General features: G+C 36.3%; 2 protein-coding genes across 3 annotated transcripts; both read left to right on the forward strand.

Moving 5' to 3' along the window:
* The first annotated feature begins 9,672 nt into the window (after positions 1-9,672).
* On the forward strand, positions 9,673-86,610 carry TMEM196 (transmembrane protein 196). Of its 2 annotated transcripts, XM_016192184.2 has the most exons (5): positions 9,673-10,581; positions 76,591-76,647; positions 82,695-82,949; positions 84,077-84,150; positions 85,853-85,905. In XM_016192184.2, the coding sequence occupies exons 1-5, from the start codon at positions 10,435-10,437 to the stop codon at positions 85,857-85,859; spliced, it is 540 nt and encodes a 179-aa protein (XP_016047670.1). In that variant the 5' UTR covers positions 9,673-10,434; the 3' UTR covers positions 85,860-85,905. The 2 variants fall into 2 exon arrangements, with proteins under 2 accessions (XP_016047670.1, XP_007532320.1); XM_007532258.3 differs by lacking the exon at positions 84,077-84,150 and having other exon boundaries at positions 85,853-86,610.
* Positions 86,611-103,590: 16,980 nt separating this feature from the next.
* On the forward strand, positions 103,591-115,996 carry POLR1F (RNA polymerase I subunit F). The gene is made up of 4 exons (XM_007532257.3): positions 103,591-103,870; positions 107,463-107,604; positions 110,353-110,561; positions 115,275-115,996. The coding sequence occupies exons 1-4, from the start codon at positions 103,629-103,631 to the stop codon at positions 115,681-115,683; spliced, it is 1,002 nt and encodes a 333-aa protein (XP_007532319.1). The 5' UTR covers positions 103,591-103,628; the 3' UTR covers positions 115,684-115,996.
* Positions 115,997-123,075: the final 7,079 nt, after the last annotated feature.

Consider the following 123,075-nt stretch of genomic DNA (forward strand, 5'->3'; position numbering starts at 1 on the left):
ATGTTCTTTATTTTTTTTTTTCATTTTCTTTTGATTTTTTAAAATTTTCCTATTTATAAAAAGGAAGCATTGACTAAACCATAGGATAAGAGGGGTACAACTCCACACAGTTTCCACCACCAAAACTCTGTATTTCATCCCCTCCCTTGATAGCTTTCCTATTCTTTTTTAAAAAATTTTTATTTATAAAAAGGAAACATTGACAAAACCATAGGATAAGAGGGGTACAACTTCGCACAATTCCCACCACCAGACCTCCATATCCCATCCCCTTCCCTGATAGCTTTCCTATTCTTTAACCCTCTGGTAGTATAGACCCAAGATCATTGTGGGATGCAGAAGGAAAAAGGACCAGAAAGATGGATCAGAGAAGAGAATAGCTCCCTAATACAGGAAAGGTGTATAAATATTGTTTACTGTAAACCCCATCAATTTGATCTGATCTGGGGCCCATATTCAGCTTAGGAGCCTATGTGACCACTGCATCCTGTAGATCTGAGCTCACATTCTATGGTCATGAGTAGGAACATTCAATGCTGCCCTAATATCGATCCATCTTTCTATATAAATAGAATATGTACAAACTATTGTACTTTTGTTGAATGTAAAACATTAATTCCCCAATAAAAAAGGGAAAAATAAATAAAATTAAATTAAATTAAAAAGAATATGTTGTCCAACCTCCCATCAGAGGGTGGAACATTCTCTATCATTGTTGATCCAAGTTGGGGGCAAGGTACTATGGGGGATCCACAAAGGGGTCTATTGTGCTGTTCCTGATAGAAATGACCAGTAACAATAGAGAAAGGGATTTATTCGAGGTCTAAGCCCATCATGTCTGTTTGGGAATCTCAGAAATCCCCTATTAGGGCCCCAGTTGATGAGGTGGCCTGATAGTGACTAAAGTGTCATCATTAAATATGCCTGTCTCTTACCCTTATTCAGCTTTTGCAGTTCTTGCTTTGCTTAGGTTAGCTTTGGAGTGAGTGAGAGAACTGTAACAGGAAGGGGGTGAGGAGGGTATCTAAGTCTAAGTAGACACTATTTCATTATGAACTTGGTACTGATTCACTACAGACTATTGTGTATTTTGCTTTCAGGTATATAATTTGCTCTAATTTATGGATACATGTAAATATATGATCTAACAGGATCTGGTCTATATCTAGGTTTTGGGACTTTATTAGGAAGTGAACCACCTGAAATGGAATTAGAGAATCCTATGAAAGGAAAGGTCTCATCTGAGTAATGACACTGAAGGGTTGACATTCCATGCCTGACGTCTCCAGATGCAGTCTGAAGTGAAGCATGCTGAGGTGGTACTCGTTGCATTGATTAGGTTGGGATTGGCGGATAAATGTCATTTGGTATGAATTGAGAGAAGCATGCAGGAAAGTGCGCCCGACCCCAGAGGTTCCAGGATTTGGGGGAAATATAGGCTCTAAAGAGGAAGCAGGAGGTTCCTGCTGTCTTAGGGTTTAAGAAGGTAATAGTTATTGCTATAATTGCATTATTTGGCAATTGGGTTAACTTTGAAATATCCCTTTGTTAGAATTTGCTGTATCATACACATCACCATGATTTATGTCCTTTGACATTATTTGTATATAGCTATGCCACCAGTTGCTTCTGTTCTCTCTGATCTAAGCTTTTAAGAGAATCAATATATATCACAGACTCATCCTATGTATTAAAAAGACTCAGTGTGTGTTTTAAAAATTTGAGACATTCAATCAATTTTCCCCTCTCATATTAATTAAATAGTGATTTATATGACTACAAATTAATAGGAATGTACATAAACACCATTTCCACCACCAAAAGACTGTGTCTCATGCCATTCCCTCTTCCTCCCCCCCCCCCTTTTTTTTGTACCAGAACACTGCTCAGTTCTGTCTTACAGTGGTGCTGGGGTTTAAACCTGGGACCTCAGAGCCTCAGGACTGAAAGGCTTTTGCATAACGTTTATGCTGTCTCCCCAGCTCTCCCCAGCATTCTATTCTTAATTTACAGTATCTTTCAGTAGGAAATTTAATTGAAAGTACATCAATCTGTCACCAAGAAGTTTCCATTTTTTCAATTCACTATGATGTTATACCTAATACAGGCTTTCTATATTGAGATATATATGTATGATCATATTGATTTTTACATGTCTTACTATCATTGTCTTTTAATTGGAGTGGAAAGATCATTTAATGTCAATAATTATTATTATTCATATGGTTGGATTAAGTATATCATTTTGCTATTTGGATTTTGTTGTTGTTCTACTTGAGTTTTTTTTCTTTTCTTTTAGATTAATATAGTAATGGTTACAATATTAGTATTCACCTCCATTTTTTACTCATCTGTTATGCTTAATCTTATTTGTAGTTGCTCAATAAATGCTCTAGGCTAGGACATGTTCTGTGCAACACTAATTTATCATGATTAATTTCAAATTATACTAAAGAAATTTATAGTAGCAATGCTATACTGGTTTTGTTGTATATTTCATTTCCTGGTGTGTCATAAGCCCCCCGCCCAACACATTATTACTATTTACTTTCATCAGCTATTTGGCTTTAAAAAAATAAAATTGAGGAAGATGTTTCTTCTATCTAACTGTCTAGTTATCTTCATGATACTTAAGATTCCTTGGTTACATCCAAGTTTCATTCCGGCATATTTTAATTTTGCTTTAAAATATCTAATTTTTCATATTTATTATAATGAAGGCTTTATGAATTTACTAGGTAAATGCATTGACTTTAGGTTAGTCTAAGCTCTTATTTATAAAAATTTGCTTTGTCTTCTTATTTATTGTTTTACTTCAGAGACATCATCAATATGACCATTTTACCCCCAACCACATAAAGATTTAATGTCATCCTCATCAAGGTAACACCAAATTTCTTTAAAGAAATAGAAATCAAGCTACAAAAATTTATCTAGAACCAGAAAATGCCTAGAGTTGACACAGGATTCTTGAGAAAAAAAAAAAGAGTAAGACTGAAGGCTTCACACCTCCTAATTCAAATTATTCTAAACTGCTACAGTAATAAAAACCACCTAGGTAACGGAATCAAAATAGACATACAGACCAGTGAGAAAGAGCTAAATGCCTAGAAATAAGCCCCCACACCAGTGGACATCAAATTTTGACAAGGGAGCCCAAAATACTAAATGAAGAAAGAAAGTTCTCAAGAAATGGTGTTGGGAATATTAGGCTGAATGTGTAGAGGAATAAAACCAGACCACCACAGTTCACCATGCATATCTTTATCTTTATCTCTATTAAATCTAAGCTGATTGAAGACATGAACATTATGCCAAAACTATCAAACAGAAGAAAACACTGGCAGAACACTCTATGACCTATGATCTGGGAATGTCTTCAGTGATACAAGTCCAACAACTAAGCAAAATAATAAACAAATGATACTGCATTTAACTGAAAAGTTTCTGCATAGCAAAGGGGAATGGTAATTTAAACAAAAAGGCACTCTACAGAGTGGGAGATGTTTATATAACATACTTCACATAAAAGATTAAAAACAAAAACACACCAAAAATAGGAAACTTAGCACTAAAAACAACAACAACAAAAAAACCAAACAACTCTATTATAAAATGAGGAAAAGACATGGATAGAATCATCACTGAGGAAGAAATCCAGAGGGTTAAAAAAATGCATGAGAAAGTGGTCAATGTCAATGATTATCAGAGAAAAGCAAATAAAGATAGTGAGATACTGCTTTACACTTGTGAGAATGTCATACATTAGAAAGGACAGTAATAGTAAATATTGAAGAGGATGCAGAAAGATGAGACACTTCTTTTTTAATATACTTTTTTTATTTACTTAGGATACAGATAGTAATACATTGAGGCAGTGAATATAAAGAAATAGAGACAAAGAGATGCATGCAGAAATATTTAACTACTTGTAGAGCTTAGGAGCTTGAACTGGGATCTTTATGCATTGTAATATGTGTCCTTAACTAGGTGAGTCACTGTCTGACATCAAAAGGGACACTTCTGTACTGCTGGTGGGAATGTAAATTGTTTCAACTCTTATGAAAAAGAGTCTGGAGATTTCTCAGAACACTAGAAATAGACCTTCCCTATGACCTAGCAAACCATCTCCTAGAAAGTTATCCAAAGGAAAGAAAAATGACTTTCAAAAGATATTTGAAAACACCTGTGTCCATAGCAGCACAACTTATGATAGACAAAACAGGAAAGCAACTCAAATATGAAATGACAGATGAGTGTTTTTTAAAAAAAGTATGCTATATATGCACAAAGGAATACAACTCAGTGGTTAAAAAATTATTAGCAGGATGTGACCAGACTTCCCTGGACAGACAACCCTACCAATGTGCCTTGGAGCTGTGCTTCCCCAGAGCCCTTCCCCACTAGGGAAAGAGAGAGACAGACTGGGAGTATGGATCGACCTGTCAACGCTCGTGTTCAGCAGTGAAGCAATTACAAAAGCCAGACCTTCCACCTTCTGCATCCCACAATGATCTTGGGTCCATACTCCCAGAGGGTTAAAGAACAAGAAAGCTATCAGGGGAGGGGATAGTATACGGAGGTCTGGTGGTGGGAATTGTGTGAAGCTGTACCCCTCTTATCCTATGGTTTTGTCAATGTTTAATTTTTATAAATAAAAAATTAAAAAATTATTAATGATTTAATATTGATTTTTAAAATTATAAGATAACAGGGGTATAATTTCACACCATTCCCACCATCAGGGTTCTGTGTTTCCATTCCCTCCACTGAACCTACAGCAATTCTCCCAAGGTTGCAGTTATGGGTTAACTATTATTTCTATAACCATCTATATATATTTGCCCATTTTTTCCCCATGAACTTGTCTTCCCTTCATTTCCAAGTCACACAAATACCTATTACTACTTCCAAATGTCCCTTCCTTTTTACTCTTCTCTCTCCTGGTCTTGATGGAATTGACATTCAGAGCCCTCTGGTCATCTTCACCCTATCGTTTCTTCCCCGCTGGAAGTATGAGCCAAAATTCTTTTGGGGGTGCAGAAGGTGGGAGATCTGACTTCTGTAATTGCTTCTCCATTGGACATGGGCATTGGTAGCCTTTTTTCAAGCCTGTTTATATCTTTCTCTAATAAGGTAGGTCTCTGGAGAGGTGAGCTCCAGGATACATTGGTGAGGTTGTCTACTCAGGGAGGTCAGAATAGAATCATGATAACATCTGCAATTTGGTTGATGAAAGGCAGTAAGATATAGAATAGGACAAAATGACTAATGAACAGGAACCAAAAAGTAGGACTAGAGAAAATTAGAATAGAGCACTCTCTTCTTTAGCAACCTGTCCTTAAAATGCTGACTCCCTCATCTTGCAAGCACTTTATCCTACAGATTCTGCAAGAGTATAGTTCTTTTCTTGTAATTTAATCTGCTAGGTATGTATAATAGAAAGCCAGAACTTTAAACACTTTTGTGTGTGTGTTTTCTTCTCCCAGAGATTAACTTTTTGTATAACCTTTTGTAGTATATTCAAACATCATTTATTTGAATGTTTCATATACTACTAGAGAGTATTTCAGTCTCAGTTACTCCATAGTGACCAAGAGTGGAAATACCAGCACACCTTATATTCAAACAGTAGACATCTCCCTACCTCCCCAGAGTCCTACCCCACTATGGGAAGAGAGTCTGAGTATATGGATTGATCTGTCAATGCCCATGTCCAGTGGAGGAGCAATTACAGAAGCCAGGCCTGCCACCTTTGGCACCCCATAAAGATATGTGGTCTATACACTTGGAGGGATAAACAATAGGGAAGCTTCCAATGGAGGGGATAGGAAACAGAACTCTGGTGATGGGAATTGTACATCATTGGACTCCTCTTATCCCACAATCTTGTCAAGCATTATTAAAACACAAATAAAATAAAACAGTAGATATCACTATCAAATAATTCATTTAGTCTATTTTTATTATTATCAGAGTTACTGGTTGGTTTTTATTATCACTGGGACTCTATGTGATATATCCACATCTCCTGGAAGCCATTTTTTTCCTCTCACATAAAGAGACAATTTGAGAGGGAGAATGTATCCCCCATAGTTGGAGACCAGAGGCTTGAACTTGGGCCCTTTAGATAGAGCATCATGTGCACTCTACCCATTGTGCCACCACCCAGCCCCTGTGTTTTCTTCCTAGAAATTTTTAGGTTGTTAGTAATAAAATAAATTTAAGATACGTAAAAGTGTATTTCTAATTACACAAAGAAAATTATTAAATTTATGTAGACTTAGAGTAATCAAAATACCAAAAGGTTTGTAATTTTTTCTTTTCTTTAAGCTTTTATATGTGTCATTTATTTCAGTTTCTTGTCTGTTTATTTGTTTTCCACCAGGCTAATTGCTGGGTCTGAGAGTGGGCACTACAAATCCACTGCTCCTGTGTCCATTTCTTTCTTTCTTTTAGTTTTATTTGATAGGATAGAGAAAAATTAAGAAGGGAAGGGAAGAGAGAGGAGATAGAAAGACACCTGCAGACCTGCTTTACTGCCCATGAAGCATCCCTTCTGCAGGTGGAGATCAGGATTTTGAGCCTGGGTTATTGTGCTTGGTAATATATGCCATTAACCAGGTATGCAATCTCCTGGCTCCTAGTTCATACAAAATTTGATTATTGACAAAATAACACAATACATTAAACTAGATCTCAGAATGAAACATTTAAATTCTTTGATTTTTAAAATTGATGATTGATCACTTTTCAATACATTTAGTTATATTAAAGTAAATGGTAGCTATATATCAACTCCTGATTTTTTTTTTAAATCTATATGACAGCTTTAGATAAATTAGTACACAAAACTTTCAGAATCTTTCAACACTAGCTGGCAGAATTTAGGTCTTTAAAGAAAGAAATTGCTATGTACTTGTGTCTGATTAACCAGTAATCTCAGTAAGAATCATTTTGAAATTACTCACATATTCATATTCTTTGCATTATATACAAACCAGCTGGTGGCAAATATGAAATGTTTCTAAACCACTGCTATTATGAAGTAGTACAAGTACTGAGCATTTATCAATGTGTCTCTTAAATCACATTTTTTTTTTTTGTCATAGGCTTGGTGCCTACATTAGAGCTCCACCATTTTAGTTAGCCATTTTTCTCTTTCTTTTCTATTAGATCAGAAAGATAAGGAGGGGGAGAGGAAAAGAGACACCTGCATGTCCCCACCTGCAGCTCTGCTCCACCAATCATGAAGATTCCCCTCTGTAAGTGGGGACATGTGCTTTCACCTTACTTCTCATGATTGGTAATGCATGCATTCTGCCAAGCGTTACTGCTGGATCCCTCTCATGAACTACTATTTTGCTATACCATAGTTTAAGGAAAAGCCTTTAAATGTTGGAGAAACAGATATTCAGCCTATAACTTTCTCTTTATTTACTGTTTTATCCTCTAATTATTTACCTAAGAAGTCACTTTGAGATCTGTAAGACTGCAAGTGTCAACCCGTTTTTCCCAATGTTTTCCACAACAAGGGAAATTTTTAGCTGTTATTGCATTTGCATTGGTGAGATCTTTGCACTGTTAAAAAGATTATGCAAAATAAACTTTGTCTTCAAGAATTGGCTATGCAATGTTATTTTTGAATAATATTGTTAGAAGACAATTCTAACGACATTGATCTTCATGTTTAAAATAAATAACAATAATTTATTATTTTAATATTTATTGTTTTAATTTATATAAATATTTGTTTGAATGTGTTTTATAGGTATCATTTGTAAGTGGAGATGTGTTCAGTTCTTCCTATGATTTTCAGAAATTTTTGGATTTTACACCAAGGTTTAATAGGACCAATCAGAGCTCATTGGTCATATTTAGGAATATAATTTGACTCTTGGTATGTAAACAGACAGAAATTCATTTATAAGCCATGATTTACTCCACTGTTTCTGTGAATTTCATCTATTATTAACACTACATATATGTTCTCACAAAATTAATTTCCCTTCCTATGAATTATGCAACCTCTAAGTATCTGAATTAATCAATCTTATTTAACAGTCATATAATTTATAAATTTCTTCCTTATGGGAAAGAAGAACTTTTTTAAAAAACAAAATTAGTGACTAAAGACAACCCAAAAGTTATTGGATCATTTAGTTGGCCTCTGCAAGATTTAAATAAAGTAAGCTATGCTTCATTAAAAAAAATTTGAAAGATTCTTAAAATTGTTTTAAAGGAAGTAGATAAAAAATTTTAAATATGGGATATAAATGGATCACAAGGAAAGAAATTAATGTTTTAAAATTTAGAAAAGTGACAAGTTTCATATCAAATTAAAATATTTTATTTATTTATTTATTGGATAGAGACAGAAAGAAACTGAGATGGAAGGGAGAATATAGAGCAGGAGAGACAGAGAGAGAGAGAGAGAGAGAGAGAGAGATGTGCACTGTTTCACTGTGTGTGAAATGCCCCTCCCTCTCTCACAGGTGAGTACTGAACTTGAACACAGGTACCATGTACAAGGGTACATGGTAACATGTACCACCACTTGGACTACAGGTCAAATTTAAGAAAGCTAACTGGCACTTATAAGACAGATTTTATATTGCTCAGTTTTTGTGTTCTCAACATTCAGGCGCTGATAAAAAGAAATCTTCCATTAGAGCAGTGCCTGTATTGCACTCTCCAGTTCTAATTAGAGGTCAAGAAGGCTTGGTTTTGTGTATGTGTACTAATTCAGCTTTCTTTTCTTCTGTTTTCCTTAGTGCATATCCAACAGGGGAACTCCGTTTTTGAGGATGATTACTCTCACAGTATCAAACTTCTCACTCACCTACTTTCTGAATCTTCCTAAATTACTCTAGATTTTAATAAGGTAAAATCAGTGACAGTTCATACTGACTGCACTATTGGCAGGCAGTAGATATACAGTGATCCCCAGACTTCTAGAGCTCCTATATATCAAAGATGAGGGCACAAAAATGCCCAGTCCAAGTCTGATCCCTGTCCCTACAATTCTGGAGAAGGTAGACTATCATAAATAGTTATGATTTAAGCTAGTTTTGTTTGAAATATTCTTTTCAAGGTAACACTTAATTACATGTTTCTTGAATTTAAGTGAATGCACATAAGCGCAGTTCAGTCTGGGGATGCATCACCTCAGAACTTGTAACTGATAGAGAAGAACAAGGGTCACAGTCCTGCAGAAATACAATGACACTCAGTTCTGGGAAGGTGACTGGTGACTGGGCTTCTTAGGGGAAGTCTGAGCCTGTCTCCTTCAGAAGGAACAGTTCCTTGGAAAGAATCCATCAGAACCCTAGTGAAGTAAATTTTGACCATTCCACATCGCCTGCATTCCCTGCCTTTCTTTGTCCATTGCACACACCCTAACAAATGAACAAGCAAAAGAAAGTTTTGTGTGGAATGAAGAGTCCAGTCGCTGAAGGCATCTCCTCTCCTCACAGCTGGATAGAAGCCCAGAAGGGAGCGCATTTGTGTTAGTGCCTGGGGAAGGGAGGTGGGGAGAGGAGGATACCCAGGTAGGGATGGATCACTGGGATTACCTTGGTGTTTTAAGGTCCAGAGCTGAGCCAATCAAGGTCTAGACAAGAGATTTGGTTCTAGACCCACAAATAGATCAAGCTTTTCCCTCCTCCATCACCCTCTTAAACCCAATGAGGTCACTGCAATGAGAGAGAATAAGATCAAGAGAGAGGGGGAGGACGAGAATGACGAGGAGGGAGAAGAAACCCAGACGGAAAGAGGCCATCAGACAACGTAGCATTTCTGGCGACACAGCAACTGTGAGGATCCTGGTGCTGAATATCATCCGCAGGCTCAGCCTGGGGGGCTCCCAGGGACTCAAAGAAGCACTTTGTGTTACCACGAAAACAAAGGAGATGAGAAAGAGAGAGAGAGGGAAAGAGAAGCTGTGAGTAGTTACGCTTTGGATCTCCGGAAAAGAAAAGAGAATCTGGACTAGCCTGGGAAGCAAACGCGGGAGGAGCGGGATTTCCCAGCAGAGATCTATCTGATCGCGGCAGAACTCTGGACAGTGCCACACGGGCAGGGGTTGCAGAGCCTGGGCTCCTGCAAGGTCCAGGGATCCTCTCAAAAACCCTCTGCGGGTGTTCTCTTCTTGTCTGGTCTGCGACCACCTAATGCAGGAAGATTCTTCTGAAATCCCTGTCTGAACGTACCAGGGGTTGGAGCTGCTCTTTTTTTGCTTTTGCCCCGGTCAGGAACGAAAACTCCGGTTTTAGAAATCCAGTCATTGTGGATAATGTTTCTTCGTTGGTGAAGAAAAGAAAAAAAAGTTTAGGAGCTTGGTAGCGGGAGGAAGGGGTAAAGAGGATAGTAGAAGAAAGAAGGTGGATGGTTGACTTCCTTCTCTGATCTAAAAGGAATGATGACCAAGGAAGAATGTGCACCAGCGGCCAGATTATTGGGAGCCTTTTGGTGCTCTCTGTACTGGAGATAGGGCTGGGGGTGTCCAGCGCGGCCGTGGGGGCAGTAAGCTTCAGCCTGGCCCTCCGAGAGCACAAGCCGCAGCTCGGAGACTCGTCCCCGGTATGGAGCGGGGTGTGTGTACGTTGAGCCATTTCACTCTCTCTTTACCTCTTTACGGTAATGGTCAGTGTGCGTGCGTTAGTCACTCCCTCCTCCCTGGGGAAGAAAATCACAAATCTCTGGTTTGCATGTAGGTTCCTATTTTCAGGCTATGCCTCTGTATGTTTTCCTTTATAGTAGTAGTAGTTTTTTTTTTCTTTTCTTTTCTTTTCTTTTCTTTTCTTTTCTTTTCTTTCCTTTCCTTTCCTTCTCTCTCTCTCTCTCTCTCTCTCTCTCTCTTTCTCTCTCTCTTTCTTTCTTTCTTTCTTTCTTTCTTTCTTTCTTTCTTTCTTTCTTTCTTTCTTTCTTTCTTTCTTCTTCTTCCTTTCCATTCTTTCTTTGGATTGAAGCCAAATTAAATGGCCTTGTTTAAAGTTGAGGGTGGGGGTGGGGTGGGGAATAGTTCACTGACTGAATCTGCAAGGACTGCCAGTGGTGTTGATCAGGGGATCATGTCTGTCAAGGGCAGACTCAGTCTCTTATTCTGAGTAGGAAAATCAAAGTGGGAGTGTTACATCATTTACTTGTACCAGGGACAAGCAAGGATAGAGTTTGCATTTATTTCTGTCTCAAGGTACACTAAAGGCAACAGCGATGTGACAACCAAAAACCAACAAAGAAAAAAAATGTGACATGAATATGAAAGGAGAAGGTGGGCACACTTTATCCTCAAAAGCACTGTTTTTTAATTTCCCCTGGCTCACTTTCTGATATTTCACATCTAAAAACTATTTCATAAGTTCTAGTAAAAAAAATTAAAAGTTAAACAACAAATGATATGTGACACCATACTAATGGAGAATAATTCAGTTTGCAAAGTAGCTAAGTGTTGTGGGGGGGGGATAATTTTCTCTGAATCATGTGGCAGATCCAATCAATTTCTTGTTCAGATACTTTGAGGGAATCTTAAGATAACTATAGAGACCCATTCTTTCCACCAAAGATCAATAAGCAACTCAATATTATACCTACTGTAGATCTAATTATGAGAAACAGCTTCAAGTTACATAGCTACTATATTCCTCTGAGTCTGTAGATTGATTATGTTTTCAAAGATAATTTAATAGAAAGTTATTTCATCACTGATATTTTATTTGTGTAATTAACAATTATGGCTTAATTACTTAGGCTCTACGCCATTGAAAAAAAGCTTATGGGTCAAGAAAAAATATTCTAAAGTCATTCACTTTTGAAGAATAGGATGACATTATTAAAATGAAGATTACTTTTAATTACAAAGGGAAGAAAATGTTTATAAATTTCAAAAATTAAAAGAAATGTGGTTGTACCCCTCCTACCTTTGTTAAATTTTCCTTTCTTAAATAATAAATTAAAAAAAAGAAAATGTAAACAGAAAAAAAAAGAAATGTGGTGTTTTGTTCTAACATTGAACTCCTCCAAAACATCTTGTTCTGAGTTTAATAAGTTACTCTCAGTCTCCAAATAACCATATAATTGTCACTTCAATCAGTGTATATTTTATATTTAACTATGACATGCTAAATGGCAAAACTTAAATATGATTATTTGGCATACCATATGTAGTAATTATGTTGAGAGCTATAGTTAGTATTTTTACATAAACAGAAACAAGCAGACTTTAAAACCTATATCAATATGTAGTGGCCATGCAAAAGACTCTGAGGTCCCAGGATAAATCCCAGGCACAATAATAATCTAAATATATATATATTCATAAAAGTGCATTTCACCTTGCTTTTATAGTAGGTAAAATAAACCTGGTCTCCTTAAATAGATTTGAGTTATATTATCTTATTCAGTTAAATCAAATCATATATGTGATTGAATGCATGGGTTTGAAACTAAAATGTTCAAGTAGTCACTTTTAATTTTTCAAACTTAAACACCAATTTTGTGAAGAAACAAACACACAGTTGTGATCATTTGTTATCAAACTATAGACTTGATAAAAAAAACTTTAATTATTTTTCCAAGTCATTTGTGATGCAAGCTAAATAATCTCTTAATTCTAATACTGAATAGGCACTTAGTAGAGTGGACATAGAGTAGGCAATGGTAGAACTAACCATCAATTGTAGAGGGCTTATCATATGCAATGTTTTTTTTTACTATTTAACACAAATATCATTAATATGAGCCAGAATTCTTAGGAGAGCAAGCAAAATGAATATGTAACATTATCAATGGTGAGAAATTAGAATTGGATCTCAGAAAGACACAGGAACAGATGAGGAGATTAAAAATGTCTATGGGACATTTCCTATTTTCCTTTTGCTATTGAATGTGTATTATGACTTGAAATTAATGCATCATAATTAGTAATATATCACTGCCATATGATTTGGAGTCTACCTGTGTTCATATCCCAAAATTACCATTTACTATCTGAGTCAAAATTTCACTCTATTCTACAAAGAGGATTGTTAAGTACAAATGAAATAATGCTTATGATAAAATACTTGCCATGTAGTAATAAATACAAGCAGTTAATATTGATGAGCAGAGTGGCCATTAAGAATACAAGAAAAAAGCAGTCTTTCAGGTAGTATGGAAAGGGGAAATAATTGGAACAGGAAGATTTGCAGTCCAGAAAGGATAGACTGTTTGGAACTTGGATATGTGAGGAGCAGATAAGAATAGAAAAAGTGACTGGGACCACACCATGGAAGGAACTGTTTGTCAGTCAAAGGCAATATTTTCCCATCATATCTTAACAATAGTAATGCTAATGACACATAATATTCTTGTTTCCCAAAAAGATTCTAGAAAGATATAAATGGAAGCTAGATAAAATGTTAATCTATTTGACATCTTAGGAGTTGAATACCTGTATCAGTTATGAACAGAAAACGGTGTTTTATAATTGACCTGTCAGAAAAACTATAATCTTTTTTTTTTTTTTTTTTTTTTGCATCCAGGGTTATTACTGGGGCTTGTTGCCTGCACTATGAATCCACTACTCCTGGAGGCTATTATTTTCCCTTTAGTTGCCCTTGTTTATCATTGTTGTTGCTATTGCTGTCATTGTTGTTGGGATAGGACAGAGAGAAACTGAGAGAGGAAGGAAGACAGAGCGGGGGAGAGAAAGACAGACACCTGCAGACCTGCTTCACCACTTGTGAAGTGACTCCCCTGCAAGTGAGGAGCAGGGGGCTCGAACCGGGATCCTTTTGCTGGTCCTTGCAGTTTGTGCCATGTGTGCTTAACCTGCTGCGCTACCACCCGGCCCCCAAACTATAATATTTAATCAGAAAAAGTTTTATGAACTTTGAAGTTTTTTTTCAGCATTGTAGTAGGTTTATTATAAGTTTTATGAATTAAATTTTAGAAGTCCACAGAAATAAAATTACACTGTGAAGATATTACTTCACACATATGGACACCATAACTATAGACCTTGTATCTACATCAAGTGTCTGAAAGTTTCAAGCAACAATTTTGACGGACAAAAAGTTGTGTAGGCATCTAGCACCAGTAATAACCCTAGGAACAAAAAGAGTGGTACAGTGGATAAAGCACTGGACTCTCAAACATGAGGACCTGACTTCAGTCCCTGGCAGCACATGTACCAGAATGATGTTTGGTTCTTTTGAATACAACTCAAAAAATAAGGTAGTGCTAAGAGAAAGGACTGAAAACTCCATGAAATGTATGCTATTGTTATTTCTAGTCATAATTTCATAATGAAGCTAAGATCACATCATTATAGAAAAATTTATATGGAGATAATTAAAAAGAAAATATAATTTTGTAGAGAATAAAGCTATAAATATCATTATAATATTTTTTATTCTTGATTCTTTGTGTTAGCCTACATAGTCACTTTACTGGAAATATAAAAAAAGACACTTAAATAATAATGAATGAGCCATTGTGTAAACAAAATTGCATTTAGTACTATTGAAGGTAAAGTTTTATTGGTAGGGAATTAAATAGACTAGGTTATGTTACCAAGTTGTGAAATTTACTTTTCTCAGCTTCTGTGCATTAGATATTATGGAAATCAACTGTATTTAGTGATATTCAAATGTCTGGATCCAAAAGAATATTATTTTGTTGCTTTAGGTTGGCATATGGCAATCTAGAGATCCAGGTGGGTGTACAGAATAATAGCTGATGCTCTAAGTTATTTTTAATGTGTATCATTCTAAACATACCACACTTAATTCCATTCATCTATATTTAAACTCATGCCACAAATGTAATTTATTAAAAGAAATTTAAATATCAGTTACTATATAAAAAGTTTGAGATTTATTTATTTATTTATTTATCACCAGAGTTATCACAGGAGTACAATGTTTACACAACTCTCCATTTATAAAGCTTATTTTCTTCCTTCCTTCCTTCCTTCCTCCTTTCTTTCTTTTCTTTCTTTCTTTCTTTCTTTCTGTCTTTCTTTTTCTCTCTCTCTCTCTTCCTTCTCCTCCTCCTTAAATCTCTCTTCTTCTCTCCTCCTCTTCATCTTCTCCTTCCTCCTCCTTCTTCTCCTTCACCTTCTTTTGATAGAAAACTAACCTATTTTCAGAAAAATTACAAATATATAAATTATATAACACATTATAAATGTGTATATGCCCTATTTTAAAATTTTATTTTCTTACATGTGTGATTTATAAATAATTCTCCTTTCAAAGGGTTTTTTTGTCATCAGTACTTAAGTCATCTTCCTTACCAACTCATTAAAATAAACCACCATAGGGAGTCGGGCAGTAGCACTGCAGCTTAAGCTCACATGGTGGGAAGTGCAAGGACCCATAAGGATTCCCCACCTACAGGGGAGTCGCTTCATAGGCTGTGAAGCAGGGCTGCAGGTATCTATCTTTCTGTACCCTTCTCTGACTTTCCCTCCTCTCTCCATTTCTCTCTATCCTATCCAACAACAACAACAATAATAACTACAACAACTAAAAGCAACAAGGGCAACAAAAGGGAAATTTTTTTTTAAAGTAGCCACCAACAAGGGCAACCTCATAGACATTTCTCCATGAATAATATTTTTGAACATGTAGATCAATTTAGAGCAACTTTATGATATAATAAAGTCCATGAACAGACTATATACCTCAGATAAAGAAAATTTTCCTTATATGACTCATACTTTTATTCTAAAATTTTAGTTTTTTATCTATGGGCATTTGGTAATTCTGTCATTGACAACAACAAGCTAAACAATACAGAAATGTAATTATTATTCAGGGAATAATATGATATTCTAAAGGAAACAGATAATCCATTTCTCATGTTGGTCCAAAATGGTACAATGGGACAGTGACATTTGACATAACTTTTCTTTTACTGTGACATGTATTTAATTTATTTATATTTATTCTATTTATCTTTGTTTTTGTCACCAGGATATAGCTGGGACTTGGTGCCTGCTAATACCTATGACTACAGTTTTCCTTCTCTCTCTCTCTCTCTTTTTCTCTCTCTCTCTCCATAAAGAATGATAGAGATAAGTAGAATGTAGAGAGAGAGACAGAAGAGTCATTTAAAGCATTACTCCATCAACAGAAACCATGGGTTTGGATCCAGTTTCTCTGCATGTATGTGTTGCATTTCATTCCAGATCCCATGGAATTTTGTTCTTTGTAATGTGCATTTAGAGGACTTTTCATATTAACATTAAGGAATAAACGATAACAATTGCATCAATCACCTCTTTGTTAAGAATTTGCTTGATACAAAAATACTCTAGATATAGTCCAATCCATTTATTTGTATGCTTTTTAAAAGAATATTTGAGTTGACTCTTTGGATTACTGTAATTATTAATATTATCTAATATGTGCTTTAAATATGACAAGCGATTTAATTTATTTATTTCTTCCCTTTTGTTGCCCTTGTTGTTTTATTGTTGTAGTTATTGATGCGGTCATTGTTGGATAGGAAAGAGAGAAATGGAGAGAGGAGGGGAAGACAGAGAGGGGGAAAGACGCCTGCAGACCTGCTTTACCACCTGTGTAGCAACCCCCCTGCAAGTGGGGAGCTGGGGCTCAAACCAGGATTCTTATGCTGGTCCTTGCACTTTGTATCACATGTGCTTAACCCGCTGTGCTACCGCCAGACTCCCTAGCAATTTAATTTTTATTTTACCAGAGCACTACTCTCTGACAGTGAGTGGTGTTATGGAAATTGAATCTGGGACTTTGGAGCTTTGGGCATGAGAATCTCTTCACATAACTATTATGCCGTCTATCCTTGCTATTTTTTGTATGTTGACTTTATCTTTGCATAATAATAATTTTATTGGTAGATGAGAACCACATCCCATCCTAAAACAACTGTCTTCAAGAGGCAATAGTCAGTAGAATAGGTTTGGATATAAGGCTTAACAAAATCTAGAATAAATTTTCCCTAAAGGAAAAGATAATAATTTTATAATCAAATGTTGTTGTATCATTCACTTGTAAGTGAACAAATTTTATTTCACTGATGAAATATGTCTGTGCATATATATATATTTAAAATGTAATTTATGTCTATTAGTAAATAATCCTGATCTGATTAAAGTATCTGACTTTAATCTTAATAATTTATCAAGTATTAATTGGTCACCCTGTAGTTAGGTATTTCTTTCACCATGCCAAATGAAAAATGTCAGAATATTTAGGATATAGTATGTAAGACTTTCTTGAGGATAATTCTAAGAAAAATAGATGGGAAACTATGATTCCTTTCCCCTGTGGTGCTCAAAATCAAGTCTTATAAGTGTATAACTAATGGATATATACTGTATTCAAATGAAAGACTAGATTTATACATCTCAATACTGACTTATGCTTCCTCACTAAATCGCTGCTTCTCTATTTTTAGGAAAAAAGAGACACTAGTAGTTATTAAGAAACTATGAAGATAATGCTCCCAATTGTCTAGGGGAAGTCTGTGTAGAGTAAGAGCTCAGTAAGCTTTTGCTGCTTCTTTCCTCTAATTTCCAATTGTATATCCTGGAATCTAGAATACACAACTAGCACACCGATATTCAAAAATTCTCAGATGCCCTTAGTCAATTATTGTTTTTTTATTTTTCAAATATAAAATGTGACTAGTTAACTGTTTCTTTTTTCTTTCCCAATGCTTAGCTCTGGCTGATGATGGTGTTGGGGATTGAACTTGGGCCTTTGGTGCCTCAGGCATGAAATTCCTTTTGCATAACCATTATGCAAAAGGCTATTAATTCTTGTTTTAATTCAGGTAAACTACAAAAAAAATCAGGTAAACTGAAAAATATCTATATTATAGTTTTTCTTTCAAAATAAGCTTAAAAAATAAAGATACATCTGGTGCTACAAGACACTTCCCTCTTTGTTTTCCTTTTGGAAAGGATGATAAAAATTATAAGAAAAGTAATTAATATTAGGATTAACTAGTTAGCAAGTCAGTGAGTGGGGATATGATGACAACTATATACACCATGAAATTAAGTCCTTGAAAACATATAATCCTAATTAAGTACCCAACATAAAATAAAAATACAAGTATAAAATAACGCTTATAATAAAGATTTTTTAGGGAATCAGCCAGTAGCACTGCAGGTTAAGCACAGGTGGCACAAAGCTCAAAGACCCGCATAAGAATCCCGGTTTGAGGCCCCTGCTCCCCACCAGCAGTGGGGCTGCTTCACAAGTAGTGAAGCAGGTCTGCAGGTGTCTTTCTCTCCCCCTCTCTGTCTTTCCCTCCACGCTCCATTTCTCTCTGTCCTATCCAACAACAACAACAAAAATAATAACTACAGCAATAAAAAACAGCAAGGGCAACAAAAGGGAATAAATAAATATTAATAAAGATATTTGATATATTGTGGATATCTATTATTTTATTTGAACTAACAGAAGATTTGGACTACTAAAGTGTATTTTGAAGCAATTCTTATTATGTTAAACTACTAATAGGTGAATTATGAAATAACTACATTTCAATAATAAATCTTAATGTTTAATTAGTGTTCATGATTGAAATATCAGTATTAAGACTTCTGAGAAACAGTTTTATTTAAATTAGGTCACACGTTATCATTAAATATTGGGAAAATTTATGTTGTAAGACAAAAAGAAAATATTGGTGGTCAAGTAGTTCATCTTGAGATATAAGATTCTTCTAAGATTGCTTAGAGAAGGTAGATGAGAGCTATTAATAGCTGAGAAGTTATCCACTGTGTATATATATGCCACTACTTAGCCATTCATCTTTTGTTGGGGACCTGGGTTGTTTCCAGGTTTTGGCTATTGCGAATTGTGCTGCTATGAAAATAGGTGTACACATATCTTTTTAGTTGGGTGTTATGGAGTCCTTAGGATATACCTCTAGGAGAGAAATTACTGGGTGATATAGGAGGTCTATTTCTAGCCTTGTCAGGGTTCTCCAGACACTGCTTTCCACAAAGGTTTACCAATTTACATTCCCACCAGCAGTGTAGGAGGGTTCCTTTGTCCTCACAAACTCCAATATTTATTGCTGCTGTCCTTTTTGATGTATGCGATTCTCACAGGGGTGAGGTGGTATCTCATTGTTGTCTTTCTTTGTCATGATTTTTTCAACAACCCAGTAGTTTACTTCCTTTGTCCTATATGTGACCCCATTTGGGTCATTCCTGCCCTCACTGAATTAAGGGAAGTTTCAGTACTGTTCTATATTATCTATCATACCATGACTTTAAATATAAATTCATCTAAGTAAATAAAAGAGGACTTATAAGTAAACTATTTTTTCTGAAAAAAGAAACCAACTTTTAATTATTTAATTTTTCATCACTAAGGCTTGCTCTAGGCTGAGTTTTTCAGACAGATAGATAGATGACAGATAACTAGCTATCATCTGTCTATCTAATTTTCAACATAATATCATTATACATATTTAATAGAAGTAACTAAAAAAAAGTCAACTAATCAATAGCACAACCTCCTAGGTTCTTGAAAGAGCATAAGAACTTGGAAATTATTTCATCACTTAAATCTTAAGCTTAAATAATAAACTAAATTGTACATCTCAAATCATAGTAAATATTTATGGGGTCAATACAAGAAGACACTAGAAAACACTTTTTTAGTAGTGGTAATGCTCATTTTTATATTGAGGATGTATTGGTTTACATGACAATATATGTTTCAAGTGAACCATTTTGTCTCTTTTCAAAGTATGTGCTGCCACCCTAAACTCACCACCAAGATGTCACTATTTAACACCAAGTCCATTGAATCTCCTTCACCCCCTTTGTTGGAAATATAGTGTACATATATTTTTTCACACTAATTAAGATGCCTTTTCAAGATAGTTTCTTCTCCAATGATTTACAATTTAGTATAATCTCACTTGTTCAATTTGGCTTTTTTTTAAATCTCTCTCCATTTGACTTAACTCCCCAAAACACCTCTGAATCCAATTATCATGGAGAGTTCTGTCTACGTTGCCATGTTTTTATGGTTGCTTATCTGATATTTTATTTTTTAAATTTACTTTTGTGCATGATGAGCCAAAGATCACGTTTCATGCTTCTGTTTGTAACTATCACATTTTGCAATGCCATTTACTGAAGAGTTTCCATTTTCTACCCTTTGTTCTCTTATCATAAACTGACCATATGCGTTAAGGTTAATTTCTGATTGAATTCTAGTTTACTGATCTGTGTGCCCATATTTATTCCAGAATAACATTGTTTTCATTATTATAGTGTTATAGTACAGTTTGGATTCAAAGAGCCTAAGGAATAAGTTTAGGAGGTGGAAGACTTACACATCAGTAACTATAAGAATATAGGTGACACAGAATGGAAGGCTATATCACACTTGTGTGCTGAAAAAAAACTTAAATCTTAAAATGGCCATTCTACTCAAAGCAATATTCAGGTTGAATTAAATAAATCCCAATTACATTCGTTAATGAAATTTATATAAAAAAAACTAGTATAATCCTTATGGAACAACAAAAGATAAGGCAGCAAAAAAAAATCCTAAGAAAGATAAACAATAAGTTGAAGCATAATTAAACAAAATGAGAGGTATGGGTTAGCAATCAAATACTAATTTATTCTCACGGAAGAGAGACTTTATTCAGGTTTTTGAAAACTGGACAGATTTCTAGTGGGCAGAAGATAGAAGGTATGTTGAGCAAAACTGTTAGTGTGTAAAAATTCTTGGAGATACAATTCAGTGGATTACATATGCAGCATTGAAGAGGTTCGGCTTGTTAAAGTAGAGACATGTCTACACAAATATTGTTGAGTGAAGAACTACCTTATCTATATAACGAAGGTCACAGGGACTTCCCTAGGTAGGATATATTTCTACTTATGCTTGTCTTCAAGACTACAGCCTCAGAACCACATGGAAAGTGCTACGGCACTGGCGGGAAATCTAGTTATGCAGCATCTCTCTCCCTACCTCTGATTTCTATCTTATATTTAAATGAAAAAGTGCTCCCGAAAAGAAATATGCATACATGGGGCCCTCAGTTCTTGAAAATAAATATATAAATCCAGCTTTTAAAAGGTCCCTGAAATAAAGACAAGAATATTTCATTCAAATTCTTAGACTTAATGAGTTTTCCTGGGTAGAATTTTATATTATGCAATCAATACAAATGGTTTAGGAATTGTTCTTAATTTCAAGACAAAACACATATTTAGCTTTAAAATTTGTAGTTTGTATTTCTATTTCAAAGAAGTATAAATCTGTCACCCTATACCAAAACTCAACTTTGAATGACTTTACTGCTGGTGGTAAATTTAAAAGATCATAAGTTCCTTTTGTTCAAGTATTGTTTATAATGCCTGTTATATAAAAATGGAAGTTCATTATCAGTAACAGCATGAAAAAAAGAAATGAAAATAAGTTTGGAAATATTAACACTTAGGTTTAATCTATAGTTCTATTTTTTCTCTTTAAGATTTTATTTTTTAAGTATTCTATTTTTTGTTTTATTTATTTTTCATAGATAAAGAGTAATTGAGAGGGAAGGGGATGGTAGCCAGGGAGAGAGAGAGACAGAGATAGACAAGAAGAAGGAGAAGAAGGAGGAGGAGGAGGAGGAAGAGGAGGGAGAGAAGGAGGAAGAGAAGGAGGAAGAGAAGGAGGAAGAGAAGGAGGAAGAGAAGGAGAAGGAGGGAAAGAGGAAGGAGAAGAAGGAGAAGGGGAAGGGGAGGGGGAAAGAGAAGGATGAGGAGAAGAAAGAGAAAGAGAAGAAGGACAAGGAGGAAGGGGAAGGAGAGAAGGAGAAAGAGAAGGAGAAGAGGAGGAGGAGGAATTGGAAGGAGGAGAAGGAGAAGAAGAAGAAGAAGGAGAAGGAGGAGGAGGAGGAGGAGAAGAAAGGGAAGGAGGAGAAGGAGAAGAAGGAGAAGAAAAAGAAAAGAAGAAGGAGGAGGAGAAGGGGAAGGAGGAGAAGAAGGAGAAGGAGTAGGAGAAGGAGAAAGAGAAGAAGAGGAGGAGGAGGAAGGGGAAGGAGGAGAAGGAGGAAAAGGAGGAGGAGGAGCTACAGCAGTGCTTTACTACTTGTGAAGCTTCTCCCTTGATGGTGGGGATCTGGGGCTTGAACTTGGGTCCTTTCTTATGATAATGTGCACACTCAGCTGGGTTCTCCAATATACTTGGCCCATAGTTCTATTATTTTCTGCTTATTTAAACTTGAGTAAACTTGAGTTTAGTCAGCTAAGATTTGAAAAATAACATCTGAAAATTTCTATCATTTAGTGGCTCCAAATATTAAAGGTAGTATATAATGATTACATTATATAGGTCAATATTGGGACACAGATATATTAATTTTGTTTGTCTTACCAAAAAGGACCTTGTATTTATTTTTCTCATTTTTGGCAAGACTGTCAGAATTCTTAGTTCTTACTCTACATATTTTCTGTCAATAATTTTTTTCCACATGGATTGATCTGAGAAATGTCTGTGCACAAACATGTGCATTCTTATGCATATGCAATGAAGATGGAGATAAAGAAAATTCCTAGGAGATAATTGCTCATTGTCACTGACATGCAATAAAGCTGAATTTAAACTGCTGCTACTGTCCTGACTTGGGGATGACTTTTCAGTGGCATGAAACTCTTTCAGCTACAGTTTATTTCCATTATTAGTTTTCTTTCAGAAACCGCCAGGCATGTTGGAAGGACATTCATTTGTTGTGTTGTTAGTTCTTGGGAAGAGCATAAGTTTTATCCTGTTGTGCCAAGGGGTGCTGGCTATTTTCAGCATGTGAAGTCAGGTCAGATTTGCATTTCAAGTTGGCATTTATCCAAGTTTTTTTTCCATTCAACAAATCTATCTTCTACATTTTACAGTCTGTTATCTTTTCTAAATGTATATATCAAGTTGTGAGCACTATATTTAAGTGTTGTCCAAATATATTATAGAATTTGTTATTTTTATTCATATATGTTATGAAGGAACACATTTTTGAAATATCTTATTTATTAATTTGAGATAGAAACCCTAATTGAGAGGGAAAGGGTTAGAGAGGGAGAGAGAGAGATAGATCAAGAGAGAAAGATAAAGAGAGAGTGAGAGCTGCAACATTGTGAAGTTTCCTCTTGCCAGTGAGGATGGGGAGACCGAGAGAGGATCTTTGTACATTGTAAGGTGCATTCAGTTGGGTGCACCACAGCCTGGCCTTCTTGAAGGAATCTTAAACATAAAAATAGAAAGAAAAATCATGCAAATTAAGATAAGCCTTATTATTATATAATTTAAGTTATAGAGAATACTTATTAATTAGTATACGAAAAATATATAAATACTATATAACCATATACAAATACTATAGCCATGAAGTCAGGTACTTTTAACAGGTAGATTTTTTTTTTTGCCTCCAGGGTTATAGCTGGGTTATGGTGCTGGCTTTTATGACTGCACTGCTCTTGGAGGCTGTTTGTTTATTTATTTACTTATTTTCCATTTTATTAGATAGGACAGAAAGAAATTGAGTGGGAAAGAGAAGATAGAGAGGAAGAGAGAAAGACAGACACCTGCAAACAGGTTTCACAGCTTGTGAAGAGACACCCATGCAAGTGGGGAGCCTGGGGCTTAAACTGGGATCCTTGCATGGGTCCTTGCACTTAGCCATTGTCTGACCACCCAGATAGGATATTTACAATATTATCTATACATGGCTACCTAGTACTTATTATTACATTCTTCGTCTGCATTTTTCAGAAGTAAGGACTATCTTAAATGTCATGTAAATTTGAATATATATTAATTTTGGCTAAGACAAAAAAGTTTGAACTCAAATGATAAGAGAAGTTTCTTACTTTGTTTTTGCTATCCATGAAATGACTTTTACTGTTTAATTTTAAGGATAACATGCATAATGATTATACCTAAAGATTTAATTTTACCATTGACACTTAAATATAGGACAATTTCAAAGTACCTCTTACCTAAAAAAATTATCATAATTTTCTTTGTGACTTTGGGAGCATAAATAGCTCTAATATAAAAAAGGCTTTCTGTACTAGTATATCAAGCAGTCAAAATTTGTCATTTTTTTCTCAAAAATAAAAACTATCACAAAGCAGAATTGGGACAGAACTCAATGCATAATGCATTAAGTAAAAATAATTGCATTAAATGAGCATTGAGGGCAAGATACGAAGGCATGGAATTTTGAGAATCTAGATTGATTCTGCCCAGTGAAAGATTTTAGTTCCCAGCCAACGGTATGTTTGTGAGATTCATTTTTAATTTATTAGTAATTTAATAATGATCAACAAGATTGTGGGATAAGAGGGGTACAATTCCATACAATTCCCACCACCAGAGTTCTGTATCCTGTCACCTCTAATGGAAGCTTCACTATTCTTTATCTCTGGGATTATAGACCAAAGATCTTTATGGGGTGCAGGTGAGAGGTCTGAATTCTGTAATTTGCCTCTCTGATGGATATGGGTGTTGACAGGTCTATCCATACTCCTAGTCCCAGCATGTTTCTCTTTCTTTTGTGGAGTAGGGCTCTGGGAAGGTGGGGTTCCAGGACACATTGGTGAGGTTGTCTGCCCAGGGAAGTCAGGCTGACATCATGGTAACATCTACAACTTGGTGGCTAAAAAGCATTAAGATATAAAGCAGAACAAATTGTTTAATAATCAGGAACAAAAAAGTAAGAGCTTAGTAGATGAGATTTGGGGTCTTCATGTTGGAACTTCAGAAGTCTATTTCAGGTATATTCCAATGGTCCCACGACTTTACTAATGTTTGTGAGATTTTTTAATTTGTGTACTTTTAAAAGAGTTTTACACAGAGACTAGCTACACATTATGCCTGATGTTTTCTGAAATTCATTTTTGTGTATTGTTGCTTTCATTTGGTAACTTTGCTGTCTCAAAAGATTTCTCTCACTGCCTGCTGTGCACTCTCATTTACCACTGAGGTTTTTTTTTTTTTTTTAAGTGTTCAAATCTGTTTAATTGCCAAAGAAGTAAGGACAAGTGCACAGTACTATACTACTTCCCACCTAACAAAATTGAATGCATTAGTCCATATGGTGATAATAATGGTATACACAAATGAACACATCAGCAGCATGCAGTAGTAAGTCTGACCTGCATCTTCTTTTAATTATTTATTTATTTATTTATAAAAAGGAAACACTGACAAAAGCATAGGATAAAAGGGGTACAACTCCACACAATTCCCACAACCAGCTCTCCATATCCTATCCCATCCCTTGATAGCTATCTTATTCTTTAACCCCCTGGGAGTATGGACCCAAGGTCATTATGGGATGCAGAGTTGGAAGGTCTGGCTTCAGTAATTGCTTCCTTGAATCCTTTTTGCTTTAATTTCTTTCTTCACTGTGGTTAACTATTATCTCATGCTGACTACAAAGTCATCAAGATGGACTGGTGTTCATAGAGGATCACTTATCATATCAGCTTATCTGCTGCACAGTTTATTTTGATGGTATTTCATTGTCCAGTTAATTTAACAGTATAAGTGAGAGTTTGCGGCTATATTGGTAAAAATTAATATTTATGTTCCTGCCGAGCTTGCATTGCTGGCGGGAGAGATGATCCAGGAACCAAGCTGGTGGCCATAGCAATACAAATCTTTATTCATGAGGGAGCCCCAGAGATGGGCATGAGTGCAGCGGGTTAAGCCACCTGGAGCCAACTGCAATGGCCAGAGTATGCCTCCCAGTCTGCATGCCTGACCTCCTCAAGGTTGGGACATGGAAGAGAGAGAAACCAGAAATGGAAGTGACTTTTATAATACTATAAGTGGGAGGGGGTGGATATGGTAGGGGCTTCCCTAGCAACCGTTGCCAGGGATTCAGTTGTCGGGAATTAGCAATACCCTGTGGGGAATTAGGAGGGAGACCTTGAATCATTTATAAGACAAAGCAGAAGACTGGTGTGTAGATAAAGGGGTGGGCCATATTAGCATGGAAATAGAGTGGTTTGTGGATTTGTGGACCCTGCCAAACTTGACCACATCTGCAAAATTTCTCAACATCTCCCCCTTCCTTTTATCTAATGGCCATAATATCAGGAAATTTAGAGAGAAGCAGGTTTAGCAAAGCTGTCAGCCCATATTTTTGTGGGGCAGGGAAGACTCACATGGCTGCCAACCTTGTGAGATTTATGTATCTCTCCTTTTGTTCAACCCCTCTGTAGAGAGAGAAACTTATCTGGAGGGACTCGTCTCTCAGGTTAAGCTCTATCAGGCTTCACCACTTCCCCACAAATTCTCTGCATCTTGTCCTATCTTCTTATCTAATTGCCATATTTAATTGGGTCAATGTCTGTAAAAGACTATCTCTGACAGAGGAATAGCAGTGCAGAGGTGAACAGAAACCTTTTTGGCAGAAACCTAAATGATAGGAGATTACGAATTGTCACATTAAATATTTAGATATGTTCCAATTGAACATTTGACATTTTTGAATTTTGCAACTTCTAACAGTAGAAGAAACATGGTTATATGGGTCGATGTGCCTTATTTAATTTCAGTGGTCTGTTCTGAGGTTGAAAATAATAAATTGGTTGAATTTTAAAGGAAAAAAGAACACTGCATAATTAGCAGGATTTTCCATGAACTAAGAAAAGAAAGAAATAAAAATAGAAAAGTGAAAAAAAAAAATTTAAATATGAGTGCTATGCTAAAAATTCAGAGGCTCTCAGAGTTGAGAACACAGAGGGTATTGCAAAGATCTAATAAATTCAGAGAAAGTATAGGAAACTGGATTGTGAGATAGCATCAGCCAGGGCTTAGCACTCCTGGAGGTTAAACTCAAAGAGATGGGACTAAATCAATATTGAGATCAGAGACAATGATTCTTGATTAGTTAGACCTCCATTACGTTTGCATTATGTTTAGATAAGTCAAGTAGGGGAACTGGAAAATCAGGAAGGTCAGTTTCCTGTTCTCATTCTTAGGAGACAGACTCCTATTCACTTGGTAGTGGTTGTGGTGTGAAGCTATATTCGTATTATGTTGTAATTCTGTAAATCACTAATTAAAAACTTTAAAAAAGTATAGTTGATCAAACAATGTATAATTTAATCATACAAGCTGTGTTTTAATTAGCAGGAAAGATAATGTTCTTATTATTGTATAATAAATTATCTATTTTGGGACCAGGTGGTGGCGCACATGCTTGAGAACACATATTACAAAGTGCAAGGACCTGGGTTCAAGCCCCTGATCCACTCCTGCAGAGGGGAAGCTTTTCAAATGGTGAAGTAGTACTGTAGGTGTCTCTCTATCACTCTTCCTCTCTATCACCCCCTTCTCTCTTGATTTTTGGCTGTCTCTTATCCAATGAATAAAGATAATAAAAAATAAAAAATACCTATTTTTATTCTTTTAATATTTTTATTATTGGATAGAGACATAGAGAAATTGAGAGAAAAATGAATGATAGAGAAAGAAAGAGACAGAGAGACATCTGTAGCCCTGCTTCACTACCTATGAAGCTTTGCCCCTGCAGGTGAGGACCAGGGGCTTGAAAATGGGTCCTTCACACTGAATGTGAGCAGTTGACCAGGTGCACTACTGCCTGGACCCATAAATCAACTCTTTTTCCACAAGGGTTTTAGCTGGGGCTCTGTGCCTTCATAATCCCATTACTTTGGTAATATCATTAATTTGTGTGTGTGTGTGTGTGTGTGTGTGTGTGTGTGTGTGTAGGAATGTATATCTTCCAAGTTACTGTGGGTAGAAATTATTTGTTCCAAATTCATAATCTTACATATAAATACATTTAAGCTCAAAGAATTAGCATTGCTGGCTTACTATAGAGCCAAGACAAAAACTCTAATAATTTCATTCTTAGTCTAACACTACTTCCATAAATACAGAAAAATACTGAATAGTCTTAAAATAAGTGCCCAATAAAAAAAAATACAGTAATCTTCCTATTACCCCAAATTGAAGAAGAATAATTTCAAATTATTGGTACCAATGAACTATCATGGGCATATAATAAATATTTTAACAGCCTCCAGGCAGTTGGGAGAGTCAAGGAAACATTTTTTTCTATACAAGTTCTGGCATATCATCCAGGTTGTTTTCCCAGAGCAACTATATAATAGAACCTAATTTTTAGCAGCTTAGCTATCACTTCAATTCCACATGAGTTATTGATAAGTTCCGGTATAAAAGTGAACGATTTCGAGAAGGTTTTCTTCCTCCTATCCTCCTTTCCTCTTTTCCTTCATTTATTTCTCCTTTCTTTTATCTCTTTCTTTCACTCTCTTTATCTCTGTCTCTCTCTCTCTGACTCTCTCTCTCTCTGCTTTCTTTCTTCCTTCATTTTCTTGGGAAGTTAATAGACTATAGTACAGCTGTTAACATATGGGTACTATTTCTCATCACCTGTGATAGATGTCTGTAAAATATTCTCACCTCCAACTTAAGTTCCTTTACATCATCATGCAATTTTTTTGTTTTTATCAAACTGTACACATTAAAAGAATTTGGACAGGGAGTGTCAAAGTCTTCCAGTTCCCAATATTTTCTGAGTGTTTTCTTTATTAATTCATGTATATAAGAATCAAAATTAACATTATATTTAGTATACCATTAGCTTGAAGTAATTAGAGACAAATATGTGTATAAATATTGTATATCCGAGGTAGGTCACAGGCATGGGTGAAGGAGGAACTTCCCCAGAGAGAGGTGCAAGAGCTGAGGGTGAGGAGCCAGTGGCATTGTGCTGCAGCACTAAGGATTTCCTCAGAAGAGAACCAGGGTGTGGAACAACTGCTAGCACACCATTGCTGAGTGTCTGGATCCTCTAAAGAGAGTTCTCTGAATGAAAATGTGCTGGAGAATAATTTTCATAGACAGAGGAGCAGCTGTTTTTCTCTCTCCAGGTCAACTAGAAGTAGCAAAGAGAATCACCAAAGAACAGACCACGAAAAGACTAGCAATTCTTTGGGAACCCAACAAGACATGGGTGAGTATAAGCACATGTGGCTCATGGACAGAGAGGAACTTAAAGAGAAATTCCTGGGGCTTAAATCCATATCTATTTGGCAGTGGCTGGTAATATCCTAGCAGTTTGCTAGTTGAGGTGCTACCTCCAGTCTGAGTTTTAGCAACAAAAATACTGCTGAAGGGAGGAGTGGTACCTCTAAGTCTCTTGAATTGTAACTGTCAGTCTCCAATCCTACTCTCCCTTAGAGACTGGAGCAATGAAGAGGTCCTTTGCTAATATTAGGGAGCAGAGAACCGAGTGGGCAATTCAGGAGAAGATCTACACTCTTGGTGATCTGATGTAGAGCTGTATATTAAAAGCTATAGGAATATAGAAATAAATAGCAGAAATAAATAGCATTGAAAATAAGAAAAAAAAAAGCCATTCCAAATTTTTCTCCTGATGAATTGGGAGACAAAGTGAACAACTGCCTCAGAACCAATAGAGTACAAGCAGGGTTTGTTTAGAAACTCACAGGGTTAAGGAGTGATGTCTATCTTGTCTCTGACTGTTAGCAGAAAAACAAGTAGGGACCGGGGCTTTGGACCCTCAGTGCATGTGAGTCGCTTTGCATAAGCACTGTGCTATCACTCCCCCACCATGATTTATCTCTTGGTCAGGCATAAGTGATGAAACTAAAAAAATTACTTCCATTTAAAAAGCTGTCAGGCTCCAATAGCCTTCAGAGAAGATAAAGAACACAAGGTTTAACAGCCACTGTGCTTGACCTGGAAGATTGAGATAACATTCAAATAACTGTTAATTTCTACAACTACAAATTCTTTAAGTACCTTACTTAGACACAAGTCAATCCAGGCAAATGTGATTAGTGGATTGAAAAGTACTGAGAGAGGGAACTCATAAAACACCATATATAATGGTTAAACCAAGAAGAAACATTGAAGAAATGAACCATGACAAAAGCCCAGATAAAATTCCCCAAAGGTAGAAGCAGATAGGGAAGAGGACAACATCCAAACAATAACGGAGGCATTAGTAACAGGATTGATAAAATATTTTGAAAGTAATATCATCAGAAATGGGGAAACAGCAAATGAGACTCTGAAAGAAAACACTAGTTATTTCCAGGTAATTAAAGAACTGAAAGCTGAAATAGCTGAGCTAAGAGCACAATTAGATGAACAAACTAATACAGTCTCAGAATGGGGAGTAACAGGGTTACAACATAGTTGAGCTTCAGAAAACAACAGAGGAGAGATAATAAGTGAAGCAGATAACAGAATTAGTAAGATCAAGGACAAATTAGAGAAAACTAAGAAAGAAGTAAGAGATCTCAGAAAAAGATTAAGAGATACTGAAAACAACAACAGAGACATATGGAATGACTGCAAAAGAAGTAATATATGTACTACTGGCTTACCAGAGAAATAAAGAGAGGGAGAAGAAGAAAGCATTCTACAGGACATAATGATAACTTACAGCAAGAGTCACTTACAGAGGAAAACTCATAAGATAACCATATATTTCTCCACACAAACACAAAAGACCAGAAAAGAATGGCAAGATATATATTGAGCACTCAATGAGAAAGGCTTTCAACCAAGACTACTATATCCTGCAAGACTGTCATTCAAAATAGAAGTCATACAAATCTTCTCTGACAGCATTTGAAGAAATCAACTATCACCAAGCCTGCCCTACAAGAAGTTCAGAAAGGTCTCCTATAAAAAGCCACATCACAAAATATCAGAATACTCTGGAAGTCTACAATAATGTTATTAAAATGTCTTCAATATATAATATCAATAAATGTCAATGGCCTGAATTCACCTATTAAAAGATACAGAGTACAAAGATGGATCAGAAAACACAACCCAACCATATGTTGTCTGCAGGAATCCCACCTAAATCAACAAGACAAACATAGACTCAAAATGAAAGTATAAAGCCATCATACAAGCCAATGAACTGCATAAAAGGGCACTAACAACAATTCTTACATCTGACACTATAGACCTCAAAAATAAATAAAGTAGTAAAAGATAGACATGGACACTACCTAATACTCAGAGGATCATTCAGTAAAGAGGACTTAATTATTGTTAACATCTGTGCACCAATATATCCAACATCTACTGAAAGATCTACAGCAATATATTAACAGTAACACAGTAGTAATAGGGGAATTCAAAACCCCACTCTCTCAACTTGACAGATCATCTGGGCAGAAAATCAATTGAAAATGAAAGACCTAAATGAAGAGACAATTAAACTAGAACTACTAGATATTTTCAGAGTCTTTTGCCCCAAGAAACAGGAATACACATTCTATTCAAGTCCACATGGGTCATTCTCAAGGATAGACTATATGTTAGGCCACAAAGTCAGTGTCAATGAATTCAAGAGCATTGAAATAATCCCAAGCATCTTCTCAGACAACAGTGGAAATAAATTAACACTTAGCACACAACACATTAGTGAAAGTCCCAAAATATGGAAACTCAACAGTATACTACTTAACAACTACTAAGTCAAAGAAGAAATTAAGAAATAAAAATGGTTCAATAATTCAATGAAAATGAATGTATGAGCTATCAAAATATTTGAGACACAGCTAAGGCAGTACTGAGAGTGAAGTTCATAGCCATACAAGGACACATTATGGAAAAAAGAAAAATCTCAGTTAAGCAACCTGATTGCATGACTTAAAGACGAAGAAGAAGAAGAAGAAGAAGAAGAAGAAGAAGAAGAAGAAGAAGAAGAAGAAGGAGAAGGAGAAGGAGAAGGAGAAGGAGAAGGAGAAGGAGAAGGAGAAGGAGAAGGAGAAGGAGAAGAAGAAGAAGAAGAAGAAGAAGAAGAAGAAGAAAAGAAAAGAAAAGAAAAAGAAAAAGAAAAAGAAAAAGAAAAAGAAAGGAACCCTAAAGCAACCACAGAGACTGAAATAAGTTAGGGCATAAATAAATAGCATTGGAAATAAAAATTCTTGAGGAATTTCCCATCTATACCCATTTTTATAGTGTTTTGAGCATGAATGGGTGTTGGAATTTGTCAAAGGCTTTCTCTGCACCTATTGAGATAATCATGTAGTTTTGGGTTTTGTTTTTACTGATGTGGTGAATGACATTGATTGACTTACATATATTGAACCAGCCTTCCATTTCTGGGATAAATCCCACTTGGTTATGATGAACAAACTTTTTGATATACTGTTGTATCCAGTTGGCTAGGATCTTGTTCACTATTTTAGCATCTATGTTCATCAGAGACATTGGTCTGTAGTTTTCCTTTTTTGTTGTGTCCCTATCTGCTTTTGGTAGCAGGGTGATGTTGGCTTCATAGAAGGTGGAAGGGAGTGTTCCTATTTCTTTGATCTTTTGGAAGAACTTTAAAAATATAAGTATTAACAATTTCCTGAAGTTTTTGTAGGATTTGTTTGTAAAGCCATATGGTCCTGGGCTTTTGTTGTTGAGAAGATATTTTTTTTTAAGTTTCTTTTTTAAAATTCTTTTTATTAGATTTACTTTTGGATAGAGACAGCCAGAAACTGGTGGGGGGAGAGATAGAGAGAGATAGGGAGACACCTGAAGACCTGCTTCACCACCCACAAAGCTTTTCCCCTGCAGGTTGGTGCCAGGAGCTCAAACTTGGGTCCTTGTGCACTGTAATACATGAGCTCAACTAGGTGCGACACCACCCAGCCCCAAGAAGATTCTTAATAACTGTTTCAATTTATTTGTCTGTGATTGGTCCATTTAGGTTTTGTAGTTCTTCTTGGTTCAGCTTTGGAAAGATTTATGTTTCTAGGAATTCTTCCATTTCTTCCAGATTCTCTAGCTTGGTGGTTATAGATGTTCTTATAATCTTCCATGATTTTTTTTATTTCTGTGGTGTCTGTTGTGATAGCTCCTCTATCATTTACAATTCTATTTATTTGATTATTCTCCCCCTTTTTTAACTGAGTATGGCTAGGGGTTTATCAATTTTGTTTAATTTTTCAAAAACCAGCATTTGGCTTCATTGATCTTTTGTATGGCTCTCTTATTTTCGATGCTGTTTATTTCAGCTCTAGTTTTAGTGATTTAAGTCCTTCTGGTTGCTTTAGGGTTCCTTTGTTCCTCTTCTTCTTTCTTCCGCTTCTTCTCAGTCCTTAAAGCATGCAGTAAAGTCTTTTATTTGAGCTTTTTCTTGTTCTATAATGTGTGCTTGTATGGCTATGAGTTTCCCTCTAACTACTGCTTTAGCTGTGTTTCATATATTTTGATAGCTTGTTTCTTCATTTTCATTTGTTTCTAGGAAAATTTGAATTTCTTGCTTGAGTGCCTCTTTGACCCAGTAGTTATTAAACAGTATGTTGTTTAGTTTCCAAATTTTGAGACTTTTGTTAATTTTATGTGTGTTAAGTGTTAGCTTTACTCTACTGTGGTCTAAGAAGATGCTTGTTATGATTTCAATGCTCTTGAATTTGCTGGTACTGGTCTTTGTGGCCTAATATGTGGCCTATCCTTGAGGATGTGCTGTGTGGATTTGAAAAGAATGTGTATTACAATTTCTTGAGGTGAAGAACTCTGAAAATGTTCAGGAGGCCTAGTCTGTCCATCTCTTCATTTAATTCTCTTGTTTCTTTGTTGATTCTCTGCTTTGTTGATCTGTCTAAGTGTGAGAGTGGGGTGTTGAAGTCTCCCACTACTATTTTATTACTATTGATGTATTTTTGTAGTTCATTCAGTAGGTGTTTGATATATTTAGAAGGGCCCTCCTTGGGTGCATAGATGTCAGTAATACTTAAATCTTCTTGGTTGATTGATTCTCTGATGATATAATAACCTTGCCTATTATTACTCTATTTAGTTTAAAGTCTATTGTGTCAGAGATGAGAATGGTTGTACCTGCCCTTCTTTGTGGTCCATTAGCCTGTATGATAGTTTTCCATCCTTTAAGTCTGTGTTTGTCTTGTTGGGTCAGATGGGATTTTTGCAAGCAGCTTATGGTTGGGTTGGGTTTTTTGACCCATCCTCCCACTCTGTGCCTTTTAATGGGTGAGTTTAATCCATTGACATTTATTGATATTATGGACTTAAGGTATTGAAGAGCCATTATTCAACATTTTTAAAATTTTTCTGATATATGGCAAGTATTATGGTGATGTTCTTGTTTATAGGTAGTCTTTTAGAACCTCTTTCAGGAAAGGCTTGGTGATAGTTGCCTCCTTTAACTGCTGCTTGTCTGAAAATGTTTTTATCTCACCATCTAGTCTGAATGGAAGTCTAGCAGGATATACTATCCTTGGTTGAAACCCTTCTTCATTGAGGGCTCAATAGATATCTTGCCATTCTCTTCTAGCTTTTAGAGTTTGAATGGAGAAGATTAAACCACACTAGACTGTCTGCACACAGCCTCATCCCTTCTTAAACCAAGCAAAACCAAACAATTACATGAAGCATCTATCAAACAAACTCAAGAGGTATGTGAGAGAAGGACAGCAGTATATTAAAAAGATTGTTCATCATGACCAAAGGGGGTTTATCCCAGGGATGCAAGGTTGGTTTAATACACATAAATCAATCAAGGTGATGCACTGCATCAATAAATGCAAGACTAAAAACTACTTGGTTATATCAATAGATTCAGAGAAATCCTTTGACAAAATCCAACATCCCTTTATGATCAAAACACTACAAAATTTGGCATAGATGGAAAATTCCTCAATACAGTGGAGTACATACATAGCAAACCTACATCCAACACCATACTCAAGGGTGAAAAACTGGAAGCATTCCAACTCAGATCAAGTACTAGACAGGGATTCCCACTGCCATCATAACTATTCAACATAGTGTTAGAAGTTCTCGCCATAGCAATCAGGCAAGAGCAGTGAATTAAAGAGATAGAGAGTGGAAGACAAAAAGTCACTCTCACTATTTGCAGATGATATGATAGTATACATAGAAAAACCTAAAGAATCCAGCAAGAAGCTTTTGAAAATTATCAGGCAATATCATAAGTTGTCAGGCTGCTGCTATCACCCCTTCCCCCCACCCAGTGTGTAGCCTATATATAGTTTCTTGTCTCCTATTGTGGTGTAGTGTTGGGAATACTTTGGGAGTTGGGCGGTAACGCATCGGGTTAAGCAGAGGTGGCGCGAAGGGAATACATTGATTTAAGCAAAATGGATTATGGGCTATGTAGACATTTATCATATGGCTGACATCATGACCTATAGGAAAGGACACAAGCCCTCAAGTTATTGTGGGCATGCGAAGTTACTTAAACAAGCACCTGACTGAAGTTCAGCCTTTTCCCTTTCACCCTTCACCCCCTTAGAATGTTGCTATTTTTGTCTCATCATCCCTCAGGGACCACCTTGATGCCATTTCTCTGAGAAACTCACACATATTGTAACTGAATGCTGGTGAACTTAGTTTAAGGATTCATATGGCTTCTGTCACATGTCTAGCTAGGCTTTTTATCCTATTTTCTCATTGCAGTTTTTATGTGCCTGATAAATCTTATGTTTGATAGATCCTAAACAAAACTGTCCTAGTAATTTTAATTTTTTATAGTGCATTTACTATTAGATCATAATAGAATCAAAATGATAGAAATTTGTTATAACCTATCCCTGTGCCTTCAAGATTAAAGTTCTATACTTGAGAAATCTCTTCCTGATTATGGCTTCTTATATTAGAGATTATTTCTTGCAGGAAAGCATCTCTCTATATCCCAACCTCCTAGATACCAATATTTTGTTGCTTCCTGTGGAAGTTCGCTTGGGTTTCAAGTTTATTCAATGCAGCATTTATTGCAGTATTGTTGCTATTATAGGAGGAGGAAAACATAGGTACACCCTATTCTGCTAACTTGGCTCCAGCTTCTCTGGATAAGTTTTTGGTATCATCTTTATGTATCTGATAAGTTGATAGAGACAGTCAGAAACAAAGATGGAACGGAGAGACAGAGAGGGAGAGATACAGAGAAATGCCTACAACACTGCTTCCACACTGCAAAGCTCCCCTCTGCAGGTAGGCTAAAACCAGGTCCTTGCACACTGTAATGTTGCCTCAACCAAGGGCACCACCATCTGACCCCAAATAAATTGTTTATAAAATTGAAAGAAGTGGTTATCTGTTAAAGAGAATCCATATGCTTTATGTACCTTAGATATATGATGTTGATTTTAAAAGACTAGAAGAAAATTGAATTTATAGTGAATTAGAAAATCTTAATTTACTTACCTGACTGCCATGGAATTATAAAAATTGATTATTATGATGTTGTATTTCTCCAAATAGCTGCATAAGCTACCATCTCCCAAGATAGAAGCCTTTCAATCTTACATTTTTAAATGTTGAAATCAAATTCTTTCTGTGACCTTTTACTAATGAAATTTTTTTAGTATCTCTAGACAAGTAACAAAGTGTTTTGGGAAAAAAAAAGGTTTTTTCCACCCTTCATATTAAGTAGAACTCCAGTAATTCATGTGTACGTTCATTAGAAAATATGATATATATATATATATATATATATATATATATATATCAGGAAAAGTCCTGTGACAGTGCTAAAGCTATAAGAATTACAAGAAATTACACATGAATAGGGATAATGAGAAATATTTTAGGATGACATGACTGGCAAACTGTGAATAATTACTATTAAATATTTTCAGTGTTTCAATGTCATGACAGACATGATTTCAGCAAATTTAGCTATGTTCTGACTAGTAGTGCAAAGAAAGGTTGACAGGGTCTAACAAATAAATTAAATATTTACTCTGAAATATGATCTTTAAGAAAATAGTTCCAAAGAGAAAAGAATATTAAACATTTATTAACAGTATCATAGCTCATAGTTAAGGTTAAGCACTCTCACTTGATTCTCTTTTAATTCCATAATCATATGATAATACATTAGTCTTCCCACTGTTATAAAAGTAATAGAGAATATAATTCTACTATAAAAGATATGTCTAATGTTAGAGGAATACGACCTTGTGTCATGGTGAATTATAGAGAAAAATCTTCTAAAAATGATGAAGGAATTGAACCACTAATATTAGTGATCTGAGGATGACAGAGCATGAAGGAACTCACAAATCTAAATTAGCCCTGCCTCCTTCTAAAAATGAATCCCAGAGAATTCAATTTACTTGCCTAATGAAAATAAATGACAATGGAAGACAGACTGGAAGTCCAAGAGTTCCATTCTAAAGTGCTTCATTCTTTTTCTTATAGTGCAGGATCACAGCTCATTGTTGCAAGCTCTTATATTGTGACTAAGAAAGCAAATGCATAGAAGTTTCACTTTGCTAACAACACATGTCAAGTTCTACTCATCATTTATTACAGTCTTTTAGTACAAGACCCCTTTTAGCTTTCTATGGTGGTTTATAATTGTATTGTTGATATTTTTATCACATAATTTCCCTTTTGAGAACTTCTGATGACTTCTCTCCTTTTCGTTGTATTCCTACTTGTTTGGTTAATAAAACTGCTATTATTGAGGTAGCTATGGTAAAGCAAAGTTTCAGATAAACAGGACCCTCTGAGTTTCCTTACAAGCCAGCTTAATAATTATTGGTCTAACTTCAAATGAAATATTTTATTGAGCATGTAAAAATTGATCTGTGGAATACAAGATTGGCAAATGTCCTTGAAAATAAAAATAGATATTGAATACTTGAGTTCAATTAAGTAGAACCCTATTAAGTGAGTTATCTTGCCAGTCCAATTTAAATTTATTCAAAGTCATACACTGGAAAAAGATGAAGCCATGATTCAAGTCTAGCCAAGGTAACTCCAAAGCAATCATGCTTAATAACTAACCCTTATTTCCTCCAAATAAATTAAATTAAATTTAGTTATTATAGAATATAGTGTATACAAATCCTGTAGGTTCACAAAGAAAAGTGATAAAGGAGATATGTGACTTTATGGAAGATGTTTCTGGTGGCAAGTCTAATAAAATGAAGCTGAGAAAGTCTGAAGGGTATTGAGAGGGGGAAAAGCATTCCATTTGGTAGAGCAATGGCCCATGGATAACTGGAGTATGCTAAAGAGAATGTTCATTTTGAGCACAGAATCTGCGGAGGAAGAGAGCCTGCAGAGGTAGGCTTGACCTAACTGAAAGAATGTTTAAAGCTCTATTATAGAAGTGGAGTTACCTATTTTAAAGAAATGGCTAGAAATTTAAAAAAATGTTTTAAAAGGTTCTGAAAATAGTGTTAACATAGATAAACTTCTTTTACATGTAAACCAGGAAACAATGTAAAGCATTAGAGTTATATGGGATTATATATATTGTTCATATTAAAATGTAGACTCAGAATGGAACTGATAACCTTGGAAATGGAAATAAAAGAGACAAGTGCAAGAAAAATTATATTAGAAAGCTCAAAATTTGGTGGGAAACAGGCCATAAAATATAAGGGCGCAAGAGATGGGAAATTTAGATTACCTTTTCCCCTAAGGTAGAGAGAGAATGAGAGTGTATACTAAAATCAACAAAATATAGGTTGGTTTGGAGAACAAGGAAATAGATTAACTGTAAAGATGTTATACCTTTGAAGCATTTATCATGAAATATTTATGCATAAATTATATGTCAGACTTTGTAATTCTGTACTATGAGACAATAAAGAACAAAGATATATATCCTTCCCTTCATGACACTCACAGTTTGATAAACACATATTTACAATGTTAACTGTAGATAATAAAGTTAAGAAAAAGCTAAGAGATTGTCAGAGTACTATAAACACAAATAGCAACTAAATCTGGAAAGTTAAGAGCTTCCATGATAAGTGATATTTAAGTAATAATATTTTGATAATGCTTAAACTAGTAGTAGTAGTTAGCTAGCCAAGAAATAAGAATATTTCAGGTTAAGGAAGCAATGTATGGTAAGTCTCTGGGGTGCAAAAGAATTTGCTGTATTCTTAGAAATTAAAATAGTAGAACTGTGAAGAACACAAAAACAATATAAGAATATGAAATGCTTCATAGACAACATATATTTTTTAAATTTTTAATAGATATATGGGATAATTAAAGTAACTAAATTGTTGAAATAACAAGTTCAGAAAAGAAAGTATTTGATGAAGTCAAAGAAATAAATTATTATTTGGAAACTTTTGTCATAATATAGCTGAAAGGTGATAGTGATCTGACACAGAACTGAAGCAGTGGAAGTGAACTGAATAACATATATTTCAGATATTCTAGTGTGACACAAGCAGCAAAAGTTCACTGACTATGGCATGCTAGGGTATGAATGAGGTCTTAATAAGGAGTTCCAGATGTCAAAGATGGTAACTGAGTGGATGGCTGTGCTATTTGCAGAAGTGAGAACTATTGTAGGAGGAAAATACCATTAATGGGAATGACAATATTTCAGAATATTTTCTTTTTTTTCAATATTTAATTATTTATTCCCTTTCATTTCCCTTGTTGTTTTATTGTTGTAATTATTATTGTTGTCATTGTTGATGGATAGAACAGAGAGAAATGGAGAGAGGAGGGGAAGACAGAGATGGGGAGAGAAAGATAGACACCTGCAGACCTGCTTCACTGCCTGTGAAGTGACGCCCCTGCAGGTGGGGAGGTGGGGGCTCCAACTGGATCCTTAAGGCTGGTCCTTGTGCTTTGCACCACCTGCGCTTAACCCACTGCGCTACAGCTTGACTCCCCCAGATTATTTTCAAGAAAAGATGATTAAGACATTATGAGTATGAAGTATGTTGTGAGGCAGCTTAATGCCTGAATCATTTAGTTAATTTTTACTTTTCATATCGTGGTCCTCAGCATTTTTCTTTTACCAGAGCACTGTTCAGCTCTGGCTTATGGTAATCCAAGGCCTTGAACCTGGGTCCTGGGAGCCTCAAATACCAGAGTTTGTTTGCATAACCATTATGCTTTCTCCTCAGCCCACATTTCTCATATTATCATTATGCCTAAGCCAGTGAAAAAGATGATTTCCCTGACCAACAAAACAAAATTCTATAAATTTACCCTTTAACTCTGTTTGACCTTATTTGTGCTTTACGATGTCTGAAGCAGTCACAAGTTAAGGGAGAGAGAAAATTTTGATTCAATAATACTTGGTTCCCAAAGCAATGGGAGATAGATAGATGATAGATAGATAGATAGACAGACAGACAGACAAATAAATGGTTTCCTTAAAGAAAAAGAGTTATAATTGCCAAAAGAGGGATAAGCAAATTCTAGAAAGCTAAGAAGCAAAATTCTATTTCAACATAGGGAAATAAAATTTTAAAATTATAATAATGGGTAGGGCATTGTTGTGAAAAAGACAGCTGGAACTCTTTTTTTTTTTTTTTTTAGTTCAGTAGAGGCTGATACTATATAAATAGATAAGAAAACTTTTTGGCAGAGAAGTAAAAGTTGTAGACACAAAGACCATAGTGATCAAAGACCATAGTGATAAGAAGAGAACTGAGATATTAAGGATATCAGTTCATAACAAGACTAGAAAAAATTCACCTGATAATAGAGATTGAGGAATTATGGACATAAACATAGTAGGGAATTCAAGATAGTTCAATGTTGTGAAACACAACAAGATTATTTCAAAAGTAAAAGAATGGTCAGTGGGTGTCATTGCTAACCTTTGAGGAGGAATTTTAATGAAGTATGTGAATAAAATTATTTGTCTTACTCTGTTTTTCAATAAATACTTAATAGAGAGCCCACTGACAGTTAAGTTCTGAAACCAGATGTTATTTTTCATTATATAATGGAAAAAATATTATTTAATATGTGTGCTTTACAACTCAAGAATCAAACAGAATTTTCTGAATGGGAGTAAAGCACTAGTGGTAGTAATAAGCACAGATTAAAATAGTCTCTCCTTTAGAGAATTTAAGGACTTATGATGTGACTAACAGACATGTAAACAATTACTATGAGTTAAAATGCAAAAGATGCACCTACAATCCTATGATGATTCAGCAAAAATTTGGAATCATAATCTGGTTTGATGATTTGAGATGAACCCTAGAGGAGATAAGAATAAGAGGTGTATAAACAATGATGATAAACTGAAAGGGTGTAAGGATGGAGACCATTTTCACTGTGGGATATCAGCAAGGAAACTAGTTTGCAAATCAGCGTATAACTATTCACTTGGGTTCTTAGAATAGGCCAAAGTTTTTGTGTAATTATTGAAATAAGATTTAACAAAAGAATTAGGTGTTAAAAGTCATCCTCAAAAATACATTAACTGGGAGTCGGGTGGTAGCGCAGTGGGTTAAGCGTACATGGCGCAAAGAGCAAGGACCAGTTAGGATCACGGTTCAAGCCCCCTGCTCCCCAACTGCAGGGGAGTCACTTCACAGGCAGTGAAGCAGGTCTGCAGGTGTCTCTCTGTCTCTCTTCCTCTCTATCTCCCCCTTCTCTCTCAAATTCTCTGTCTCAATCCAATAACAAATTTTAAAAAATTTAAAAATACATTAACGAAAGAGAAGGCATGAAACTTTAGAAAACATAAATAATCCATGGAAAGACTGGCGAAGACCTGAATGAAGTGAGAAATTCATTGTAAATATAGAATTAATGTAACACATACCTTGACATAATGGGTATAATATATACAGAGGAAATCAAAAGTATCTCTAAACTCTGAAAAAATAGTAGCAAAGATGATAGAAATAGGATAGTCATAAGTAATGGCAGACTTGAAAATATTTTTGTGAATATTTGGTACTAACAATATCATTGCAGTATCTCTTTCATTGACTCTCATGCATCTGGCCATGAGCACAGTGAATTGCAGAATGATTGTAGGCTGAGCTAAAAATAGAAGAAGCTTTCATGAACATAAAAATCCTGTGTTAATCTCTGGACTCTCGAAATATGGACATCTTTAAATAGTCTTAGTCTTATAATCTCTGGACTCTTGAAATATGGGCATCTTTAGATAGTTTTGCTTTGAAATGCCACATCCAGCAACAAATAGTATTGGCAAAATTTAGAGGATTTACCTTACATCACATTGAAAAATATGTTTGATAATTCCTTTTTAAAGTTCACTCTAAGCCCTAGAAGTCATGCTTGTTCTAGCTAAACTGTAGCTAAAATAAGGATCAGCAGTTGTTGAGAACAGAATGAAATCCCTGGGTATATATTGATTGGATGTGGACAACCTGCACCCAAGATAGACTATTATTAAAAGTACATACAGTTTTAGTATAAGCCACATTTATTTATGGTTTATTAGAATGTATACTAAGTACACATTTTACATATATTATTATTAACTACATTTGCTAAGGTTTATTTGGTTTAGAATGTGTACCAAGTATATTGTAAGTATTACATCACTAATCATTCTTAATAGTACCATGAAACAAGTACAGTATATTCATTTTACAGTTGGGAAAGTTGTTTTTTTTTTTTTTAGATTTTAAGCAGCTGCTATATGTCCAAGTAGTATGAGGTAAATCAAATTTAAAGAATATGTCTTACTATTTTCAAAATCTGCAACTCATCCATTATGCTATACTCCATCCATTTCCTATAAGGCCTGACTGTAACAGAAAACTGTTCTGGTCCTATATCCCAGTTCTCAGTGGACAATACCTATTGTTTGACTTTTTCGCAAGATGAAAAATGTTAGAGATAACATTCTAAGCATATTAGAGAGCAGATCACTATGAAAAGTCGTTGCAGTACCTTTTTCCCTCTTGCAGTCTTGTTCTGCTAGCTGATACACAAGCATCTTGCTATCTGCTGTCATAGAAAAGGGATTACTTTCTTTTCCAATATTTGTATTTCCTCTTCATGCCCTTCAAGAGAAAAATCTTGCTAACCTGCTGCTTCCTAGTTCTGCACCAAAGCCCCAAATCATAATAACCACAATGTTCTTTTCCTCTAGTCAGATACTCCAACTCCTCCTTACCCCCAGAAATAAGAGCAAAACTTTTAAACTGAATAACGTTTTTCAGCTGTTAACAATTTGATACATGTACTATAGTTACTACTGAAATACCCCTTTATAAGCAAAATACTATTCAAGGAAATGAGCTTTGGGAAATTTTAATCTTTTAATAATTATCTGAAAAGATAATATACAACTATTCCTTCTTCAGAGATTCTGAAGTTATTTTGTGTGTGAAATGTGCAAGCCTCTATTTCAGAGAATGCCACATTCTGCAAAGTACAGGACAGAGGGTCAAAGAAAGGGATTTGCTAATGACTTTTACTTATTTAAAGACTTCCAAATATTCAAAATTCATATAATCTAACTATTTTGGGTAGAAAATGGCCTGGAATAGACAGTAACAGTGAGTAACTGCTTTAAAGTAACTGCTTTAAACTGCTTCCAATGGCAGCTTTCCACTTACTTAAGACATGTATGTTAGTTTTTATGGGATATCTATAGTCATTGTAAATGTTATTCGTCAGTTATAATTATCAGGAACATCCACCATCCAGAAATTCATAAGAAAGAAACCTGACTAAAAAATCTACCAGTTTATTTTATATATTTATAAAATTATATCAAATATGCTTTATGTATTTGATATAATTTTATAGAAATACAGACAATTCTGTTATTGACGTCTTTTTCTTCTTACTGTTTATTATTGGATAGAGACAGAAATAAATTGAAAGGGGAGAGGGGGCCTAAAGAGGGAGAGAGATAGAGAGACACCTGCATCCCTGTTTCACAATTTGTGAATCTTAACCCCCTGCACGTGGGAACCTGCATGTGGGATTGAACTTGAGTTCTTGCACACTGCAATGTGAGTGCTTAAATATATGTGCTACTGTGTGGCCCTTTGACCCCTTTTTATTAATGGTACAGAATAGTATAACTACATATTCAGGAAATAGTGATAATACTGATGATTAGAAAGCCAAAGAGTGTTTTTTCTAAAGAAAATATTGTTCTGAGGGTATTCTTTTTTTTTTTTTTTAATGTGGTCAATAGGGGCAGGGTAGTAGCACATGCAGTTCAATGGACATGTTATCATGAACAAGGACCTGGCTTCAAGTTTCCATTTCTACCTGCAGGAGAAATGGGGGGAAGCTTCATGTGTGGTGAAGCAGTGCTACAGATGTTTCCTCTTCTTGGTTATTCATTCCCTTCTCAATTTCTCTGTACTAACCAATAAAAGGAAAGGAAAACATGGCTACTAGAAGCAGTGGATTCATTGTGCAGGCACAGAGCACCAGTTATAAGCCTGGTATCAACAGCAACAAATGGTCAATAAGTAGTCACCATAGAAAAAATATTTAAACTTAATAGAAACAATAACTTTCTGACAAAGTCACCTAGAGATTAAATAAATAAATAAATAAATAACTTCTTTAAAAATTTTAGTAAAGGCTGTCATCAAACAAGTAAAGAAATAATTGCAGTGTTTGGCAAGTCAAGGCTCTGAAATTAACATTTTAGTTTCCAGAGCAACAGGTTAAAGTCCCAATATGAATATGAATGAATGAATCTTATTTGGAACCAGCAACAGAAAATAGGGTAAAAGACAGAAGACTGATGGAGATGAATCCAAAGCAATTATTGATATTAATGAATACATGGCTAATTCACAAATATTGACATTTTCTTTCACTGAAAAAGTAGTGCTCCAGCATATTTTTGGATTATAACCGCAGGTTCTGACATTCATTCTAAACAAGAAAATATTATCTCCCTTACACAGATTCTAATTTGTGTGTGCATAGAACCCACTCAATTCATAGGTTAGAATTTAGATGGACATTCTTTTGGGACTCCATGAATTAATTCAAAATTATTCTCTTGGTGCAAATTTAAGGCCAGTGAGGGAAAAAAATGACTAGCTATTTCCCTCGAAAATTTTATATATAGCTCTTCCTCTGTTTTAAAGAAAGGTTGTTCATTTTGCTAATTTATTTTTAATTTTTATTAGTAACTCAATAGTGGTTTACAAGATTATAGTAGAAGTAAAATTCCACACCATTCCCTCCATTGAAGTTCTATGTCCCCCCGCCCCTCCCAAGGGCAGCCATCATAGTTCTCCCAAAATCATAGTTATGAGTTGACTATTTATTTTCAAGTTCACATGTTTTGATTCCCTGTACTCTACTTATGAGTGAAATCATCACATAGTTGTCCTTCCTTTTTTACTCTTCCCTCTCAGATAAACAAAAAAAAGCACTTAACTTCTTCAGGTATTCTCCAGAATCTCTTCCTTCTAGTAATGGTGCAAAAACAAAGGCTCCATGTCACAAAAATTTCAGGTATCAGTAGAACTGGGGTTCAGAACCCTCTTTTCATCTTCCCCTAGCATTTTCCCCTTTGGGAGTACGAATCAAAATTTGTTTGGGGGTGCAGTAGGAAGATGTTTTGGCTTCTGTAATTGCTTTTCTGCAGAACATGGACTTTGACTGGCTTATCCCAACCCTAGCCTGTTTCTACCTTCCCTAATAACATAGGGTTCTGAAGAGATGAGATTCTGGAATATATTGGAAAATTATATATAATGTTGATATATATAATTTATAACATTGGATGTTAAATATTGTATAGATAGTAAATATTATCCAATCACTATTAAATATTAAATTATTGATTTAAATTATGTATTAAAATGTTAAATTAAATAAAGTAGCTACCGAATGTCATCCAAGTAATCATTAGTAATATATAAAATATTAATATATGAAGTCATATGTAAATATGGAATTATGCATCTTGTTCATATTCAATAACTCTTATAAATGCAAATGTCATAGACCAATAGTGTATCTGATACAATCAGTACAATTTTCTGGAAATAGTAAATAAAATACTTTACATAAATTCATTATATATAATTAGAAAAATACAAATACAGAAGTCCAGGAAATGTCATCGCAGTAGAAATCTGGGCTCATAATCATTAGTTTTCAAGTTTCATTCCTGACATCAAATATTTCAGAGAGATAGTCTGCTTCTCTCTCCCTCTCCTTTCTTTCTGAATATGTGTATATGTCTCATGTGAAATAAATACAAATATATCATATATAAACACAAAATAGTTAAAATAACATTGAAATTACTAAAGATTTCACCACTAAGACATAATCACTGTTATGATATCTCTTGGGTTTATGGTATGCACGCAAATAATAAATTTTGCAATAAAAAACTGAAATGGTCAGGAAGTACTTATTTCTTTTGTTTCATTCAAATTAAATACTGTGATAATTATGACATCACTGTCTGACAGTGGCTTTAAAGACTAAATTTTAGTACTGATTGTTGAAAAAGTCATGACATTTTTGTATAGAAATACATAGAAAGATATCATAACTTTTTGACAGCCCAACAGTTCTTTAGTTTAGTTACTACTCTGACATAGTGCTTATAATTCTTTTTTCTAAGATTTATTTAGTTAGTTCTGGTAAGATAGCTCAGCTGAGACCACATCTGTTCGGCCATGACCATGCCACAAATCCTACACCACTCTCTACCACACTGGGGAAAATGTATATTTTGCGGTGTCTATCCATCCTCTTTCACTATCTCTCCTTCAGAGCATGGAACTGTGAAGTCCCTGTTAAAAAAAAAAAAAAAAACACGAAGCAAACAAATAAAAACTGATTTGTACATATTAACACATATTAACATAAGAGAATATGAGCCTGAAAGAACCAAATCATAAATTCGTGTATATATAGTGCCCTAAACTTAACTAGAATCCTCAATCATGCAAATCCTGTGTTCTACCATTGATTCACCTCCCTGATGACAAAATATTAAGGGCTAATATTATCAGACATGATCAGGAGTATTCACGGTGGTATGGCCATAGGTGGACTAATATTATCTATGCTTCCTACAAAAAGATTTGCCTGATCTCACTTGAACAGATCATTTCAATATTTTTACCCGACTTCACAACCAAACAAGATTTTTTATCAACCATAAATTCATTTCTTTTTTCTTTACTTTAGGGACTTTAACATGCTAGATCTTAATCCTGATTCTAATATTTATTAAGTACATACTTTATATCTAATACAATGTCTCAACTTTCACCACTAAGAATGGTTTGTTAAACTCTCTTATTTATTCAGACCACTATTTATGAGCCCCCAATTTTGGTCCATAACACCTTAAATACCTCTAATTTTGCATACTTGAATGAAGGCATCTATTGTTAGGATGAATTTTACTTTAAAGGGGAATAAGACTTTAATGTTTTAGAAGCAAGAGGTCATCACCTAAATAACATCTGAGACATTATCAATCACCATCATTATAATCATCCTCTATATGATGGGAGAAGAACTGATAGAAATAAATGCATTATCTAAGAAATGCATTCATTCTAAGGTAGAAATCATTCTAAGAATCACTTCTAAGCTTAGTATTAAAGTACATGCTGCATATGGATGAGATATATGGGGTTCTGGGTTCAATGTCCACTACATATACCTTTCTGAATAAAAAATAAAAATAAGATAAAACCACTTTATTTTAATTTTAAATTGAAAAACAATCATGTAAATTAATTGGTTTCTACTGCCGCCCAGTGGTAGGAAAATAGTTCATCAATTAGACTGCAAAAACCTTGTATTTATCCCATCCTTTCTCATTGCTGTAGCTCATGTAGATTTGATCTCCATTAAACATGAAGTTGGCTTTGATTTCTGGCAATATGCTACCAAAATACCCTTATGTCAAAATAAACAGTTTAGTTTACTTGTCTATCTTCCTCCAGTAGTTTGTTCTGGTTAGAGAGAGAGAGAGAGAAAGAGAGAGATGGAGGGAAAGAAAGAAATGAAATAACATGTGGTAAAGGCTGAGAGAGTTGGGGTAAAATGATAATTAAAAATCTTAATTAGTTTATTCTCTAGACTTAGAAAGACTTGTGGCTGGCTACCATATCTGTTTAACTAAACAACTGCATGATGTGAACATTTTACCTTGAGGATCAGTTTTCTAAGGATTAAATTAGATAATATATACATAATATATTAAACCCATATCTGAAAAGTAATCAATAAATATTATACCATACTTTTGTTACTATGATTATTATATTTTCCCCTCATAAGTCTATATAAATATTTATAATTATTTAATTATTATTCATATTAATAGTTCAATCCTACCTAGGAGAGGTGCAATCTAAGAAAATAAAGTCGCTATAGCAACAAATCTTACCATACACAATAGAAATGTAATTTGATAAACAACAAGGGCAACAAAAAGGGAAAAAATAGCCTCCAGGAGCAATGGATTCGTAGTGCAGGCACCAAGCCCCAGCAATAACCCTGGAAGCAAATAAATAAATAAATATTAAAAAAAAAGAAATGTAATTTGATTTTCCTAAATCCAAAGGGAGGCCTAGAATGAGAATATAGGGGGGAAAAAAGTAAGTGTAATCTAAATCAATAGGTGGTAGTAGTTATTTCTTGCTGAGGTTTTAAACAAAGAAATTGAGTCTCCTTTTAAATCTTCTAATTCATATATTTCTATAAAAATACAAATTAATATTTTGAAAAGACTAACATATAAAATCTGGGTGTGTCAATTATAATTTATATAGTAGAAACAAGAAAGAGTCATCTATAATTAATCTCAAATAAAAAGAAAGGCAAAATTAGCAAGGCTGTTTCTGTAGTTCCAGGAAACCGTTATTTGGCATTCCATATTCACTAACCTCAAGCAGCTCATATGTGTGCACATTATACATCGTCTTGACTAATGTATGGCCACACATTAAATAGCACGGTACACTGAGGAGCCTAAAATGGCTTCTGCTTCATCAAAGATATATTGTACAGTGTCAGATATTTATCAGTAATGTCTTATTGTTTAAAGATTGGTTATCTAGCCATGTGGTAAATTGTTTTTTCTATAGATGCCTGGATAGTTCATAAAATCTTACTTCACTCTCTTAGCATAATTGTACCAACCTGTCCATTGCAATAAGTGGAAGAATCCCTCTAAGTAACACCTATACATTATTCTTGATTTCACCATTTAAATCTAGAAGTGGTAAGCAACATAGTTGACTATCCCTATTTCCCATAGAACAAGAAGTATTTTTACTAGTACCGGCATCAACTTGAGAATTTGCACATAATGCAGCATAAAATGTACCTGTTACATATAGTTTATTCTTTGTGCATAATGTAATTTTACAGTCAAATATTTCCATGCTCTTGACACTTGAATAAAAATAAAGGCAAATGATTAAATAGTCAAGAACCTAAAGGCAAGAATATTGCAGATGAGATTTGGGGTCTCCATTTTGGAAAAAGCTAGTAGGTTTACTTTAGGAATATTCCAAGGGGGCCATAACTTTACTAATTTTTGCCTGAGCCTGATGGCTAACATGCAGGTGAATCCAAGATATTGAGATGGTGTCATAGTTGGACAAGGCCTGGAAAGCTGAATCAGGGAAGAGAGAAGCTCATAAATATGGGGAAAGTATATTAATATTGTTAACTGTAAACCCCATTGATTTGACCTGGGACCCATATTCAGCACAGGAGCCTATGTTTCCTCTGCATCCCTGTGGGTCTGAGCTCACATTTTGTGGTTATGGCTAGGAACATTCTAGGCTGCACTAATTTTAGGGCCCATCTTTCTTGAGTGGTAGAGTATGTTTCCTAATCTCCTTTGTGTGAATGGGGCTGTCCCTACAATTGTTGATCCATATTGAGGGCAAGGCCTAATAGAAGCCCACAAAAGGGTCCATTATGATGTTGCTGATGGAGATGACCAGTGACAGAAGAGACAGGGATCTGTTAGAGGGCTAGGCCCATCATGTCTTTGTGGAAATCCCAGGGTTCTTTGACAAGGGCCCTGGGTGTTGGGGTGGCCTGATATTGACCAAGGAGCCATCATTAAAGTATGCCAGTCTCATGTACTTATCCAGCTTTTGTAGTCCTTACTTTGTCTGACAAGGTTAGCTTTGGAGTAATTGAGGAAAAGTGAAATAAGAAGTAGGTGAGAGTATCTAGGTCTAAGTAGAAAAAATTTAATTAGGTACTTTATGATGTCTTTTTTAGGTCTATTTGCTTGCTACATTTGTTGACTCACTGCAAGCTATTCTGCAATTTTGCTTTAAGGTATATATTTTCCCCTAAATTATGGATACACGTACATATACATTATCTCATGGGCCCTGGTCTATATCTAGGTTTAAGGTTTTGTTAGGAAATACACCACCCAAAATGGAATTAAGGAGTCCTATAGGCTAGGGAAGATCTTAAAGGGTAATGAAGCTGAAGGGTTGACATTCCATGCCTGACGTCTCTGGACACAGTCCTAAGTGAAATATGCTGAGGTGCTACTGGTTGCATTGATTAGGTTGAGATCAGCAGATGCTGTGTCAATTGGTATGAACTGAGAGAAGCATGCAGGAAAGCAAGCCCCACCAGAGGTACCAGGACTAGGAGAAATATGGGGTTTATTGAGAATGAGGAAATTTCCTACTGTCTTAGGTATTAAGAAGGCAATAGATAGTTATTGCTATAACCAAGTTATTTGGAATTTGGGTTAACTTTGAAAATCTGATTGTTAGGATTTTCTGTATCATACAATACCTCACCATAATTTATGTTCTTTAATGATAATAGCTGTATCTTATAAGGGGACATAACCAGTTGCTTATGTTCTCCCTGGTCTAAGCTTATAGGTGATTTAATATTTCAAAAAAATGATTATTAGGGATATATTAATTTAGCCCACTGTTATAATTCAATCAGATTACTAATTTGGCTTTTTTATTTATTTTTTTTTTAATTTGTAAAAAAGAAACATTGACAAAATCATAGGATAAGAGGGGTACAACTCCACACAATTCCCACCAGCAGCTCTCCATATTCTCCCTGATAGCTTTCCTATTCTTTATCCCTCTGGAGTATGGACCCAGGGTCATTGTGGGATGCAGAGGGTCTGGCTTCTGTAATTGCTTCCCTGCTGAACATGGGCATTGACAGGTCAATCCATATTCCCAGCCTATCTCTCTCTTTCCCTAGTGGGGCAGAGCTCTGGGGAAGCAGAGCTCCAGGACACATTGGTGGGGTTGTCTGTCCAGAGAAGTCTGGTTGGCATCATGGTAGCATCTGGAACCTGGTGGTTGACAAGAGAGTTAACATACAAAGCCAAACAAATTGTTGAACAATCATGGACCTAAAGGATGGAATAGTGCAGATGAAGAGTTGGGGGGTGCTCCATTTTGTAGATAATTAGTAGGCATATTTTAGTTATATTCCAAAGGGTCTGTGGCTATACCAGTTTTTTTTTTTTTGTTTGTTTGTTTTGCCTGAGCCTGAAATCTGATATGCAGGTGGATCCCAGTTTTTGCCTGGGGAGTGATGCCATGGCTCGAAAAGGGACAGAAAGCTGGATCAGGGAAAAGAGTAGCTCCCTAATATGGGAAAGTGGTATAAATATTGTTAGCTGTAAACCCCATAAATTTGATTTGGTCTGGGGCCCATATTCAGCTGAGGAGCCTATGTAACCTCTGCATCCCTGTAGATCTGAGCTCACATTCTGTGGTCATGAGTAGGAACAATCCATGCTGCCCCAATATCAACCTATCTTGCTCAGGTATAGCATAGAGTATGTTGTCCATCCACTCTTCAAGGAATGCAACATTCTCTACCATTGTTGATCCAAGTTGAGGGCAAGGTCCTATGGGGGACATACAAAGGGGTCTATTGTTTTGTTCCTGATAGAGATGACCAGTAACAATGGAGAGAGGGATTTATTTGAGGTCTAGGCCCATCATGTCAGTTTGAGAATCTCAGGACTCCCTGATTAGGGCCCCTGCTGATGGGGTGGCCTGATAGTGACTAAAGAGTTATCATTAAAGTATGCCAGTCTCTTGCCCTTATTCAGTTTTTTCAATCCTTGCTTTGATAAGGTTAGCTTTGGAGTGAGTGAGAGAACTGTAATAGGAAGCAGGTGAGGAGGGTATCTAAGTCTAATTAGATACTATTTCATTAGTAACTTTATACTGACTATTGTGTACTTTTGCTTTTAGGTAAATATTTTGCCCTAGTTTATGGATGCATGTGAACATGTGCTCTATCTCACAGGACCTGCTCTATATCTAGGTTTTGGGACTTTGTTAGGAAGTGAACTGCCAGGAATGGAATTAGGGAATCCTATGAAAGTAAACGTCTCACCCGAGTAATGAGGCTCAAGGATTGACATTCCACACCTGAAGTCTCTGGACACAGTCTGAAGTGAAGCATGCTGGGGTTGTACTCCTTATCACATTAATTAGGTTGGGATCAGTGGAAACAATATTATTTGGTATAAATTGAGAGAAACATTCAGGAAAGTGAGCCCCACCCTAGAGTTTCCAGGACTGGGGGAAATATATGCTCTATAGAGGAAATGGGAGGTTCCTGCTTTCTTAGGTTTAGGAAGACAATAGATACTCATTGTTATAATCACATTGTGCTTCTATGAACACAGGTGTACAAATATCTTTTTGATTTGGTGTTATGGAATCCTGGGAGTATATCCCCAGGAGAGGAATTACTGAGTAATATGGAAGGTCCATGTCTAGCCTTGTGAGAGTTCTCCAGACTGCTCTCTACAGAGATTAGACCAATTTACACTCCTACTAGCAGTGCAGAAGGGTTCTTCTGTACCCACAGCCTCTCCAGCAGTTGTTTCTGCTGTCCTTTTTGCCATTCTTACAGGAGTGAGGTAGTATCTCAATGTTGTCTTTATTTGCATTTCTCTGACAATCAGCGACCTGAAGCAGTTTTTCTAATGTTTGTTAGCCTTTTGGATCTCCTCTGAGGTGAATGTTTTGTTCATATCCTCTGCCCATTTTTGGATGGAATCATTTGCTTTTTTGGTGCTAAGTTTGCTGAGCTCTTTGCATATTTTGGTGATTAGTCTCTTGTCTGATGTATGTGAAGATATTCTCCCACTCTGTGAGGGGTCTCTTCGTTTGTGTGATTGTTTCTTTGGCTGTGCAGAAGCTTTTCAATTTTATATAGTCCCATTTGTTTCTTTCTGCGTTATTCTTCCTTGCAATTGGGTTTGTTTCATCAAAGATGTCCTTGAGGTTAAGGTGGGAAAGTGTCTGAACAATGTTTTCCTCTAAGTATTTGATTGTTTCTGGTCTAACATCCAGGTCTTTGATGCATTTGGAGTTGATTTTTGTTTCTGGTGAGATAAAGTGGTTCAGTTTCAGTCTTCTGCATGTTTCAACCCAGTTTTCCCAGCACCATTTATTGAAGAGAGCCTCCTTCTTCCATGTAATGCTTTGGGCCCCCTTATCAAAGATTAGATGTCCATAGGTGTGGGGGTTTAGTTCTGGGATTTCAATTATGTTCCACTGGTCTGTGTGCCTATTTTTGTTCCAGTACCATGCTGTTTTGATTATGATGGATTTATAATATAGTTTGAGATATGGGAGTGTGATGCCTCCATTTCTGTTTCTTTTCCTCAAGATGGTTATGGCAATTCTAGGTGTTATATAGTTCCAGATAAATGATTGTAGTTTTGTTCTATTCTCTTGAAGAAACTTAGTGGAACTTTGATAGGTAATGCATTAAATTTGTATATTGCTCTGGGGAGAATATTCATTTTGATAATTTTTATTCTTCCAATCCATGAGCATGGGAATTCTTTACATTTCTTGGTATCAGTTTCTATTTCCTTGAGTAGCAACTCATAGTTTTCAGTATATAAGTCGTTCACTGATTCTGTCAGGTTTATTCCAACATATTTTATTAATTTTGCTGAAACAGTAAATGGGAGTGATTTATGGATGTCCTTTGGATTTAGTGTTTGCATAAAGAAATGCCACTGGTTTTTGTACATTGATTTTGTAGCCAGACGCCTTGCTAAATTGCCTAATAACTTCCAGTAGTTTTCTGTTGGATTCTTTAGGTTTTTCTATGTATACTATCATATCATCTGCAAATAGTGAGAGCTTGACTTCTTCCCTTCCAATCTGTATTCCTTTGATTTCTTTCTCTTGCCTGATTGCTATGGCAAGAACTTCCAATACTATGTTGAAGAGTAATGGTGACAGTGGATAGCCCTGTCTAGTGCCTGATCTGAGGGGGAATGCTTTCAGCTTCTGTCCATTGTGTATGATGTTGGCAGTAGGTTTGCTGTATATGGATTCTACTATCTTGAGGAATTTCCCACCTAGTCCCATTTTTGGTAGGGTTCTGAGCATGAATGGGTGTTGGATTTTGTCAAAGGTTTTCTCTGCATCTATTGATATACTCATTTGGTTTTTGGCTTTGCTTTTATTGATGTGGTGAATGACATTGATTGACTTATGGATGTTGAACCAACCTTGCATTTCTTGGATAAATCCCACATGGTCATGATGAGCAATCTTTTTGATATGCTGCTGTATCCGTGTTGGCCAAGATCTTGTTTAATATTTTGGCATCTATGTTCATCAGAGATATTGGTCTGTAGTTTTCCTTTTTTGTTCTGTCCCTAACTGTATTTGGTATCAGGATGATGTTGGCTTCATAGAAGGTAGAAGGGAGTGTTCCTGTTTCTTCAATCTTATGGAAAGACTTTAGAAGTATGGGTACTAACTGTTTCCTGAAGGTTTTGTAGAATTCGTTTGTGAAGCCATCTGGTCCAGGACTTTTGTTGTTGGGGAGATTCTTAATAAAGGTTTAGATTTCTTTGTCTGTGATTGGTGCATTTAGGTTTTGTAGTTCTTGGTTCAGTTTTGGAAGGGCATATGTTTCTAGGAATTGTTCCATTTCTTCCAGATTCTCTAGCTTGGTGGCGTATAGTTCTTCATAGAAGTTTCGCATGATTTTCTGGATTTCTGTGGTGTCAGTTGTGATATCTCCTCTATTGTTTACAATTCTATGAATTTGAATCTTCTCCCTTGTTTGTTTAGTGAGTCTGCCTTGGGGTTTGTCAATTTTGTTTAATCTTTCAAAGAACCAACATTTGGCTTCATTGATGTTCTGTATGTTTCTCTTATTTTCGATGATGTTTATTTCTGCTCTAATTTTAGTGATTTCTCTCCTTCTGGTTGCTTTAGCGTTCCTTTGTTCCTCTTCATCTAAGTCCTTAAAGTGTGCAGTAAGGTTGTTTATTTGAGCTTTTTCTTGTTGTTTAATATGTGATTGTATGGCTATGAGTTTCCCTCTCAATACTGCTTTAGCTGTGTCCCAAATATTTTGATAGTTTGTGTCTTCATTTTAATTTGTTTCCAGGAACATTTGAAATTCTTGCTTGAGTGTCTCTATGACCCAGTGGTTCTTCAGCAGTATGTTGTTTAGTTTCCAAATTCTGCATCTTTTAATAATTTTCTGTTTGTCCCAAGATACTTGGGATGATTTCAATGCTCTTGAATTAATTGGTGTTGTCTTTGTGGCCTAACATGTGGTCTATCCTTGAGTATCTGTTGTGTGGATTTGAAAAGAATGTGTATTCCCATTTTTCGGGGTGAAGGGCTATGAAGATGTCCAGAAGGTCTAGTCTGAACATCTTTTCATTTAATTCTCTTGTTTCTTTGTTGATTCTCTGCTTTGTTGAACTAAGTGTGAGAGTGGGGTGTTATAATCTCCCACTATTATTGTATTACTATTGAGGTATTTTTGAAGCTCTTTCAGTAGGTGCTTGATGTATTTAGATTTTCCATCACTGGATGCATAGATGTTAATAATTGTTAAGTCTTCTTGGCTGATTGATCCTCTAATAATTATGTAATTCCATTGCCTATCTTTTATTACTTTATTTAATTCAAAATCTATTGTGTCAGAGATGAGAATGGCTGTTCCAACTTTTGTTGTGTGGTCTATCAGGCTGTATGATAGTTTTCCATCCTTTTACTTTAAGTCTGTGTTTATCTTGTTGTGTCAGATGGGATTCTTGCAGGCAGCATATGGTTGGGTTATGTTTTCTGATCCATCCTCCCACTCCGTGCCTTTTAATGGGTGAGTTTAAGCCATTGACATTTATTGATATTATGGATTTAATGTATTGTAGTGCCATTGTTCAACCAATTTATTTGCTCTGATATATGGCAAGTATTATAGTGAAATTCTTGTTTATAAGAGGTCTTTTAGAACCTCTTTCAGGGCCGGTTTGATGATGGTTGCCTCCTTTAACTGTTGTTTGTCTATGAAGGTTTTGATCCCTCCATCTAGTTTGAATGAGAGTCTAGAAGGATATATTATCCTTGGTTGAAACCCTTTTTCATTCTGGACTTGATATATATATTGCCATTCTCTTCTGGCTTTTAGAGTTTGAGTGGAAAAGTCTGCTGATAGTCTTATGGTTTTTCCCCTGTATGTGACTTTTTGTTTTTTCTTGCAGCCTTTAGGATTCCTTCTTTATCCTTACTCCTTCTCATTGTGACTATGATGTGTCTTGGTGTCTTCAGGTCTGGGTTGATTCTGTTTGGAACTCTCTGGGCCTCTTGAATCTTAATATCATTTCTGTTGTTCAGGTCTGGGAAGTTTTCTTCTATTATTTCCTCTAGAATATTTGCTTCCCCTTCCTCTCTTTCTTCCTCTGGCAGGCCAATTATATGAATGTTACTTCTTCTGAGATCATCCCATATGTCTCTGTTGTTGTTTTCAGTGTCTCTCAATCTCTTTTTGAGCTCTTTCACCTCTTTCTTAGTTTTCTCTAGTTCATCTGACTAATTCTGTTTTCTAATTCTGTTAGTTTGCTTTCCCTTGCCTCAGCTTCTTTCTTCAGTTTAGCTATTTCTGCTTTCAGTTCTCTAATTGCCTCCAGGTAATCAATATTTTCCTTGAGGGTCTCATCTGTTGTTTCCCTAATACTGCCATTCCTTTCCTCCAATGTTGTTTTCATTTGTGTGATCATTAAATTTATTATTGCTTGCATACTTTTCTTATTTATGGTTATTTCTTGCTGACTTGTAGTTTCTTCTGGGCTCTTGTCTTCATTCACTGTAGTATCAGTTTCATTTGCTCTGGGTATACCCATTTTTTTATTATTGTGTTTCTTATTTTTATGTTCTTTTGTTCCTGAGTTGTTGTGTTTTTAGTAGAAGCAACACTGTACTAAATACCTTTATAACAAATGCAATCACCAATCTCAGAAACTACAATAGCAACTGAAGCAGATTTGAAGCAATTTAACCACTACCAGTTAGCCAAACAATGTCTTCAGTCTGTGAAAAAATAGCAACCAAGTCCAAGTGAAGAAGAAAGAGAAAGGAAAAAAGGAATAACAAGAATAGACAATTATGGAAATCTACTATCCACTGTATATTATAGTGGTAGGAAGAGGAGAAAGGGAAGTAGAGCAGAGATACACACATAGAGTCCACTCTGAGTCAGATTTCTTCCCCAAAATAATTCACAAATGAATATCAGTGAATTCAGAAGGTGAAGAAGGAGGAAGGAAGAAAGGAAGACAAGAAAAGAAAAAAAAGGGAGAAATAAAAGAAAAAAGATAAGAAAAGGAACTTTAATAAAAGAGCAGTGAAAGGAAAGTTTTTTAATTAATTAATTAATTTTTTATTTTATTTTATTTTTTTTAATTAGCTAGGAGAGGGAGAAAGGGAGAGTGGGTAGAGGAGGTAGGAGTAGTGAAACAAGATGCCCAGTCCCCTAGCAATGGAAAATACACTAAGAGTTAATTCTGGTCAACCTAAAGGAGGGGAGGAAAGGGAATATTTTTATTAATAATAAAATAGAGCAGGTAAAAAACCTGTCCCAAATTGCCTCAAGCTGCCTGAGCAGAGGCAGCTGATTGTTAAAAAAGTAAAACAAACAAACAAAAATCAAATAACAAAAACAAAACAAACAAACAAAAAACCACCTCAGGGTAGTCTTTCCCTTTTGTAGATCCAATTGGCCACTTAGACTGAAAGAAAAAGGGCCAGGTGTTTCAGAAAGGAATAGACTTGGAATGGAATCCCTGTTGGGCCAGGAATCTTGGTAAAGAAAGAAGCTCAGCAGGGGATACTGCTAGGAGCAGCTCTTTGGCACCCAGGGTCTGGTTACCGGGGGAGGGCAAGGGTGCACTTCAGGAATAATAAAAAAAAATTTTCTGTCTTTTTTCCTCTATATTCTAATCCAAACTGGACTATATTCACTCCCTTAGTGTCACAGCTAGGACCCCGAATTCACTGTCCTGCTGAAGGCAAAAAAATCCTAGCATTTCCAGCAGTTGTTGTTGGCACTCAGGCCAGTAGCTACTTCTCAGTCTCCATCGTGGCTCCCTGTTCAGATAAGATTTTTATATAAAACATGTCCTCAGCTGGGGAGAAAGGTCTTCACTTTGTGAGATTTTGCAAAATATTTCATGTAGTTATATAAAATGAGAATTACTACTAATGTAATAGAACCTCTAAGGTTGATGAAAGTTATTTTTTATTTATTTATAAAAAGGAGACATTAACAAAACCATAAGATAAGAGGGGTACAACTCCACACAATTCCCATCACCCAATCTCCATATCCCCTGATAGCTTTCCTATTCTTTATCCCTTTGGAAATATGGACCCAGGGTCATTGTGGGATGCAGAAGGTGGAGGTCTGGCTTCTGTAATTGCTTCCCCGCTGAACATGGGCATTGACTGGTTGATCCATACTCCCAGCTTACCTCTCTCTTTCCCTAGTAGGGTGGGGCTCTGGGGAAATGGAGCTCCAGGACACATTGGTGGGGTCGTCAGTCCAGGGAAGTCCGGTGGGCATCATGATATCATCTGGAGCCTGGTGGCTGAAAAGAGAATTAACATACAAAGCCAAACAAATTATTGAACAATCATGGATCTAAAGGTTGGAACAGTGCAGATGAAGTGTTGAGGGGGGTGTCCTCCATTTTGTAGATAGCTAGTAAGCATATTTTATTTATTCTTATGGTCCCTATTTTCCCTATGATATACTTTTTTCCCTCTAAAAGTAACACATAAAAATAAGAACTGCCTGTCTTCATTCACTGCTCTTCTACTGCTAGAAAATGAGAATCTCTTTTCCTTTGTTTTGAATCTCTCTGCTTATTTTGCCAGGTAATTGGCAAAAGACTTTTAAAAGTCACTAATAAGATCTCAGGAGAGAATATAGCAGCAGAGATAGGACTTGCATATGAGAAGTTCCAGAATTCATCTCCAGTATCACCAAAGCCAGAGAAACACAGTGGTGCTCAGGTAGAGAAGAGGAGAGGAGAGGAGAGGAGGGGAGAGGAGGGGAGAGGAGAGGAAGGTAAGGGAGGGAAGGGGAGGGGAGAGGAGAGGAAAGGAGGGGAAGGGAGGGGAGAAGAGGGAAGGGGAGGGGAAGGGAGAGGAGAGTAGGGGAAGGGAGGAAAGGGGAGGGGAGAGAAGGGTGGGGGGGAAAGGGAGGGGAGGAAAGGAGAGGAGAGGAAAAGAGAGGGAAGGAGAGGTGTCAGTCAAAGTTCATGGTGCCAGTATGTCGGGCTAGCTTCGCGGTGGGAGACAGATGACCAGGGACACCCAGCTGAGAGAAGAAGCAATATTTCTTTATTCACTAGCGAAAGGTTCAAAAAACTAATCTAATCTAATCAGGCCCATTCTGTCCTGCATCCTTCTCCTCTGGCGACAGCATCAGCAACCAGAGAAGTAAGAGTGATAGGGGGCGGGGAAAAGAGAGATGCGCAAAAAGGCAAAGACTAAACCAAAATTTCCCGGAGGCAGGGGGAGTGAGACCAAACCAATGTAACAGAATGACCATGTAAATAGACCACAACGTCAAGCAATGTAACAGAAGGGATCCCAGAAGCAGAACTAGAAGCAAACCAACAATTCCCCCTTTTCTTTTTAACTAATTGACCATAGTATCAGGAGTGTGGGGTGAACAGAAACCTGTATCGTACAGGCATTTTCAAAAAAAACTTGCACAAACATGGAAGAACAAGTAAGCAAGTAACAAGAACCAGTTTGATGCCAAGGGAAGGCCTGAGGGGGGCGTTTCTTGCCTCTGTGGGCTTCTCTTTTCAAGCTAAAGGACATTTCTTGCCTCTGTGGGCTTCTCTTGTCTCAACAGCCGTTTTTTGCCTCTGTGGGCATTACCTAGCAAGGAGGAGGGGGGTATTTCCTATAGAGTCCCAAGGCAGCTGGATGCAGTCAGTCTTTGAGAAACCCAGCAGCATAAAGGGAAACTGCTATAGTTTTATGCAAAGTGTCCAAGAGATGTAACAGTGAGTCTGATGAAAGTGCCAGTCCAAAGCACATGTCCACGGAAGAATGTCAGGGGGTGGAACGTTGCATGAGGAAGCCGCTGGAATTCCGCTTTTCTGTAGAGAACTTGACAGCTGCAATTTACTTAATTGTGAAAAAAAAAAAAAACTTGTAACAATTTAGAAGTTTACTATAATTGATAACTCGATGATTATAATTGGTTTAAGTATCTTTATAAATTTGGAAGGTCTTTCTCATTTTATTTTAAGGCTCTTTAACCAATTTAAGCACAATAAAATGTGGTAAGGCAAAGAACCATTGTTAGAGCCTCAGGCATGAGAATCATTAGCATAACCATTGTGCAATCTATCGTTCTTAATTAAGAAGGTATTTGAGAGCTTTACGTATCAATAACGTCTTATTTAACCTTTTGTTACACCCATATAAGATGGAGATACACCCTAGGTGTGCGCAGGCTTTTTAGACCAAGTTATTTAAAATATATTGATTTTTAACTAATTTTTACCTCAGACTTTAAATGTAAGTTAATTTTACCTTTATGAGAATTATGTTGAAAACCTTTTTCATTTAACTTTGCCTGGTAATAATGTAGCCTTAAAGTTACCTTTCTAAGCTTAAAGTTAATGTTTACCAAACTTCAAACACACACATAAACATGGTCTTCAATACACAAGGAGAAAAACTTTTGTTACGAAGACATGTCATTTTAAACACGAATTTAGATCTGTACTGTCTTAGTTGTTCGGGGGGGAGGGGGATGCGTTGTCCAGAGGTGGCTTCTTGCCCAACTTCACCTCCAGGAATTGCAGGTTGTGATCACTGCATGGATCTCTGCGTATTCTAGCTCCTCTGCCTTCAGAGCCGAGCTGGGGATCTCAGCCAGGGGGCCCAGTCCCGGCAGTGAGCCTGCAGTCTCTGGGTGTTCCGGGATCTGCCCAGACTTCATAGCAGGAGGGCGGGTGGGCTGGCCATGCAGAAGGCGCAGGTCAAGGTGCCCCAGGATGGGGGCCAGGATGGGCCGGCTGCTGCCCTGCCCCTGGCAGCAGAGCAGTGTGGAGGGAGCCCACGCCCAGTGCCCCACATCCTGTGGTGGTGAGCAGGCTCCTGCGAGCAGGTGGTGGGCGGAAACCAAAGAGTGGCCCAGAGCGAAACGTTCCAGACAGAGAAACAGTCTCGTGAAGTAAGGGCAGAGGCCTTTGGAAACCTCTTCATAAGTAGAAAAGCAGCCCATAGTGGATAGGTAGCCAAACGTCTTCACTTATCTGGGGGATGGGAAGGTTAGGTCCCACGTTGTTGCGCCATATGTCAGTCAGAGTTCAGCATGCTAGTATGCCGGGCTAGCTTCGCGGCAGGAAACAGATGACCAGGGACACATGGCTGAGCGAAGAAGCATTATTTCTTTATTCACGAGTGAATGGTTCAAGAAACTAATCTAATCTAATCACCACACAATTCTGTCCTGCCTCTCTCTCCTCTAGCAGGAGCATCTGGAACCAAAGAAGTATGTATGATAGGGGGCAGGAAGAAGAGAGAAGCGCAAAAAGGCAAGGACTAAACCAAAATCTCCTGGAGGCGGGAGGAGTGAGACCAAACCAATGTAACAGAATGACCATGGAAATAGACCACAACGTCAAGCAATGTAACAGAAGTGATCCCAGAAGCAGAACTAGAAGCATACTAACAGAGAGGAAAGGAGAGGAAAAGAGAGGAGAAGAGAGAAGGGAAAAGAAAAGAAGAGAAAAGGAAAGGAAAGCAAAAAGTATTAATATTTTAGAGTGCTGAAGTTTTGGTGATATATTTTGACTGTTTAGAGACATTTATTTAAATCTTGGTGGAATGGAAAATATTTAGATAGATTTCTCCCAGGAGCAATGAGATTAAGCAATGAATGAGATTAAGACAATGTGTATATTAAAGGTAAAGAGTCATTTAGGATGATTGAAACTGAAACCATAATCACCCAGAACAGTTCTCCACTGAACAGACCACCTGATAGTAATGGCATTCAAATGAGAGTGCTGAGACTTCTCACAGGTTAATATCCAAACAATTTTTTTGTCTTGAGTAATTATCAATACAACTTTTCCTCTCTTGGAAGTCTCCTTCTTACCTTAAATAAAGACTATGGGAGGCTGGGTGGAGGTGCACCTGGTTGAGCATAAATGTTACAGTATGCAAGGACCCAGGTTCAAGTCCCCAGTCCCCACCTGCAGGAGGAAAACTTGACAAGTGGTGAAGCAGTACTACAGGTGTCTCTCTGTCTCTCTCCTTATCTATCACCCCTTCCCTCTCAATTTATATCCAATAAATAAAAAAGATAAAAAAGAAACCTCTGACAATTATCACTCTGTGCCAATGTAATGTCTCTTTTTTAAAAAATATTTTAACTTTATTTATTTGTTTAATTTGGTAGGACAGAAAGAAACTGAGAAGGGAAAGGGGGACAGAGAAAGAAAGAGATACAATTGCAGCACTGCTTCCATACTTAAAAAGTTTTCTAACTGCAGGTGGGGACTGGGGGCTTGAACCTGGATCCTTGTGCACCGTAATTTGTGTGCTTAACCAGGTGTGCCACTTCCACCATGTATAAAATTCAAAGCTGTTTCCTCTCTATTGCTTTTTTTTCTTTATTGAATTGGTCATTATAAAACTAAATTATCTGTTTAAGTCTGTTTTTTCCTAGAAATATTGAAAGGTTATCAGAATGTTTTGCAAAATAAAAGCTTTATTTTAGCTAGAATAAAATGTGGAGAACTCCAAAATAGATTAACTTTCCAAATAAAGGTGAAATATGACAGCTGTTGAAGGTGAGAATGAAGCCACATTCAACATTCAGTCTCAATTCTCTGTGATAGGCTTCATTTACATTAAAAGAACCAAGCTTAATTCTTGTAAATAGCTTTATGACATTGCTGGGTCTGTGCTTGGAGGTTCTAACTAGTACAGGTTCAGAATTCAATTCAATTAAACATGCAAAACCAAATTTATGTATAGGTAAGCAAGGTGTTAGTGTTGTGCTTGAAGAAATACTGAGCTGTCACCTCTCTAAATATACCTTCAGAAAATGTGAATTTATAGAAATTTATTATCATTTAGAAATATATACAAGGTGCATGAAATGTTGAGTCATTCACTAGTAAGCATAAATCCTGATAAACTATTTTTCCAGTAATAATTTTGCCTTGTGCAAATAAGAGACTATTGATGTAACTTTTTGAAAATGTAATAACTGCACATTGTTTAATAATAAGACCAAAGATATTCAATAATTTTAGCCTTTTCCAACCAATTTTATCATACCTCCAACCTATGCAACATATTTATGTGTTTTTTATGCTATTTTTTAGCTAACAAGTATATGCTAATTAGAGAAATATGTCTATAGATTATTGTAGAAATTCTCATTTTTGCATTGTTTCAAACATTTTTCACTTAACTATATATGTTGAAGAACTTTCCCTGTCAGTATATACAAAACTTTTTATGTTAAAAAAATCAGTAGACATCAGAGACAGCCACTAAAATGTAATCACTTCTGTATTGACTCACATTTTGAAATGCTTGTTTTTCATTTACTAGTAATGTAAAATAAATAATTTAACACAGACCATTTTGCACACTTGAAGCTACATATGTTGGATATATTTTCAAATGCATCACAGCTAAAAAAAGAAGGCATAAACACACACACATAAAATCTTGGTAAATATAAAAAATTTTAGAGGTTGTATCAATTTAACATCCCACAATTAATATGTGATAATCTACTTTTTCACTTACAGATTACAACCATTTATTTACAAGCAGCCAATCTGATAGGTCAAAAATGTGCTTTAGTCAGTTTTTATTGCATTTATCTCATTATAGATATTGTTGAGCATGTTTATTTTTAGCAATAATTTCTTTTCAGTAAGGCTTATATTTATATCTTCTATTTACTTTTCATCAAGTTGCTTATGTTTACTGTATGGATTTCCAGTTCTCTTTAATATAAGGAAGTCAGCATTTATTTACAAGCTGCAAATAAATTCCCTGGTTTGTCACTTTTTCTGTCATGCAAGAATTTTTTGTCTCACTTTTAGTTTTTTTTGATAAATTATTCTATTTCATGGACTTTTGTTCATAGTTGTTCAAATGGGTTTTGCCACTTCAAAGTAAAAAAAGAACTGCATTTTATTGTTGTGTTATTGAGAGCTTGTTGTGACATTGTGTTTTTGTCTTAAATTTAAATGATCAATTGTGATATTACCTTGTTATACAGCATAAAGTGTAGATCTGATTTCATTTTTTCCAGATGGATACACAGATGCCCAAATACCATTTATGGAATAGTCTATTTTTCAAAGCTGCTTAAAGATGCTCTTTTATTACATATTAAGTTTCATATACATTCTTTCTATATATAAAATTTGAAATCTTTTTCCTTTGATCAAGTTTTCTACTTAGGTGAAATCCAACTCTTTTTTGTATTTTTATTTACTTGCAATTTATTTATTGTTAGTAGAGAAAGAGAGGTCAGAGTGTTCAAATATATCTTTCAGTAATCAGTTCTGGAAGTCAAAGTTGGGTTTTAGGAATGCAAATTCTGGACTTTTAACACTAACCTTCCTCCTTGTCCTCAATTACTGAGGTTTTGAATATATTTTAATATTCATGCGAGCATGTGCCCCATCTGGTCATCTTCATTAGAGGTTTCCTTACTTGGTTTAGACATTTTACTCTTTCATATCATTTTAGGATTACTTGTCTAGTATAAAAAAATAGAACATTTTGGTGTTTGATTATGAAGTACCTTATACATCAAACATATTTGTTGAAGATTACAGATGTTATTAATAGATAGCCCTTTAACCTTTATGGTTAAAATTATTTATATTTGTGAAAAATCTCCATAATCTTTTTTTCCACAATAAAATCTCCATCATGAAGTTTATTGTTGGAGAGATATCATGGAGATAGTGTACCAAGATTTCATCCCTCTGATCCCAGAGATTATATGTTCCATTCCCAAGACCTATGCATGCCAGAAGTGAGATTTGACTTTCTATTAATTGCTGTTTGTAATTTAAAAAAATTAAAATAGACAAGTAAAAACTTTTCGGACTCAGCAATGGTGCACTGGGCACACACACTGTACTGTGCAAGGACCTGGGTTCAAGCCCCTGGTCCCCACTTGCACGAAGGAAGCTTCAAAAGTGGTGAAGCAAGGTTGCAGGTATCTCTCTATCTCCCTTTGTAACTCCCCCATCCCTCTTGATTTCTGGCTGTCTCTATCCAATAAATAAATAAATAGAGAAGTAAAAATTCTTAAAAATAAATAAAACTTGAAGTTTTATCCACGTTGGTTTATATATGCATAATAAAATTACCTTTTATTAATTATATTCTTTTTTATATTGAAAATGGGATTTCTTTCATTACAGCTTCTGGTAGGATATTGTTTACATAATTGAGCATAATTAATTTCTAGATATTAATTTATGACTTGCTACTTTCTAAGTGAATTTTGTATTTTTCATCATAAGAACTTTACATGGGCCAGAAAGATAACTCATGCCTTGCCAGAAAATGCCAGGTTCCAGCTCCTGGAAGCACAATTATTACTATGGCACTGGAAACTATTTCAGTATTATAGTGTCTCTTCTCCATTTCTTTGTTTTTTTAATATTTATTTATTCCCTTTCATTGCCTTGTTGTTTTATTGTTGTAGTTATTATTGTTGTTGATGGATAGGACAGAGAGGAATGGAGAGAGGAGGGGGAAGTCAGAGAGGGGGAGAGAAAGACAGACACCTGCAGACCTGGGGGCTTGAACCGGATCCTTACCTGGTCCTTGCACTTTGCGCCAAATGAGCTTAAACCGCCGGTCCTTGCGCTTTGTGCCACATGCACTTAAGCCGCTGTGCTACTTAGGCCTGACTCCCTCTACTCTATTTCTTTCTCTGTTTCTACCTCACTATCTGTAAAAGGTTGACCTGTGTGAAATTATGCAAGATCTGGGACAATAAAAACTATTTCATTTGTCTATCATACTGTCCATAAATGTATCTTACTTTGTAAATTTTATTTATTTTCTCTGTTGTTGCCCTTGTTGTCTTTTTATTGTTGCTGTAGTTATTATTGTTGTTGTTATTAATGCCATTGTTGTTAGATAGGACAGAGAGAAATGGAGAGAGGAGGGGAAGACAGAGGGGGAGAGAAAGATAGATACCTGAAGACCTGCCTCACCGCCTGTGAAGCGACTCCCCTACAGGTGGGGAGCCGAGGGTTCAAAAAGGGATCCTTAGCAGGGTCCTTGCACTTTGTGCCACATGTGCTTAACTCGCAGCTCTACTGCCCGACTCCCTCCATAAAACGACCCTGGATCCAAACCCCTAGAGAGACAGAGAAGGGGAAAGCTATCAGGGGAGGGGATGGGATATGGAGATCGGGTTGCGGGAATTGTTAATGTCTCCTTTATTAAATAAATAATTTTTAAAAATGTATCTTTTCCCTCTTCTTTTTTCAGTTGTAGTACCTGGAACTCTTTCTATTGCCTACTGTTTTATTTTCTTCTCTTTTCTTTTTTACCACCAAGACTATTGCTGTGGCTGCGTCTGTACATTGTATTCATTTTTCCTGGTAGACATTCTTTTCCTTTTTAAAAAAATTATGATAGAAACAGAGGTACATAGAATCTATGAGAGAAGGAGAGAGAGAGAGATAGGCCAACAGATATACAAATAGACAGGCCTTCAGCATGCTCAGCCACTGATAAAAGTTCTTCTCACTAGAAGCAGGAGTTCAAACCCAGGTTCTTGTACCTAATGACCTGTGTACTTTCCTCCACCTAATTTGTTCTTCAATGACTCAGAATTTCAGTGCAGATCAAAAGTGTGGTTAGTGGGTAACCTTGTCAATTTCATCACATCATATTAGAGATATGACATTACAGTTGAAATTGAAAGCTGGCAGGAGCTGCTTGTTGCTGGCTTTGAAAGTGACTGGGATCCATGTGGATTCAGTCGGCTAGGAAGGATCGTCAGTTTCCCCAATGAATGGGTACTCACGGGATGCACCACGAGAAGGTCGATCCAATGCATCCCACTATGACCCCACATAGTCAACGACTGCCACCTCTCCAGATTCAAAGGAGGTCTCGAAACTTTACATCAGGCTCAACCTGATGTTGTTGACTGGCTACGGAAGAAGGGCAAACGCTAGAAGAAGAAGAAGTTGAAATTGACATGGTCACTTCACTGAGGTAGAGTTGGTTTGATCTCTCCACTCTATAGTTAACTCTTTTTTCCTCCATTTTGATACAACACTCCTTAGAAGGAGTTTTTATGAGACCACATGTAGGTAGTAAGGAAGTGATTTATTCACAACTATCTACATATAGTCTCACGTGAATATTTCCTTCTAATAAGTTTAGTGTAAAATTATAAATATCAAAATTCATAGAAATCTGCAACACAGAGAACAAAAAAGCCAAAAATTTATAGATAATCTGGATTTATTTTGTTACTTTGCATTGGATTTTTTCTCTTCCTGCTAATTATTTATTCAATCATTTATTTATATCAATATAGTTCCATAAATTTTCAACATCTACACTGAGTCTAAATGAACACTACTCCATTAATTTTATTGCTGAAGTTCTTTCAACTCAAATCATAAGAATCTTTTCAGTTGGCTTTTGTGCCCCTCTGACAAATCTTAAATCACTAGGGTATTTGTTTGTTTTTTAGGTACCCCTTATTTTACTGGCATCATAATATACTTTAAATATATCTTGCATATTTGTGTTCCAGCCTAACAATCAGTCATTTGTCTAAGAATGTGTAACTACTCTCACTAGAAAATGGTATTTCAAAATAAGGACAAATTGATTCTTATGCTCTTTTCTGATGGGATGCCATTGCTTCTAGACCCAAACCAGACAAAGCAAGAAAACCCATGTGTATACTAATGTGGGTATGCACTAACCTATAAATAATTCTATATGTAACTATATTACAAATATGAAGCTAAATTTTCATTCATACTGATATGTGTAAAGGTAATCCATGACCGTTTTAGCCCTTTCCACTTGTTTATCTATTATGTAAACTGTCAGTACAATAGAAACTTGTTCAGATCATCAGAGGATGGCAGAGGACCTAGTAGGAGTTGTACTGTTGTGTGGAAACTAGGAAATGTTGTGCATGTACAAACTATTATATTTACTGTTGACTGCAAAACTTTAATGCCCCAACAAGGAAATTAAAAAAAAAACAATAGAAACTAGGTCACCACCCCTAGTTATCCATTTAATTTACCATCCCATTACATTATACTTGTAATGCCTATCAGCAGTCCTATAGAAAACAATATTGCCAAACAGAGTAATGAATGAACTAATTTACTGTTTCTCTTATTTTTAGTTTCATGAATACCATTCCTTTTTAAAGCATACTAAGTCAGAACCTACCTCAAAGATGACATTGTGCATAGAGCTCATATCTTGCATGTATGACACCCAGAAGTCAATGCATATAAACAAAACAATAGCAAAACCAAGGGAAACATTTTGAAAGACAGGAAAGTGTCTCAGACATACATTATTAACAAAAAATAAATAAAGTTGGTACTTTCCCCCATTTCATTCAGTGGAATAGTTTTATATACTTTTTACAAAGATTGTTTTGTCTTATTATGAATTCTGTATTAGAATTCTTTTTTTATTTTTTAAATAGTGATTTAATAATGACCCACAAGATTCTGGGATAAGAAGGGTACAATTCCATATAATTCCCACCTCCAGAGTTTCATATCTCCTCCCCTCCATTGGAAGATTTCTCATTCTTTATCTTTCTGGGAATATGGAGCAAAGATCTTTATGGGGTACAGAAGGTAGAATGTCTGGCTTCTGTAATTGCTTCTCCTCTGGACATGGGCATTGACAGGTCAATTCATACTCCCAGTCCTATCTTTCCCTAGTTGGGTAAGCTCTGGGGAGATGGGTTTCTAGGACACATTGGTGAGTTTGTCTGCCCAGGGAAGTCAGGTTGGTATCATAGTAGCAACTGCAACTTGGTGACTGGAAAGCATTACAATACAAAGCAGAAAAAACTGTTAAATAATCAGGAACCTAAAGGTAAGGATATAGCAGATGAGATTTGAGGTCTTCATGTTGGAAGAAGCTTAGAAATCTATTTTAGGTATATTTCAAGGAGCCCATGACTTGACTAATTTTGCCTGAGCCTGACAGCTAATATGCAGATGGGCTAAAAGTATGGTCTGGGAAGTTGGTGTCAGAGTTGGGAATAGGACTAGAAAGTTGAATCAGGGAAAAAAGTAGCTCCTAAATACGAGCAAAGTATGTAAATACTGTTACCTATAAACCTCATCAATCTGGGGCCCATGTCTATTCATATTCAGCATAGGAGCATATGTCACCTCTGCATCCCTGTAGGTCTGAGCTCTAAGAACATTCTAGGCAGCACTATTTTCAGGACCCATTTCTCTTGAGTGACAGAGTATGTTGACCAAGCCTCCCTTCATAGAGTGGGGCAGTTTCTACCATTGTTGTTCACACTGAAAGCAAGGCCCTGTAAAGGCCCACAAGAGGGTATATGAAGTTGTTTCTGATGGAGATGACCAGTGATAGTGGAAGGAGGGATCTGTTAGAGATCTAGGTCCATCATAGCTATGTGGGAATCTCACAATTCCCTGACTAGGATCCCAGATGATGGGAGTATCCTGGTAGTGACCAAAAGGGCCATCATTAAAATCATTAAACTCTCTTGCCCTAATGCAGCTTTTGTAGTCCTTAACTTTATCTGACAAGGTTAGACTCAGAGCGATTGAGGGAAGTGAAATAGGAAGTAAGTGAGGAAGGTACCTAGGTCTTAGTAGAAAATATTTGATTAAGTACTTTATGATGTCTTTTTTAGGTCTTTCTACTTACTTGCTAGTAAACCAAGTTTCTTCTCAAGACTGTTTTGGTAATTCTAGGTATTTTCTAGTTCCAGATAAACATTTATAGTATTTGTTCTATTTTCCTAAAAAACATGGTTGGGATCTTGATGGGGATAGCCTTAAACTTATATATGGCTCTGGGTAGTATATTCATTTTGATGATGTTAATTCTTCCAGCCCATGAACATGGAATATCTTTCCATTTCTTTGGGTCTTTTTCAATTTCCTTGAGTAGTGACTCATAATTTTCACTATACAAGTCTTTCAATTCTTAGGTTGGGATTATTCCTAGATATTTTATTGTTTTTGTTGCTATAGTAAAAGGAATTGATTTCTGGATTTCAACTTGTTCTACCTTAGTGTTTGCATAGACAATGCCACTGACTTTTGAATGTTAATCCTATAGCTGGACACCTTACTGTATTGCTTGATGATTTCCAAAAGTTTATTGCTGGATTCCTTAGGTTTCTCTATGTATACTATCATGTCATCTGCAAATAGGGAGAGTTTGACTTCTTCTCTTCCAATCTGTATCCCTTTAATTCCTTGCTCTTGCCTGATTGCTATGGCAAGAACTTTGAACACTATGTTGAATAATAATGGTGATAGTGGACAGCCCTGTCTAGTACCTGATCAGCCTTATTTATTCTATTTTCTCTCCCCTCTACTGTTTTCTGTAGTTCATATATTTTGTTAACCTGTTCTGATACTGTTTTAACTTGTTCAACTAGTTGTGTTGTTTGCTCAGCTATTTCAGCTCTCAGCTCTCTAATCACCTTGAGATAATTAGTGTTTTCTTCCAGAGTCTCATTTGTTGTTTCTGCATTTCTGATGACAATTCTTTCAAACTCTTTACTCACTCCTGTGATTATTTCCTTAACTAGTGTTTGGATGTTGACCTCATTATTTTTTGCTTCAACCTTTGGGGGGCTTTTAGCTGGACTCTTGTCCTGGTTCATTTCTCCAATGTTTCTTCTTGTTGGCTTAACAATTCCATATAGTATGTTATAAGGTCCCTCTCTCAGTACTTTTCAAATTTCAAATTGACCACTCTTGCCTGGATTGACTTGTGTCTAAGTAAGGAACTTAACAGGTTCACATTTGTGGAAATTGACAGTTGTTTCAATAGTATTTTACTCCCTGAGTTGCAGCTCAGTGGCTTAAAAGCCTCTTTTGTGGTGGTCTAGCTTTAGTGCAGCGGGTTAAGCACACATGGCACAAAGTGCAAGGACCAAGTAAGGGTCCCATTTGGAGCCCCTGGCTCCCTACCTGCAGGGGAGTCACTTCATAGGCAGTGAGGCAGGTCTGTAGGTGTCTATCTTTCTCCCCCCCCCCCCCGTCTTCCTCCTCCTCTCTCCATTTCTCTCTGTCCTATCCAACAATGAAGGACATCAACAACAACAATAACAATCACAACCAGGCTACAACAACAAAGGCACCAAAAGGGGGGAAAAATGGCCTCCAGGAGCAGTAGATTCATGGTGCAGGCACTGAGCCCCAGAAATAACCCTGGAGGCAAAAAAATAAGTCTCTTTTGTTATTTTTCTTCCCTGTAGGCTATGGAAGCCTGAAGGACCTTTAATCTCTAAGTAGGCTTCTTAGCTTAATCCCTCACTATTGACCAAGAGATAAAGCAGGGTGGGATAGAGATAATCCAGTGGTTATGCAAAGAGTTTTTCATAGCACCACTGCTAAGCCATGGAGCTATAGAGCTTCTCCTGAGTTTCCTCATTAGTTCTCTGTCCCCTTGGGGTCAGCACAGGGCCCGCTGCTCCAGATTCTGAGGGCAGTAGCAATGGAGATTCACAGTTGCATTTGGTGAGTCTCAGGGGAGTCCTCTCCTCCCTTCAGCCATCCCCTTGTTGGTGAAACAGACTGGAGGTGGTGCTCAACTGGTAAACTGGTAAACTGTTACCAGCCACTTAATCTCTCCCTAGGCATCTCTCTGTCCAAGAGCCATATGTGTTTGCACTCACCAGTGATTTGGTGGGTTCCTGAACTCTTTTCTACTCCTGTCTTGTTGTGGTCCCAGGTGGTCTCCTTTGGTATTCCTAGTTGACCCAGGAAAGGAGAGGAGAGAAACACAGCTGCTGCTGCTGCTCTGTAGCCCCTGAAGCAGGATTTCTTAGGTGCTCCTAAGAGCTGCCATGATTTTATACTTGCCATTTGTGTACCTAATTTATCTTTTATTATAGGTTTCCTCTAAGGAATATGAATTGGTTGTATGTTAACAGATGTAATAGTATTTATTCTCAAATACGTGACAGTGGACAAGTAATGATTTTCTTCCAATTCTACCTTTTCCCTCTTAAACTCTGAGTTCTCGTCTCTTAGCTCTAAGGGATATAGGACAATAAGAAGTAGCAATTTTATTGCCATCTAAGTTCTCTAACAAAATTACATACTAAGAAACTTTACTATTGCTCCTGAGGTGCACCAAGGTTTGCTGTAAATAAATAATGACAATGGTTATAGATTTCAAAAGAAAAAAAATTAAGGAACACAAAGTTGCACTGCTTTCAAATTATTTCAAGAATGAGTTCTGGATGAATGGACTTTCCGGGTGAATAATGGGTTAGTCAGCAAAACAAAGCAAAGGACATGCCAAGACTTTGATCTGAAGCTTGGAAGTACTGAGAGGTACAGAAGTGGTCCAAACTGGAATTGTTTGAGCAGAACATTAAAAGATGGTAGATGAGATCAGTAAAAAAGGGTCCATTTAAGGACAAACTTGTATAGACCTAGAACATAGAAGGAGGTAAATACAGGTCATTCAGAAAGAGCTTCTTAAAGCCTTGAAAATTATGTAAGTAGTTAAAAACTTTAGATAGGTCTGAAATTCTATTGCTTCCTATGGCTTTATGGTATTTAAAATATTTTGTTAGATCTGTTTACATGGTATGTAAACCTTTTGTTTCTGATTATCACAATATCATTTTTCCTTTGAAAATTACATTTGTGAACATCAAAATTACAAATATGTGTATTAACGAGTGCTTTGTATTTTTATGGGTTTAGTGATATGTTTACAATAGCCTTTTCATGGCTGTAAAATTATAAAATTTATTTTCTGCCACCAGTGTTATCACTGGGACTCAGTGCCAAGTACCAGAACTATAATCCACTGCTCCTTGCAACCAGTTTTTTCTTTATATTTTATTTGGTATGTAAACCTTTTGTTTCTGATTATAACAATATCATTTTTTCTTTGAAAATTACATTTGTGAACATCAAAATTACAAATATGTGTATTAATGAATGCTTTGTATTCTTATGGGTTTAGTGATATGCTTACAATAGCCTTTTCATGGCTGTAAAATTATAAAATTTATTTTCTGCCACCAGTGTTATCACTGGGACTCAATGCCAAGTACCAGAACTATAATCCACTGCTCCTTGCAGCCAGTTTTTTCTTTATATTTTATTTTGATGGGACAGAGAGAAATTGAGAGGGTAGGAAGACATACAGAGACAGAAGCAGAGAGAGAGAGAGAGAGACCTGTAGACCTGCTTCATTTCTCATGAAGCATCCCCAGTACAAATGAAGAGTAGACTTGAACCTGGGTTCTTACTTATGATAATGTGTGAGCTCAACTGAGTGTGCCACTTGCCAGCTCCCAACATTACTCTTATGTATTTAAGTTTTCAAACAGTTTCATAGATAGTTTGATATATAATATCTTTTATTTATTTTTTTATAAAAAGGAAACATTGACAAAAATCATAGGATAAGAGGAGTACAACTCCACATAATTCCCACCATCAGAACTTCACATTTCACCCCCTTTCCTGATAGCTTTCCTATTCTTTATCCCTCTGGAGTATGGACCCAGGGTCATTGTGGGATGCAGAGGGTCTGGCTTCTGTAACTGCTTCCCTGCTGAACAAGGGCGTTGACAGGTCAATCCATACTCCCAGCCTGTCTCTCTCTTTCCCTAGTGGGGCAGGGCTCTGGGGAAGCAGAGCTCCAGGACACATTGGTGGGGTTGTCTGTCCAAGGAAGTCTGGTTGGCATCATGGTAGCATCTGGAACCTGGTGGCTGAAAAGAGAGTTAACATATAAAGCCAAACAAGTTGTTGACTAATCATGAGCCTAAAGGCTGGAATAGTGCAGATGAAGAGTTGGGGGGGGGGGGGTCTCCATTTTGTAGATGGCTAGTAGGCCTATTTTAGTTCTATTCCAAAGGATGTGTGACTATGCTAGTTTTTGTTGTTGTCGTTTTATTTTTTCTTTTTCCCCTGAACCTGAAATCTGATAGCAGATGGATCCAAGTTATTATCTAAGGAGATGGTGTCATGGCTGGAAAAAGGGCCAGAAAGCTGGATCAGGGAAGAGAGTAGCTCCCAAATATGGGAAAGATGTATAAATATTGTTGACTATAAACTCCATTGATTCAATCTGATCTTAATATAGTCTTAAAGGGAGATAATTTACATAGTCTTAATTCTGTTTATTACCCCCTTAATTTGTAAGCTAATTTGCATTATATGCCAAATTATTATATATAAGTATATTCCCTGACCTATCTTCTTGCACCATTTCATATATAATCATCTATTTCCTTTATACTTGCAAATGTAAACTTCCCTTACTCATCATTTTATGAACTTTTGTTTCTCACTAATATAAGATCTCAGATAAACTTTAGAATACAAAGTGCATATTTTTAGATAAGTACACATGTAAATTATTCAGTATTCTAGCCAGAGATGACACAATTTTAAAGAAAATTAAATGGAGGTGAACTTAGTTACATGTGAAGTTTTTTTTTTAAATCTGAAAACATTTCAAGGGATTATAACTTATTAATGAATGTATTATTTTGTTCATTTGGCCAGTGTCTAGCCAAGAATATATACAAAAGTGCATGAAAGGCCTGGGCAGGTAGAACATAGGACTTGCTTAAGATCTCATGTTCTATCCTTGACACCACAAGCAGGGGAGTTGAGCAGTGCTTTAGTCAGAAACAAAAAACATACAAAGCAAAACAAAAACTTACAAAACAAAACAAAACAAAAAGGTGCTTTCAAATAGTTCCAAATACTTCTATTCAGAGTAAATAAATCAACATTTTCTGGTAGTCAAGTGATTGCTAATATGTTTGTGTCATTGGAAGATGATTTGATACAATAGCATTTGTAAAACATCTATTTTTAATATCATTATTTACAGGGAATTATATCCCATCAGTAACACTGTCCCCTAATGCACTTCCACAAGGATAGTCTTTCTGGTACAATAAAGAGTACACACAGCACCATGCATGAGGACCCAAGTTCAAGCCCCAGTTCTCATATTCATGTGGGAAGCTTCACAAGTGTTGGAGAAGTGCCATGGGTATCTCTCCTCTGTCTCTTTTTCCCCTCTCGATTTCTCTCCATTTCTTGCCCTCTGTCAAAAATAAAGTAAAAAGCAAAATGACTGCAAGAATGGTCGAGTCATGAATGCACTGAGATCCAGTGGTTGATAACTTTTTTTTGGGGGGGTGGGGAAATAAGAGGGCAACTTTATGTGTTTTTTAAACTAACATAGTTTTTTTTAAAAAATATTTTATTTATTCCCTTTTGTTGCCCTTGTTGTTTTATTGTTGTAGTTATTATTGTTGTTGTCGTTGTTCGATAGGACAGAGAGAAATGGAGAGAGGAGGGGAAGACAGAGAGGAGGAGAGAAAGATAGACATCTGCAGACCTGCTTCACCGCCTGTGAAGCGACTCCCCTGCAGGTGGGGAGCTGGGGTTCGAAGCGGGATCCTTACGCCGGTCTTTGTGCTTTGCGCCACCTGCGCTTAACCCGTTTCGCTACAGCCCGACTCTCCAAACTAACATAGTTTGAAGGTCAAGGAATATCTATAGAACAGAACTTCACTGTCTGGTGGCTTATCTTTATATTTGTTATAGATATATTACCTGTAGCAGACGAACTAATTTCTACCTATTTAGTATAAAGGAATGCAACATACTGCTTTTCACCCTGAGAAGTAGGAAAAATAAGAAGACAGTGAATGGAAAAGGAGAAGAAAGTTCTGCAATAATTTACTTTATAATTTTACCTAATGATAAATTTAAGTTTTGCAATAATTCTACAATTACATAGACTACTCTTGAAAAGCACAAATTCAGATCCTTGTGCAGGGGGATAGCTTCATGAGTGGTGAAACAGTGTTGCAGGTGTTTCTCTATCTCTCTCCTTATCTCCCCCTTCAACCTTTATTTCTGGCTGTCTCTTTCCAATGAATAAAGATAGTTAAAAATAAATAAATTAAATAACTTTGCTTTATAAGATAAAAAAAAGACCTGTAACATGTACACTTTACCAGATGCACCAATACCTAAGCTTATTTCTAAATTGTAATGAAAGCTTTATATGTAAAAAAAAAAGCACAAATTTCCCTTAATATTTACATTTTATCCCTTTTTACTCTAGAATTTGTTTTTTTTTCTTTCCAAATTTAATAGAAATGTAAAACTTTCCAGCTTCCCTAGGGTGTCATGAATGAATTAGATGCTAAAAATGAGAGAGATTTTAACCTGTGGATATGAAATAATTGTTCTTCTTTTTCTTTTCAGTTTCTTCTTTGTGGCATATGTGGAATATTGTGCGCAAAAAAAAAATCTGGACTTGTCGTAAGTTCTAGTCTTGTTTGTATGTGCATTAAAGCATTTGAAATGAAAGAATTGAAAAAATTAAAATTATTACTAGTCGACCTTCATATATTGAACATTACTCATTAAGTATGAAAAGATGACTGAGGGGCCTGGCAGTGGCGCACCTGGTTAAGCACACATAGTACACGCAACACAAGAACTCATGCAAGGATCCAGGTTTGAGGCCCTGGTTCCCCACCTACAGGGGGGTTACTTCCCAAGAAGCGAATTAGGTCTGCAGGTCTCTTTCTCACTCTGTATCCACCTCTCTCCTCTCAATTTCTCTCTGTCCTATCCAATAAAATGAAGAAAATGGCCACCAGGAGCAGTGTGGACTCATAGTGCAAGCACCAAGTCCCTGGAAGCAAAAAAAGAAAAGAAATGAATAAAAGATAATGATGAGTAATCATGGCTTATTTTTATTTTCAGAAAAAATACTCAGCAAGATTATTACAGGTTATGTCAAAGGAAGGAAGCAAAGAAGGATAGAAGGAAGGGAGGGAGGAAAAAAAAGAAAGAAGAAAATCACTGTTTAAAATTTAAAATGTATAAATATGAAATCCTTAACAGGTCTGTGTAGTCTCTACTTTTCCAGTTTATAGATTTCTAGATATTCACGTGAATTTATTTCATGAAAAAGACTAAATTTGAATATACTGGGGGTATTTAACAGTTTAAATATGGAACTAGGCCTAAGTGGGGTTGACTTGAGGTTAATTATACAAAGCAAAAAAACAGCTGTGTTATTATAGTTATAATTAATTTCCAAATATTTTAATGTTGTTTTATTTCTGTAAATGCAAATGTAAGTGTTTTCAGTTGTTCTGTGATAACATCCTAGAGTTTTTCAGTTTTTTGGTGAGGAGGGGGAAATTGTAGAGGCTTTTTCCCAGATAACTGATATCAACTAGAAGAGAAGAGAGGATTCCTTATGGACTTCCATGGCATTACATAAGAGCTCGGGAAGAAGAGAAAACCATGCTTATTTTCCTAAGCACAACAGGAAAGATAGTAGCTTTTTTTTTTAATTAGTGATTTAATATTGATTTGCAACATTATAAGGTAACAGGGGTGTAATTCTATACCATTCCCACCACCAAAGTTCTGGGTCCCTATTTTTCCATTGGAAACTGCATTAGTTCTCTCAATATCACAGATAAGGGTTGCCTATTATTTCTATAACTATCTGTCTGTATTTTTATATATTGCCTATTTTTTTCCTTAAGGTCTGGCCTTCTCTTCATTTATAAGTCATAACTACACCTATTACTGCTTTTGAATGTCCATCCTTTTTCCCTCTTCTCTCTCTGGGTCCTGATGGAATTGGAATTCAGAACCCTCTGGTCATCTTCCTCTAATGTTTCTTCCCCTCTGGGAGTATGAACCCAGGATCATTGTGGGGTGCAGAAGGTGGAAAGTCTGGCTTCTGTAATTGCTTCCCCACTGGACATTGGCATTGAGAGGTTGATCCATATCCTCAGCCTGTTTTTATCTTTTTATGCTGGGGAAGGGTTTTGTAGAGGTGAAGCTCCTGGTGACCTTGAGTGAGGTAGTCTTCTGGAAAAGTTGATACTACAAATAGATCCAATAAAAGCCTTTAACATGAAAAAGATTTTCCTAAAGGGTGCCAAGTTATCTGAGGAAGATAAGAAAGGTGGTATATTATATTTCTTTTTGTTTTTCTTCTTTTTCTTATCACATTTTTTCCTGTGGGAATATCTATTGGACAAAAATGTGAAGAGTCCATTGCTTTAAATATGGCAGTTGTAAACTAAAAAAGAAAAAAAAGAAATTAAAGGTTAGTGGATAAACCTCTTTATCAGGCTTATGTTGTGCATCTCTGATTCCTCTGTCACTCTATAAGTTTACTTTCATGTTTTCTACATTTTTTCCTACTGATCATACTTTTAAAGCTATGTAATGGTACTAATTTATATCTTGGGCGAGTTAAGGAAAGTAGGAGTAAAGGGGCAAGGCGGTGGCACATCTGATAAACACAAGGATCTGTGCAAAGACCCAGGTTCGAGCCCCAGCTTCCCACCTGCATCCGGGATGCTTCACAAGCAGTGAAGGAGATCTAAAGGTGTCTTTCTATCCCCTCTCTATATCTTCCTACCTTCTCAATTTCTCTCTGTCTTCTTGAATAAAAGAAAAAAAAATGGAGGGAAAAAAAGGGGAAAATGGCCACGGGGAGCTGTGGATTTATAGTGCTAGAATCAAGCCCCAGTGATAACCCTGGAGGAAAAAAAAAAGAAAGAAAAAAAAGAAATAGAAAAAAAGTAGGAGTGGGATGAAAACAGGAAAAAAAAAGGGGGGGAGGGGGAGGGAGATGAAGAGAAAGAGCCAGAGATGAGGGTGGAGATATTTCAACAACAGAAATATATTTCCCATAGTTCTGTTGGTTGCTATTTCCAGATAAGGATAATAGAATAACTGGTATTTTGTTGAGGTACTCTTCTGGGTTGCAAACTTCTGAGTGATCTCATTTGCAAGTAAATGAAGGTGAAGAAAGTTTTACCTCTATGACTTAATTAGCACCAAAAACCTTCCTCTATTTACTATATGTGGCATTAAGCTTTGAATATAAATTCTCAGGCTTTCAACACAGTTTAGTTCATATAAGAATGGAAGAAAAAGTACCAATGTACAAATTATGTCTTTTGACTCTAAATTTTCAGAAACTGTGTACTGTCAGAAGATGGCATTTAGCTATCAAAGATTACCAAACTTTTAATCAATTTAGTGAAAGATTTGTGTTCCAAATATTTATGGAGACCATAATCTAGAAAAACTTGAAAATAATGCAGACTATGAACTTGAGTATACATTTTACTTCTAGGTGAATCTGTTCTATATGCATCATGCTTTTAAGGAATTAATGACAAAACATCAAGAGAGATTTGAATCTATCAAAAGAGATAGATTTTTTTTCTGTAATAGTAAATTGCTGCTTCTTTATTTTTTATTTTTTATAGAGAGACAAAAAAAAGACAGAGAAACCACAGAGCCTTAGGGGCTAGGTGGTAGCGCAGTGGGTTAAGTGCAAATGGAACAAAGCGCAAAGGTAGCATAAGGATCCCATTTCGAGCCCACAGCTCCCTACCTGCAGGAGGAGGGTCACATCGTAAATAGTGAAGCAGGTCTGCAGATGTCTATCTTTCCTCCTGTCTTCCCCTCCTCTCTCGATTTCTCTCTGCCCTATCCAACAACAACAACAGCTATAACAACAATAACAATAACAACTAAAACAAGGGCAGCAAAATGGTCTCCAGCAGCAGTGGATTCATAGTATAGGCACTGAACCCTAGAGATAATCCTGGAGGCAAAAAAAAAAAAAAGCAACAACAAGGGCAACAAAGTGGGAAAAATGGCCTCCAGGAGCAATGGATTCGTAGTGGAGGCACTGAGCCCCAGTGATAACCCTGGAGGCAAAGAAAAGAAGGAAGAAAGAAAGGGGGGGAGGGAGGGAAGGAAGGAAGGAAGGAAGGAAGGAAGGAAGGAAGGAAGGAAGGAAGGAAGGAAGGAAGGAGGGAAGGAAGGAAGGAAAGTAAGTAAAAGAAACTACAGAATCAAAGCTTCCTTTAATTCAATATGTATATGTGGGGGGTGGGGATTGGACAGTAACACTTGAACCTAAGTCACACACATGGCAAAGCACCATATTATTCAAGTGACTTATTTTGTCAGATCTAATTTCTTATTAACAATAATTCATCATGTGAAGTATAAAATACAATGTCTTTCCATAAATTCTGAGAATGGGTAAATAGCAAAACATACGATTTCAACGCCATCTGAATTAACATATTTTGAAATGGAATGTAACATGTTGATTTTACTTGCAGTTGGCACCTACAAGTTCCTACTGCATGATGTGATTTAGTTATTTAGCAAATTATAGCATATTTAATTAGCTATGAAAAGAGCATATTCATCACTAGGTTTTCAGTCTTAGTGATAAGTGCTGTCACACACACCCAATGAGGAATGTTGAATCAAGTTAGAAGAACAAAAAGAACTACTTGTCCACGTGCTCTTTCATTATTCTATTCATTATTCTATTCTTCCCATTACTGGACACTACATATATTTAGTTGAAATGTCCAGGAACACTTCTCTGAAATCCCTGAGTATATTAAGATCTCCTTCTTTCTACTCTAAGGACAACCTGTTTGTCCTTCTTTCTTATGATTTCCTATGCCATGATGAAATGTCGTCTTTCCTCTCACACAAGACTTCAGTGTACTCTAGAAGAATAACTGTAAATTATACTTTTTCTGAATGTCAACTTCTGCCTTATTTATTCAGGGTCCAATAGATGCTAAAGGGCTCAGTAAGTGTTTGCTAAATTCAGTTAACAGTCAACAGCAAATAATGCCTAGTAATTAAAAATTAAGTGCTATAGTAAGTCATCTAGCTGTTTTCTTGATAAATTTTTCCAAATGGAGGAAGGAAAGTTCAGGAAAACTCTTCAAGAATTTAGAACTTAATTTGGATCTTCTGTACAGGATCGTAATGGAAAAAGAGTATTATTTTTAGGAAATAAAATTCATCTGATTGTGGAGTGAATTTACAAGTTACACTGAAAATATAACTTGTATTAAAATAAAAGTTATATCCTGCAATTTATCTAAAACAACCAAATAATAGATATAGAATATGTATTGTACATTTTATTGTGGTACCAAAGCACTAGAAAATGATTTTAAGGGAGTTGGGCTGTAGCGCAGCGGGTTAAGCGCAGGTGGCACAAAGCGCAAGGACCGGCATAAGGACCCTGGTTCGAACCCCGGCTCCCCACCTGCAGGGGAGTCTCTTCACAGGCAGTGAAGCAGGTCTGCAGGTGTCTATCTTTCTCTCCCCCTCTCTGTCTTCCCCTCCTCTCTCCATTTCTTTCTGTCCTATCCAACAACGACAACAACAATAATAACTACAACAATAAAACAACAAGGACAACAAAAGGGAATAAATAAATAAAATAAATATTTAAAAAAATGATTTTAAGATGTCAATTCACTGAGAGTCCTTTAGTGAATTAGTCCTTTAGTCATTTGACTAAATTTCGTAATCTCATGTAATTACTGAAGTATACAATTTTTAGTTTGTAATTCATTCAATGGAATTATCATCTTTTTTTAACTTTGCAGGGATTTTATCATTCCTAGTTATTTTTTTTTCATACAGAAAGAGAGAAAAATACCATAGCACCAAAACTTCCATCAGTGTGGTGGGGGCTGGGTTCAAATCTGGGTTGTATGTGATTAAGCAAGTGCACTGCCCAGGTGACCTAGTTTGTCAACACTAGAATTCTTATTGACATAAAAAGATAGTTAGACATTTTGGAGGAGATGAATTCATAAAATCCAATTTGAAGTCAGAAAATCTAGATGTAGTCTCCAAATCTCATTGTTATCTGTTCATAATTCACTTTCAAAATGTTAATTACAAGCTCTCTCAGAGGACTGCTTGAGTAAATTAATTACAATGATTTATGTGTAAGTTTTTACCATAGTGTTTAAAATACTATTAAAATCTGAATCCACCTGAGGAAAATAAATTTTCAGTTTTTTTCCAGTCTTCATAATTTGTATCTCTGAATTCAGTATTAATTATATATTAAGTTTACTAGTAAGTAAACTAGTTATATATTAGTTTACTAGTAAGTCCTAAAATGTTATGATCTACATTTTCTCCATTGAACCACAGACTTTCATTGACACCTGATATAAGGATGACTCCTGTCTTCTCAGAAGCATTGACCCACATTATCAATTTTTCTCACTTGCCTTCCCTATCCCATCTGGTAACCATCATTTTTCATTAGATGTATGTGTGTGTGTGTGTGGGGGGGGGTTATTTGTGTGTCTTTATCTTCTCCATATGAATAAAATCCTCAGATACGAAACACAACACTCTTTCACTGTGCTGTTAAGTTCAGCCATCCTTGAGGTCCAACAGGATAGAGCACTGTGTTCAGGTAAACTTTGCTCCATCACCTTTACCACTGTCTTTCTTGTTTTAACCAGATGATTCTCTTTTCTGCCTGCTGCATCTGTGGACTGATTGGGGGCATCCTGAATTTTCAGTTCCTTCGGGCAGTGACAAAGAAGAACTCTTCCCTGTATCCTCTGCACCTTGCCTCTATGTCTCTTGCATGCATTGGGATTGGTGGATGCACTCTCTCTTCATGGCTCACTTGTCGACTAGCCAGTTATGAACAGAGGAGGATGTTTTCAGAAAGGGAGCATTCCTTGCATCATTCTCATGAAATGGCTGAGAAAGTGAGTTTTGCACCTTTCCTTCTCACTGCTGTTATGTCATAAAACCTGTAAAAGAAACATAGTGCATCAGCCTGCAAGTTTAGATGAGTTATTAAGGAATGGATTTTATAAAAATTTGAAGCATTGGCTAAGAAAAATTTTTTTTATATTTTCTTCTTTGTAGCTCTGGATAGAACTATTTCCAACATGATTTTTTAGCTTCTCTCCCTACAAGACACAGGTCCTAAAATAACATTTCATAAAATATTGAATGTCTTATAAATATGGAATTTTATGTATTATTCTTAGGAAAGATAAATAAACTAAATACTCTCTTCACTCAGTAATACCAGTTTTAAAAATTGAATGGATTCTTTTTTCTAGCTTATCCCTTGCACTTGTAAGTAGATGAATTTGATTATGTAAATTAGATTTTCAAGCATAAAGAGACCTTTTAACAAGATTACAAAAAGCCTTGGCTATCCGTGCAGATATTAGAATCCACATAAAGCTTCATTTAATTCTCATCTAAACTTTATGCATATTTGGGTAGATTAGCCTGTATTTTAAACAATTCCCCTTGCATAATTGTTTGATGAAACCAGTTCAAACAGGAAGCTACATTTATTGCATAAAAAGACAAATAGTACAGTGAGATGTCTGTTTCAACTACAATTTACTTACACTTCTTAACTCAATTTTTACTACTGGATCTATTCAGGAAAACATATAGCATATAGCAGAATTAACTAAGATAGTATCCATACCATATTTTTCTTTATATCATGAAAATAAAACTGAATAGCCACAAAATAGAAAGAAGAGTTGCTACTTTGTATTTATTTATAATAGTTTAATGAAAAATATTTAGCCTATAGTTTTTTAAATGTATATTTCTTGTTCTCTCTATACATGGAAGTAAGAATAGTAAATGTTCTTAATTTGTTCCAATACAGCAATTTTAGACTAAAAAAAATTAATACTACGAATAGTAGGGATGGTAATTTAAAAAAATTGGTTGTTAAAAACTGATGATTGTTATGTATTTAGATAGCTGTTCTTTCATGCTCTATTTTATGCTAGTGTGATTGTGGTTTTGTGTATATGTTTTTGCAATATTTATTGTATGATTGTTATATTTACATTAGAGATTGAGGGCTATTGAAATAACCGACTTGCCCAGCTGCCCGGTGGTGCCCCCGACACCAGAGTTACCTACAAGGTACGCTGATTTCCAGGGAGTTACCATGTTGTAATGTCACTGCAGTAAGAGCTTCCTCTTCTAGGAAGCCATGATATCAGCAGATCAGACAAGACTGATACTGTAATGTTCTTCAAAGCAGCGCTTTCATGAGAGCTACTTTAAGGACCTGACATCAACTACGTGGCAGTCTTGCAGCTTGAATGTTGGTTGAGTATTTTAAATATTCAGCCTGGCTATACCCATCCAAACATACTTCTGGCTTGGATGATTCATGACTCCTTTATTCTTTCTTCCATCATCACTCTGACTCAATATCATTATTCACAGACCCGAGTTTTGTTTTTAATAGTAGCTGTGTCTGAAAAGACACACAGTGTTTCTCCCTCATGCTGACACTGCATGAGCAAAAAACCAAAGTTTCACACTAATACAGTAAAACTTCTGTACAAAAAACTCTCTATTTGTAAAATTATGAGATGGGCTACATTTTAAATTTACTTTCCATATTTTGGATCTGTAAGAATAAATAGTCATCATTTTTCTTTGGCTAAACAATGCAATTGGAAATAAGCAAAGTCATAGATGTTAAGGCCCAAATGAAAGCAGTATATCCATTTGCAAATGATCACACTTAGTTCTATCCATGTTTAAAATCTTATTAAGCTGTATATACTTATTTGCAAATAAATTGAAGATGCTTATCCATTTTAACTTATCTTTGATATTTTTTCTTATTCAAGATTTTCATCAGTAATGAGTGTCCATATAAGGGTGAATTTCATTAAGAAAATTATTTTGTAAGATTTTTAAAATCCCAAGTTTCCCACAAACTATTTATTTTATTCCTGAAATAAAATAAATACACTCCATTAGTTTTATATATTTTTCAATTACTCTTTTGAATTCATGCAATGGTTCTTTTGGGTAAAGATAAAAGTACCTAGAAATCTTACTTCCATATTTCATATTTGTGTACTTACTTTTCCTTTCCTTTTTTTAAATTGCCACCAGGGTTATCACTGGGGCTTTGTGATGAATCCTCTACTCCTGTGATCCATTTTTTTTTATTGTTGTTGTTTCCCTTTTGTTAAAACAAGGAGAAATTCAAAGGGAAGAGAGAAAATAGAGAGGGAGAGAGGTTTTACTGTTTATTTGGGTTTTTTTTTTTTGTTGTTGTTGTTGTTGCTAACTGTATGAATGGCTGTCTCATGAAAAACCATATTTTCCATGGTGTGTTACTAGTGATCCATAGTTACAAATAAGTATTGATTCCCTTATGGACCTTTTTCAATTTCTTGGCAAAAAGGTCACACATCTCCCTATAAATATACCCCCTAAAATATGTTGGTACTTTGTTGACATGCTAAAGCAAAGTTTATGAGATGGAAAAGCTTGGCTATCTAATCATTTTCTTCTTTCTATATTAGCTCTTTCTAAAATAGAGTTGAGGCCAAAAAGAGAAATTCAAGGTACTGCAAAGAGATTAAACTATTTTCATGTGTCCAAGACCTTTGTCTAATAGACAGTCAATTCAATATTTCATGTGCTCCAAGATACCATGAAATTTCATTTTTTTAAATTCCATAACATCAGTCCTTGGACTTTCCCAAACTCAGAATTTCTTCAGTGGCTTGAAATTTCTGTTTCACAAACCCATTAACCAAATAATGTCTTACTCTGAAAGTGAATTTTTAATTAATTGATCTTATTTTCCCAACAGGAAATGACAGACAACATGAGCAATGGAGGACCACAACTGATATTTAATGGAAGAGTGTAATCAATGTTTTAAAGATCTGATCATTTTATAAAATTTTCATGAGACAAGAAAAAAAATCAAAGGATCAGGAGAAAAATAAAAATAGTCCTAATATTTGCTGTCATCTCTCCTGAGCAAACAGTAAAATCATGCATCCTCAGTTTTGCCTCACTTACTTCATCAGCTTTTTTTGAATTGCATAAAAATCTTTCCTGAAATGTTTTGATACAGTTATTTCAAGAGACTATTTATATCGCTGTATTAAGTAAGACACCAGTGGAAAAAAATGGTAACAACAAGATTCATATTCTACACAAATACTGTTTGACCAGCATGAGTATAAGATTTGGAATGGCAAGTTTCATATAATGTTAAGTTGAGAAATGACATTAACCTACTGATGTCTTTGAAAGATGATGGTTTCAAGAGTGCCACATCCCAAACCTCATCAATGTCTTGCTATAAAAACATTGTAATTGTTTAGAATTTGTGAATGGACTATACTTCATAATTTATTTGTAAAATAAAACCCCTAAAGCATAAAAGAGATTTTTTAAGGAGAGAAAACATTAATATGTATGCTATTTTTGCATTTTTGCACAAGAGTGAAAAGTTGTAAATGAATATCATTAAGGGAAAGGAAATATATCTTGATCGTGTACTGTGCAGAGTGATCTGCATGCTCATTGACTTAAGAATAAAGTATGTGTCTGTGTAAACTACCGTAAATATAAAAGTATATACGACATATATTTATAGCATTCATGAATATAAATAGGTAGTAGAAAATAAATTGAGAGGGGGTCAGGCAGTAGCACAGCGGGTTAAATGCACATGGGGCAAAGCGCAAGGAGCAGCATAAGGATCCTGGTTCGAGCCCCTGGCTCCCCACCTGCAGGGGAATCGCTTCACAGGCGGTGAAGCAGGTCTGCAGGTATCTGTCTTTCTCTCCCCCTCTGTGTTCCCCTCCTCTATTTCTCTCTGTCCTATCCAACAACGAACGACATCAACAATAACAATAATAATCGCAATAAGGCTACAACAACAAGGGCAACAAAAGGGGGGAAATGGCCTCCAGGAGCAGTGGATTCATGGTGCAGGCACTGTACCCCAGCAATAACCATGGAGAAAAAAAAAAAAGGAGATGCCATGAGAGTATAATCAAGATTTTAGCCCCATAGCTGTGGAAAAAGAATTATTCTAGATTTTTCTATACTCTCAAAATCATAGATTTGATTTATACTAAATTTACTCATTTTATTATTTTTATTATGTCTGTCTTAGCAAATATAATCTAATTGATAGTAACGGAACTGAGTGATCTGAATTGTTTAGTGTAAAAATCACTTCCTTATTTGACTATATTTTACTATGGATATAGCACTTATGTAACAACAGTTACTAATATTGACCTATACATATAGTTTTAAATCAAAAGCATTTACACTCAGAAATATAGACACGATGACTTATAATTATTCATGATGTTTTTATTTCAAACATTTTGCGGTTCAATTAAGTTAGACAGAACAGATGATGTACACTTAAAAGATGACTAATAATTAGCTTGGCAGTGATTTAAGTCAGTTTTGTTGTTGTTGTTTTTCTTTTGCCATTCATATGGGATAATAATACAGACTACTTTTAAGAATGCTTATACCTAACGTACCTAAACGTGTTCTTGATTAAAAAAAAAATTCAAAGATATACTTATATTTCACTCCTTCTCAACCATAAAAATATGTTAACATAGAAACCTACAACTATATATATAAACAAGAAAATGACATTGATTTTTAAAATAATTATGTGGATATAACCTCTGGCACTAGAAAGATAACTATTTTAAGCATGTATAAATATACCTTTTCCTATACTGTACACTATCAATTTCTCCAAAGCCAAGCAATATTTTAATTATCTTTTTTTTTATTTATTGGATAGAAACAGCCATAAATCTAGAGGGAAGGGGAAAGAGAGAGAGAGGGAGAGGAGAGGGAGAGAGAGGGAAGGAGAGAGAGAGCTGCATACATACATGCAGCCCTGCTTCACCACTCACAAAACTTTCCCCCCAGCAGGTGGGGACTGAAGGCTTAACCAGGTGTGCCACCACCCAGTCCCAAACGAAGCAATTTTCAATTTACTTTCATGAGTCATTTATTTGAACTATAGGAAACTCAATAGCTTTAATATCTAGTAGGAGAAAATATTAGAATTTAGAAAAAATATGCATTTCAGTTGTGCTATCAAACTAACAACAATTTGATTTAATGGAAACCTCAGAGTCTTTTAGATCAATGTGATAATCTACCTTGTTTAAACCAGCTCATAAAAATTTAGCTGTAAGATTTAAAGAAATAACTGGACTATGGTTATTTAGTGCCATCTTTTGAGGTCCCCCAACTCCTTTGTTTAACTTCAACCAGTAAATTCTAAAAGTTGTCCCCAAAATGCAACTTTAAATGGCAAATCACCATCACCTTTGTTCATTATTCAAGTATTTTGTGTGTATATGGTCCTACTGATTATACAAAGATATAGTTTTCATACTGAAAGAATAACCAACCAGTAGCTGTAATTTTAGGTGGCACTTCTTTGTAGACATGTTTGTACAAAAAAAAGAATTTAATATATCAGTGAGATGTTTTAATGCCTTTTGAAGTAATTTGTTACATCACACATTAAAGGATAAAAGTAGGCATATAATTGCTTTAGCATAGACTTAAGAAATGTAGTCATAAATCTCAAAGTAGTCTGCAATCTATTTAACCACATGTACATATATCTTTAAATGTATTTATTTTAATCCAATATTTTCAGGGCTCATTTAGTTAGTGTGCTTTATTTGAGATGTTCAGTGATTCTTTTTGAGATAAGTATTGAAGTCAGGATGATACTGTTCAAGTATTTGAAATTTTAATTTTCCCAGTACCGAAATATGAACAAGGATATATTAAGTGACTACATTGCTGTTTTAGTATGAGACTACCCTTGGGAAAAAGTAATGTGATATGACATTAGAGAAATGTGTGAAAATAGTATGATTGTATAATGTAGAGACTAGGTACACAAAAGTATAGTTAATAAAAAAAGAGTAAAAATAAACCCTGGAAGATTTTAAACACGTGTGTGTGTGTTTTGTTGTACTGTGTACATATATACAACTGTAGATAGAATGATGGAATAGGAATGCTTACTGACATGCCCATGTAATAAATTGGTGTACTTTGAAACTACATGTTATAGGATTCAGGCGGTAGTGCAACGGGTTAAGTGCACATGGCACAAAGCACAAGGACCGGCTTAAGGATGCTGGTTCGAGCCCATAGCTCCCCACCTGCAGGGGAGTTGCTTCACAGGTGGTGAAGCAGGTCTGTAGGTATCTATCTTTCTCTCCCCCTCTCTGTCTTTCCCCTCCTCTCTCCATTTCTCTCTGTCCTATCTAACAACAATGATATAAATATCAACAACAATAACTATAAAAACAGTAAAGCAACAAGGGCAACAAAAGGAAATAAATAAATATTAAAATAACATTTTTTTAAAAAAGAAACTACATGTCATGTATCCTTTTCATTCTGACACACAGTCTACCCAATAACTAAATGAAAAAAACATGCTCTTCTGAGATTGTCAGACAGAATGGTATGAATGAGGAGAAAGAGATAGTCTCAGCAAAAGGATATGTAATTAGGAAAGGATGTTATTGAGGCATGAACCCTTAAAGTGCCTTCAAATGTACAGAGGGGATGTTTGAAGATATAGGACAAAAATGAGCATAATGAGAATGTGAGTTCCCTGAGAAGGATCAAGTAAGATACAGATCACAGGAGACAGAATTCACTGTCGGTTATGCTCAGATTGCAAAGAGCTCACAAATGAAACCACAGTATTAAAAACAAAAATGTGTTAGCCTATTTTGGGCTTGTCAGCTTCTACCAGCATTTTGTATAAGTAACTCACTTTGACTAGCAAGAGAACTCACCTAGGCTTAGGAGGATGCCTTTTTTGCCACATGTGCATCCTGGTTTAGAGCTACTATAGATGGGGAATGGAAGGGTTTCAGTACCGTGATATCTCTCTTTGTGTGTGTCTCTATCTTTAAAAATAAGCCTAGAGCAGTGAAGCTCCAGTGACAATAAAAAAAAAAAAATTGGAAGAGCAAGATAGCTCATCTGAATACTTTGTCATTCATAAAACCCAGATTTGAACCTGGCCCCCATTACACAGGAGGAAGCTTTGGTACTGGGGTCTCTCTCTCTCTCTCCGTGTGTGTGTGTGTGTGTGTGTGTGTGTGTGTGTCTTTCTGTCTATCTGAAAAAATGAAGAGATGAATCACTAGTGATGAAAGAGAATACTAACTGATTGCACAGACCTTCCTATGCATTTTATCCATTAAATATCTTTTGCCACCATCTACCAGATGCCAGGACAACCCAGTCATTAAAACAACAACAACCATAAAAAACATTCAGAAATATTTATACCTGTCTATGCTAAGGCAGAACTGCTTTAAATTTAGAACAAAGGAGGAAAACCTTGAACTTGATGCAGAACAGTCAGTGTTAATGCCTGGGTAGTGTAAGCAGTGTTGATACACAGTGTAGACTTGAATTGGTTAGAGCCATAAACTCACTGTTCTAAGGTCAACTTATACTATGACACAATAGTCACTATTTTTTTAAATTTATAAAATAAAAATATCAGCAAGACCATAGGATAAGAGTGGTATAATTCCACACAATTCCTACCACCAGAGTTCTGTATCTCATCCTTCCATTGAAAGCTTTCATAGGAAAGCTTTATCCCTCTGAGAGTATGGACCCATGATCATCATGGGGTACAGAAGGTTGAAGGTCTGTTCACTAAACTAAAAATTATTAAAATAAAATATTTGGTTTCTTAGTGGAACTAGCTCAGTGCTTAGTAGCAACTATGAAAAATAATAATAGAATGGTTTTACCATTTCAGAGACTAAAGAAATGGTGTCAGGGTTATGAAAAAGACTTCTATGCCTGAGGCTCAGAGGTCCCAGGTTCAATCCCCAAAACCTCTATAAACCAGAGCTGAGCAGTGATATAGTCTCTGTCCTTCTGATTCTTTCTCTGTATATATCTTTTTCATTAAAATAATGAAAAATAAAGAAACTTCATCATCTCAGAGAGTCTACTTGGACAGTGCTAGTTCAAAATACAAAGAAAGGAATAATTTTTTAACCTTTAATACTCAGCAGTACCACACATTATAATAGAATGTGAAAAAAGTTTGTAAGCATTTCATGAAATTTGAAGCTGATGGATTAATTAAAACCAGGGGTCAAGCCAAATTAGGAAAAGCAGCATACATATAGGCTGAATCCCTAGTAAGGTTGAGAAATTGCTTAAAGTATTTCCTGAGGAGGGGGTTTCAAAAGAGAACTTACCTTTGGGAGGGCGCAACAGCTCTGTAAAAGACAGCATACCTGGGAGTGTGGGTACCCCGCCATGGGCTTGAGCTCTGCAAGAGAATGTCACAGCACTAGGAGAAGCTTCAGTGCAATCGTTTCTCTCAGCTACTTTGGCATATCTAAAATTGAAAAAGAAAATGAAAAGTTCTAAACAGGAATGCTGATATCATACTGTCCAAGGTTCTAGCACAACAGGGTGAAGAGTGTGATAATAGCAGGCTGTCCAAGGTTCTAGCACCACAGGATAAAAGAGGGAGGGGGGAAGGGGGAAAGAGAGGAGAGACAGAGAGTGAGAGGAGAGAGAGATGGAGCGATTTCAGTTTACATGTGGAAAAAAACGTATCAGTAACACATAGGACTGGCATGTAAAAGGTCCAGGTTAAAACCTCAGGACCGCTAAGTTACCAGAACTAAATGTTTCTTTGATTAAAATAATAATAATAAATAAGAATGAGGAGGAAGAGGCAGAGAAGGGGAAGAGGAAGAGAAACAAGAAGGGGAAGATGAAGACAAAAAAAACCCAGTCATTATACCAACCATAAATGTCCTGAAAACATTTACACACAAGAGATACAACCCACTCCACTCCATATGTTTCATATTAAACAAATACTGTGAATGGAGAGTCAGGCAGTAGTGCAGTGGGTTAAATGCAGGTGTCGCAAAGCGCAAGAACTGGCATAAGGATCCGGGTTCAAGGTGGCTCCCCACCTGAAGGGGAGTTGCTTTACAAGCATCAAAGCAGGTCTGCAGGTGTCTATCTTTCTCTCCCCCTCTCTGTCTTCCCTTCCTCTCTCAATTTCTCTCTGTCCTATCCAACAATAATGACAACAATAATAACAATAATAACTACAACAAGAAAATAGCAAGGGCAACAAAAAGGGAATAAATAAATATTTTTAAAAAGACAGTGGATGTATTTCAGTAAATGATTAAGTGCTTTTGTTGGATAGGTAAAGTCAGTTTTGTGTGATTCTCATGTTTGAAACAAAAAAGTTATCCAAACTAACACTATACCTCAGTACAAAGCTGCATGTCTAGTGCTTTAGAAGGTAAAATGATTAATATTCCACTCTCCACATTTTTCACTATCATAACACAAAAGGGTCATGCTTAGGAATTTAATGTGTCAAGCTACATTTTTCAAAGGTTATTTAGCAAACATGTTTCAGAACTTTAGAACATCTTAAATGCCTTTTGGTCAGCACAATTTCCAAACAAAGATACAGAACTTGGCAACACATCGTTGTTTTCCTTTTAAAATCATTTTTCTGGAAACATATGTAATACTTCTTACTCAAAAGTGTATGACAGTCAAGAAATTCAATTATTCCAAATCCATAAATCACAGTTTGTCAGTTACTCATAGCAGAGGCAACCAATTCCTATATTGCTCAAAATGTGAATGCCTGGTAAGATTATACAGAAAGATATTTTCACAACTTCTGCTGGGAAAACAATTTACTAACTGTAATAGTCTTACACTAAGAATGTATTTCCTGTGAAATAGATGATAGGGAGTCAAATTCTTGATTGGAAAATTGTATTTCAATATTTTAACTGTATTTTAATAATATTTTAACAACATATTATCTATAAAAATAATTATAGACAATAACTTTCATTTAACTGGAAATCTTGCAGGATTTGGATTCATTAACAACTACATTTTTTAGTTGTTTCCTTCACTAATATCCAAATAATCTACTTAAAAATAGAATTTTTCCTTTTATTTTAAAAATATTGTTTTGGGACTGGAAATAATACACTTAGTGAAATGAAAACAGAAATAGTTTCCTATTTTTGTTCTGCAGTGAGATAAAGACAGAATGAAGTTCACAAAAATTTTCATAGAACTACTTACAGTCACCATAGCTAACATTCTTAGCCAGATTTCTTGAATTTGAGACCTTTAAAAGAAAGATGTAAAAGATTCAAAGACATTTAAGTCTAATATGGAGGGAAAAGAAGCTTAGAAGAATTATTGTTACTATAGTTTTTCATACAGTCATATAAGATGACTTTTTAGTCTTTGAAAGTTGTCCCAGCCCTTTTGACAACTTCTTTTTACCCCTTCAGAGCTATCACAAATGATAGCTATCACAGCTACAAGCACATAGATGCATGCAAACATGACAGATCAAATTGATAACCTCAGTCAAACTTTCAAAACTGGATTTATTCATCCAAATGTTACTACTTTCCTGATAATTGATACATACTTACAATATTGGGCAATGGAACTAAAAGACTGTTACAATTTTTTTTTTCTTTGAAAGGTAGATATGGAGGGGGAAGGTGAGGCAGGGTAGTAAAAGATGAAAAACTTTGCTCTGGCATATATAATGAATCAGGCCTAAACTGGTGTGATTTTATATAATTTCTTAATTTAAAGCCCATGAATTTCTAATTTTTTTAATTTTTATTTATAAAGAGGAAACATTGACAAAAACCAAAGGATAACAGAGTACAACTCCACACAATTCCCACCACCAGAACTCTGTATCCCATCCCCTACCCTGATAGCTTTCCTAGTCTTTATCCCTCTGGGAGTAAGGACCTAGGGCCATTTTGGGGTGCAGAAAGTAGAAGGTCTGGCTTCTGTAATTGCTTCCCCACTGAACATGGGTTGATCCATACTCCCAGCCTGCATTTATCTTTCCCTAGTGGGGCAGGGTTCTGGGGAAAAGAGGCTCCAGGACACATTGGCAGGGTCGTCTGCCCAGGGAAGTCCAGTTGGCATCATGTTAGCATCTAGAACCTGGTGGTGAAAAAAGAGTTAACATACAGAGCCAGAAAAAATTGTTGGCTGATCATGAACGTAAAGACTGGAAAAGTTCATATGAAGAGTTGGGAGTGTCTCCATTTTGTAGATAGTTAGTAGTCCTATTTCAGTTATATGACAAAGAGCCCATGACTATACTAGTGTTTTGTTTTGTTTTTTCCTGAGCCTGACATCTGATATGAAGGTAGATCTACATTATTTTCTAGGGAAATGATGTCATGGCTGAAAAAAAAGGACCAAAAGGCTGGATCAGGGAAGAGAGTAGCTCCCAAATATGGGAAAGGTGAGTAAATATTGTTGACTGTAAACCCAGTCGATTTGATCAGATCTGGGGCCCATAGTCAGCTTAGGAGCCTGTGTAACATTTGCATCCCTATAGATCTGAGCTCATATTCTGTGGTCATGAGTAGGAATGTTCCAAGCTGCCCCAATCTCAGGACCCATTTAACTCAATTGCCAAATAATTTGATTACAGCAATAACTATCCACTGCCTTCTTAAACCCTAAGACAGCAGGAACCTCACACTTCTATAGAGCCTATATTTCCCCCAGTCATGGAACCTCTAGGGTAGGGCTCACTTTTCTCCACGTCTCTCTCAATTCATACCAAATGATATTGCATCTGCTAATCCCAACCTAATCAATGCAACGAGTACCACCTCAGCATGCTTCACTTCAGACTGTGTCCTGAGATGTCAGGCATGAAATGTCAACCCTTTGGCCTCATTACTCGGGTGAGACCTTTCCTTTCATAGGATTCTCTAATTCCATTTCAGGTAGTTCACTTCCTAACAAAATCCCAAAACCTCGATATAGACCAGGTCCCATGAGATAAAGCATATGTTCACATGTATCTATAAATTAGGGCAAAATATATACCTGAAAGCAAAAGTGCACAATAGTCTGCAGTGAGTCAATATATGCAGCAAGCAAGTAGAAAGACCTAATAAGACACCATAAAGTTCCTAATGAAATGGTGTCTACTTATAGACATAGATACCCACCTAACCTGCTTCCTATTATACTTCCCTGATTCACTCCAAAGCTAACCTTATCAGAGTAAGAACTACAAAAGCTGAATAAGGGCAAGAGACTGCCATACTTTAATGATGATGCTTTAGTCACTAACAGGCTACCCCATCTGCTGGGGCCCTAGTTGGGAAGTCCTGAGATTCCCAAACAGACATGATGGGCCTAGATCTCTCTCTCTCTCTCTCCATTGTTACTGATCATTTCTATCAGGAACAATACAATAGACCCCTCTGTAGGCCTCCATAGGACCTTGCCTTCAACATGGATCAACAACATTAGAGAATTTTCCATCCTCAGAAGGGAAGCTGGACAATATACTCTATGGTCCACCTGAGGAAGACAGGTCCTGAGATTGGGGCAGTTTGGAATGTTCCTACTCATGAACACAGAATTTATAATTTTTATTATCTTTATTTATTTATTGGCTAGAGATAGCCAGAAATTGAGAGGAAAGTGGGAGATAGAGACAGAGAGACGCCTGCAGCCCTGTTTCACTACTTGCAAAGCTTTCCTCCTGCAGGTGAGGAGCGGGGGCTCGAACCTGGGTCTTTGTGCATTGTAATGTGTGCATTCAACAAGATGCGCCACCACCCAGCTCCTGCACATGAATTTCTCTATAAGCTAAATATATATAATAAATATAGAAAGAAATAACTCTACAAAAAATTAAATTTAAATTCTCTTTTTTTATATCCCATCAGGAAATGATCCAAGATCTCACACATACATCGCTCCTCCAAATACCCCCACCAGTTCAATTGTTTTTATTCACTATACTTATATAGAGAGGAAAAAACAGAAAGAGAAAAGGAGAGACAAAAAAATCGCTGTTCCATCATCCGTGGAGTGCCCTTTGGTGCTATAGTAAGACATGTGCTGTATCTGCTGACACAGTTCTCTTGGCCTAGATAAAAGATTGCAACAATTCTAACATACTTTTCTTAGGTAATACTGCATTCATAACATCTATGAACTATGAACTATGGCCCAAAGACAAAACCTAAGTATTAAAGATTGGAATAGTTCAACACTATTGCATTTGTACAGATAATTACAAAGAGCTTGAGACTATAATAACTATTCACTTTTTTGCTCTTATTCCTCCCATAAACACCTCATGTGATTTATCAAAAGTCCATTAAATCTAGAAAAACTGCATTTATACATTACTACAGAAGGAATGGTGTCTGTTGACTGAAGTAGCTGAGCGAATACTGTCTGTTCATAGAAACTGTTTATATGTTCTTTGATAAATCAATCCTGAACTGGTGAAAAAATGACAGACACTAAGATAATTGAGGTAAAGTAGATCTTAGGATAAATTGATCACAGAGATATATTATTTTGTATAACTCCCTCATTTGCAAATGATCATATGATCTGAGTATATTTGCTGTCAATTTAAAATGCTTGTGGATGCCGTGTGATGGCATACCTGGTAGAGAATATATACACATTACCTACCATGCACAAGGACCTAGGTTCAAGCCCCCAGTTCCACCTACATGCTTCAGGAGTTGTAAAGCAATGTTACAGGTCTATTCTCTCTCTCTCTCTCTCTCTCTGTCTCTTTAGCTCACCCTTCCCTCTCAACTTCTCCCTGTCTCTGTCAACAAAAGAAAGTGACAAAGAAATACCTGAACCTCATTTCAGCGACAGAATATTGCAAGAGAAATCGGTTATACATAGCAGGCAATAAAGCACACATCTTTGTTAACATAACTAAAAATAATACAATTTATATAGAATTTCTTTCCTTTCTGATCATTCCATACTTTTTGAATTAAGCAGATTTTGACTTAGTTTTAATTTTCTCATTAGGTGGGTTGTGATTTAAAAAAATCATAATAATAATATTTTCAGTTAATCTATGGAGGGATATAAAGCAAAATTTTTTAGTCTGTTTGAGAACTGGGGAAATTAAGTAATGAAGTTCTTCCAATCTAAGTCACTTATATTGTATACTGTGCAATGTATTCAAAATGCTGTTGTGCTTACTTAATCAAATGAAAGAAATAAGTATATACCTTGTTAATTAGTCTGAATTTACATTAATTAATCAGATCAAAAACATCAGAGCCTCTAGTGTCTAATTTAGGGTCACTGGCTCTCAAAATTTAGCAGGCTTTCTGGTCATCTAGATGCTTCAGACTACTGTTTGTTCTTCAGATTGTAATTCATCAAGCCTGGTAGGCCAAAGAATTTGCATTTCTATTTTCCTAGGTGAGGCTGGTTCAGAAACCTTACTTTGAAGACTATAGATTATAACTGTAATATAATAGTTTGATTTTAACTTACAGAAAAATACAGATTACTCCATTTATATGTATTTTAGCAATAGTTATCAATGCAAAGCATAAATCTGATATTTAATAAGTGATCTGCTTTTGTCATCACAAACACATGTGCATCTGTTAGCTCAATAAACTAATAAACAGAAAGAAGAGATTTTCTTAATCAAAGCTGATGTCAAATCCCATCCCCTCCTAAAAGAAATGAAGGAAGGAAGGAAGGAAGGAAAGAAGGAAGGATGGATCTTCTTGGAAGAGATTACTCAGTTTATTAGACTAATATGAAACTCTCACATTTAAAGCTCATGTTTGCCATCTGGTGACACAATGGCAAATTACAAGTGGTCTGCATCAACCAATAACTATTTTATAACATGAGCAGACTTATTTGTTTTGTTTTGATTTGGTTTAGTTTCCAAAACCCGTAAGGCAAATTTTAAACACGCATTTTCCTGAAAAGTACTGTATTTCACAAACTATTGAGAAATTAAAACTGTTTCTCAAATAAAGGGACTCAGCTACCGTACTTACAAAGAAATATATTTTATTTATTTATTCATTCATTCATTTATTGATTGATAAGACAGAGAGACATACAGAGAGAGAGAGACCAGAGCAGGTATTTTTCTAGAACTATCTTGTTTGAAAACAGTTATATTCCTTGCTTTCCAAAGATAATCACCATAGTTCTCACAAAGTATTATGAAACTGTTTGCTTCTATGTTTTTTTACTTGTTTATTTGTTTGTTGACCTTCTTTGCAAGTCCATGTGTATCAGTTCCCTAGATTTTATATATGAGTGAAATCATCTGGTATTTGTCTTTTTTTTAAATTTTCCCTTTTGTTGCCCTTGTTTTTTATTGTTGTTGTAGTTATTACTGTTGTTGATGTTGTCGTTGTTGGATAGGACAGAGTGAAATGGAGAGAGGAGGGGAAGATGGGGGGTTGGAGAGGAGAGAAAGACAGACACCTGCAGACCTGCTTCACCGTCTGTGAAATGACTCCCCTACAGGTGGGGAGCCGGCGGCTGGAACTGGGATCCTTAACGCAGGTCCTTGCATTTTTCACCACCTGCACTTAACTCGTTGTGCTACCACCTGGCTTCCTGGTATTTGTATTTTATCTCTTATTTTGCTAAGTATAATCACCTCAAGTTATGACCATTTTGTCCCAAAGGGCACACTGTCCTCTTTTATATTACAGAGTAGAAGTTCATGGATTATATCCTATTCTTTAGCCACACATCTGTCATTGGGAATTTAGGCTGCTTTTTACTCATTGGCTATTGTGAATAATGTAGCTATGAACACAGGTGAACAAGTCCCTTCAAATTAGTGTTTGCAAGCCCTTTGAACAAATGCCTAGGAATGATATTGTTGCATCCATTTTTATTTGTTTAACAATTCTCCATACAGTCTTCCAAAAAGCTGTTCTACTTTGCATTCTCACCAGCTTCACCAACACTAGAGCAGACATTGCCAACATCTGTCACTTCCTGTTCTGTCATTCTCACAGGTGTGAAAAGGAATCTCAGTGTAGTTTTAATTTGCATTTCTCTGATAATAAGGGGGATATTTCTTCCTATGCTTATGTGTCATGTGTTTCACTTCTCTAGAAAACTGTCTATAAAGTTCTTTTGTCTACTTTTTTTATTGGATTCTTCTCTTTTGTTAAGTTACACAAATTTTTGTATTAATAGATTTTTGATATCAGTCATTGGTCAGATGTGTGGTGTGCAAATATCTTCTCCCATTTACTGAGTTGCCTGGTTATCCTTTTGTAGTTTGCATTTAATGTATACAAGCTTTTTCATTTGATGTAGTACCCTTTATTTACTCTTGTTTTCATTTCCCATTCCCAGGGGATTAAGTCCCCAAATATATCTTTGATGTAAAGGTACTGAAATGTTTTACAATTTTTTTTTGTCTATGTATTTTAAAGTTTCTGGTCTAGTATCTAGATTTTTAATAGATTTTGATTTGATTTTGCTGTATGGTGTTAAAATCAAGTGATGGTCTAGTTTCACTTTTCAATACATGGCACCATTTACTTAGCACCATTTGTTGAAGAGACTTTCTTTACACATTGAATGGTTTTTGTCCCACTTGTCATATTTATTAGGTGGCATATATGTGTGGACTCATTTCTGGGCTCTCGACTGTGCTCCATTGATTCAAGTAAGTGTCCAGTAACATGCCATTTTAGTTACTATTGCTTTGTAGTATATACTGAAGTTGGAGATACTTCCAGTTTTTTTTTCCTTTTTTTTTTCAGAAGTGCTTTGCTATTGATAGTGTGTGTGTGTGTGTGTGTGTGTGTGTGTGTGTATGTGTGTGTAGGGCGGCGGGTTTAGCATAATCTTTTGGACAAGCTGTTTAATTTCCTTGAAAAATGACAAGGCTTTTCATTAGAGATCACCAATGTCACCGAGGTCATAGGACCCAGATTGCTAACCCTCAATTTCTGAGTCTTTCTAGAACAGTTGAAATGCTTTTTATAGTTAGCAAGCATAATAGACTCAATTTTTGTCTATACATAAATAGACATGGCTGCTTTGTGTAGGAGCCTGCCATGCAGACAATAGCATTTAACAATTCTGTCTCAAAGTTTTGCAAAGGACAGGACCATCAAGAAAGACAAATGATCGCTCATCCAGATCAATCAGTCAGATAACAACAAAATCTAGGAGTATCCTTTGGGAAACAGCAACTTTTCAGGCTCCCTTTCTTTTTTTAATTTTAAAATATTTTATTTTTGAGAGAGATGCAGAGGGAGAGAAAGAGAAACACCAAAGCACTGCTCAGATCTGACTTATGGTGGTGTGGGGGATTGAACCTGGGACTTTGGAGCCTCAGGCATGAGAATCTGTTTGCATAACCATTATGCTATCTCTCCTGCCAGGCCCCTTTCACAGAACCTTGCAGGAACTCTCTGAAGGTAAACTAGAACTTCTCAGGCTCTCTTCACTAAAAGAAGGAGAAGGAGAAGAGAAGGAGTAGAAGGAGAAGCAGAATCAACACCCCCAAAATCTTTCTCCAACTACTGTTTCCCTAGTCCTTATGCTAAAACTCTAATCACTTCCTAAGTCTGACATATTCTCATGCTGTTCTTCCACCTGACTAGAAATCTGTGTGTGTGTGTGTGTGTGTGTGTGTGTGTGTGTGTGTTGCCTCTTGATTAATTGGCCTTTTAAGCAACTACAAAGCTTTTTTTGGTAGCATTTTGCATAGAGCACACCCATTATCCTAAGGCACAGGCAGGACTCAGAGGCAATTACCTCCCCCCCACATCCCATAACCTTAGAGCACATCCAGCAGGCAGGCAATGATTTCACACTCTATTGTGCTTCTCTGTTAATGCTTGGCAAAAATTAGTTTCCTATTATCTCATTTTCTTCCCTCATTGTTTAACTACTGCTAATGGATGATAGTTTCTATTATTATAAATTCTATGTTCTTCAACCATTTGGGTGAGAAGTTTTTTGGGTTTTTTTTTTTTTCAGAGTGCCAGCTCTCCCTTTCCTTTTTTAAATCAAATAATAAATGTTTCCTTTAACTTTTTTGTCTTGTTTTGCCTCACAGACCAGAAGGAACTATTGGTAACAGCAGAGAGGACAGGTTATTTTAGTTACGTAACTCCATAGTTACCATATGTACGCTGAACCAATTTTTCACTCTCCCGAATCATTTAGTCTTTATAGTGGCTAACAATCAGGTCTGAGTTTAACTAAACTAATGGTGGACAAATTTCAAGATTAAATAAAAAAAATTTCAGAAATGTTTTGGACTCTTAAATAGTTACAAAACTAGTTACTGTATACTTAAAATGCATGTCAGGTCATTACTCTGAAATGTTTATTTCAGGTAATGCTTTATTTTCACTGAATTGTCCTATCCAGCAGTTATTATCATTTTCCATTTGAACAAATTACCTTAATTCAAATCACCTGCAGATAATCTAGATTCATTTTGACTGCAAGAAGAGATTTTAATTTGTCTAACATTCTAAGCACCTTTATTTTTAAAACTCTTCTGCTGATTTTAGTGCTTAGTCAAGGTTGATGGCACTGAACAAAGAAAATGTTTTTATATTTTTTGAACTTCTTATCATCTATCCAATCATCAGAACAAATATTCTTATTTTTCAGGTAAAAAACAGATTTAGAGATGTTTACAAACTTTTGCAGCACCTAAGAGGATCTGGAATATGTTGTTACTCATGTCAGTCATTTATACCCAGTGGGCTCTTTATCATTTATTTTTATTCATTCATTCATTCATACATCCATTTAATTTTTTTTTTTGAGTCTTGGAAGTCACAACATAGAACAAAAGACAAAATGTCTGGTGGTGTGGATCACACACCAGGTTGAGCTAACATATTACTATGTTCAAAGATCCAGCTTCAAGCCCCAGGCTTCTACTTGCAGGAGGGAAAGCTTCAGGAGAGGTGAAGGTATACTGCAGACCTCCCCCTCCCCCAGTTTTTTCAGCTTCTCTCTGTCCTATCAAAATAAAAAAAAAAGAGAGACAGAAAGGGCTTCAGGACCCCCCCCTCCCAAACTTCTTTGGTGGTCTTGGGACTTGTAATCTGCAGAAGAAACTGGCAGATAAATATGTATTTAACATAAAATTAACTTAACATAAAACAAGTATTTGTGGCAATTTACATTGATGAGTTGATTCTAGTAGAAGGAAATGTAAAGTCTGTAGGGAAAGAGACTAAGGGGGGGGGGTATGGGTAGTAGCGCTGCAGGTTAAGTGCACATGGCACAAAGCATAAGGATGGAATAAGGATCCCAGCTCTAGCCCCCAGCTCCCCACCTGGGGGAGGGGGGTGTCGCTACACAAGCAGTGAAGCAAGTCTGCAGGTGACAGACTTTCTCTCCTCCTGTCTTCCCCTCCTCTCTCCATTTCCAACAACAACAACAACAGCTATAACAAAAAGAAGAACTACAAGGAAGCCATCAAAATGGGAAAAATGGCCTGCAGGAGCAGTGAATTCAAAGTGCAGGCACCGAGTCCCAGCAATAACCCTGGAGGCAAAAAAAAAAAGACTAAAAATTTAAGCTGAAATTTGATAGTGAGTAGCATTTTCCTATAAGACAAAAGACACCATCTCCCCCTGGTAAAAGGGGAATGTGTGTGTGTGTGTGTGGGGGGGTGGTGGCGGGTAGAAGGCAGGTCCTTGATTAATTTGCCTGGGTTATTAGCAGATAATGTAAAATGGGAGTGAGTTTAAGAGTGATCTGGAGGTAGATCATAAAAGGTCTTTGTAGCTTTTGAGCCATATTAAGAAGTTTGTGTTATATGAGGAAAATATGATGTAGTTTTGGCAGATAGGACTAAAAGTGGCTCTGAACTGAATGTGATTTTAGCATTGGACCCAGAGCCATCATAGAAGGGGGTTCCGGAGGGTGTACAAGAGAGGCCAGAGGCTGAAAGCTGGACTAGTCCACTTGAAAAACGGTGGTACAGTTCTCTGAATAAGCTATAGCAAAATGAGGAATAAAGAGCGACTAGATTCGTTTTTAGGTGTGTTCCACTGGAAGGTTGCTTTTTAGGTTAGATTCCTAGCGAGCAAGGGAGACAATAGAATGCTTATGAGAATGACTGCTTGAGACTCTGAGCTCCCGGAGTTCAAACCCCAGCACCATCACAAACCAGAGCTGAGCAGCACTCAGGTTTCTATCTCCTTCCTCTTTCTCTGTTTCTCTCATTAATGTAAAATGTTAAAAAGAAGTTTGGGTTTCTGGCATAACATACACTTTATAACTATGTTTTTACTTACTACTGTACTGTCCAAACTTGTTAATTCAACTAAACCAATTTACTAATGTGTATGACCTAAGTGCGAGTCCCAATTAGATAGATCTATGTACAAAATCCAGTTGAGGACTAAAACACAGCTCTGCCTAAGTTAACTGAGGCGGGGGGTGGGGGGGGGGTGGGGGTGGGGGGGGGTGGATTTCCCTTTGCGCATGCCCAATGCAAACCCTCGGACTCCGATCTTCCTAGAATGAAAAACCAGTAGCCCTCTGCTGGTCATAACTGCACAATGCAGCGCAAAGAGAACATTTCTTAAGGGCGTGACCGTCCGCTGATGACGTAAAAACAGTGCGTCGGAAAAGAGGCGGTTACAACTACGTCAGCCGTGGGCGCCTCAGGAAACCTGACCAGCCGCATGGCTGCGGGTGGTTTGGCTATTCCGAGGCCCAAGGCGGCCTCTGAGGGGCCAGCCGGCGTCCTTCCTTACCTCGAATTGCCAACCTATCCCGCCGCGAGTGAACTGGTCAATAACCCTTACTCCTGCCTGGTGGTCGGGCCGCACCGAAGGCACATAGCGCTGTCGCCGCGCTATCTCAACCGGAAACGCACCGGCATTCGAGAGCAGCTGGACGCGGAGCTTCTGCGCTACTCCGAGAGGTACGGTGTCCTCTGAGGGCGGGTTCCCGCCGGACAAACAGGCTTCTGTGAGCCGGGGAACAGTTTATACAGCAAGGGAGTGAAAACAAAGTCTCCTCCGCGTGGGGAAGAGGCAGTTTCAAGGGAGAGAACGGATGTGGTTTTCTTCCAGGTGAGCGGTTAATGGGGATTTCCTGCTAATCTTCCTCCTCCTGACCCCCCCCCCCCCCAAGACGAGGGAAAGAGAAAAACCTAGTCGGCTGGGGATCTAGAATTGGTCCCGCCCTTCGCCAGGGGCCTTGCCTGCTGGTAGTGTTTTTAACAATGGCCCCTTAGGTGGACGGTCATCTCTCTAAAGGTTGTCAGGGCATGGCCTGCGCCATTGCAGTTGCTTTCTGGTATTGGTATTGATGTGATTGATGTGGTTTTCTTTGTTATTGTTACTGCTGTTTATTGTTTTAGAGAGGGAGGAGCTGGAGAAATGACTCCTGAAGGTGTGTACCCAGGAGACTTTTCCTATAACCTGGGCCTGTAGCCTTAGTAACGCTTCCATGATGGCTTTCTTTGCCCATCTTAGGCCAGTGTCCCCGCTGGCAACCTAGACGCTAGTACCCAGGGCCTAGTACTAGTCTAATGGTTTCCTTCCTCCTGTGGGCAGCATCCCAAAAGCTAATCCCCCACCCCCTTTCTTTTGGATATTAGGCGGGGACATCAGGTCTCTTTTCAGTTAACAGTGGTCTTAGTATATACATGAATATTTTCCAGGCTATAAATGAAAACTATGCAGAACTTTACTGAGTTTACTATTTCAGAGAAGCGTTTTGCCACTTGAAGTTACTGACTTTTTTTTTTTTTGCATTATTAGACAAAACTCTTGCATTAATTCACATTTATAACTGACACATTCACAGTATCTATAAAGCACAGGTGCAAAAAGCGCCCAAGTAATTTAATCCTCCCCAGGTGAGTAATGCTAAAGTTTTAGTGCAATAAAACATATTCTATTGCTTTTTTTTTTTTTGCAGTTTTATAGTTGTGTTATCTTTAAGCTTCATTTTAGCACAGTAAATAGTGTTTTCATAATAGCAAGGTTCGCAGCCTAGTATTTCTCAGAAGAATAGTGTACTGAGTCCTAAAGAATACTAAAGCTGACTAGGGAGTGAAAAGGATTCGTCTAAACTCATAAAACCTTTCTGAAGGAGATTTACATTTTAGGTGCGCTTATTAGAGGCTCAAACTAAGGACTTGAATCCATGAGGAACTGAGCCTAGGAACTCTCAGATTCCTTTGAGAAAAATTTCCAAGGATTGGGTCCTAGAATGGAAATGTTTATACATTGTCTCTGTGAGAGGAGAATAGAACCAAATTAGTAAAAAAACCTATAAAGCAATATTAGTTAAAGAACATGCCTCCTATCCTGGTATTGGCCTTACTTTAAGGTAACCAAGCAAAACTATTACTTTTTTCTATATATACTGTTAACTCAATTTTTGGGTACCTAGGTATCAGATACTATGGACGAGCTGCTTGCCCTTTTTTTTGGTAATTAATGCACGACAGAACTTTAGATCGTTTTTCTGTTTCCTTGTAGATCGTGTGCACTATTTAAGTGTTGTCATTTTATATCATATATGTGTGTATTTCTATATCGTAGAGACAAAATTTGAGAAGGAAGAGGGAGATAGACATAGTGAGACGTACCTACAGCACTGCTTCATCATTCATGAAGCTTCCATCCTGCAGGTGAGGGACCTGGTATGTGAACCCAGGTCCTTCCTTGAGCATTGTAATGTGTTCATGTAACATCGCTTGGTCCCATTGGGTATACAGTATTATCAGGATCAGTTCTGTTGCATCCTGATTTTTTTTTTATTTTACTGAAAAATATTATTGAATTTCACATTATTTTTCCATCTCAGGTTTATCTAAATTTACAAGAGTAAATGAAATAAAATAATTTATAATTAAAGCTGCACAGTTACCAATGGGTAAAAACAAACTTGTAAATTACTAAGAAAAATAACGCAGTAGAGTTAAATTTACTCTTGTTCAGTGAGATTTTGCATGAAGTAAAGATACTGAAAATGCGTCATATATAAGCATCTTGATTTTCAGTTAAAACTTGTCCAAGAAAGATGATGGTTTCAGGTTGGTTTCCTTGACAGTTCACAATGCCTTTAACACCATGCACAGATCACTTTGTATTGATGTGCTGATGTTTTTTTAAAAGTTAGATTTTGTGTCAAGCTATATAAAAGTAGGTTTGTCACATCATTAACAAATTATGTAGAGCTCGGGACATTTTTGTATTATATTGGGCTGTCCTGTATATGGCAGAATAGTTTTCATCCCTGATCTTTGTGTGATTGTGACAGCTATGATTATACATCTCCAAAGGCCTTCTAGGAGATAGCAACTGCACAAGATTTAACACTGTTGTTTGAGAAGAGGAAACTTGTCTGAGAGTGTGTGTGTGGTTGCTTTCTCTTCTTCGTCTCTTATAGGTCTTTCCTGTGTCCTTAGTCATACAAGCATTTTTGCTTAAAGCAACATGAAGAAATTAACAACTCAAAGGAATGTTTTCCTTTGTAAGTCTTTCTTTGCCATTATGGTTTTCCTAATTTGGTAGTTATTAAAGTTCTTTTTTGTGGCTTGTTACTGTTTCACATAATAGCTATTAAGAATAGATTCTATTTTATATGAACCATTCTAGAAATAAATCTAGTTGAGTCCAACAAAACTTTTCAGTCTTCTCATTAGTCTTAGAGTCTGGATTCCCATATGGAATCCAGATCATTAAACAGATTCAGTAGGATGAGATTAATAATAGTGATCACTCTGCCATAAAGAGCAAAAGTGCAATGGTTTCATTCTTTTCTGGGGAGCCAGTTGTGTTAGTGCAGCCACCATGTTTGCCTTTCTTACCTGCTGGTCACAACTTTTAAAGAAATGAGATTTTGATATAGTAATTGCTCCTATTACTGATTGTCTGATTCAGTTCTCAATAAATAAAAGAACTATATGTCTTGGAATTTCTATTTATTGGAAACATAGAGATTTTTTGCAGACAAAGCCATTGACTAATATTCAGGAACTTTGATTTCAACACCAGTTATTTTTCTTTCTTGTATCTTCCCTCATTTCTCCTCTGGGGCTTCATGATGACTTCCCCCAACCCCATTTTCATTCTTTTTTTTTTTTCTCCCTGTTCTATGCCACCAGTACAGACTTTTTGTGATTGTATATAATACCACAGTTGACTTGGCTGGTTTTTTTCTTGACACAACCTGTTTTTCCTTTCATTCGTTCTTTCCCAGAATTCAGGGTAGCAATGGAGAAAGAATCATCAATTTATTAATCATAAAATTGCTCATTTGCTTCTAAGTAGCTATTTTGAACAATCATTTTTAACTTGGTCACTACACTGAAACCTTTTGGTGAAAGGACACTTACAATTGTTACAGGCTAGTTGTGTGCTGTGTTTTTAGTAAACGTAGTTATAGTTAGTACCTGTATACTTTCTGAACTCAGTACCCAATTTGTATGATAATATTTGTAAATAATCTATTTTAAAAGGGTCTGAAAGTAACATGCTTTTCTTTCTTTTTGACAGCCTTTTAGGCGTTCCCATTGCATATGATAACATCAAAGTAGTAGGTGAACTGGGAGACATTTATGATGATCAAGGACACATTCATCTTAACATCGAAGCAGATTTTGTTATTTTTTGCCCCGAGCCTGGGCAAAAACTTCTGGTTTGTATATATTTTTTCTCATTATTTGTATTATTATATAATGTAACTTAAATAATAAAATAAACTTTTTTCTATCATTCAACCCAGTTTGATTTCTAAACTCCATTCTCCTACAATTCACACAAATCCTATCCAGCTTAGTTCTTTACTTAGAAAAGCTTGAGAATGATCATAAAGGAAAGTAGTATGATTTAAAATTCTTGGGGGGAGTCGGGTGGTAGTGCAGTGAGTTAAGCGCACGTGGCGTAAAGCACAAGGACCAGCATAAGGATCCCGGTTCAAGCCCCCAGCTCCCCACCTGCAGGGGAGTCGCTTCACAGGTGGTGAAGCAGGACTGCAGGTGTCTGACTTTCTCTTCCCCTCTCTGTCTTCCCTTCCTCTCTCCATTTCTCTCTGTCCTATCCAACAAAGACAACAACAAGAATAACTACAACAACAAAAACAACAAGGGCAACAAAAGGGAATAAATAAATAAAAATAAAATTATTGGATAAATGTAGTTCCTCTATAAAGAATTCAAACAGTATAGCATATAAAATAGGAGTTACAGGGAGCTGGGTGGTAGTGCAGCAGGTTAAGCGCAGGTGGCACAAAGTGCAAGGACTGGCATAAGGATCCTGGTTTTAGCGCTTGGCTCCCCATCTGCAGAGGAGTCTTCTCTCTCCATTTCTCTCTGTCCTGTTCAACAACGACATCAATAACAACAGTAATAACTACAACAATTTAAAAAAAAAAGGGAATAAATATTAAAAAAAAATAGGAGTTACAAACTCAAATGGTTTTAAGAAATGAAAATGAAGCATGAGAGTCTAGGATGTCCATACAGTGGCCATGAGAATGAAGGCCATATGTGGAAAGTTTTTCAAGAGAAAATGAACCTGTAGAAATTGAACTTTGCTAAAATGTATCCCTTTTTTCTGTTGATTTGCCTTTTTCTTCTGCCAGCAGACAATATATTTGTTTTGTGTTTTTTTTTCCGTATGTGGAAAATAATTATTTATTCCCTTTTGTTGCCCTTGTTTTATTGTTGTATTATTGTTGTCACCATTGTTGGATAGGACAGAGAGAAATGGAAAGAGATGGGGAAGACAGAGGGGAGAGAAAGGCAGACACCTGCAGACCTGCTTCAACACTTGTGAAGCAACTCCCCTGCAGGTGGAAGCCAGGTGCTCTGACTGGCATCTTTATGCCAGCCTTTGCGCTTCGCACCACCTGCACTTAACCTGCTGCGCTACTGCCTGATTCCTGGAAAATAAATTTAAGGGATTACTCAGATACCTGAGAACTAATAATGACTCCTTGATATGCTAATAGATCTGTATGTCAGTCATTGTTGCTGTTATAGGCAGAAAAAGAGAGAGAGGGGGAGAGAGAGAGAGAGAGAAACCACAGCACTAAACTCCCTTTAATTCAGTGGTGGCTAGACTTGAACCAGGATCCGGCACATGGCATGGTGGTACACTGCCTTTTGTTCATTGTCAAACACTATAGCTTGACAAAAATACTGTCAAATTGGGATTTTATAAGCAGCAGCCTCTGTACTATTAAAGTTTGTAGTAGATTTGTACTTAAAGATTCCAAAACTTAACTGTAGTCTCCTTTGTTTAAATTATTATCATAATAAACATAAATATGTACATGAAAATATCTTTCAAATTGTACAGAAAGTAGGAAATGAAAAGTAAAATATTTCCTCTTTCTTTTTTACTCTTAGTTCCTGACTGCATTTTCCTTTTTTCCTAAATAAATAAGAGTATAATACAATGTATGAGATATAATTTCTATGTAGTAAAATGAACAAATCATACATAGTATGCAGGTAAATTAATTTCGACAAGTGCATATGCTATCCTGTCTCCTGCAAATGATCCTCATGCCTCTCCTTGGCCCACCTCCTCTATCACACTTCAACCACTTTTAATTTATTTTATTATAAATTAGCTTTGCTTCTGTAATTCTGTATTCATGGAGTTTTTCATTATACACTTAAAATCTTATGCTTAAGGTGATTTTCAGTTTGATCTGTACTTTTGGAATAATTGTATTTTGTTCTTTTATATTGCTTATATTACTCAATTTATATGAATAACTCAGAATCTATCTATCTTCTTTGGAAGAAAATTGAACTGTTTCTAGTTTGGAATGCTGTGAGCATACATTTCTCCTATGTAAATAACTAGAAATAGAACCACTAGGTCAAATGTGGTTGTGCCTTTAACTTAAGCTGTGAGGGGTTGGGAGCTAGCTTATCCAGCAGGTGCATAAGACTTAATGCTTAACCCTTCTGAGTACCATATAGGAACCGGATGCAAAGGGTAGTGAAGTCCATGATGTATCTCCTCCTTTCAGTCTACTACCTTCAGTCTAAAAAAGGGAAAACAAAGAGTATGCTGGGGTTGTGCTCCAATAATGCTCCAGTGATAAAGCCCTGTATGGCAGCAAAATATAACAAAAACCAACTGTTGGGCTAATTCCTATTCATTACTTAATGTCCAGTTGCTTTGTATCGTTGCCTACATTTGGTATTTATTTAAATTTGATGTTTCATTTAATTTAATGATGGGTGTATAGTGTGTCTCCTATTTTTCTGTTTTGTTTTGCTGTATGGAATTAGAGACTTATACATACCACGTATATTCCACCTGTAGGCTGCTTTATAGGTCAGATATCTGTAGAAATAGTGAATTAGAGAGGAGAGACACCAGAGCACTAAAACTTCATCTTGAAACCTTTCTTTTTTCTTTACAGGGTACAGTTAACAAAGTGTCTTCCAGCCACATTGGTTGTCTAGTACATAGATGTTTCAATGCTTCCATTCCCAAACCTGAGCAGATGTCAGCTGAGCAATGGCAGACATTGGAGATAAATGTGGGTGATGAACTAGAATTTGAAGTATTTCGTTTGGACTCAGATGCTGCTGGAGTTTTCTGCATTCGGGGAAAGCTGAATATTAATAGGTCAGTTCTTAATCACATTGTCACTTTGATTAATTATTTCTACTTTATTCTGAATGTAAAGAACAGAAGCTCCTCTTTAAAAGTTGTAATTTTTTTGTTTATTAGAATATATAAGTTTTCAAATAACAATGCCACTGTAGATAACAATCTTCAGTTCTCTTATAATCTATCAAATAGATGTTCTAATGATTAAACTGTAACTAAGTGGATTTATCATTTAGTTTTGAATTCCAGTGAGGCCTACAGTTTCTAGCCCTTGTGCCACCAGTAATCAGCCATATTGGCTGTTTAGTACAAAGCTGTTTCCTCCATTCCCAAACCTGAGCTGAACAGTGGCAAATCCAGGAGATAAAACAAACTAAACTAAAAACATCAGTTTTATTGAGCATTTTCTGAGTTTTAAAAAGTTGATCTTTGACTTCAGAACTACTGAAAAGATAATCATGATGCATAAATATTAGTCTTATTTTTATAGTTTTTTAAAATTTCTTTATTGGGGAATTAATGTTTTACATTCAGCAGTAAATACAATAGTTTGTACATGCATAACACTTCTCAGTTTTCCATATAACAATACAACCCCCACTAGGTCCTCTGTCATCCTTCTTGGACCTGTATTCTCCCCTCCCCCCAACCTACCCCAGAGTCTTTTACTTTGGTGCAACATGCCAATTTCAGTTCAGGTTCTACTTGTGTTTTCTCTTCTGATCTTGTTTTTCAACTTCTGCTTGAGAGTGAGATCATCCCATATTCATCCTTCTGTTTCTGACTTACTTCATTTAACATGAATTTTTCAAGGTCTATCGAAGATCGTCTGAAAACGGTGAAGTCACCATTTTTTGTATTTTTGCTGAGTAGTTTTCCATTGTGTATATATACCACAACTTGTTTAGCTACTGATCTGCTGTGGACACCTGGGTTGCTTCCAGGTTTTGGCTATTACAGATTATGCTGCTAAGAACATATGTGCACACAGATCTTTTTGGATGGATGTATTTTTATAGTTAATACAAAAAAGTAACTTTTCTTATTGTCATCTGTTTCCAGTATGTATTTTTATTTCTGTATTTTTATGTGTTGAAATTCTTAAAAAGAATTACTTCTGCCCTGGGGCCACATTTAATCATATGTAAGTACCCTGGTTTAAGTCCTAGGTATCACATGGGAGTGCTAATCATAAGAGAAGCTTCTTGTATGGTGGAATAGAGCTGTGGTCTCTTTCCACTTCCTCCCTCCCCCAGTATTAAAGAGAAACAAAAAATGAGTTTGCCAGAAGTATCACAACAAACCTAGGTGCAAAAAATAAATAGATCCGATGTTGAATTTGGTTCTTTAGAAGGACCAAATTTAGTATGTAGAAAAACTAAAAATACTACAGGTATTGCTGTTGTGTCTAGAATCAGTATAAGTATATATTCTGTTTGTGTAACACTACTTGAGATGTTACTGGTGCTATTTACATTTGGCTATATCTTATAAAGTGACACAACCAGTTACTTCTGTTCTCCCTGGTATAAGATTATATGTGATTTAATATTTCAGGGGAAAAATCATTATTAAAAATGTATTCACAATGTGAGCCCACTGTTAAAATTCAATCAGATTACCAATTGAAGTCTTAAATGCTTAGATTGAAGGAACATATCCTCAGAGCTATGGTCTATGTATTAAAAAGTTTGAGACATTCAATCAATTTTTTCCCTCATATTAATTAAATAGTGATTTGTAAGACTGTAAGTTAATAAGATTGTATATTAACACCATTCCCAACACCCTCCCCCTTGAAGCTGAAAATCTACCCTCAGCCTCCACCCAGAGATTTTTACTTTGGTGCAATACTCCAAACTCAGTCAGATTCTTCTTTGAGTTTCCCTTTCTGTTCTTCTTTCTCCACTTCTATTTATGAATGGGATCATTCCATACTCGTCTATGTCTTCTCATGTATGTCACTTAAGATAATTCCTTCTAGCTCCATCCAAGATGGGTTTATTGTTCTTAATAGCTGCCTAGTATTCTATTGTGTAAATATACCACAGCTTTCTCAGCCATTCATCTGTTGTTGGGCACCTGGGTTGCTTCCAGGTTTTGGCTATTAAGAATTGTGCTGCTATGAACATAGTTGTTGTACACATATCTTTTTGGTTGGGTGTTATGGAATTCCTTAGGATATATCTAGGGAAGGAATTACTGGGTCATATAGAAGGTCTGTTTCTTTTTAATTTTTATTTTATTTATAAAAAGGAAACATTGACAAAACTAGGATAAGAGGTGTACAATTGCAACACAGTTCCCACCATCAGAACTCCATATCCCATCCCCTTGCCTGATAGCTTTCCTATTCTTTATCCCTCAGGGAGTAGGGACCCAAGGTCATTGTGGGGTACAGAAGGTGGAAGGTCTGGCTTCTGTAATTGCTTCCCTGCTGAACATGGGCGTTGACAGGTCAATCCATCCTCCCAGCCTGTCTCTCTTTCCCTAGTGTGCCAGGGTTCTGGGGAAGTGGGTCTCTTGGACACATTGGTAGGGTTGTCTGTTCAGGGAAGTCTGGTTGGCATCATGGTACTATCTGGACCCTGGTGGCTGAAAAGAGAGTTAACATATAAAGCCAAACAAGTTGTTGACTAATCATGAACCTTAAGGCTGAAATAGTGCAGATGAAGAGTTGGGGTGGGGGTCTCCATTTTGTAGATAGCTAGTAGACCTATTTTAGTTATATTCCAAAGGGCCAGTGACTATAGTAGTTTTTTTTTTTTCTTCCCCTGGCTCAGGGAAGGAACCTTGTGAAGGTTCTCCAGACTGCTCTCCATAGAGGTTGGACCAATTTATATTTCCACCAGCAGTGCAGAAGGGTTCCTTGTCCCCACAACCTCTCCAGCATTTGCTGCTGATGTCCTTTTTGATGTATGCCATTCTCACAGGGGTGAGGTGGTATCTCATTGTCTTTATTTGCATTTCTCTGACAATCAGCGACCTGGAGCAATTTTTTGTATGTTCGTTGGCCTTTTGTATTTCTTCTTTGGTGAATATTTTTTTCCTGTCATCTCCCCACTTTTGGATGGGATCATTTGCTTTTTTGTTACTAAGTTTGGTGTGCTCTTTGTATATCTTGGTTATTAGCCTCTTGACTGATGTATGACATATCCCATTCTATGGGGGGGGGGGTCTCTTTGTTTGGGTGAAGGTTTCTTTTGCTGTGCAGAAGTTTTTCAATTTGATGTAGTCTAATTTTTTTCTGTTTGTTTTAGTCTTCCTTGCCATTGGGTTTTTTATTATCTAAGAGGCCCTTGATGTTTAGATGGAAAAGAATTCCACCAATATTTTTCTCTAAGTATTTGACAGTTTCTGGTCTAACATCCAGGTTCTTGATCCATTCTTAAGTAGAGGTCTTTTCATTCAGTTTTTAATATACCTAGCCATCCCATTCCTTTCCAGCCATTTAGAGCTTCTGTTGTAAAATCAACTGATAGTCTTATGGGAATTTCCTTATAAGTGATCTCTTCTTTTCTCCAGATACTTTTAATGTTGTCTGTTTGTCTTTTTGATCTATTTTTTCAATTACTGTGTGCCTTTGTAAGCTTAAGTCAGATTTTTTTTCTGAAGCTCATAGAGCTTGCATCTAATTTTCTATCTTCTTTCTCAATTTAGTGAAGTTCTTGACTAGTATTTCTTCAAATAGTAATTCTGCTCTTTCTCTTCTTCCTCTTGTATCTCTTTGTTGTAAATGTTTTTTCTTGATACTGTTTTATAGATTCCTTACATTATTTTCACTTGTTTTATTTGTTTGTTTCTGCCTTTTTCAAAACAACTTCTACTCTTTCCTCCTGCTTACCACTATGACCTGTTGTTTGTCTTTTTGACATAGTTCCCGCAGTAGATAGCCTTTTCTACTGTATTTTGTAGATCAACTACTATATATACTCTTTATTCCTCTGACTCTGTCTTACTGTTGTTGCTGCTGCTCCTCTTCCTCCTCCAGGTTGATTATTTTTCAGATACAAAAATAAGAGACAGAGAGAGAGAAGGAAAGACACTTAGTACCTAAGCTTCTTTTTTTTTTTTTTAATTTTTTAAATATTTATTTTATGTATTTATTCCTTTTTGTTGCCCTTGTTGTTTTATTGTTGTAGTTATTATTGTTGTTGTCGTTGTTGGATAGGACAGAGAGAAATGGAGAGAGGAGGGGAAGACAGAGAGGAGGAGAGAAAGATAGACACCTGCAGACCCGCTTCACCGCCTGTGAAGCAACTCCCCTGCAGGTGGGGAGCCGGGGTTTGAACCAGGATCCTTATGCCAGTCCTTGTCTTTGCGCCACCTGCGCTTAACCCGCTGCGCTACAGCCCGACTCCCGTACCTAAGCTTCTTAAAGTGCAGTGGAGTCTTGGATGACAGAGCAAGTGAGATATTTTACCTGCTTATTCCTCTGAATTCTGTTATGACTTCTTCTGTATTATCCCTGGGCGGAATTGGGCCTGGGTTATTTGGCCCTGGGTCACCTATGTGGTAAGGTCCTTTACTTGAGCTTTGTTGTGGAACCTTATCTACCATTCCAGTCCCTTTCTATGAAGTATTTTCTGTGTTAATTATTTGTTGAGGCAAATGGAAACATCATGCTAGACCATCATTTTCTGTTGGAATATTTTAACTTCATTTTATTCTGTTACTTTTACTTGTTTGTTTATGTATAATGCGGATTTTTTTATTGTTAATTTCTAGTTTGCCAACCAAGTGCTCTGCAGTTTTAGAAGAAGTAATTGAAACTGGCATTGAAGAAGCTATTAAAAAACCTCCAAAGAAGAAAAAGAAGAAGAAGGACTCAGAAATAAATGAAGTGGAAGATGGTACTACAGAGCTAGCAGATTTTACAGATGGCACCCTGAAGGAAGAGCCAGACCTGCAGGGTAATGACAGTGTCAGTGGCCTTTGGGAGAAAGAGCCAAAAAAGAAGAAAAAGAAGAAAAAGCACCAGGAAGATCAGGATCAGGATCCTGTTTTCCAAGGCAGTGACTCTAGTGGCTATCAGAGTGACCATAAAAAGAAAAAAAAGAAGAGGAAACATAGAGAAGAGGGTGAATTTACCCCAGATTTGGAGGAGCACACACCAAAAAAGAAAAGGAAAAAATAGTTTTCATTAGTGGATTTTAAATATTGTTGAATTTTTTTTGAAAGGTTGATTTACACACAGTAGTATGAGTAAATAAATTTTTTGAATAGTATGGAGTATTTTTGTGTTCTAGTACTTTTCAAAACAAGAGACATTTGATTGGGAGTTGAAATTTTGTTTCCAGAATTATAAAGCTGATGATTTAGAAAATAGTATCAGTACTGTTTTGTTGTATGTAGATGAAAAGTAATGAATTATCCTGTTTCTTGACTTCTGTGTTCTCCCAGTATTTACAGTCTAAATAAAATTATTTTTATTTTTATAATATTGAGAACGAGCTAAAGAACTTTATTTGCACACCTGTTGGTGGCTCACCTAGTTAAGTGCACATATTGCAGTGTACAAAGACACAGGTTCAAATCCCGGTGCCCTCCTGTGGGGGGACTGCTTTGCATGTGTTGAAGTGGTGCTGCAGGTGTCTCTCTGTCTTCCCCCTGCCCTCTCAATTTCTGTTTCTATACAAAAATTAAATTTATTCATTTATTGTTTTTCAAAAAAGGAATTTACTAATTCATTTATGAATAAGTCTGAGCTCTTAAACTTTAAGGTTCTATTTTTAGTCATGATATCACATGCCATTTTTCATCTTTTTATATATATTTTTTTCTTTCTTTTTTTTTTTTTTTTCCTCAAGTGTTATTGCTGGGGCTTGGTGCCTGCACCATGAATCCACTGCTCCTGGAGGCCATTTTTCCCCCTTTTGTTGCCCTTGTTGTAGCCTTGTTGTGGTTATTACTGTTATTGTTGATGTTGTTTGTTGTTGGATAGGCCAGAGAGAAATGGAAAAAGGAGGGGAAGACAGAGAGGGGGAGAGACAGATAGACACCTGCAGACCTGTTTCACCACCTGTGAAGCGACTCCCCTGCAGGTGGGGAGCTGGGGGCTCAAACCGGAATCCTTAGGCTGGCCCTTGCACTTTGCGCCACGTGCACTTAACCTGCTTCTCTACCACCCAACTCCCTATTTTTTACTTTTTTTAAATACAGATGATTACTAAATAGGGTTTTTCCTCTAGCATCTGTAATGCATATCTGTTATTTAGCTTACAGTATACCTTGTTAAGTCTCCAGACCCTTTAACCACTTCTGTTGTAGGAAACAGTATTCACAGTTTTTTTTTTTTTTTCTTCCATGTAAATCTTGTTTTCTTTACATCCAAACAGGTTGCTGGAGTAGGCTATTCTCTCATAGTAATGCATTGTTACTGCAGCTATTCTGCTTTTCTTTGAGGTGGAAAGGGAGATGACAGGATAAATGTGATTCTGACTAGCTGGGAATTTCCTCATACCACTCTAATAATTGGGTTAGGCTGTCCAATTATTCTGAAATAAAACACCTTTTCACTGCTTTCTCTAAGAAAGAGTTAGAAATGGAATGATGGGATTCAGGCTCATAATCACTTGCCAATATTCATATATTCATTCAATACTTGCTGAAACCATCTAGGACATGTAATGCATTTACATTTTTTATTAATATTCATTTACAAAATTATAACTGGATAATTCTGTACCATTCCCACCACCAGTGTTCTGTATCCCCATTCTGTCCATTGGAAGCTTTAGTAGTTCTCCCAAGGTTGCAAATATGGCTAGACTATTATTTCTATAACTGTCTGTATTTATATTTGCACCCCCTCTTCTTTTTTTCTATGTTTCTGCCCTCTCTTCTCTTCCAGGCCACACCTACACCTATTACTACTTCCGAATGTCCTCCCTCTTTTCCTCTTTTCTCTCCAGGTCCTGATGGAGTTGGAGTTCAGAGCCTAACATTTCTTTGCCTCTGGGAGTATGGACCAAAATTCTTTATGGGGTGCAAAAGGTAGGAGTATGGCTTCTATAATTGCTTCTCTCTTGGACATGGAGGTTGGCAGGTCGATTCATACTCCCAGCCTGTTTCTACCTTTCCTAGTGGGTTAAGGCTGGAGAGGTGTGGCCCTGGGACACACTGTATCTGCCCAGAAAAGTCAGGATGGAATTTATTTAACTAATGTAATTTATTTAAATAATGTCCAGGAATATGATGGCAAGCAAAGTAGATGCAGTTCCTTCCCTCATGGAATGTCAGACACATAAAGTAAGTGTTATTATAAAAATCAATGACTGGTAAGTGCTACGAAAGAAAAAACAAAGAAAGGTGTTTGTTCCTTATTAATTTTTAGCTGTAGGTGAGTGACCGCTGAATTGAGTTCCCTATTCTAGCCCCCCCCATTTATCAGACATAGTATCAATTTCACATTGTTTAATATTTGATGATAATGTCTACATTCTGTTAGTGGTGTACCTTAATCTAAGTCACTGGTGACAGAATACAATTGGGAGAATATAGAATTTGTAGACAAATTAACATTTGTCTGCAAGTAAATATACTAGACAATGAAAGGGTATAGGCCACACTGTCTTTTCATATAATTTAGTTTTGTGTGATGGTTGGCCTCTTAAATATGTCTCATCTAATTTGAGATATGCTATCAGTGTGAAATATATACTAAATTTTGCAGTACACAAAAGGAAAAGAATGAATTTTTTATACTGGTAAAATTTTATTTTTATAGTAGTTCAGCTGTTAAAATTCGAAATTGCATATGAAGTTAGCACCTTTTGGACAGCAAAAGGATTTAAAGGAAGAATTACAAAAAGGTAGGCTATATTATATATTGGTGGTAATAATGCTGACATATACAGACTTCCATGTTTGTGTTTTGCTTGAATTAATGTTTCTGCTAATCATGAATACAATCTCACAGTAAGTAACTTAGATCTTGGCACTTGCCTTTTCTAGAATACTGTGATTTGTTACAAAAATTATTGAGATGACATGCACTATATATTCTTCAAAACACTTGTCCTGTGCTGTAACCTGGACCAGTCTTAGGACTTTTTAAAAACTACTCCTCCAGCCCTAGCCATCCCCTTTCTGATTCCTATTGACTTGACTTTGCAAAGCACTTTATTAATCAGACTATTTTAATAATTTCTACTCAAAAACACTTAAAATCTAGGTAAATATAAAAGATGTGGATGTAGTGCAAACTCAACTATCTAGAATGCCTCTTGCATGTTTATGTTTAGATAAAGGGTAATGTTTGAGTTGATTGCTGCATGAAGAGATTGTTGACTCAGAGAAATGGGAACAAGATGGGTCAGTTGGTAGCAGCAGCAGGTTAAGTGCACATGGCACAAAGCTAAGGACCAGCCCTGGGCTCCCCACCTGCAGGGGGTTCGTTTCACAGGTGAAGCAGGTCTGCGGGTGTTTATCTCTCCCTCTCTGTCTTCCCTTCTTCTCTCGATTTTTCTCTTTCCTACCCAACAACAATAACAACTGTAAACAACAGGGACAACAAAAAGGGAAAAATAGCCTCTAGGAGCAGTTTATTCCGAGTGCAGGCACTGAGCCCCAGCAATAACCCTGGAGGCAAAAAAAAAAAAAAAAAAAAAAGAAAGAAAGAAAAAGAAAAAAGAAATGGGAACAGGTGTTTCCACTATGAAGGGAGAACCTAGCAGAGACTCCAGAAGTACCCAATACATAAAATTTCAGGCATCTTTCTACATAGAAGTTCTCCCTCTCCCTCCTCCATTTGACAGAGTTAAAGAAATCACAGCACTGAAGCTTCCTTTAGTGCATTGAAGATCAGGCTCAAACTGGGGTTGTACAAATGGCAAGGCAGTGCACTATCCAAATGAGCTATTTTGCCAGCCCCAGTTAATATTTTTATAGACTGAAGACCTTTGATAAATTTTCATGTATTAAAGTGGTCCTGTGTCGCTTCTGTCCGTATGTATTCTGATACAGAATCACAATATTTACTACTTAAATAGGGCAACCAGAATTTTTAGATAGCCCCTAAGATTTTCTGTGGCAATCCATTTAACTGAAAATGAGTTACATTTTCATTTTCATTTACTGTTTGGGGTATACATATTTACATGATTTTTTTTTTTTTTTGCAAAGATATAACCAGGGTTATATCTTTTTCTTATTGATAGACACAGAGAGAAAGGAAGGAGTCTTGCAGCACTGCTCCACCATTTAAAGCTTCCCCCTTTGGGTGGTGACAGTAGGCTTGAACCCCAGACCTCATGCATGGTGACGTGTTCTCTACAGGGTGGCCAGGCCCTATATGAATAATTTCTATGTCTGTGATGTATCCTTTATCATAACATATGTATTATTTGTTACTTGACACAGTTGACTTTAAGATACAGTATACCTTGACATTTTTTTTTTCCCTCCAAGGTTATTGCTGGGGGCTCTATGCCTGCACTATGAATCCACTGCTCCTGGAAGCTATTTTTTTCCCCATTTGTTGTCCGTTGTTGTGGTTATTATTATTGGTGTTATTGATGTTGTTGGATAGGACAGAGAGAAATGGATGAGGGAAAGACACCTGCAGACCTGCTTCACCGCTTGTGAAGCGACCCCCCTGCAGGGGCCCAAACAGGCATTCTTAGGCTGATCCTTGGGCTTTGCACCATGTATGCTTAACCCGCTGCACTACCGCCCGAACCCACACCTTGACTTTTTAAGTTGAATTTGAGACAGTTAGGTTTTGTGAGTTCTTTGTACTTTTTTTTTTGCCTCCAGGGTTAGCACTGTGGCTAGGTGCGGACAATAAGAATCCACTGCTACTGAAAGCCGTTTTTCCTCTTTTTTTGATTGAGTAGAGAGAAATTGAAAGGGGGGCTTGAGAGGGAGAAAGACAGACATCTGCAGAAGTGTTTCACTGCTCATAAAATGTCCCCCTTGCAGTGGGAAGTGGGGGGGCTTGAATCTGGGGCATTGTGTGTGTCCTTGAGCATGGTAGTGTGTGTGCTTAACCAGGTGTGTCACTGCCCAGCCCCAGTCATTTTTCTTTTTTAAATATATTTGTATTTATTATTGGACAGAGAGAGAAATTGAGAGGGGCGGGGGAGCTAGACAGAGAGAGACCTGCAGACCTACTTTACCACTTGTGAAGCTTTTCCCTTGCAGGTTGGGACCAGGGGTTGAACCTAGGGCCATGGACACTGTAATGTATGTGCTTAACCAGGTGCACCACTGCTTGATCCCTAGTCATTACTTTTTAAAAAATTTGTTTTATTTATTTATTTATTACTGGATAGAACATTGAGAGTGGGGAGAGGGAGATAGAAAAGAGAGAGAGATACCTACAACCCTACTTCACCACTTGTGAAGCTTTCCCCCTGCAGGTGGGGACCAGGGACTTGAACCTGGGTCAAAGTGAGCACTTAACCAGGTGTGCCACTGCCTAGCCCCAGTCCATAGTTTTGCTCTCTAATAAATGTTAAGTCTGTAAGTTCACTCTTCCTAGATGTCACAGCACTAAATATTTGCTAAGGCCTTTTACATATCAAGTTTATTTGCAGGAATTTATAGCACTTCTTTTGTTAGGTGAATTAAAAAATATGTCTTCTAATTAGCAGTAACTATGGGTAATTGATTTTTGTATTACCTCTGTGGCCAATATGTCAGTTGTTTGTCTGCTTTATTGGCCTCAAATCACGAGAGGTTTTACTAAACAGAGTGTGCCAATTTTGGTTGTTTTTTCTATCCTTTACTAAAGGTAACCTTTTGGTTTACTTTGCACTTTTGAGGTTTGTTATCTGTTAAATTGAGTGCCTGCAATATGACTCCTCTGCTCCCAGCAGTCAGTTTTTTCTTTGTCCTCTTTATGACAAGGAGAGATAGAGAGATGATAGATGGATGCAGTATTACTTCAGTTTTTCAGAAGATCCCCTGCTGCAAGTGGAGATTGGAGCAGGGTATAAACCCAGGACCTCACACATGGTTAAGTGCACACTCTACTGGATGAGTCACAGCAGCCCTTCTTCACTTGTTCTGTTTTTGTTTTGTTTTGTTTTCCCATTTTTGCCAGCGTACTGTTTAGCTATGTCTTTTGGTGCCAGTGATTGAACTTGGAACCTCAGAGCCTCAGTCATGAGTCTTTTGCTTAACTACTATGCTACCTCCCCCTAACCATCCTTTTTGACTTAAGTTAAATTCTTAATTCTTAACTGAACACTAATAGAATAAACACTTGATCCTAAAAATACTAATTCAGCATGTTATATACCCTCTGAGTTTTCACAAGTAACATTTCTCATTTTTCAAGTGTAGATAATCTCAATTAGATCCAAGTTCTATTTAGAAGGATATTTAAAAAATGAAGAGGTTCTTGATAGTAATGATTAATACTGATTTTAGTGCTTCTTTTAAGTAATAGTTTCTAGCTGTTTTGTGCACTGTGATCTACCTTTCAAAATTGAGGGTTTTTTTTTTTTTTTTTCCTTTGGGGTTTAGTACATAGTATTTTTAATGCCTACTTTTAAATGTAAATAATTAAAATATAAAAATTATTATTTTAAGAATTATTTAAAAATACTTCACAGTGAGAACAAAGTGACATCTGCACAATTTGACTTTTTATATTCATGTGTGGAGATTCAATAGATGTTTAATTCAGTATGCCATTGGCTCTACTTTCTAAAAACAAAGACATTCAGATAATTGATTCTAAATTGTTTTCTGTCACTAATCTCTGTCTTGGCAGCAGTAGATAACTTGCTGGCATTGTTTCGTCTTCTGTTGCTTTCAAGTAAATACTGGTACAGTGAAATCATCTTAAGGCCCAGTTCATTTTCTCAGACATTACTTTGACAAGCCTACTCTCATTTATTCACATTAAATTGATGATTTGTCCTAATTTTGACAGTTTTTAGTAAGGCAAAATTTAGTAAATTATGAAATTGAAGAAATTAAGAAGTAGCATCAGCAAATATAAGTCTTCTGACAGGATTTTAATAGCAGATAGTTATTGTCTGAATAATTGTGGCTAATTAGTTCCACATTTACTGGACATAATTAGAAAGTGCTCTGGTAGTTATTGACTCAAGGGAAAGCTAGGACAAATGAAGTGCTTTGCCAGTTTTTGTCTAAGTAGACAATTAGGAATAATTGATTCACCAAAGGAAACTAAGAATTTAAAATTTGAAAGTATGAGTAAATAAAATGACCTAGAAATTTATGAGATGAGCAAGGAAGGAAAGACATCTAAATACAACATGCTTAATGCATGAAAGAAGTTTTATTGAGTTCTGCATTATTTTGTTACAGTTTAATATCTTTTATTTGTAACCATATCACCAATTAAAGAAAGGACTTACATGCATTCAACTTCTCCCCCCACATTTTGTGTGTGAGTAGTTATGCATATGTTTAAGGGAATCTGAAAACATAATTAATTTCAAAAATGAATGATTATACATAATTTTTTTCAGTGTCTATAGTTCTAAGACAACTGACAATTGTTTAATTCTACTAGGGTAAAGTTGACACAGAATGTTCTTGATTCTAG

Source organism: Erinaceus europaeus, chromosome 8, assembly GCF_950295315.1.
Source record: "Erinaceus europaeus chromosome 8, mEriEur2.1, whole genome shotgun sequence".
Lineage (NCBI taxonomy): Eukaryota > Metazoa > Chordata > Mammalia > Eulipotyphla > Erinaceidae > Erinaceus > Erinaceus europaeus.

What these genes read in the sequence shown, in the direction of transcription:
- TMEM196 (XM_016192184.2), top strand. Translation starts at nt 10,435, where the DNA reads ATGTGCACCAGCGGCCAGATTATTGGGAGCCTTTTGGTGCTCTCTGTA. An exon ending in AGCTCGGAGACTCGTCCCCG is followed by an intron (nt 10,582 to 76,590) that starts GTATGGAGCGGG and finishes TTTTCTTTTCAG; the next exon opens with TTTCTTCTTTGTGGCATATG. An exon ending in AAAAAAAATCTGGACTTGTC is followed by an intron (nt 76,648 to 82,694) that starts GTAAGTTCTAGT and finishes TGTTTTAACCAG; the next exon opens with ATGATTCTCTTTTCTGCCTG.
- POLR1F (XM_007532257.3), top strand. Translation starts at nt 103,629, where the DNA reads ATGGCTGCGGGTGGTTTGGCTATTCCGAGGCCCAAGGCGGCCTCTGAG. An exon ending in CTTCTGCGCTACTCCGAGAG is followed by an intron (nt 103,871 to 107,462) that starts GTACGGTGTCCT and finishes TCTTTTTGACAG; the next exon opens with CCTTTTAGGCGTTCCCATTG. An exon ending in AGCCTGGGCAAAAACTTCTG is followed by an intron (nt 107,605 to 110,352) that starts GTTTGTATATAT and finishes TTTTCTTTACAG; the next exon opens with GGTACAGTTAACAAAGTGTC.